The following is a 144,179-nucleotide window of genomic DNA, read 5'->3' as shown; positions in this document are numbered from 1 at the left end:
GCACCTCAATCATCATTAGATGTGCCTTTAGGGTCATCAAAACCTATGAAAGCTCCATCAGCATCACTAGTATCATCCCTACTTGTGTCACTTGCACCACCAATATCATCCCCACTTGTGTCACCTACACCACTAGTGCCATCCTCACTTGTTCCACCTGCATCATCATCACGTGCATCATTATAGTCTTTGAGGTCTAATCAACATTTTTTTTAGTTGTCAAAACATGTGTGATGGAATGGATATTGAGGCATCTTAGGATAGAGTGTCATTTCATCCATGAGTACATTATGAGCATACTTGTTATTCATATGGAGGTGGAGATTTCACATTCATGGATGATTTGATGATGATGGTCTTTGGTGGATAGGAGACATAGGATTGTTTGTTTGAGTTTTCACATGATATTATTTAATCACCTAGATATTGTAAAAGTATTTTTTTTTAATTTTATAGAGCACTCTAGATTGATATGTGAACAATATGCAATGCAAGGTGTAGTAAGCGGTATGAGAACACCATGGAGTATTCATTCTACTAGAGTTGTGAGGCTAGGAGAAAGAATACCTGAGGTAAAAAAATTTAAATATTCTTAAAAGTGCAATAATTTATTGGCTTTGAAATATTGTTTCTTAATTGGTATGACACTAACAAAAAAAAGTTCCCTAAATGTTGTTTCTTAATTGTTTTACAATGAACACCTAGTCTCTAAGAAGTTTTACAAGGAAGCAGATAGAATATCCATGTCCAATTTAAGTTGACAAGGACATGTCATCTAACTACATCATGTGAAGTTGCTAGCATGTTGAAACCTTTCCATCTCTTGCACTCATCATTCCTCTTCCATGCCCTGTTGGAAATCTTATTGAAAAGATCATTGTGAGAAGAATATTGAAGATCAAAGAGGGAGACTGTTGTTAACAAAATGTTTTCAATCATTATTTTGTCATTGATGTCAAACCTTTTATTTGTAGGAATGACATTTTCTTATAGGATCCAAGTACTACCACTTAGTTGATTGATGAAGATGATTTGATCAACAAAATGTAACAAGAGTACCTAAGGGAAAGGTTGAGTTATGATGTTGTAATGAAGTGCAAGGATTAGTTAAGACAATGGTTAAATGATGTATTGATAACATATTCAAAGATACAAAGGTTGGTCACACTTAAAAACATTAGAGGAATAAGTTGTAGCAATGTTGACTACAAATCTTAAACTACGTTCATCAGTGGGTGCCAAGCAAGTTAATTGAAGCCAAGAAAATTCTTAGTTGGAGCCGAGCAATAGGAAAATCTAGCATGTGCCAAGTGATCTTCAAGTGTCGATTGAAGTTCAAGTGTCAATCAAAGTATCAAGTATTGAGCATTAGTAAAAATGTAGTTGATGTCGAGTAACATAGTATGTGTCGAGCATTAGGATTTCAATAGTGCTGAGTTGCTGCATTATTTTAAATGACGAAGATTCACCAAATTTGAGCCGACAAAGTGGTTGCCTTAAATTTTGTGAATTAGTTGGAGGATAAGGATTGGTGGCACAGAATTCTATGTAAACTATTTTTTGGTGAATTCAAAAGGATTATTCAAGAAGTTTCTAGAGAAAAAAATATGGGTTAGATACAATGTATCCTACCTAATCCATCTGAATTGAAATCAAAGGAAAGAAGAATCAAGCAAGAAAAGGAGTTCTAGACTTCTATTTAAGGAGTCATAGACAAAGAAGCAAATTTTGTTGATGTTGTTGCTGCTGAAGTGCCAAATTGTGAAGTGGTTAGAAGGGTGTCAAGCAGAAGACATCTAGGAGAAGGAAGAAGCATAGAGGCTCTACTTCTACAAGTGGTCAAGAAGAGATGGTTGCACTGGTACATTGAGCATGGAGACTCAAGAAGACTGAGCTTGAAAGGAGGGAAAGTTTTCAAGGGTTGCAGAGACTAAAAGACAAGCAATGGTATGAGCTAAGAAGTGATCTGAAATCTACAAGTTAAGTTGTGTGTTGTAATCAGATCAAAGATTTTCTAATAATCTCTAGCAATTGTATTAGATATGAAAATCCTATGGACTTAGGTTGGTTTAATAGCCATTTGTAAATCCTTTAATAGGGTAGCATTCCAAGTGAATGTTCTAAAGTCCTCTAACCAAGCCCACTTCTAATAGGATGGTTAAATCCTCTAGCAAGCTCACATTTAATAGAGTGTTGTAAGCCTTTAACAAGGCAAGCCTTTCATAGGACATCACTTCAGAAGAGTGAGAATTGAGTAGCATGTTACTGGTGGTTTTTTTCCAAATTGAGTTTCCATATAAATCATTGTGTTATGTGTTGATCTTTTATGTGTTATGCTTGCATGTTGATTTACAGTAACTTACTAAATAGGAAAGTTAAAAGCTGTGATGAATGAATGGTTGAATGGGCTCACTACACTTAGTGAAAAAGTTTGAATAGGACATTTGGACCTTAAATAACTGATTCACCACCCCCCCCCCCCCCCCTCTTCATTATTCTAAAGCATTTCTAACATGTCCCATAACTATTATCCCTCTTTCATCCAACCCACTTATAGATCCTCCTCCATTTCCTACTATTATTTAAAAAATCCTCTTCCATCTCCTACCATCAGTGAAACCTTCCCATTCATAAAATCCATCCAATATTCATCTGCATCTCATTCTCCTAGCATTACCCAAACCCCATCTAATTAACCTCATAATTTTTGACATGATATTGTTTAATCATCTAAATATCATAAAAGTAAACATTTTTTAATTTTATAGAGCACTCTAGGTTGATATGTGAACAATATGCAATGCAGGTTATAGCAAGTAGTACGAGAATACCACATAGTACTTATTTTACTAGAAGTGAAAGGCTAGGAGCAAGAACACTAAAGGTAAAAAAAATTGCACATTCTTAAAACGACAATAATATGTTGGCTTTGAAATATTGTTTCTTAATTGGTATGACACTAACAACACAAGGTTTCCTAAATATTGTTTCTTAATTGTTTTACAATGAACACCTATTCTCTAAGAAGACTTACAAGGAAGCCAATAGAATATCCATGTCCAAGTTAAGTTCATGATGACATCTCATCTAATTACATCATGTGAATTTTCTAGCATGCTATCTCCCACACTCATCATTCCTCTTCCATGTCCCATAACTATCATCCCTCTTTCATCCAACCCACTTATAGATCATCCTCCATTTCCTACCATTATTTAAACCCCTCTTATAAATCCCTCTTCCATATCCTACCATCATTGAAACCCTCCAAAATTCATCAAATCTATCTAATTCTCATCCACATCTCTTGCTCCTAGCATACCCAAACTCCGTCTAATGAACCTTATGAGTTCATCCTCCATAGACCCATCCCCATCGAAGAACCTCCATATCACATAGGGTATCTTTTAGGGGTGTGGAGATCATTAATCTACACTTGTATTTCTTGAAAAGGTACCAAAAGTTCATTCGCATCTCTCTTTTCCTTCCCAATTTCTTTATTTTCAATTTTGGCCTTGTGGCCTTTTTGAGCCCCAAATTTTCCTATCTTTCAACTATCCTTCCAATCTCATCCTTCAAATCCTTCTTGTGTCTTCTTTCCCTCCTATGATATTCTTGTTGTTATTATGCCTTATTTTCATTTACAACATTATCTCATATATATAACAATACTCTTTGCTATGTTATAGAGCTTGTTGGGGGATGAAATTTCTCAAGTTGATGATGCCACACTTTCTGCCATTAACTTTGGCCTTAACATCTATGTAGTATCATAGCTTGCATACCTATCAATTTTATAATTTGAGTTTAACTCATGATGTGTCTTATTGATTCCCCTTACATTATATTTGTTTCCTCTTTAGGGTACTCCATGTAGCTCAAGTTTTCGAGGAAAGGGAGGGAAATCAGCAAGAACACCCAAACAAAAAAAGGTATTAAATACAAGTCAAGTTTATAGTTTGAAAATTATTTTAAATGAATATATATACATGTACTCAATATTGATGAATGCGCACAATATTATTTGTTGAATATATGTAGAAACAATTGAGTTTTGTAGAGTTGATGAATGCACATTAGACTGATGATGTTGAGGCAATGGAAGAGGTAAATTTCCATATTTTTCTTCTCATAAATTTTAGGTTATAGTATGCATTTGTTCTATATACATATTATACAGTTGCATTTTAAAATGAGTACATGTTTGTTTTTAAGTTTTATAGTAATTATCAATAATTTGGCTTATTAACATGTGTTATTTATCTTTTACCTATTAGAACACTCATTGAGACTTCATGCAAATCCTTTCCCATTTCATTTTTTTAGGAGTCTTGATCATCAAAGAAAGGGTCAAACACAACAAAGGCTAGAGGTATGTTTGTAGACTCTTAGTTGAATCCCTCTTGTGATCTAAATAGTTGTGCCTCTAACTAGCACTGATTCATCGATGGTTGTGTCTCCTACTAGCATGGGAGATCCAACTCAGGTTGTAGTAAATTTTTGTTTTTTACTCTATTTGAAATCCCTAATGCCACTCTATAATCCTAACATTTTATCGTTTACCATACAGGTTGTGGATCATACTAGCACGGATTCATCAATGGTTGTACCTCCTACTAACACAGGAGATCTATCTCAAGTTGTAGTAGTTTTTTTGGTTTTTACTCTATTTGGAATCCCTAATGCCACTATGTAATTCTAACATTTTATCGCTTACCATACAGATTGTGCCTCATACTAGTATTAACTCATCGGTGGTTGTTCCTCCCATGAATTCATCAATTTTTATGTCTCCCATCATCACTCTACCTTATCATTTTGTCGGGAGTCTCACTCATTGACGAAGGAGCCCATTACCATTATCATTCAGTCTAACTATGGGACAAAGGGATGAGGAAATGGAGAACTCAACTATCCGCAATTTAGAACCCAATTTATAGTTAATTGTTGGAAATATAAGAGTTACTAAAAGGGGAGAGGTGAATTAGTAAGCACTAAAATAAATACCAAACCCCTCAAATGTCAATAGAAATCAAAACTTTGATTAAACTATTTTTTGATAGAACTTGGCAAACACAAATTCACTTGGCATATAATAGTAAATATTGTAACTCAATAAATAATGAAATAACTTGGTAATTGCTTAACATGAAAATCTTTAAGATATTATATTTGATTAATCTTACTTGAATTAGTTACATACATATGAAAGAAATAGCATGAATGCAACTGACACCAAGATTTAACGTAGAAAACCAATTTAGGAAAAACTACCAATTGCAACTAGTTACTAATTTTCACTCTTCTAAAGTGAGCCCTATTAGGAGCCACCCCTATTAAAGGTTACAAAACACACTGTTAGAAGATTTACAAATAGCTATTAAGCCAACTCTATTAAGAGATTTAGATCACTATTACAATGGTTAGAAAGTAACAATAAGATTACCTATTTTTTGATGCAACTGAATTATTGATTACATATCTAAATTTTGGCTTGTATACTTGATCCTTCCTAATCAAATGTATCTTTTTAGCTCAACAAGGATATTTTGCTTATCCTTCCACTTTGCTTCCTCTAAGAATCATCAAATCTTATATTATGTGTCAAAAATTCAATCCTCAACTTGACCTTACATTTATATCTTAAACATTGTCAAGTTGGCTTGAAAATAGCTTAGAATAATTAATATTCATCTTCTCAATCAGCTAGAAACAACAACTAAATCAGTCGAACTCAATATGCCAAAACAAGAAAATCCTTCATTAGCTGACCCTGCTTAGTAGCCACTAACTCAAAAATGATTTTCCTGTGTTAACCAAGTGAACTCAATTAACACTACATATTCACAAAGTTAATTTGGTAACCAACTGATCTTAGTTAACACTCATTCCATCCAACATTTTCTTCTTTAACCAAGTGATCTTGGTTAATACTCAACTTTTGCAAACTTTCCTTTGATGGCTAAGTGAACTAGGTAGACATTATTATCTAAATTTGGAAAACTTTGGAATGCTTGACAGATACATGAAACTGTCTTCATCGCCAAAGTTAGCTCAGCATACATTGACTGGAAATGATATGACATTCTGTGTAATATTAAAGACAATCCACAATTAATCAATTGTTTTCAACAATCTCCCTCTTTGGAATTGATAGAATCATGTCATAATACAATGAAATTTTAGAGAAAGAATGAAGTAAGGAACATATCCTTAGTTTCATTATGATTCGATTTAGTGTGAACTCCCTCTTCCTTGAGTTTCTCCCTCTGTAAGAAAAAGTTTGTTTTCAACATCTTCTGATAGAAAACTTCCTTCTTTGATATTAGACCAAGTTCTCCTTCTTGACATCTCCCTCTTTGTCAACTTTAGAAGTGATAAAAATTTTGTGATATATGACAGCAATATAATAGCAAAATTCTCCCTCTTTGACATCTCATGCCAAAGACAATATCTAGTGAATATCAATGCACCTTATGCACTGATTCATTTGCAATTTACCTTTGTCAATACTACATCAACTAACTAATCTTCAATATGCTCTAGTTGATGCATCACTAAACTATGTTTAGTGAGCTTCAGATAGGGGAATGACCCCTAACTTACCTCTTAGATTAAAAAATGCATCCTTAGGTAATGGCTTAGTGAATATATCTACAATTTTCTCTTCAATGTTCACATATTCCAATATTACAGCTTTATCTCATACCAATTCTCTCAAAAAATGATATTTTATAGTAATTTTCTTAGTTTTGGTATGCATCACAGGATTCTTTGATATATTAATTACATTGGTGTTATCATATAATATAACTATTGGATCCTTGATCTCTATCTTCATACCTACCAACAGTTGCTTGAACCAAACAATATTTGAACAATTAACTATTGTTGCCACATATTCTACTTTTTTTGTAGACTAAGAAATACAATTATGCTTCTTGCTTATCCAAGACACTAGTCTTTTACCAAGAAAGAATGCTCCACCACTTGTGCTCTTTCTATCATCAACACTTGGTGCCCAATCAGCATCCGTGAATGCTTTCAAATCTAAATTTTCTCCTTTTATACCATAATCCATATTCTTTAGTACCTTTTAAATACCTCATGATTCTCTTTATTTCCATCATATGATTTTCTTTGGGATTGTTTGAGAATCTTTCCACCATACTAACTGCTAATTGAATATCAGGCCTTGTATGCACTACATACTATAATTTTCCAATCATTGATTTGTATGTGGTTTGATATACTTATTTGAAATCATCATTTTTAGAAAGCTTATGTCCAATAGACATAGGTGTTCCAACAAGTTTTGAATCTTCCATTCCAAATTTCTTTAGTATTTCCTTGATATATTTTGATTGAGTAATGTAGATACCATCTTTCTTCTACTGGATCTGCAATCCTACAAAGAATTTTATCTCTCCAAACATAGACATCTCAAATTATTTACTCATTTATTCTAAAAAGTCCTTGCATATGTCATCATTTTTAGTAAATAAAATGTCCTCCACAAATATTTTTGCCAACACAATCTTCCTGTCAGGTCCTTCTTTGATATACAAACTGATATTATCATGTATTCTTTGGAAACCAATCTTTATTGAGTAGTTATGAAGTCTTTCATACCAAGCTTTGGGAGGTTTCTTGAGACCATACAATTCTTTTTGTAATTTATAGACCATATCTCTTTTGCTAGGATCTACAAAATCTTTAGGTTGTTCAATGTAGACTTCCTCATCAAGAATGCAAATTTTACATCCATTTGATCAACTTTAAATCCTGTGTGTGTTGCATATGTTAGTAAAGTTCTAACACCTTCTAATCTTGCAACAAGAGAAAAAATTTCACCATAATTAATAACTTCTTCTGGTAAATAACCTTTACATACTAACCTTGTTTTATTTCTTGAGACTTTTCCATCTTTATTCAACTTATTTTTGAATACCCACTTTGTGCCAATTATATTTGTATTCTTGGGTCTTGGAATAAGATTCCAAGTCTTATTCTTCTCTATATGTTCTATTTCTTCATTCATAGCTTCAATCCAACTTTTATTATCCAAAGCATCTTTAACATGTCTAAGTTCAAATTCATCAAGAAAACATGTATCTTTCAATTTGTTTCTTGTCATTGTTATGTTAGAAATAGGAATTACTAAGAGGGGGGGTGAATCAGTCATTTACAAACTTTAGTCACCAACTAGATATTATTTGTTACTTCAAACCATACATAACAAAGCAATAAAGTAATGGTGAATAGTAATAGTAATTATGCACAAAGATAACTAATAACACCATATTTTGTTAACAAAGGAAGCCCTGGCCAAGGGAAAACCCTAGTGGGGATGATATCCACTAGATAATATACTAATATATAAGTTCTTTGTTTGAGGATGGACCTTGTTAGGAGTCAACAAGAAAATTTAGTATAGAGAGACCCTGTTATGAGACTTTGAATCCCTGTTAGGAGATTCCAACCCTATTAGGAGTTGTAATACAGTAAATACAAGATGAGCCCACTGCCCAAAGATGAACTTACAATTAAAAGAAGAGCTCACTACCCAAACAAGTAATCAAACTTCTAGAATATAGATTCTTTCTTAGGTCAATCTCAGATCACAAACTAGCTTTACAAACTTCGCATATATTGCTTTCACACATACAATTTCTCAACACAATTTCTTCAAGATAGCGTAGTTGAATTTGCAAGATGTCCTTTGCATAAATATCATGCCTTTGCACAAATTTATGCTAGGTTTACTAAGACCACAATACACTTTTCCAACTTAGAGTAAACATGTAGGATGTCGGCCCTAATTGGACAAGTAATTATTTTGTAATCAAAATAATTCCTTTCCTTTAATTTTGTTGTCCTATTTTATTGGTAAAACATGAATATCTCTTTTCCATAGAGTCCATACTAACTGTTGAGGTTATATGCACCATCATCAACATATATACTATCTCTATCTAACTTTTCTAGTCATAATATGACATCAGCAACAAGTTACAAACAAAACAATATGTTGTTGTATACCAAATTCGTACTTAGACAATTTCTAAGTACTAAAAGCTAAGTATCTTTATTTTTGAGGTTTCTTGTAAGCATGTACATCATGTGTTGCCATAAATGATAATAATTACATATCCTCATTAGCCAATTGTCAACAGTCTCCCCCTTTGGCATTGATGGCAAAAAAATAGAAAAAATTGGATAAGTATCAAAAACTTAAAATAAATAACAAATTAACATTACATCTATTACAATTTGTCCATTTTACACATGCTCCCCCTTACAATATGATTTTTACAATTTTCTTATGTACTTCTCCCCCTTTGACATCAATGACAAAGGTTAAGATGTCAAAAATTGTCCATTTTCTATCAAAATCTCTGTAATTATCTACCTTAAACTGATAATATCTTCTTACAATCATCAAAATTTTCTTTCAGACTATCCATAACTTTTGTCTTCGTATCTTTGGCTAATTCAGTAGAGGTAAGAATTTCACATAAGGCATATGATGCAATCTCAACTACATTAAGGTCGGAGTATAAAAAGTTATAATAAGTGTCCTTGGCCTTAACACATTCCTCCAACTGTTTCTCAACAAAAGATATTTAAAAGCAATAGACTCTCTAAAATCCGATACTCTTCAAAATGTGTTCCTTTCAAAGTTCTAGTTTCTTGTTATCATTCTAAGTACTGACCACTTGTCCTTTATATCTCACTCATTTTTCCTCTAATCTAATTGTCAATATCCTTAGTTAGCTTGTGAGATAGAATACACTTAATGTACAATATCTTGCCATCCTATTGACCTTTCCAAAGTTCCTTAATACAAGTATCAAGATTTATCAAATCATTCTTAATATTTTGAGAAATGGTGTTAAACAAGTTAGCATCATGTGATATTTGTGCCTTAGATTATGCAACATTCAACAAATTTGTGAGTTCTTCACCAAAAGAATTTAGCATTACCTATGCCCTCTATTTTGGATCTACGTCTATGTGTTGCACTGCTAGAGTACTATGTAATCTATTAGTAACCTCCATCAAGGTTCTTTACAAGCTCTTCATTATTTTGTTCATATCAATTTTTGACAAAGATGAGATCAAGTCAGTTTTATCATCATCATTAGTTGCTAGGCTAGCAATCGAAAGTGAAGTAGATAAACTAGAAGGTTTAGTGTCATCTTCCCTTTGCTTTTTTTCAATTACCTCTTTGGCTCTTCTTTCTTCTTCATCTTTCTCTTCTCTTTCCTTTCTTTTTTTTTCTCTCTTTTCTTCCTCTTCCAATATTTTCTTCTTGTCTTCCACTATTTTCTTTTTCATTTCTCCTTCAACTAATCTTTTCTTTTCTTCCTCTACTTTTCCTTTTATCTCATCTTCAAGCAATTTTTTCTTGGCCTCTTCTATTTTCTTTTTCTCTTCCTTTAATAACATTTTCTCCTCTTCATTCTGTCTCAATTATTCTTCAATATCCTTAGTGTGAGGTTCATTATGTTCAAAATCTTTAAATGGGTTAGTATCATCAATATTAGTGGTAGCATTGCTCTAATCTATCTCCATTATGTCACTGCTCACTAACACTTCCAAGGTTTTGGGTGCTAGTGAAGATGTTGCCTTGGACTCTATCAACATCTAATTTATGGCTACTATAGTTTCACTCCTTGTCTTATCTTTCTCACCCACCATAAATAGAAATGTTCTTACCTTGTTTCTTAAGTAAGGTGCTAGATTGTTTAACGATCTCTTGATTTCTTCTTTGTCATTAGTCTTGCATATTGTTCTTAACATAGACTTCTGAAGTTTTATGTCCTCTTCTCTAGTTCGTGTCTTGTTTTGAATGATTCTATCATAGACCTTTTGGTTTACTATGCCTTCAATATCCTTCAGTTTTAGATTGTTAGCTAATGTATCTCACAGTAGAGATATCAATCTAATCTTTCTCAAAGTTCAAAGTAATCTAATCTTCAATCACAATATGACTATGAAACTCAGATTTGAACACTTGAAGGAACTAGACCCGTTCAAATATCATTTTTAATGAAACTAATATTCAATTTATGTTTCCTACAATCAATTTCTTTATAACCCATACCCTGACAATTATGACAATAAATTTCCTTTACATGATTAAATGACTTATTTATACAATCTCTTTTCATATGACCTATTTCATTACATGAAAAAAACTTACATCTAAATTCATACCTAGTTTCCTTAGGGGTTCATCCAATATTTCAACTTCCTTGTTTTGTCTAACTTCTTTAGGTTTATCAGGAGATTGACTAGATTCAATCTTATCATCAAATTTATCTTTTTCTTTTAGATCTAATATAATCTCAGGTTTCTTTGTTAACATGTTAAATAGATCCCAAGACTAGTCTTATCATAAATAGGTCTCTGTATTGACATTGAATCATCAAGCTTTTATCTACTATAATAAAGCTTATCAAGTTGTTGCTTGCGCTGGGATAATTCACCTTTCACATCTCTTCATGATATTCTTTCAATGTTTCAAATTCAGATGTTTTCTTTGCCAGACTTTCTCTAAGATTTGTATTCTTAGTCTTCAAATTAATTTCAATTTTTCTAGGATCATTCCTCAAGATTAACTTTAGATTCATAATCTCCAATTCTTGCTTCAAGATCTTGTACTCAGTCTTTAGTTTTGAATAATCATCATCACTAGTTTCAGATGCAATATATTTAGGCTTGGATTTGAGATTTTCAATCTTTTCCTTCAATTGTCCAATGTATAATTTGGAGTCTTCATATCTGTCCTTTAGCTTATCTCTTTCTTTAGTAAGGAGATCAATTTATTCAAGGTTCTTCATCAATTGTTCCATATCCATAGGGATCTTACTCAAGCTCTTCTGAGTAATTGTGCTCCGATACCAATTGTTAGAAATAGGAATTACTGGGGGAGGTGAATCGGTAGTTTACAAACTTTAGTTGCCAACTAGATATTTTTTACTTTAAATCATGCATAAAAAAATAATAAAGTAATGCTGAATAGTTATAGTAACCATGAACAAAGATATGATTAACACCATATTTTGTTAACTAGAGAGACTTTGGCCAAGGAAAAACCCTGTTGGAGATGATACCCACTAGATAATATATTGATATATAAGTTCCTTGTTAGAAGATAGACTCTATTAGTAGTAAATGAGAAAATTTAGTATAAAGAGTCCCTATTAGGAGACTTAGGAGTTGTGTCAACCCTATTAGGAGTTATAATACAGTAGATACAACATGAGCCCACTGCCCAAAGATGCACTTCCAATTACAAGAAGAGCTCACTGCTAAAACAAGTAATCAAAATTTTGGAATATAGATTCTTTCTCAATTTGATCTCAGATCACAAACTAGCTTCACAAACTTCACATATATTGCTTTCAGAAAAGCTCACATACAATTTCTCAACACAATTTCTCCAAGATAGCACACTTGAATTTGCAAGATGTCCTTTGCATGAATACCATGACTTTGCATAAATTTCTACTAGGTTGGCTAAGACCACAATACACTTTTCCAACTTAAAGTAAACATCTAGAATGTCATCCCTAATTAGACAAGTAATTATTTTGTAAAAAAAATAATTTTTTCCTTTAATTTTTTTGTCCTATTTTATTGGTAAAATATGAATATCTCTTTTCTATATAATTTGTACTGACCTCCAAGATTATACATATCATCATCAACATATATACTATCTCCCATCTAACTTTGTTATTCATAATATGACATCAGCAATAAGTTACAAACAAAATAATACACTATTATATACCAAATTCATACTTAGACAATTTCTGAGTACCAAAAGCTAAGTATCTTTATTTATGAGGTTTCCTATGAGCATGTGCATCCTATGTTTCCATAAATGACAACAATTACATATCCTCATTAGCTAATTTTCAACATGTTCTATATGACTTTTCTTCTATGATCTAATCAGGTGCATGGTGCTTTCTGACATATCTTACTAACATGGGTACTTTGGATTTGGAATTTGTTCCACTCACTTCTTCATGATCTTCTATATCAAGATTGGTTCCCACTATCTCTGACTCAGGTCCATCAGACTCTATTTTCTCTAGCATTGGCTCCATAGCATCTAAATGTGACTCAGGTCTTTCAGACTATGACTCAGGTTGTACTAATTGCAACTCGATAGCTTTTAGAGATTTTGGGGACTCAGGAGGTGAAGCCTCCTAACTTCTAGATAGATTTGGTAATGTATCATGTTCATAGTAAACAAATCTTCTATAATCCTTGGGTTCTCTGCTACTTTCTTCTTCACTCTTTTCTACAAATTCATCAATTCTCACATGTACACTTTCTATGATCTTATGGGTAGTCAAATTTAAACATTTTAGAGTAAATAATTAAATTAATAATTATTTATTCTATTTACTTAAGCTTACTTAGGTAAATGCATTTAATTTCATTTAGTTGTAGTCTAGGAGTTTGTTATAATTTGTTGACAATATCAAAGTTTGTTCTCTCCTAAGTCATACTTATCCTTTCACCTTGTTTGAGGACTTTCCACCTCATGTGGGTGTATGCTTTGTTGTCACACTTATCTCCTAGTGTCTTCTAGCTTGTTATAGGAGATTCCTTGAGCTCTTTATATTCAAGCTCCCTCATTGTATTTACAAAACGCATATTGCATATTGTAAATACATATTTTCTTGTGTTTGCATATTTTCTCTCTCATGTCTGTTTAGGGTTTTTCTCTTGCTCCATGCTCTTCCTTCCTTGGCTTGCCTTTGATAGGATTTCGCATGTAAGTGATCTTGGGCATCTTCGAAGTTGGATTTCATTAACTCCAACATGGTATCAGAGCCTTCCTGCTGCTACTTGGTTGAAGAATTTTTGAAGCCATAATTTGGAGTCACAAACCCTAGTTTGTTTGTGCATTTTTCTTCAAATCAGGGGGACAGTGATTTTTTAGAGCATTTTGGACCCAAACAGATGCTGTCATTGGATCCAAAAGGCCGTTTGTAGTCAGATTTCATATAAAACTTTTCATTTTTGGAGACAAGGCTCCTATAGGCAAATGTTTTTTGCCCTATAGGCTGTCGTACGGACTGTACAGACTTTTTTTTTTTTATAAATTTGGGCACGACACCATCGTGCCACCCATATCATGGCCCTAACAGTTCTATATTGTTACCTCGAGCTCTGAGATTAGTTAGTTTTCTGGATGTTTAGTATTTATTTTGAACAATGTCTTTGCAGAAACTACGAGAATTCAGATGTGTTTAAGATCCGATTCTCAGGAAATAAATATGTTTTAATGTTTCTATTCTCATTTTCTTTATCAGAATATTTTATCTAAAATGAGTATTTAATTAAAAGAATTTTGCATTAAGGATCTGGTGTTTATGATTATGATGGTTTTTTTTTTATATTTACTGAACGTGGAAATTTTATGCTTGTATCAAAATACATATATATAGATATTTATAAATATATTTATTTATAATGTTATATATATATAAGTATGTGTGCATTAATATATATATATATATTAGTGTGTATGTATTTGTATATATATAAGCTATAATTAAATGTAATAATATATTATTAAACTTAACAATTTATATTAATAATGTTTAAAAGTTTGTATATAACATTGGGATTATTGTTAGTAATACAATGTTAGTTTTGGGGTTATAGTTAGTATTTATTATGTTAGTTTATTAACTTTGATACCTATCACTAAGTTAGTTTGTACTTAACCTGGCGCAAGAAACTTTTAACTTTACCAAATTTACCTAACGCTAACCTAAAACCTACGCTGCATTATGCGTAGCAACTTGCAATGACATTTTGTAAGGCATTGTTGTAAGGTGGCAAGTTTTCTTGGGAGTTTTTATGGTGACAAGACGACTTGATTTTTGAAATGGTACTAAACATGACAAGTGTCATAGAAAGCTTAGGAAAAGATGTATTGGGATAAGCTCACAGTTATGAGCATTGTATTGCCTGGTAAAATCCGTCACTTTTGTTGGGTATGGTTGCAATTTGATTCAATCTGTATTTCGATGATTTTCTAATGGTAGATGTGAAATCCTTGTGGAACGGGTTTCTCGGGGCTATTTTGAAGGAATTTTTCATCATGGAGGAATGTTTAATTCTCTTTTGTTCTTTTAGTCCTCATGATTTCATAGTTTTCTTTCTTCTGTTGCTCCGTGGTTATGATTCTCAGTCTTTGTTATTGAGAAAGTGTCTTGGTGTCTTTGGGAATTAGCATAAAGGTTTGGAAACATGGTCTGAGAGTTGTGACAAAGGGCTCTCCAGGTGGATTCGACTTGAAGATCGATTTGCATTCATAGGCAGGGGGCTTTTCTTAAACTCTGTCCTGTTTTTTTTTCTTCCTTAATATATTTGTCAATATTAAGTTTCATTTGATGATATGAATTATATAGTTTGAGAGATGTAGAAGGATATTCAAAGAAAAATAATTCTGTGTTTGTATATTATAATCGGGTGTGTGTGAAAGAGAATACTCTGTATTTTTGCGTTTAAAGGGTTTATGGTTTCTCTTTATTAAATACATGGGTTTTGGTTCGTTTTGAGTCTGTTGTATCCTATGCAAATTTTGTTGTTTGGGAGATGATTTTCATTGTTTTATGCAAGTAATGAAATAAGAAGGAGGTAGCGTATTTCGCATGTAATATAGATTGGTAGCTTATGAGGGTTTTAATTTCTGTGACAATAAAAAAGTTGAGCTTGAGTTCTAGAATAATAAATTGCTTTTAATGGTTAAATTCTGTGGAAAATCCAAGTAGGGTTATGGATTTATGAAGTAGTTTGTTTATTTGCTAACCAGTGAGTTGTACTGGATTTCATAGGGTTAAATTGTTGGGATATAATGCTAGCATAGCATATTCCACTATAGTTGTTAACTTGTATTCAAACATGAGATTCGAATTTAAACATGAAGGATTTAGACTGTATTCAGGTCTAGAAATTTAGTCACAGCTATCATTTTGAGTGTTTTTACTTGATGAAAATCTTTAGGGTGTCAATTTTGTTAACTGTCAACTACACAGTGAAACTCGTTATCGAATTTGGACTATAGTTGTCTTTTTAATAGTAAAATTTAGTTAAGGTAACAGTAAGTTATTAGATTTTATATTTGAGAATAATACTATATATCTATTATAATTCTGATTATAAAATTATAAGACTATATATTTGTTGGTATATATATGTATAAAAGAGTACGTATATGTATATATATATAGCCGAGTATATATGTATGTATATGTATTAACATATAGGTACCAACATGTATGTAAATCTTTATAATTGTGTTGATTAGAATTAAATTAATTAAATAAATTTATGAGGTTATTCTTGTTACTTGTTTCTAATTTGTGAATTGTTTAATTTAGTTATTCAGATTATAGTTTATTTTGAAAGGCGTGAACAATGATGGTAATAGCATGAATTATATTTTAATAAAATGCTTATAAAGATATCTAAAATTTGATTGCTATTTAGATGAGTTTGATTGCCATTTAAATGAGTTAAATCTTGATGCATTATTCTTTTAGTTTGAAAGCTTTTCTTTGAATTAGAAAGGAGGACTGAATTTGAATAGCAATTTCTTGTTAAAGGATTAAATGTTGTGTTACGATTATTATGTGAATTAAGATATGTAGTTTCTTATGGAATTAAAAAGGGCATGAATTTCATTAGGTATATTGAAATATGGATGGTTTATTTTGAAAAGTGCTTCATTGGAAAGTTGGAAGTTTGGTTTCATTTAATGATTTCTGTTTGCTGGAGCAATAGTTATATTGAAGCAAAAGAAATATCTCTATTACTTAATTGAATAATTAAAATGTTGTTCTCTTCTAATATGTATAAATAGAGTTGTGTGTGTGTCAGATTATGCAAGTGTGATCCTTTAGATTGGGTGGCTATCATAAAGCGAGTAACTTGTGGTGATAGAATTATTTTGTCGAATGTTCTCCGACACTAGTCTAGATCCTTATGGGAAAGTTTATGACAGTTATTTAATCAAGTGGTAATACTTAAAAATTCATGGGTGGGGTTACATGTTAAAAGATAAGAACATTATGGTTTCACCTGACATAATGAATCTAATGGATTGGATGGCCATAGATTCTTATGTAGACACTCATGAACTAATGGATTATTACCTTGTCATATTCTGTGCGAGTTTATTTTCTACATCTTTGTTTGTAAGAAATTATGTAATTGCTTTTAAAATGATTAGGGAAAAAGAAAATAAAGAAGTTTTGAAAATTCTAGAATATCTATTATTTAGGTTACAAGTATATCATGCTGTTATGGATACTAACATGCAGGTATTGGAGGTTTCATCAGCTTAGTTTATGCAACTAAGCCCTATTTTGTGTTATTGGTTGTGTTTGCTATGTTTTCAGGTTCAAAATGAGATTAGCTTTTGGACTTAGAAGATTAAACTGCAATTTTTATATTGTGGAAAGATTGTAGTTTTTTATTTGTTGGTAATAAAACATCTCTGGAACTAATATGGATCAATTGTCAGTCAGATTGTATTTTTGAATTTTGGAGAAATGTTTTATCAGAGTATATCATATACTCAGATGTAATTTTCTGGATTGTAATTATATTGTTATCTAAAGTTCACTCTTGTACCTAATTATGAAAGTTTAATGTTTTGGATAGTAAATAATAATAAAAAATTGTATGGTTTTATTTTTTTATTGGTTCTAGGATGGTTGCTACAACCCGTGCGCAATGCACAGCAGCTACAGCTGGCAACACCACCCCAGGGCCCCTGTGGCTCAACTGCTGCCCATCCTCAACTCTCCGCAAGTGACGCCCTCACTTCCTACACCAATGCAATGCTTAATCCAACCACCTCCACTATCAGTCGCTGCCCCACCCTAAGTTCTGCCACCCCTACACTGCATTGCAGAGTCAGCAACCTTCGTTAGCATTTGCAGCCCAGTTAGCCACTATGGGGGTGACACGTGGTAAGTCTGCCATGTGGCACCTTGCCATGTGGCCACTACCATGTCACCTTCTTTTCCATGTGGCATCCACGTGACACTAGCACATGGCAGCCACATAGCCTCTTTTTTTGTAGTGATGGCCTTCAAGCCATCAAATTCAGCACAATGAAATGCTAACATCAGTGCTACATCATGGGCCCCTTACACCTCTCCTAGGTCATTTTGGACCTACCTTCAATTTTTTGGCCATAACTTGAGCATACGGAGGTATTTTTCTAATCCAAAAGAAGTGCCAAAAAGCTAGTTCCAAGATGGAGACATTCATGTAGGTATTTTTAGGTTTTGATCATTTTTATTGCCCATTTTTTAGTTGAAGTTTGAAGTTGTGTTTTTGACTTCAGCTTGCATATCTTTGGCGTCCCATGTCAGTTTTTGAAAAACTTTATATTTTTGGAAAGCTAGTTTTGTCACCTTTTTAGAAATGTGGTCCTTTTCTTTAGATTTTGGCCCATGCTCTTTCTATCATATTTTTGGCATTTTTGCTCTATGGTGGATATCTTAGGTGTTTTAGGTTCAAGGATCATTTTCCTGGCATGGTTTCCTTTGTTTTAGGCTGTACTTTCTTTTGTGTCAACTTTTCCCTTATTTTGATCATTATAGCTATCATTTTGAAGCACTTTTATGTATCACTCTAAGATAAAGTGCCACTTTTGCATTTCGAGGATTATGAACGTTGTTTTTGAGTCAGTTGTACATGCACTATTTTTATAAAGTACCATGAGGGGATAATTGTTTGTTATTTTAGGCATTCTCCCTTTGTCAAGTGAGTTTCCCCTCCACAACATTAGCCCCATGAAGCGTCAATGTGACCGTGTCTTTATAGGTGTTTGTACCTCTTCCTCTCTCATTTTTCTTGGTTCATCTGTAGGAGACTTTGGTCCACCTTCTCAGTTGTCTGTCATCACACCTCGTCTGCATTAAGGGGGGGTTATGTTGTTGTTCTAATGCATTTGTAGTTAGATGGTTTGATAGTGTGAACTATGTATTCAATGGTTGATCCTATATACAAGGCGATTGCAGTGGCTAGCTACTTATGCATTTCAGTGAGATGGATTGTCTACCATATAGACATGCTCAGTTCATGCCTTCTTCTTCCATGGAGTTTCTTTAGATCAGTAGTTTCTTTCTTGATGGGAGAATTTTGCGGCTTCTTCATGCTTTAGTGATGTTCTTCATGATCACTCCTTATTCCTATTTTAGGGGACATTTCCCCTAGTTGGAGGCTTCCTCAGTTCTTCACTAGGTTACCTCTTTTTGGGGGAGGGTTTTTCCCACATGGTTTTCTCTCTTTCCCTATTTTCAGAGGTTGCATTTTTTTCCATTGTACATGGGTACCTAACATGGCCTCATTGTTGGGACCCATTCTGTATTTCTTAGTTTTGTGAGCTTAAGGCATTTCTCTAAGTTGCACTTAAGGGGGAGTGTTAGATTAAATAATTAAATTACTAATTATTTATTCTATTTACTTAAGCTTACTTAGGTAAATGCATTTAATTTCATTTAGTTGTAGTCTAGGAGTTTGTTATAAGTTGTTAACAATACGAGAGTTTGTTCTCTCCTAAGTCATACTTATCCTCTCACCTTGTTCGAGAACTTTCCACCTCATGTGGATGTATGCTTAGTTGTCACACTTATCTCCTAGCATCTTCTACCTTGTTCTAGGAGATTACTTGAGCTCCTTATATTTGAGCTCCCTCATTGTATTTACACAATGCATATTGCATATTGTAAATACATATTTTCTTGCATTTGCATATTTTCTCTCTCATGTCTATTTAGGGTTTTTCTCTTGCTCCATGTTCTTCCTTCCTTGGCTTCCCTTTGATAGGTTTTTGCATACAAGTGACCTTGGGCATCTTTGAAGTTGGATTTCATCAACTCCAACAAAACACTTGTCTACTGTACATTTGTAGGTGTATCATAGGAATATGCCTTCATCACCTTTGACATCAAATTTACCTTTCCTAAATTCCTTCAAGATATAACATTTTCTATCAAATACTTTCAAGTAACTTACATTGGGTTTGTAGCCAAACCATATTGCATAAGGAGTTTGATTTGAGTCTTTCTTCAATTATACATTATTCAACGTATGCATTGTAGTATTGATTTCTTCTTTCTAGTATTTGATTGCAACACTCTTTTATATGATTAAGGTTCTTGCATGATCCATGATGGATCTATTCCTTCTTTTAGCTATTCCATTCTGTTGAGGTGTACCAGGGGCTGATACTTGTCTCTTAATTTATTTGTCAATGCAGAATTCATTGAACTCACTGGAAATGAATTGACCACCTTTTTTTGATCTCAAACATTTTATTTCTAGTTTCTTTCTCTACTCTTTCCAAATACCACTTAAACTTCTAAAAAGCTTCAAATTTTTCTTTTAGATACATTATATGTTAAATTTATGATCTCTGCAAATGTAATAACATTGTTGTAATTCTATGTGTTTCAATTGTAGATTTCCAAGATATATAAATATATCTTCAAGAGGCATGTCTTGTGAAGAGACATGTCTCTATGGTTATATATGTTAATTAATCATTAATTAAAACATTATTAATTATAACATATCTATATTATATAGAAATATATTATATATAATATATAGCATACAATATATTATATATAATATATATAGCATACAATATATATATATATATATATATATATATATATATATATATATATATATATATATATATATATATATATATATATATATATATATATATATATATATATATATATATATATATATATATATATATAAGAGTATGTATAGTTAATGATTAACAATAACCTTAGAAAGGATTAACTCTAAGAAAGTTCAATCCGACAGAAGCTACAATTTAACACTCCCTCCTAGCTCAGGAGGATTGTAATAGAATACATTATCACAATAATCTTAGAATGTCATATTAAAGACCTTAATATATATATATCACACTAGATACATTATCCTTTGATAATATAAGTCTCAATAACAAGTCTATATCATAGGTGAGATCTTTTTATAGTAGACATTGCTTCACGAAATGTGTCAGAACAAATATGCCAGCAATATCTAATTCTAACAATGATATGTATATCAATTGTTTTCTACCATAGCTATGACTTAGATACATTTGAAGCTATCTCAACACTTCCTCTTTATTTGGAAAGATTGATATATAACATACTATGTTTCTGAGTATAAGGAGATATCATCTCATGATGATATCCCTAAAATGGCATAACAATATGAATTCATCAACACACGTATGTAAAAATTAACATATGGAATTTACTTCAACACACTAAGAGGCTAGAATCCTCAATACTCCCTCTTAAGAAAAGGGAAATTGAAATAAGTTTAACTTACACAATAAGGTGTAATCATCATTATGTTTTATACTAAGAGAAAGAAAGAAAAATGTAATGGATTTTCATGGTGTTTGGCTATCGCCCAAAAGACCCATGAAGGTTAGCAATGTGTCTGGCAAGATCTGGCCCAAAGAACAAAAATAACCCAAACTTTCAAAAAAATGGGTTTTCATGGTGTCTGGCTATCGCCCAAAAGACCCATGAAGGTTATCAATGTGTCTGGCAAAATCTGGCCTGAAAGATAACAACAAATTCAACCATTGTTTGAAAATAGATCAACTAAAATAAAGTCATCACTTTATAATAGGATCAAAACACATGAAAGGTCATCACCTTTCACAAGAAAATTCATCACTTTTCACAATACAAGCTTGCAAGAAAAAAAATTTATATTCATGAATATAAATTTTAATAAATGCATTTACAACAAATTCATATCAATTTTACCTCTAAAGTACACAATTTCAACTTTGCAAGAGGCTTGGTAAAAATATCAGCACTTTATTCATCTGTACTAATATAACTCATCGTTGTGATAAATGCACCAGTATCACAAGGTCACATGACATGGAGCATTTTCTACAAGAGTAGATTTATCACTATATGCATATAATCATCAACCATATGATGTTAGTCAATAAGTGCATAAGAAACAATAATCATTAATAATGTCAAGTTTACCTTTGAAGTGATATGATCTACGCCCTCTGAATAAAAATTTGATAGAATCATGTTCTTATTTGCTCCCTCTTGATCTGAAGCAATGTCATATTTCTTCTTCATAATCTTAATCATAAAGGATGTTCACTTCCAGAGCCTACATGATAATCTTTGTGGCAAATGTCCCAACTTCCTTCTTTCTATGACAATCCATAAATGTCAAATCATTAAATCTCCTCTCTAAAGATGGTTTCAAGTGGGAATTTGAAAATTGTTTATTAAGTTTACCCCCCAAAATATAAAATTTCAACTTTAATATCATCAAGCAATTTTACGTACTCGGTACCTAGAGTGTGATTATGCAAGTTATTTAAGGATCTTTTCATTTTCTTGTGATGTTCACAAGGTGTGGCCCATTAAAATCACAAAGTCGCATCCATGTAATTCTAGACTCCCTCTGATTATAAATCTTCCAAACTCCAACATTGCCTTTAGAAGAAGTGTAAAACTCCCTCTTAATAAAGAAGGATATACATAATCTCAATCATCAGACATACTTGCATCGACATCCATCTTGATCATCAGGGTCTTTGGAACTACTATCATTAGATTTAGTCTGCACAATTTTTGGTAGCATATTTGAAGTACCAACCTTCTTTTCCACTCGTATATCTTTCAACACTTTCACATCATGTCAAATTTGAATACTTCTTTCTAAGTTACAACTTGCTCTTTTCATCCATAGATGCTCCAAACCTTAAGCTTAGTAATATAAGTGAACAGAAACTTTTCCACAAGGGGTAGACCCATTAAATCACATAGTTGCATAAATTTCAATCCTCTTGATTGTTACAATTTATCAATCACTAAAGATTCTATCACAATATTTGTTTACTCCCTCTAAATCAATATGATCGATATCATTGACGATTGATGAAACCATATCCTCTATCTGCTCCCTCTAATGGATGTGTCAGAATCTCTCTAAACATAATCCTTCTAAGCTAAAATAAACTTCCCTTTAACAAAGTGTTAGACTCTCTCTGAATCTGATATTAATCCTCCTTTTCCTACAAGAACATTCTCAGAGGAAAAGATCAAGGCACATACCTCTTATGATAGAAATAACAATGTTAACATTGGTTATGAAGTTTGGTAATTTAACTCATGCCTATGAATAACAACATAAATATTATAACATTTCATTTTATGACATTAATTTTAATTCCATCTAGTCAATCTTATAAAGATGACATTAATGCATTTGCATATAAATCAATAATACATTATACTTACCTTTCTCCACCCACATGTACCTTGGTGGTCATCTTATTTTATTATAATTTTATTTAATTGATTTTTTTGTTGGATCCAAAGTATTGATGTGGCATGTTAAACTAATGATGACAACCATTATTCGTATCCCTTCATGAGTATTTTGGTTAAAAATATAGACCCGATGGCTTTTATATTTCTTCATTTACGATAATGAGGAGAGCTCTTCATTCACATTGAATCCTTATCTAATGTTATAAAATTTGATTTTTTTAAGCCTTGCGGTATTTAATACCCTCATTGTACTTTGACGAGCCCACCTGAACCTAGCAAGTATGACATTTCATTCACAAGAATATGCCCTCGACAGAGAAGCAAATATGTGTTAGGTAATTGATACAACCATAGAATATGTCTAGAAGATGACTCTGGGTGGTCAAAGAGTGAAGGCTAGTTGGTGCAAGCATAAGACACCTTCTATGTGAGATTGGTGACCCGATGCTCCTAAAAAATAGTCATAGCAACACTCCTGCTCTTCCTTGAAGTTGTTCCAAACTTTTCAGTTCAATCTTCGTTGTGAGAAACAATCTCCTTATCTGCTACTTTGGTAACCTTCCAAACTACTCCCAGCAGCTTATGTCTGCCTAATATTATTTATTATTTATGTTCATGGTATTCCTTTAGATTATCTCAAGTATACTATTTCCTTTCCAACCTTTCTCCATCCTTTCGTTAATCATGCTACAGGAATCAACACACAAGAATGTGGGGAAAGGTGTTGGATCCCTCCGAAAAATGGAGACTAAAAAAATAAGCCTTATTCCATGCTGGATCTCAGGCATATCTGCTAATGGTCTCTTGTGAACAGTTTATTAGTGCGGAGAAGAATGATCCACTAGAAGCCAGAGTGCACCAACACTACTCTACCAAAAGAACTCTCAACAAAGTCTACAACTACTCCATCAAAAGAACTCGCACCAAAGTCTGCAATAAGAGTTTCAGTATTTCTCAAGCAATCATGAAGAACTTTGAAGAAGGTAGGCATCCAACCTGTACCATCCATCCACACAAGGATCTAAAATCAATCCAAAATGCAGTATTTTAACATCATCCAACATTTCCAAACACTTTGATCAGACATCTTGTGTTCTTCATTTATCCCTATTGATGTTCATCTGATAGTTTGATCATGCTAAAACCTTGAGCACATTCCACAACTATCTCGAGCCTAAGTTTGATACAAATTCGTGACTAAGATTAAACTTAGAAAATATTAATACAAGCCCAACTCTTCCAACAAGCCATGGGGATTGGAAAATAAAGGATGTGACAGTATACACCAGAACACGACAACATCATGATCTCACTCACATATCTCAGATCACCTCTAGAAGTGGGACATGAGACAAATTTGAAGTCATAGTTGGCTACATCAATCTTTCAATCTATCTTTTATCACATTTCCTTGTTGCATCCTATATTCACCAGGGTATAAACATGGTCAACGTTAACACATTCACTACATAATTTTGTATTAAAATTGATCTTTGATACATTTGCAGTTGGCTCTGATACCATGTTAAATTTATTATCTTTGCAAATGTAATAACATTTTTGTAATTCTATATGTTTCAATTGTAGATTTCCAAGATAAATAAATATATCTTCAAGAGGCATGTCTTGTGAAGAGACATGCCTCTATGGTTATATATGTTAATTAATCATTAATTAAAACATTATTAATTATAACATATCTATATTATATAGAAATATATTATATATAATATATAGCATACAATATATTATATATAATATATATAGCATACAATATCAATATATATATAGATCTATTAGAGTATGTATAATTAATGATTAACAATAACCTTAGAAAGGATTAACTCTAAGATAGTTCAATCCAACAGAAGCTACAATTTAACATTATAGTCATCATTCTAGAATAATCATCAACAAAAAGAATAAAATACTTATATCCACTATAACTCTCTATTCCAATAGGTCCACATAGGTCTATATGAACCAACTCCAATACTTCTTCAAATTTATAGTTTTTTCTTTTGAAATTAGTCTTTCTCATCTTTCCAATTTGACAATTTTTGCATAGACCCATATCAGGTTTCGTCAGACTAGGAATAACTCTTACTCTTCTATTTTTGCTTATCTTAACCAAATTATCAAATTTTACATGACACAACCTTTTATTCCATAACCATCTTTCTTCTACTTGAGAAATAAAACATGAACTTTCACTATGATCTAGGTAGAATATATTACCTTTTCTTCGTTTGCTAGATCCAAGAAGATTTCCTTTTCCATCTAGTAGTTTGGCCTTCCCATTCATAAATTCCACCTTGAATCCAATGTTATTCAACTATGCCACACTTAGTAGATTAGTCTTTCAACCCATTAAGCATTATCACATCTAAGTTCATTGGTTAGTGAAATACAATATTTTCCCTTTATGCAACAAGGTTCATTATTTCCAAATCTCACTCTACCACCATCATAATGTTCCATGTGTTCAAATTTTGATTTATTACCATTCATATGATGTGAGAAGCCACTATCAATAATCCATGTATGATTTTTGCTAACATGAGAGATAAGTTCCATTTTATCTCCTTCATCATCAGATTCATCTTTTACAGCAATATATACCATTTCATCATATTTACTACTCTCTAAATCTTTAGCTATGAAACAATATTTCTTACATTTGTCCTTGTAATCTTTTTAGTTTTTTAAATCCTTCTTGCCTTTGAATTTGTTGTGCTTCTTTTCATCTTTGTCTTCTCTATTTGGACACCTAGCAGCAATGTGTTCAACTTCTTCACAAGAGAAACAGATTAAAGGAATTTTACCTTTATACTTTACTTTTCCTTTGGGATACCTCCTTGAAAGTAATGCTTCAATGGATTCAAGATCACTATCAGAACTATCTTCCTTGTCACTTTCAAATTGTTTGCTATTAGACTTTTGAGCTTTCTTCTTGAGTGATACCTTGGCTTCAAATATAGACTCAAGATTACTAGAACTAGGAATATAATTATCATAGTTATCTAGTTCAAATGTTGTCAACTTTCCAACTAGTGCATCCAAAGCTATAGTATGATTTGGATTACGTCTCATCTCTTGAATAGGTGAAGTTTTTGTGGGTGAAATATGAGGTATAAGCAGCATCTCTTCTTGCAAAAAATGAAGTTTTTGAGGACTGATGATATTAAATCATCAATTGTTCCTCAGAGGCTTTGATAGCATTGACACCGGCTTTGATTCTATCAACATAGTTTGCAATATTTTCATCTTCTCTCATTTTCATTTGATTAAATTATCCTCTAAGACTTTCAGCTTTGGCTCTCATTACATTGTCATCTCCTCCATAGATGTCTTTTAGCTTGATCCACATTTCATGAGTAGTTTCACAATCTTTGACTTCATCAAATTTAGCATAATTGAGAGATGAGGTAATATCAATCATCATGATATTATGACTTTTCTTCTCTGTAATTTCTTCAACAGACATAGTTCTAGTATGAACCTTATATTTAATGTCTAGATTCTTTAGCCCTATATCTCCAATGGTTTCCAAGTGTAGCCTCATGAGTTCTTTCCATGCCTTGAAGTCATCTTTGTTCAATTTTGGAATCTCCCTTCTGTAACACATCCTAATCTTTAGCTTAGGTCCTTGAAACCCTTTCTGCAAGCACCAAAAGCTCTAATACCAATTTTTTCAAAATATAAGAGGAGTTATTGAGAGGATAGAGGTGAATTAGTAACCACTAAAATAAATCTCAAATCCATTAGATTTCAATAAAAATTAAAACTTTGATTAAACTATTTTATGTTGTATCTCAGCAAACACACATTCATTCAGCATACACTAGTAAATGTTGTAACTCAATAAATACTAAAATAACTCGGTAACTACTTAAGATCAAAATCTTTAAGATATTATATGTGATTAATCTTACTTAACTTAGTTGCATACACATGAAATAAATAGCATGAACACAATTGACATGAAGATTTAATGTGGAAACCCAATTTGGAATAGCCACCAATTGCAACTAGTTATTGATTTTCACTCTTTTGAAGTGAGCCATGTTAGGAGTCAACCTAAAGGTTATAAAACACGCTATTAGTTGTGACCCTATTAGATAATTTAATCACCCTATTAGGAGTGGCCTTGTTAGAGGTCTTCAGACACTTCAAATAGAAATGTCACCTTGTTAGAGGATTTACAAATAGCTATTAAGCCAACTTGGTTAAGAGATTTAGATCACTGCTACAATGATTAGATAGTAACAATAAGATGACCTGATTTTTGATAAAACTAAATTGCTAATTATATATTTCAATTCTAGCTTGTATACTTGATCCTTCCTAATCAAAGGTATCTTTGTAGCTTAAAAAGGATATTATTCTTATCCTTCCACTTCGCTTCCTCTAAGCATCATCAAATCTTCTATTATGTTCCACACAGTCAATCCTCAACTTGACCTTATATTTATATCTTACACATTGTCAAGTTGACTTGAATATAACTTAAAATAATTAATATTCATCTTCTTAGTCTGCTAGAACCAACAACTAAATCACTTGAACTCAATATGCTAAAACAATAAAATCCTTCGTTTTCCAACCCTGCTCAGTAGACACTAACTCAAAATGATTTTCCTGTGTTAACCAAGTGAACTTGGTTAATACTGCATATTCACAAATTTCCTTTGGTAACCAAGTGAGCTTGGTTAATAGTGGTTCCATCCAAAATTTATTTTATTAACTGAGTGAGCTTGATTAACACTCAACTTCTTCAAACTTTCCTTTGACGATCGAGTGAACTCAGTAGACATTATCATCTAAACTTGGAAAACTCTAGAATGCTCAGCAGACACAGGAAACTGTCTTCATCACCCAAGTGAGCTCGGCATATAATGACTAGAAATGATATTATATTTTGTATAACATCAAAGACAATACACAATTAATCAATTATTTTCAACAATTTTTATATTACTTATTTATAATATATTTGATATAGTATTTTAATTTTGATTTTGCAAACACCTAGTAAGCCGTAGACTGAATCAAAAAGGCTCAATTTTGACTATCCTGGACAGTCATAGATATGGATAGTGATATACATATATATTTGTTCTCATTACTTGACATTGACATATATTTGACTTTTGTATTGTATATATTCAAGATTTATATTGTGTACATTTTACATTTCTATTGTACACATTCAACATTTGTCAAGTATTCAACTTTTGTATTGTACCAATGAGACATAACATCATTTTGTAACTATATGATTGATATGACACAATATATTGTTCATTTTGATATACATTAAACTTGGATTTCCATCCAACTTGTTCAGTGTGTGCATACAAACTTTTATTTCATCTTACTTTCTTGCAATTAATCAAACACATGAACATTCATTATTTTATACAAAAAATGTAACATGTTTATCAAATTCATTATAACATGTAATCAAACTCATATGTCACTTATTTTGATTTAATAAGACCTAAAACTTGAAAATATGTCATGATTTTTGTATTTGTGTCAAAGATCACAACCTAATAGTACGTAGAGACCCTTAGGGATGATTCTATCCAGTGTGGTTGATACTATAGGAGGGATGTTGTGGCTAAAACAAGGTTGGTCCTAGCCTAAACCCAACCAACCAAAGTTAACAAAGAAGATGATTATTGGTGTAAATAAATATTTACTTATTACACTTTACTTAAGTTTACTTAGGTCAATGCATTATTTTATTATTTCTTAGGTGAGACACTTAGGAGTTTGTGTACTCTTATGAGTTGTTATGTTGACAACACTAGAGTAAGTAACTCTAATTCAACACATGGTGTCTACAACATTGGATTTTGTATAATTAATTGAGTTGTTATGTAGAGAACATAGTTATTCACACTCCTATTTTAGCACGTGGTGTCTACAACATAATTTTTTGTGCTACACCTTTGTAGGCTTATCCTCTCATCATCGCACTTACTCTTGTACTTAATGGAGGATAACCTACACCTAGTGGACATGTGCCTAGTTGTATGACTTATCATGTTACTAACTTCTACGCATTCTAGAAGCATTTCAAAGGCCTTTATATATAAGCACTCCTAGTGTACTTTCATAATGAATTGAATACTATATTATCATTCTGGTCATACTCTTTTGGTCTACTGTTGTGCTTGTGCTTGAGTTCCTTGGTCTTGGGTGAATTTTTTCCTAAGGAAAATTCTTACATGGTATCAAAGATATACCAAATTCTTACATGGTATCAGAGCTTGGAGAATTTATCTTCACATAGTCATTTGAGACCGATCTTGCTTCATCTCTCTGAGAACACCTCAACCCAGAACTCAAGTATTGCAGTCATTGGGAGCATCTAGAGCCAAATTGGACCTCACCATTGTGTCTGGAATGTCAATTTGGTGAAAATTGACTATAAATTTTTCTATATTGGGCCATAGTCAAATTTGAGGCAAAAAAATTTTGCAAACTGGAACCCGAAGGCCTGATTTGCAAATTTGGTATGATCATTTTAGATCTCTAAATTTAATATTCAGATCTACATATTTTATTATTTTAGTCTCTACAATTTCTCTACATTATTTTTTGGATCTGCATATTTCATCTAGAAAAAAATTGGCCTTTTAGGCCAGTAGGAGAGATTTTTTTTGCAAGCAAAAATTAGAGCTTGCAGGTGCTAATCAAATATTGGTATCATATTTAGAAGGTCAAAATACCCCCAAATTGACTTTTGTTTCATCAAAATCAGACATCTAAAGTGAAATCTAGATTCATCTAATTTTTGGAGGTGCGACAGCAATGATTCAAGAAAAATAATTACAGAGGTGATTTTCAAACAGTGATATCTCCCTTATATGGACTCCTTTTTCCAAGCAATTTTTTTTTTTTTTTTGGGTAGAATTTTGTGATCTACACATTGGTGTAGGATGTTTGAGCTCTCTATTCCTAAATTTTTCTACAAATTGTAAATCATAATTTTTACAACCTCAAATGCTTAGTATGGGCTCATTTGGACACATAATCAAGTTCCATTTTTTTTAAAGTGAATAATTTTTTGTCTATTTTCCAAATCTACAATCAAATTATAGGCTTGTGTGGATAAAAATACCACTTTCAAAAATAGGTCCTTTCTTTGCTTTCTCTCGCTTCAAAATTGTTGTATATCTGAGATACATTGTAAAGTGACAGATTTGAACCTCAAAAGGTAGTTGTAAATAGCAAAATCAAAAGTCCACCTAGTACATTTTGACAAGTGGCCTATTGTACATGCACTACCTATAAAGTGCCCAAATCATACATTGGGGGGGTTGATTGATTTTTTTTTCATTTTGGGGGGTGCATACATTAATTGATCTCATAGAGTCTTGTCCAACATGTCAGTTTGTTGTTAGACCGAAGTTGACAACACGGAACTATCACAGATGGAGTGCATTGATACTTGATCATCTAAGAGAACATCAAGGAGTCCTTCCTTATCTCTATTTGAATATGTTGCCACCAAATCCTAATTGGATATATATTACTAAACTTCTTCACTTTCTATATAACAGTATGAGTAAGGAATGTCTTGCTCCTCTTAGAATGGCAAGTTCTCCTCATGATATTTGGATGGCTCTTTGGGAAGCATATGGAGATCCAACAGTTCCTCCATTTCCAAAGGACATTCTATCACTAGTCACTTCATTCATGGTCCCTATAACTCCAGTTGAGATCTTACCTCTTGATGCTCCTATTGTTGCTACTAATCCAATTCCAACCATAGATGCTTTTGATTCAATGTAGTAGGAAATACTATGTCTTCCTACTTCAGCTTCATGCGATGGCTTCTAGATATTGTAGGGTTGTTAGTGGATTCTCACATTAAATATGTGGGAGACATCATTGATGATATTTTTATTCTCTTTGTTGAGGTGAATACTTCATCAATTGCCACAATGATAGATCTAGTACAGTAGGGTACACCTAGTCTTCTAGTTCTAGCATCAGTAGATGACTTATTGACAGATATTTCAGGTTTGTTTGGGGAGTCACACATAGAAAATTTGGTAGACATCATTAATGATGTACATCTTCTCTTTGATGGAGAAGAATCTTTTTCAGTTGTTGCGAGGGCTCACTCTGACCCTCTTGTCCATTCTCTATATGATCAGTCTTCACAGGTTGATATGATTGTGGATTCCCAGGTCACTTTATCATTTGAGGAGACAAATTTTTCTTTGAGGCATGTTCTACATCCATCCTTGCTAGATCTGCACTTCTTCATTTTAGTAGTATTGGAAGAGGTGACCATTAGCATCGACACAAGGACAGTTGAGCAAGTTTCAAAGACACCATTCATCATCAAGATTATTTCTACACATAGGGGAAGCATCTCATTTATACCTCTACCATCCAAAGGGGAGGAACATTACTCAACAATCATGGACCAGCTTCTACATTAGAGCAGTTATCACTGATCAGCACTCTACACTTGGGGGCTACCTTGTCTCCTTCTTCTTCTCTTTTATGTGGAGTTTTTCCTCTAATGGGGTTTTTTCCTTCTTCTCTTTTGTATGTACTTGATGTATTTCATAATGGGGGGTCTTGATTACTCCATCCATTCATGCATCTTTTTTTATTGTACATATCTCTCTTTTTGGAGGAGGGTTTTTTCCCATGAGGTTTTCCCTCTTTCTCCATTTGCAGAGAGATTTCATGCATTTAGTGCATTGCATTATATACATGGGTACCTAACATGGCCTAGTAACCGAGACCCATCATGAATTTTCATCCTAGCTTTTGTAAGCTTAAGTGCATTCCCCTAAGTTGCACTTGGGGGGGTGTTGTTGTAAATAAGTATTTACTTATTACACTTTACTTAAGTTTACTTAGGTCAATTCATTATTTTATTATTTCTTACGTGAGACACTTAGGAGTTTATGTACTCTTATGAGTCGTCATGTTGACAACACTAGAGTAAGTAACTCTAATTCAGCACATGGTGTCTACAATACTAGAGTTTGCATAATTATTTGAGTTGTCATGTAGACAACATAGTTATTCACACTCCTATTTTAGCACATGGTTTCTGTAACATAATTTTGCATGCTACACCTTTGTAGGCTTATCCTCTCATCATTGCACTTACTCCTATGCTTAATGGAGGATAACCCACACCTGGTGGACATGTGTGTATTTGTACGACTTATCATGTTGCTAACTTCTAGGCATTCTAAAAGCATTCCAGAGGCCTTTATATATAGGCATTCCTAGTGTACTTTCACATTGAATTGAATAATATATTATTTTTCTAATCATACTCTTTTGGTCTACTATTGTGCTTATGTTTGAGTTCCTTGGTCTTGGGTGAATTTTTCCCTAAGGAAAATTCTTACATGGTATCAGAGCTATACCAAATTCTTATAGATTCTATCCTAGGACCAATAGTTTGAAATATTCATAATTTTGCTAATTTGAACTGAGAGACATTGCAACTTTTGGAATTAGGTGAGAAAGGGATGCCAAATCCAAACAAAGTCAAATCTCTAAAAACTAAGCTAGGTTTTTGTAGGCCTAGACAATGCAATCCTATATCACCTAAAAACTTTTCAATACCTCACATGATATCAGATAAATTCTCACTTAAGGATCGCATCCCAATGGTGCTTAGAGACCCTTAGGGATGTTTTTTTTTTAGTTTGGTAGATAGTGTCCTAAGGACATTGTGGATGAAACAAGGTTGGTCCTAACCTAAAATTGACCAACCAAAGCTAACAGAAAAAATCATTTGATCCTAGGACCAACAGTTTGAAATATACACAACCTTGCTCATTTGAATTGAGCAACATTGCAACATTTAGTATTAGGCAAGAAAGGGGTGCCAAATCCAAACAAAGTTGAATATCTAAAAACTAAGATAGGTTTTTGTAGGCCTAGACAACATGATCTAGTAGCACCTGACAATTTTTGAATACCTCACACAAGCTCAAAGAAATTCTTGCTCAAATATCACATTCCTATGGTGCTTAGAGACCCTTAGGGATGCTTATATTCAATGTGGTCGATAGTGTCCTAGGGACATTATGAGTGAAATGAGGTTGTTTCAAGCCTAAACCCAACTAACTAGAGCTAACAGAGTAGATGATTCAATCATAGGACCAACAGTTTGAAATACACACAACCTTACTCATTTGAACCAAGCATCATGGCAACTTTTGGCATTCGGCAAGAAAGGGATGTCAAAACCAAACAAAGTTGAATCTCTACAAATTGAAATAAGTTGTTGTAGGCCTAGACAATATGATCTTGGAGCACCTAATATTTTTTCAATACTTTACACAAGCTCAAAGAAATGCCTGCTCAAAGGTTGTAATCTAGTGGTGCTTAGAGACCCTTAGGGATGCTTCCATTTATTGTGGTCGATACCATCCTAGGGATGTTGTGGATGAAATGAGGTTGATCATAGCCTAAATTTGACCAAATAGAGCTAATAGAGTAAACCATTCGATCCTAGGACCAATGGTTTGAAATATACACAACCTTGCTCATTTGAACTTAGCAACATAGTAACTTTTGGCACTAGGTGAGAAAGGGATGCCAAATCCAAACAAAGTTGAATCTCTAAAAAATAAGATAGGTTGTTGTAGGCCTAGACAACACAATCCTATATCACCTGATAGTTCATTAATACCTCACACAAGCTCAAAAAAATGTCCACTCAAATATCATAGCCCAATGGTTCTTAGAGACCCTTAGGGAAACTTCCATGCAGTGTGGTTGATAGAGTCATAAGGATGTTGTAGCTAAAACTAGATTGGTCCTAGCCTAAACCTAACCAACTAGAGCTAAAGGAGTAGATGATTTGATCCTAAGACCAATGGTTTGAAATATACACAACCTTGCTCATTTGCACTGAGAAATATTGCAACTTTTTGTATTAGGCAAGAAAGGGATGCCAAATCCAAACAAAGACAAATCTCTGAAAAATGAGATAGGTTTTTGTAGACCTAGAGAACACAAGCCTATAATAGTTTTTCAATACCTTGCACAAGCTCAGAGATATATGGGAAAGAAGATTGAGGGGTGTACACTATGAGAAAGTGTTGTTGGAGTAAGTTAATGCAATGGTATACCAGCAATTGAAATGCCTTAAAAAGGGGTAAGTTTTTTAGTTGATGTTGATTATATATATTGAATTGAAGGTGTACATTAAAATAATTAGTTTTGAAAGTGATTAGAGAGTGAATTTGTAGAAGGCCCTAATTTTTAGGAGTAAGTGGTGAGGATTTGATGGTGATATTCCTCTCTACTAAGGGCGTGTTTCACATATGTTGTAGCACCATCATTCTCTACCTTTCCATGTCTCACCTCAATGAAATCTCAAAAAATTTGTACTCCACTTGTCACATGCATCCTACTCAACCAATAGAACATCCTTTCATTCTTGAATTGTGTGGTGCAATTGTCTAATCATATAATGTGTTGATTGTATCTTACATCTCTTTCCCTCAAATTGTCATAGAAAACTCAAAAATTTCCTTGCACAAAATTTGATGAATGAGTTCAATCATCATTGATATAGAAGTGATACTCTCTTAATACATTTTTTCCTACTCTGTGTTATCATGTGCATGAATAAATGTTGTGTACAAAAATTGACACTTGTATAGAGTTGTAAAACATTGGTTGCACTTCATTTTGAGATTTTAGTGCATAGTTTTTAGTGAAGTCAACAATTAACACAATTGTACCCAAGGAAAAAGTGTTCTTATACAACTTGAATTTCTCATCTAACCATCTAGCTCTATGTGTATGACCTATGTACTCATAAACTATTTTATCTTGAAACAATTTCATAAAGTCAACTACATATACATCACTTTTTACTAATTCACACCTCTTTAATTCTTTTCCATCTTTAACACCATATATAATTTGCTTATACTTTCTAAGAAAAACTAATGTATTACCGATTTCATGTGTGCATATCTAGATGTAGGCATCCATTCAACTTTTGCAAAACACCACATTGAGGGAAAAACCTTTCAAACACACATGGTCTTATAATAAATTCACCCATCATATTGTTTACATAGTACACTTGCAATAGATTCTCTCAGTGACTTAGGAGGTAATTGTAGACCACAATCCTACAATATTTTGTTAGTATGCAAAGTACAACATATATAACAATAAACATCATAATGCATAGAAAACTCAACATGAACCCTACAACAACATGTAGTGCATGTATGATTTATCTTAACATAGAATGGTTTTTCCATCTCAAAAAACTTTTTGGCTGATTTTAATTTGAGGAAATATTTGAAGAAATATTTCATAAGATTGTGTTTGAGTCATATCCAAAAAATGTTTTGCATGTGGTTCACGGTTTGTTTTTTGGATTCATCTTTTGACACTTTTTTTTGGTTTGGTAATCCCTTTTATTGTCATGCCAAAAAATTTCTATTAATGTTCTTAAGGCATCAACAATAACTTTATCCTTACATGGGAGTCTACCTTGGAATGACCAAAAAGAAGTCTCATTAGAATTATCAATTTTTGCTCACCTCACTAAGGCTTTGACTAGCATTGCTCTACTTATCCTTAATGATTTAATTGTTTTTCTTACCATACAAAGTTTTGTCATTTCCTTTCCCATTATGGTTGATGTCAGGACCCTTCAACTTTTATTAGAATCTTTAGTACATTCTTTTGAACCAATGGATTGGTATGCATCAAAGAGATTTATAACAATGCTTCTTTCACTACTATTTTTAGATGTTCATAACCCCAAAGTTCTCATTGTCTCTTTAAATTTCAGATTTTCAACCATTTCAACAAGAAGTTGGCATCTTTCATTTTGATTTAAAATTTTAAAATAGTTATTCAAAATATTTTAAACAATTCTCCTACAATTATTTTGACATTTTATCATGTATTGGCTTCAAAATATTTTCATCAATGTCAATTAGAAACTTTGGTTTTCTAAAAATTATTCTAGGATATGTTGATGTATATGCATGCTCTATATTTTCATTACTTATATTATGTGCATTCATCATTTCAACTTGAGATGTTACATTAGGGGCATTTGGTGGTGTAAGTGTATTTGTCACAATCATTTCAATTGGGGTATGTTGAACATTTTTGTTTGTCAAATTAGGTGCATTTGTGACATCAACATCAATAGGTATATTTTCATCACTTATATTGGAGACATTTGATGATGTATCTTCATGAATCTCCTCATATGCTTCCTTGTTTGTGCCTTTTTTGTCTCTCACTTTTCAAGCATTCCTCTCTTTTTATTTCCCATGATTGTAGATGCAGATTACCCTACAAACACTAACATGAATAAAATACACAATAAAATACAAAAATAAACAAATTTGCATCATTATTTTATACTTAATCACAAGATACAAACATAAACTAATATGTGGACACAAGATTTATAGAACAAATTCATAATTTCCAAAAAAATTACCCTATAAACAATAACATGAACAAAATACAGGATCAAATACAAAATTAGATAAATTTGCATGATTATTTCATGCTTAATAACAACATACAAAATTAAACATACAATAAGATGTTGGCACATGAAAATAGAATCTCATGGACCACACTGAAACAACATAATAACTATTGAAATGTTATTTTATTTATATTTTTCAATAACCCAATCGGGTTATTGAGTCCTGAATGAATTGTCCATATTAAGTAACAACTCAATTGGGTCATGTATTACTAATACAGAAAAGGAGAGAGAGAGAGAGAGAGAGAGAGAGAGAGAGAGAGAGAGAGAGAGAGAGAGAGAGAGAGAGAGAGAGAGAGAGAGAGAGAGAGAGAGAGAGAGAGAGATTAGGGGATAAGAGAGAGGGGGGGAAAGGAGAGAGCGAGAGGGGATTGGGAGAGAGAGAGAGAGATTGAGAGAGAGAGAGAGAGAGAGAGAGAGAGAGAGATTTAGGGGATAGGAAGAGGAAGAGGAAGAGGAAGAGGAAGAGGTGATAGGATAGATAGAGAGTGAGATATAAGGGGATAGAATAGAGAGAGGGGGGGGTTCAACGGTTATTTAGAGAGAGACAAAGTTTAAGGGTAACAAGTTAGAGAGAAATTAGGAGTTAGTGAGAGAATGAGAGAGGCTAGGATCTGAGAGAAATTTTGGAGAGTGTGTTTGTGTGTGTGTGTGTGTGTGTGTGTGTGTGTGTGTGTGTGTGTGTGTGTGTGTGTGTGATAGAGAGAGAGAGAGAGAGAGGGTTTAGGGCTACTCAAAGAGAGGGGGCTTAGGGGTCATTCAGAGAGAGAGAATACTTAAGGTTAAAATTTTAGAAAGAGAGAGAGAGGTTAGGAGTTAGTAAAAGAATGCAAGAGGTTGAGATTTAGTAAGAGAGATATATGTTAGCATTCATTTTTACCTATTGATTGCATATTTAGAAAATAATGACTATCTATTTTAGACTATTCTTAATTAAAATTAATGGTAAATAAAATTTTGATGTCTTATGATTGATTTATCTACTTCACATTCTGTATCTCTTCAATATATTTAAAATATATTTTGAACAGAGTCAAACAGACTTTGTATGTGAAAGTTAGAGCCTCCAGAGTAAAGCCTACTTGTAGTTCTTCAAAAGCCAGTCAAGTTTTGAAGAAGTAATTTTTACTTTTTCAAAACTCGATCAGGTTTCATAACCTGATTGGGTTTTAAATGCTCTTTTTCATTTTCATAACTTGATTGGGTTATTTGAATCCTAGAAACCTAATCATGTTATGGCTTGGTGATAGCCTAAGGAAATGACCCAAAGGCTTGGGAGATTCTTTTCCCTCTAATTTTTTTTCCTTTAGACATTTTTTCATCTTCTAAGATGAATTCTCATCTTTACCTTCATTAGGTTTTCTAATGGTGAAGTGGGTGTCTCTAAAATCTCCACCATAATATTACACATCTTCTTAGCTTTGTAACAATATAAATCTTTCTATTTTCAAATAGCATTAACATGGTAAACTTTAATTACTTTTACCAATGCCTTGACATTTGTCATAGACATATGTCTACCATTTTTTTAATAACTTTTGATATACTTTAAAATTTTCAAAATAGGCTATATATTATTATTCTAAACTTGATTCTATACACTTTTTTTTTTTGAAAGTTACCATTTTTTATTATTTTGGCACAAGTTATGCTCAATACACGAATAGGTACCAAAATTTTAGGATGTAGTTAGTTCAATAATTCATCAAAAAATCACAAAAAAATATAGATCTTCTAGATATGACTCTTAAATATCATCCTACCAAAGGGATGTGTAAAATAGTGAATATAACTATGTCTTTTGTGTTGCACATGAAAATCAGTATTTTATATTTTCTAAAAAAATCATGAACTATTTTTTGCGTGTGCAAGGTTTGACCCACCTAATCTTATCCATTTTTAAAAACTTTAGTAGTTTAAATAGTAGAACTAGTACTATAATTTATTTGTTTTACACATCTTGTCATTTTGAGTGGATGAACCTCAAACATCTTGTCCAAGTTTAGGTTTACCTAATTTCATAAAAAAGGGGTCCACTTATACCCGTCTTTCTATACACCATCTTGGTGCACTCACCCGAAGGTTATTTGACCAAGAAATGTAGGCAAGTACAAAGGGAAATAATTCCAAGAGTATTGTACAACTGAAGGAATCAAGAGAGAGTGGATTATTCCTTACAATTAACAATCGAATGGGATTGCTAAGAGGAAGAATTATTCTATATCGAAGGTAGAAAGGCTATGCTACATGACTAGGATATGACACATTACTTATGGGCAGAGGCACGTAGTATGGAAGTGTACATACAAAATAGGGTTCCACATAAGGTATTGGGGAGGATGATGTGCTATAAGAGGCTTTCATAGGTAAGAAGCTAGATGTCAATCACTTTAGGATATTTGGAAGTTTAGCTTATTTTTATACTCCAAGAGATACATGTACCAAGTTAGATTAGACTATGAAGAGGGGGTACTTTCTAGGGTACAATGAAACCTCAAAGGCCTATCTGATATTTATTCTAGAGACTAGGATGATTATAGCAAGATGTGATGTCAAAATCATGGAAGATGGGGCATTTTAGGAGGTCTGGGTATTTTCTTGCATGTGATTAAAGTGAGAAACCAATAGAATGTCTCACAATAGTTCAATCAAATCAAGGAAAACAAAGTGCTGGTATAATTTCTAGTAGAAGTATAAGATCAAGTGGTGAGAGTTCATACAATATAGAGCAGTTGCACAACATCAAGTGTAGCGAGATGAGATCATTGAAAAATATACATTATTAATGTAGAATAATGTGTGGGAGGTAGTGTTTCTACCCATTGATAGTGTGATGGTTGGGTTGTGTTGGATCTATAAGACCAAGCACATTGTAGATGGTAGCATCAAGAAATAAAAGGCAAGGTTTATGGCCAAGGGGATCTCTCAGAAGGAGGGAATAGACATACATTTTATCTAGTGGATAGGTATACTTCTATGTGTTTTTAGATCTCGTTGTTGCAAAAATGGGATGAAAAATCTATCAAATGGATGTCAAGACAACATTCCTTAATGGTGAGTTAAAAGAGGAGATGTGGATAGAACAACTGGAAGGATTTGTAACACACAACAAGGAGACCCACATGAGTAGATTGAAGAGAGCTTGCTATAGGCTCAAACAAGCTCCCAAAGCATGGTATGAGCTCATTGATACTTACTTGCAAGGAATGGGTTTTGTGAAGAGTGAGGTGGATTCTAACCTCTATTACTTAGTGGTTAGGGGTGAGACTCTCATTCTTTATGTGGATGATCCACTTCTAACATGTTCACTAGGGCTTATAGAGGAGTGCAAGAGGGACCTTGCAATAGAGTTCAAGATGAAGGATTTGGGACTTATGTATTACTTTCTAGCCATAGAGATTTGGTAGACAGATGGAGATATTGTCTTTGGACAAGGGAAACATTGCATTCAAATCTTTGAAATATTCAAGATGAAGGATATAAAATCCATGTCTACACCCATGATCACAAATTAGAAGAAGCTAGACACATTAAGGGAGAAGGATGTATATTCCAGATTATAATACAGGCAATTGATTAGTTCTCTCATGTATTTGGTAAACATCAAGCCAGATATAACTTTGCAATAAACTCTCTTTCTTAGTTCATGGTTAAGATAAAGAGAGTGCATTGGGTAGTAGAAAAGTGTTTGTTGTGGTATTTGTGAGGTACAATTGAGTATGGGATTAGATATACTCAAGGTGAAATAATCAAGTTAATAAGAAATACTAATGATGAGTGGGCAAGCAATACAACAAACAAGAAAAGCACTTCAAGGTGTTACTTTTATTTAGGATCAAGAATTATCCCTTAGTTCAATAGGAAGTAGAATTGAGTGGCTCTGAGTTCTATAGAGTCAGAATACATAGTAGTGAGCATAGTGACATGTTGAGCTATATGGCTTCAAAAAAATTTGATAGCCTTAATTGGTCAAAGAGTTGAGATACATTGTGATAATTAGAGTTGCATTAAATTATCTTGGAATATTGCATTTCATGATAGCTCTAAGCATATAGACATTAGGTATCACTTCATCAAGGATTATGTTTCATGTTATCTCTAAGAATTTAGACATTAGGCATCACTAAATCATTTATAGTCTTTGAGTAGTTAAATATCTTGACCAAAGTGTTCCTTGGATCTGTTAGTGTTTCTTTAATCTCCTTCACTAAATCTATCAACTCACATTTGAATTCGGTAAATTTCTCTTCTAATTTTTCTAACATTTTATTTTCCATGTTTTCTTCAACTGTGCTTAGTGTTGTACTCTACTTCAAGTACTAGTTTAGCTAAGATATATATGACCTATTCCAATACTTGTTTTTTCTTCTTGTTGTCCATGATTTCTTCTCTTCACCTTTTATGAATGTTCCATTAATTATTAAAGCTCAAACTTGTTAGAATCCATACATGCTGGAATGATTTCCTCTTCACATAAATCTTCAACTCTTTCTCTATGATAAGTTTCACCATTTTTCAGTTACTCAATGTACTTGACTTAAGGCTTTTCTTTCTTCTCACTTGATATTCTTTTGTAGTCTTTTTCTATTATACTCCTGACTAACATTCTTCAATAATTTGGTCCTTCTCAAGTGAAACTACTTTCGAACGTTCTTTAGATATTATTCATTGACTTAATATGTCAAAATCTCTAGCGTCAATTGTTGGGGATTTCACCTATTGTGCTTCTAGTTCCTCTACATGTTTATGAATGTCTTGTAACATATTGCCAATTATCTCTTCAATTGTAAAGGTATCATCAACTTAAATGGGTGATGAGTTCCTTATTTTTTCTCATTAATATTTGTAATCTTTCTCTACATATCTATATTTTTATCATGTTTAAAGGGTAAATGCAGAATTAATTGTCACACTTTTATAAAGGAAAAGGTTATCCATAGTAAAACTAATAAACTACAATGATCAAAATGTCACATTTCTATTAGAAATTTGAAGATGATGTAAATTGATGAAATGTGTTAAATAGCATGAATATTATGAATATAATTTTTTTAAAGTTTGAAGAAGAATTGACATGTTTTTAAAAAAATTAAAGTTGATTTTTTTACTGTTGAAAAATCTTGAAAATCAGGGGTTTCACTTCCCACCACAAAACTATATGCAAAAAATATTTTTTGGTCTGAATTTAAAATATATGTTAGAAGACATATATAACTAGTATAGGAAAAAAGAAAGATTCATTTTTTATTTATGTTGTAATATTTATAGTTTTCAAAGTCAAACTTTTCAGAAATTGACATTTTCATCTTCCACCATTGTTCCCCTATGAAATCTATACCAAAAAAAAATTATATATTATTGAAGAGAACTCTCTCCTCTAGTGCATCATATAAATTTATATTTTTGGATACAATTTTTTATTTTTTATTTTATTTTTGAATCTGCCTCTTTTGAAAACTTAACGTACCTACTTCCCTTATTTAATAAATTAAACATTATTTTTATACTCCAAACTCTATAAAAAGTTACATGCTCATATTCATGATTGAGAGATATACAAAACTATATTTTTGGTTTTTCATGTTTGTCATTTTTTTAAGGGAAAATTGACCTTAAAGTCCCTAATTTTAATAAAACACATATTTGGTTGATGTGGCTTCCACTTTGCAAGCCACATCAAGGGACTTGATGCAGGAGCATCCTAGGTGTAAGAGAAATCTTGCATCACCCAAAAATGTTTTCTTTTTATTTCTTAAATAAGGGTTGTCTTAGTATAGAGTTATTGTCTGTGAAGGCTTGCTACTTAGTAAGTCATTCATACAAGCTCGGAATGTCCCAATCTCAAAGGTGGATGTTCATCTTGGATATATTAGCCTACCATTTGAGGCTCAATACCATAACATGAGTATTCTTGGATTTATTGTTGATTTTTGGTGTGCAATTATGATATAAAAACTTCAAGCTCACCATTGAAGACCTTAGAGGCCCCATATGAGCTCTGAAATGGGGTTGACCGGAGCTTGCACTAGTTGGGCCCTGTAGATTAGTATTCTAAGGATTCTGAAAAGTGGTTATAATAGCGATTTGGAGCAATGGTTCAAAAGTTATGGCATTTCAAAGTTGGGCTGACCAAAATTTCCAAAATAAGTTTCAAAGGTACATTGGGCCAACTCTATATGTAATTTTAGAGTTAGTCAGTCTCAAGGGTTAGGGTTTAACATCTAGCAACTTCTCGGGTGGTGTAAAAATGTCTATTTAAGGAATGCTTGTACATTGTCTAGGAAAACTTTTCAGGAATTGACATTTTTCATCTTCCACCATTGTTCTCTTATGAAACCTATACCAAAAAAAAAATTATATATTATTGAAGAGGACTCTCTCCTCTAGTGCATCATATAAATTTTATATTTTTGGATACAATTTGTTATTTTTATTTCATTTTTGAATCTATCCCTTTTGAAAACTTAATATGCCTACTTCCATTATTTAATAAATTAAACATTATTTTTACACTCCAAACTCTATGAAAGTTACATGCTTATATTCATGATTGAGAGATATACAAAACTATATTTTTGGTTTTTCATGTTTGTCATGTTTTTAAGGGAAAATTGACCTTAAAGTCCCTAATTTTAATAAAACACATATTTGGTTGATGTGGCTTCCACTTTGCAAGCCACATTAGGGGACTTGATGCAAGAGCATCCTGGGTGTAAGAGAAATCTTGCATCACCCAAAAATATTTCATTTTTATTTCTTAAATAAGGGTTGTCTTAGTATAGAGTTATTGTTTATGAAGGCTTGCTACTTAGTAAGTCGGTCATACAAGCTCAGAATGTCCCAATTTGAGAGGTGGATGTTCATCTTGGATATATCAGCCTACCATTTGAGGCTCAGTAACATAACATGAGTATTCTTGGATTTATTGTTGATTTTTGGTGTGCAATTATGATATAAAAACTTTAGGCTCACCATTGAAGACCTTAGAGGCCCCATATGAGCTCTGAAATGGGGTTGACTGGAGTTTGAGCTAGTCAGGCACTGTAGATTAGTATTCTAAGGATTCTTAAAAGTGGTTATAATAGCCATTTGGACCAATGGTTCAAAAGTCATGGCATTTCAAAGTTGGGCCAACCAAATTTTCTAAAATAAGTTCCAAATGTACATTGGGCCAACTCTATATGTAATTTTAGAGTTAGTTGGCCTCAAGGGTTAGGGTTTAACATCTAGCAACTTCTTGGGTGGTGTAAAAATGTCTATTTAAGTAATGCTTACACATTATCTAGGAAAACTCTAGGTGATAGTATGCAGCTCTGTGTTGCAAATTATTGTAAGGAAGGCATCCATGTGGGTTTGCGTATTGTATTTCAAAATTCTATAATTTCACATTTGTGGTGATGATAAGAAGCCCATATTTTGTTTGCATCAATTATCATTGTTTCTTTGTTTCTATTATGTGTTTTTGGTATTAAGGGGAGCACCCTTCATCAAGACTCGATCAAGTACCTCTTAGTTGAGCCCTACACGGTCATGTGGGTGCTAATGGCTCATATAAAGGAGGGATGGAAATTTTCATTTTGAAATCACATTAATCAATTAATTCAGTTCTAGTTATTGTTTGGCTACTTTAATTGGCACTTTGGGATGAGATACTGGAAAAAATGATTTTTTAATTGAGGAGTATTGAAGTGGTTTATTTGAATATTTCAAACGTAATGGGAAGTCAAAGAAAAAGAGAAAGGAAATACAATTGAAAGAGGGATGAAAAAATGGAAGGACATACAAAACCTACTCGACAAGTTGTTGAAGATGAAGAGGTACCTATTAATGTCGAAAAAAAAGAGGTACCTATTAATGTTGAAGACAATACAAGTCAACATCAGGAAGATGTTGGTTCCAATAATCGAAATATTTTTTCTGGCATGGAACATTTGATGGAATTGAATGAAGATTATCTTTTTAATAAAGTTTTATTCGAAGACATGGTACTTGATAATACAATCAAATTGCATCTTAGAAAATTATGGGAAGAATATTTTGAGAAAAAATCTTTGATAGGAAAAGCACAATTATTTGTCAGATTATTCAGAAAAAGAGAAATGACTCTAGTTCTAAAGTTTTTGGGTGTGAACAATAAGAAAACCTTGGGAGGTCAAGTAAAAGAAATGGTACTTGAAAATTTGTTTTATGCTTTGAATCTTGTCAAGAGTAAACGTCAAATAGTAGATTCAACTGATGCACGTAGAGCATTGATGACACGTAAAGACAAGTTCAAGAAATTTCTAGTTTATGAAATATTTTGAGAAGAACCATTAAAAGGTATAATCAAGGGAGAAACATGTTATATGAAAATATTGAAAACAATTGGGTCAATATTTGTAGACTTCCTCAAAAAGATAGAATTATTGAAGATGTAAGAAGACGTGTCATTGAATATTGGACCATTCACTCTCATTTTTCATATAATAGAAGGGACATTATACAAATAAGAGATTAAGAGACAAGTAGAAAAAATTCACATCTAAAACATTGTATTGATACAACACAAAGCGAGTTATCAATGCATTCAAACAAGAATTTCCATATGTGAAAATAGGTCAAAGAAAGTTTGAGATGTTATGCACTTCCTTCGTAGGCATAAATAAGGTTCATGAAACATTTTGTTCCCAAAATCATGTTGAGTTTCATCTATATTTGCAATTATATAAAAATAATTATGGCAGAAGTTAATAAAGATTTGGTTGTCCTTAGAAGTATGACACAATTTGTGAAGTCCATTCTATGTGATAAATCAAATGATGCAAATGATTTCAACATCCAGTATATAAAAGGTGAATGCATTCATTGTGGAAATTTACAAAAATATCCATTTCAAACTGAGAATATTGATGTTACAAACTTAGTTATATGGAAGAGATTTGAATACAAGGCATACAAAAAAAAGATTCGACAAGAATCAAAAAAATTGTATTGAAGCAGAGTGGTTTTCCCTACCTTGAGTTTATGACTAGATTTTGTACCATGATTTATCCACATGTTAAATATTTGAATTGTGCATGATGGAAATCCAAACACTTTTTGAATCTAAAAATTATTTTCCACCTAGTTGTATTGTAAAATTAGGATACATGTTTGACTTAAGGGGACCTAGGGAGTCTACTAGGTCATTAAGTGTGTTATGGCTCACATAATGGGTCCTAATAAATCTTAATATGGTGTAATAGGTTTCATAAAGTAATAATGAGTCTTATATTAGGTTTTCCACATGGGGATCCCTTTTGGTACACATGTAGGTATACATGTTTGACTTAAGGGGACCTAGTGAATCTACTAGGTCATCAAGTATGTTATAACTTACATAATGGGTCCTAATGGGTCTTAATAGGGATTAATAGTTTTTACTAGGTAATAATGTGTCTCATATTAGGTTTCTCTACATAGGTACCCCTTTTGGTACACATATAGGTGATTAGGGTATGTGTTTGACTCAAGGGGACCTAGTGAGTCTACTAGGTCTTAAGTGTGTTGTGGATTACACAATGGGTCCTAATGGATCTTAATAGGGTGTAATAGGTTTCATAAGGTAACAATGAATCTTATATTAGTTTTTTCCACATAGGGACCCATTTTGGTACACTTCTAGGTAATTAGGATACATGTTTGACTTAAGGGGACCTAGTGAGTCTACTAGGTCATTAAGTGTGTTATAGATTGAATAATGGGTCCTAATGGAACTTCATAGGGTGTAATAGGTTTCATAAGGTGAAAATGCATCTTATATTAGGTTTCGTTGTATAGGGACCCCTTTTGGTACACTTAGAGGTAATTTTAAAACATGTTTGACTTAAGGGGACCTAATGAGTCTACCAAGTCATTAAGTGTGTTATAGCTTACATAATGGGTCATAATGGGTCTTAATAGGGTGTAATATGTTTGATTAGGTAATAATGTGTCTTATATTAGGTTTCTCCACATAGGGACCCCTTTTTCCACACATATAGGTAATTAGGATACATGTTTGACTTAAGGGGACCTAGTGAGTCTACTAGTTCATTAAGTGTGTTATAGATTACATAATGGGTCCTAATGCGCCTTAGTATGGTGTAGTAGGTTTATGTTCATTTCATGTTTAGGACTTATATATGTATAAATGTTCATTTTAAGTTTTCCTCTTATATGTATAACTTTATTTAATGGTTAGGACTTATATATACATACATCATGTTTAGCTACTTACTTAGCTTGAAATAGATATATGGTTGGCTCTCTTGATCAATCTACAATAGTGCTATTCCTTATCTTGGCTTTACAATCCTCAGACTTTAATCACTTGTGTGCTTGGCTCTACAGGATCTTGCACAGGATCTTGCACACGACATCCTTGTGTTATTCTATCTTGGAGGCTTCTCCCAAGCTCCTTCTTACAAAATCTCTTTGAATATGACCTCTCTTTCCATTCTTCTTCTCCTCTTTGAGATTCCTCTTACCTCAACTCTCTTTGGGTCTGTGGATAATCATTTTGGAAATCTAATCTTTTACCTTCTCATTCCATCTTACTACTTTTAACTTTGAATTTAAATTTTGAATTCACCCTTACTACTAGTCTAACTTACCATTGTAGTAGTTTGTTGCTCTTGTCAGATGTAGTGTATACATATAGGAGTCACTGGTGCCATGTTTCTTTGATGGGTCACTCAAGTTGGGAAGAATTCAAATTCAAATTCTAGTTGTTTTTTTATCTCTATTCCTATCACCATTAAATGTGATCTTGAGTGAAATCTTACCCTTTTCCTGATTAGGAAGTCGCGAGTTTCTCACTTGACATCCATCCTAATTTCCATGTTGGATCTGCTTGCTAATCTATCCATTGTTTCTTCCACTTATCTACTTGTTGCACCTTTAGACTTCACTTAGCATCCTTTGGCTAGTGGATCATCTTTATCTTCTCCTTTCTTGGTATCTTATATCTTCTCATACTCAAACTACTCGTGTGAGTGAGGATTGTACATTAGTGCCTTACGGAATGTTCCTTACTGCTAGTTTGGTTTCCTTCATAAGTTTTTCCAACAATGACAACACCTTTACTGAATAAGTCTATCAGTATGATTATTGGTTAGTTTGCCACACTTAGGCCAACATATGTCTCCAAACCATTTAGAAGAACTAAAAGGTTTTGACCCACCAAAGCCCTCTTATTAGGGGGTTGTAGTAGGTCAGGTGATCTGAACTTTATCCCCAAATTAACCCTTCCCCTAGCCTACATGACTTGAATAGTCTATATAGTCCACATCATAACCCAGATAAAATTATGCATACAAATGTTCACATAAATAAAGGGGCACCTCATCCTTTTGTAGCCACATATGATGTAACCCCAACTATCTAGGATATATGAATGGGAAACAAGGGGATCCTAACACTTTGTCACTCTATAGGCTCTCACTACATGCATATGTTAGTAATCAAGGAATAGTGTGGACTTAACCATCTATGTTTAAACATCAATGTCTAGAGTGTTAAATCTAACAGATCTTGAAATTGTGTGAGATAAGCGATTATATGTCTCAATGGATGGATCATCATAAGGGTTGTATGATTCAATCTTCTGAATCATACGTAAAATCTCAGTCCTGATAGAATGTAGTTCCTCCCTAGTAGGGAGGATAGTGGCATTTTGCAATGTACACTCTAGTTTATCTAGAGCATCATGCAATATCGTGATAACACCCTCTCCAAGAGTTTTTTTACTTGAGGAGTATGGTCCTAAGGTAAAGTGTGTGATGCTCAACCACTACCAACCCCTACATTGGGATTTAAACCACTAGATGACATTAATATGTATGTATGATGAAATAAAAATGACAATAGAATAGATAAACACCACAAGTGTGCACAATGGATATAAAATTAGTATTTAGTAAAATTGTTCAATCTAATACATGTATGTGTATATGTGTTTGTGTGTGCTTGTGTGCATGATTATATAAATTTCTAAATTATATCCTTCAAACTACATCTAGATTCAAATAATCTTTTAAATTAAACATAATTTCTAACTTAACAACATTAAAAGTTTTTGAATTAAAGATGATTAAATTGAACATATAGATATCTCCTTAAGACACATTAACATTTAAAATCATAATTTTTTACATTTACATGCTTAAAATCTAGATAAGATAAAAATAAAAATAAAGTGAGGGTAGAGTTATGAGAGAGAAAATCAAAGGAGAGAATGAGCAGAGAGAAAGTGAGGATATAGAGAATTGAATGAAAGTGAGGAGAGAGAGAGAGAGAGAGAGAGAGAGAGAGAGAGAGAGAGAGAGAGAGAGAGAGAGAGTTACTAGATTGTATGTGTTCTTTCCCTCCTTTGTTGTTTTTTCTTACATGATATGCTCAGAGATAAAATTTAGGGCTTTTCTCATATATTTGAAAGTTCATCAAATTTTCTACAAGTCGAATTGTCTATATTTTGTTTGAGTGGTATATATTATTGTATTTGTCTTTAGGATATGTGATATATATTTTGATAGTGTTACAAGGATAAACTACCAATTTTAGAAGGATAAATTAACATGTTTTTGTTAGCCCCAACTAATATTGTAATTGATTGTTAGGTGATGATGCTATGAATGTATGTAAATGAGTCATGTCATTTTCTATATTTTCATTGATGTCAAAGTCTTAATTGGCTAGACATTATGCTATCTCAGGATAATACCATATCATTTGATTGATGAAGAGGATTTGAAGAAAGTATGATGAAGATAGAGTTAATAAATAAGGTATTCAATGGGTACTTGAATGAGCTAGACAATAATTATGTAATATTAGTTTGATTGTTTTACAATCATGTATTGTTGCAATATGTTGAAGATCACAAGCTTAACCGAGTGACAAGGTTATTGAAGGGAGACTGTATTCACCAAGTGATTATAGTATTTTCCAAGAAATTGCAAAGAGGAATGAAGAACACAGTGTTGCCCAAGTGAGTCAGTATTAACCAAGTTATATGTTTCCAAATAAATGGAATATTTACCGAGTGACAGCCAGATGTACAAGTTTGATAAATTAGAATCAAAGGCTGAATTTGGATGGAAATTTGGAAAGTTCAAAAAGGTATAAAGCGAGAGTCAAATTTTGTTACAAGATCAATGATCGAGAAAAATCAAGAAGGATCTGATGAAGGAATTTGAAGAAGGATGGACACAAAGTTCTATGTAAAGTTATATTTTTTGTGTCTAAATTCATTGTATGGAGGAATTCTATTGTAAAACTAAAATTGACAATTTTGATTAAGCAACAAAAGATGGAAGGATATGGAAGCATTAAGAAATCTATTTAATGAGGAGAAAATGATAGTTTAGGTTTTTGATCTGCTGATTTGATTTTTAAAGGGTGTAGAGATGATCTCATGTTACTAACTAGAAGGTTATTATGTTGGAGTGTTAATAGTTGTTGTGAAGAGTGAAGTTATTGAAGGTGAATAAGAAAGAGTTAAGCCAAGTGAACCTAGCAAAGAGAAAGGAGTTTGTAGAAGAAAAAATTATTCGAGTGGGTAAAAGATAGAGAAAGAGCTAGAATGGAGATCTAAAAAAGAAAAGGTAGTTACTATTATTAATAGATCAGTTTATAATTTTATTTTTAAACCATCATAGTAGAAAATCTTAGAAACACTGAATGGACCTAGTAAGTCTATGAAATCCTATATGCTAACATCAATTAGTGGTGTTTGTAAGCCCTTTAAATCAAGTCACTCTTTTTAGTCCTAGATAGGGAGTGATAAGTTGTAGATGATCTTTTGGTGAAATCCTCTAACAATGTCACTTTAACAAAGTGTATGTAACCTTTAACAAGATAGTCTCCTAATAAATATCACTTCAAAAGAGTGAATTTTTCTGGGTTGTCAGTCTCAAGTAGTTTTCCCTTAACAGGGTTTCAAAATTGTGTGAATATTATTTGTGTTGCAAGTTAATTTACATGTTTTATAGTTTACCGCAACTTGGTAATAAAAAAATTATGACTAGTTAATTATTGGAAATTTATTGATAGTTGGTAATGCAAGGAATGGTTTTATAATAGTTTGGAAAGAATTTGATGTATGAGTTAAGTTTTGTGTTGGAAATGACTACCAAGTGATTGAATGTATTGAAGTTATTGTTGTTCATGTTCATGTTGCTTTGATTGTGATGAAATGTTTGAAGGGACTATGACATAATTGTACATAACTAATTCAACCCCCCCCCCCCCCCCCCCCTCACTCTCTCAGTTATGTAACAGGTTTAACTAATATAACATTTAATTAGCAAACTTAAACTATTATATAACTAAAATTTATTATATCATAACAATTAGTTAACAAATTTTAACTATCATATAACTACAAGTAAACACATTTAATTAAATAAAAATGAAAAACTAAATTTTAACTATTATATTAATAAAATTAAAAAATAAGAAAAAATAAAAAGGACTTAACTTTGCTCGGTTGAGTGTCCCCTGTAGCTTGTTGTTATTGCTCCTCTAGCCCATTTGTGCAAAATTAGGGGCTAGAGGGGTTGTTGGTGGCATTTATACTACCTAGGGTACTTGGCTGAGGTATACTCAGCCAAGTGGTACTCAGTTGACTACTCCATCATAGGTCGACACCAAATGGCACCCATGTGGCCTCAATTGAGCCATACTTAGTCGAGCACTACTCGGTTGAGTATTTCTCGATTGAGACATCCCAATTGTCCCTAAGTGTGAAAACCATTTATGCACTTACATGTAATCTTATGTATCTTCGACAAGAATTTTGGTTTCCCTTTTCTCTACTCCTATTTCTTGTGATCTTCATACAATTTCTTGGCATCCTCAAGACTTATCTCTAGTTGAGATTCTAGTAGATATTTCTCAATAATGTCTTTGTCTAGTTGTAGGGTAGATGACCACCTTTCATCAATAAGTTTTTGTATCTCTTCATGGATTAATTAATGTAGCTCTAGGGATGTCCTCTTGAATTTATGAAGATGTTGATCAATTGCATGTTTAACTTTCTTCATATTTTCTTCATTTGCAAGTTTTTATCTTCTCTTCACTAGTGTTAATCCTCTTGTCTCCACTATACCTTTGAAAAGATCTTCAATTGTGGGTGCTTTACTTTGCAACCATCTCTCTTTTAGTTCTGAAACTTGTTTATCATACATTGTTCTTTCTACTTCTTTTTCTTCTTCTTCTTCCTCTTATTTCTAGTCATATTTCTTCTTCCTAGAAACTTCCTTGGTTGGTTGGCTCTTATTTTTTTATTCGATCTTTTCTTCCTTGGTAACTCATTAAGTAGCCTTCATCTTTACTATTTTATAGGTGGAGGGGATCTTGGAAAATGGATCCTTTATCAGCATTGTCGTTGTACCAGATGTCCCAAATCCTTCACTTGGTGTCTACTAGGATTGACTTGTCGATCTCCTCCTGGTTGTTATTGGTATCTTCATATCCTTTAAAGTACCTAGAAGAATTTATTTAGAGGTACCAAACATCTTATCACTATTATCCACTAGTTTACAAAAACATTTCAGCATGAATAATCACTTCATCTTCATCAACCTCATATCCCATAAATGGAACCCAATGGGTTTTGGGTTCTACTACTTGCATTATGCATAATCTATATCCACTAGGAAACAAATATCATTTACATACTTTTATATTTCACTAGCAAGAATTCTTGCACATTTATGTATGTTAGACTAAAAACTTCCAAAGTACTCCCACATTATATTATTGAAATTTTGAACTTGTTCTTTTATAAGCTCACTTATTTATGTAACTGCCAATTTTTCATTAGACCATTCAACCTTTCCTTTTTTCTATAAAGAAATATATAATCTAAAATAGAATACATACCAATAGAGCTCCATACTTCATTGATTTCTTGTTATATTTCTTTATTCTTCTCTTGTTCTCTAGAAGTTGAATCTCACCATCTCACATAAGTCATAGATCACATCACTTTTCACCAGTTTATGAGCAGCGTGAACAAAATTTTTTGGTACACTATTGGTTCTTCTTGATTGATAAACTCAATATCCAATCACCCTTGAAGAAAAAATAACTTCAATGTGTTTAATAGTCATATCTCTTCCCTCATATCTTGATTTGGTTAGGGTAGTAACCAAGTGTGTTGAAATATTCCTTATTGTGCACTCCTTTCCTTGAGATCAAAATCTTGTTACTCTATTAATGATTATCTTTTACAACTTGTGTGGTTTTTCCAACTATAGGTGCTAATCATGAACTTGACTAAGTACAAATCATATCCAATCTAGATGAAACTTGGTGGAAATATCAACAACGTGGGTTAAATCTTTTTTCTATAAGTGCTTGTGCTCATCCTTCAAAACTCCATTTCAGCACTTCTTCTAATCCTTTATTATTGATTTGTATCCTAATTTTTCAATCTTGCATTGAATGTACACTTGAACATCCCTAATTGCAAAACTCGTGATGGTATTGTTGACAATGCTCCAAACATGTCCACTTCAATTTTTTTCTCCACTTGGGGTATAAATTGGTCTAGATTCATCGTCTTTATTGGTCAAAGAAAGCATCTCAAAATTCTTTTCGATTATTTATCTAATTGAAATACTATCATCAATCAATAATTCAAACTGGTACCTTGAGAAAGACAAATTAGGGCTCACGACACTTTCGGTTGTAATTTCTCTTCTTGAATATCAATACCTATTTTAATCAATCATTTGATAATGCTCAATGTTGCTTTAAAATACATAGATGAAAGTAAAGGTGTGAAATGAATCACTTTACCACTATTTATCATTAAAAATAGACAATTTAGTCTCTAATGGTTTAAATAGTACATTTTCCAATGGTAAGAATAGTGCCTTGTCACTTGTTAGCAAATACTTACCAGATAGTTCTATTTCTAATGGATATGACACGTTATCTCTTAGTGAAACTCAAGAATATTTATAATTGGTTGACATACTAGTCAAACTTTCCAAATTCAAGACAACATACCTTTGCACTATGTCTTGCAATTTAATCCTTCATTTCTTAGGTATGGGGATTGGCAGATAAGTTTCATTTATGTGTGTAACTCCCAAGAAAGTACTCTACTCAGTTTGAAGATGACTTCATTGCACCAGATGAAAGTGAAGTTTCCGCAGATGACTTTCCCTATTCCAATTTATCTTCCTTCTCTGAGGTCTTTCCCTGATCCATCATAACACATCTAATATATTTTTATTTTTATACATTATGACTCAACATGTCGAGACATTGTCCGATGGACTAGACATTGTTATATTATTTTATGTTGTGTGATGCTTAATCATTTTATTTGATGTTTTATAAGAATTCATATGTAATGATGGTATAGTATAGTAAATGAATTCAAGATTAGGAATATGATTAATACTTTAATTATGCAATTTTTAATGGTTAAATATGTGAGCTGGAAAAAAGAGATAAAGGTTATTTAAATGGAATTTTGATGTTTTGATTAATGTAATTATCCAAATGAGTTTTATATATATACATGTGATTTTTCTCAAGCTATGGATGTGTGAATTGAGTGCGCAGGATTATTGACCATGGAATCTAATGGAGAATGAAAATTGACCCTATGTACAATCTATGAAACCCAGGGTTGAGTCTAATAAAGAGATGCAGAATCCATTGTTTCATATTTTATTTGTATCATAATCTAAATGTGTGTACCATTCCATAATGGTAAGGTGTTTAATGTTACGTAATAGTGAATCTTATGGTGTCACTTGACACTCGTAATTTGTATATGTGTATCAACATGTTAATTAGGGTTAGCAGAGTAACCCAATAATCTAAGTTTGATTAAGTTAGTAATCTAAGGCTAATTAGTTGGTAACCTAAATTAATTACCCTAATTAGGGTTTAGTCAAAGGTTTCATTCTTAAGGTTTTTAGAAAGTTCAAATATTTCAAGCCAATTAATAGGTCCTAAGATGATCCTAGAAACCAAAATTAATGCAAATCAAGTGCCTAGGGGGTATGTGTGTGGATTGGGGACATTTTCCACCTTTCTACATTCTTATGTTAACTTTTATGACCTTCTAAATATCTCATTTTCCCTTTAGTGCGAAAATTGAACTTCTCCATAAGTTTGAAAAGTTTACACTCCACCAAAAAGGTTTTCTTAATGGTAGGATCAAGTTGGAATACCCTATAAGGCCTTAGTCAAGTCTAAAGTTATTGTAATTTTAGGTGGATGAGTTTAGAAGCCTATTTAGTTGCAAATTTAAGGGTTGAAGGGTGTTCACCCATTCTTTACATTTAGAAAGAGTAAAGCTAGGATTGAAGGAGGAAGAAGGATTAGCTCTTTTCAAAAAATTCATTTGCCATAACCATTTGTGAAGGTAGGAATCCTTTATGGTCTTTTTCTTCATGTTGTGTTTTTATTTGCTTAAGTAGACCTATTGTATGTGTGTGTATTTGTATGTATGATGAAACATGTGAGGGATGGGTTATTATGGATTTCTTAATTATTTTTCCTTTCATGTTTTACATTTTATTTTGTGAGGGAAACTATAAGGGTAGCATTTTCGTAGGATATACTGAACAGTTTTCGGTCATTTTCATGTACTATATTTTCATCATTTCTCTTGCCATCTTCTACAACTTTCATGACATCTTCAACTACTCTTTTTCCTTCTAGTTCTTCACACATTCTAACTGATTGGCTTTCCAATTCTATTTTTAGGTTTTTCGCTTTTTTTTAGCTTGTCATTCTTCTCCATCAGCTCTTTAATGCATTTCTCATATTGTCATATCATAGCACCTTCACATACTTGTTCAGTCTACTCAATGTAGTCATGGCATTCATTCAGTTTCATAATAAGGTATCTTCTTATTGCAAGAGATTTTTGCATCTTTCTTGTAACTCCTAAATCATGTTAGCTTTCAGCTCAAGCTCTTTCTCATGCATATACCTTTTTATGAGTGTGGATCCTTCCCTCAAGACGTTAGGCTCAATATCAAGAGGACCAAAGCTTTGATAGCAATTGTTAAGATTTGTAGGTACTTAGAGAGAGTGAATCGTTATAATCATTTGTATATAAACTTATGATCTATAAGGCTTACTTGCAAACTTCTAAAATGTAAAATATATGACTGGTATTAGAAAATAAGATCAAATCACACAAACACATGACATGTAGTGATTTTGGTTACGCAAAAAAATCCTTGTTGAAATCTAAAACCGGTGACGGGAATGGTACCGAGAAATCTCACCATTGTAGTAAATGATTTTCTCTGTTAGGAGCATACAATTGTTGGGATTAACCTCAAACAAAAATAATAGTTACATGCAAATATAACCAATATTAGAAAATAATAGATCATACATAAGAGAACACAAGACACCAAGATTTAACGTGGTTCACCCAATCCCTGGGCTATGTCCACCAACAACAAGTCCAATACTATCATGATCCAGTGATTACAACCTGATTACAATCCATAAACCCTTACAGCTCAATACTACTACAAGAACCAATTTTTGCATCACACCTTATGAAAAAATCCCTAACCCTAAGCCTTTTATACAAGCTTTTTGTCACTTACAAAATTAGGGCTATAATAATGGAACAATAGTAGCTGACACCTTTTACAATATAAGGTCATTTTTGGCTTCCCAAAAACCCCTGTGAGGGCATTGCCCCTCAACCCCACCTTGCACTATGATAAGGAATGCACTTGGGTGCTACCGTAGGACCCCGCAGGAGTACTGTCCCTTGAACCCCATCTTGGGAGTGCTACTCTCAAACCCTCGTAGAAATAATTTGGAAGGAAACCACACCGAATAAACTTTGGAGTCTAATTAGGCTCCACATCACAAAAATCTCCCACTTGGAGACTGATTAGACTCCACAATAATAACCTCCCACTTGGAGACTGATCATAGCACTACTAAACCTATAGATTCCACTGGAATATTAAACCACCCTGGACTCTGTTGTTCTTTTAGTCTGTTCAGTCTAGAAGACCAACCAAAGCTGAAGAGGAATTTAGCTTCTCCCTTGTCACTACCTTTGTAAACATATCTACTGGATTGTCATTTGCATGTATCTTCTCCAACTTTGACTGTCCATCATCCAAAACTTACCGAATGAAATGGTACGACAACTGTATGTGTTTTGTCTTTGAATGCAGAGTTGAATTCTTTGCAAGATGAATGGCACTCTAACTATTTGTAAACAAATAATTATCCCTCTTTGGGTGTCCCAATTCTTCCATGAAGAACTAAAGCCATATCATCTCCTTGGCTACCTCTGTAGCAACAACATACTCTGCCTCTGTAGTGGATAAAGCATTAACCTGTTGTAACCTAGAAACTCATCTCACTGCTACCCTACCAACAGTAAATACATAACCTATAGTACTCTTCCTAATATCAACATCCCCTACCAAATCAGAGTCAACATAACCCTGTAAAATAGTAGTAGAGCTCCCAAAGTTGATGTAGAAGCATTTTAGGTTTGTTTGCAATCCTACATGTTTGGAGGAATTTTGGTTAAGTTTTGTGGAGCACCAGGCTTGTATTTTCGTGGAATTATGCTTTTCATGGTTAAGGACGTGTTGTAGACACATTGAGAAGCCTTTCCTCATGATTGCATAGAGATTGGATGGATTGAGTTGAAGTTTGAGTTATTTGAACCATGATGTTGAAACTGTGTTTTCTAGTTTCTCAGTGCCTATTGCAGAGCATATAACTAATTATCCTTAATGAATGATAAGTTTTGCACTTCAAGGATTGAAGAGGGCATAGATTACTTCCTCGTGTCAATATTTCAAGTCCTAATTCATTATAGGTTGGGAGATATGGCAATTCTCCCAAAGTATCAATTTCTGGCAGTTTTGCGCGACAATCTACTATGTGTGACTTTCAGAGTAGATGCACACTTTTTCTAAAGGAATCATCCTTTGTTCATTTAAGGGGTTGTAGAGGACCTAGATTACTACCTACAATTTGAAGCATGAGTTCTAATTCAATCGGAGCTAGGAGATATCACGATTTTACTCAAATATCATTTTTTGGACATTTAATTATTGTTGCAGGCTGACTTGTGGCATTTAATTTATGTATTTGTATTTAATTTATGTTCTGAGCCAACTTGTGGCTTAGATTGGTATAAGTAGGGGCCTTTTGGAGTCTTTTATTCATTCATTCATAATGGAATGATTAGTTGGAGCAGCTAAAGGGTGAGTTTTCCTAAGTCTATGGACAGAATGCTGAATGTGAGGCAATTTACAATAGGATTATGATGGAGTTGTGAGTGTGTGGATAGAGCACCGAATGTGAGGTAGTTTACACTTGGATCTTGGAGAAGAGCTAGGCCTACGGCTGGAAAACAAGGAGGTTTCTTGGTGGGCTTGCGAGCACAACTTTAGATTTCCTTAGTGGTTTCTTCCAGATTATTGTTATGTTACAGATCTGGACTAGCTAGGATTAGTGTTGTGAGTTGGATCTTGAGGGATCTTGCAAAATTGATATTGTAATTGCTTTTGTATTTGGCCCTAACCTGGAAGGCCTTATAGCCTGGCTTATTGCATGTAATCAGTTATATATCTATGAATCAAAAATTGTAATTTGGTATCAGATCTTGCATTATTATTTCTTGTTGTTGTGTTTGCACTGTGTGGTTATATTGTTGGGGTCTAAGACATCTCCTTTAGGGATACTTCTACCTTGCACTACATCAAAAGTGTAAACACTGCCTAGATGTTCCTCTCATATATCTAAGAATCCATTTAACTGCATTCCAATGGTTAGTTCCTAGATTACTCATATACCTACTAACAACTCCCACTGCATGTGCAACATCTAGCCTAGTACATACCATAGCATACATTAAGCTTCCTACAGATGAAGCATAGGGTACCTTAGACATCTTTTCCTCCTCTTCTTGTGTATTGGGACACATCTCCTTATTCAACTTCAAATGACCAAGTAAAGGTGTGCTGACAGCTTTAGCATTCTCCATAGAGAAATGTTGCAACACCTTCTCAATATAATCAACCTAAGATAATGTCAATTTCCTGTTCTTCCTATCTCTACAAATCTTCATACGAAGGATTTGTTTTTCTGCCCCCAAATCATTCATAGCAAATGGAAGATACCTTATGTACAAGGGAAGATACCTAAGCCAGTCCCCATACATCTGTATGCACAAGCTCTAATCTCTCACTTCTCTTTTCCTTCCCAATCTTCACAAAACTCACTCTCTTTTGTTTTCCATACACACAAGTTTCATAGAAATCCATATTGACACATTTCAGACCTAGTAAAACTTGCTTTGAATGAAGTATTTTCATACCTTTCTCACTTATGTGCCCAAGTCTATTGTGCCACAACACTGTATCAAAATCTACAGCAGCTATTTGTTCTCCCTGCTCAACTACAGCAACTGTTCTTGAACATTCATTTTTTTTTGAAACAATCAAAATAGAAGGAACAATATAACCTGTACAAAGATATAAGGTGCCTACTTTCACACCTTTTGCTACTACAAGAGAACATTTTGAAACCTTCCAATTTTTATCATTAAAAGTAACTACACAACCCTCATCCTCAAGTTGCCCTGCTAAAATCAAATTCTTACTCAACCTTGGAACATTTCTTACCTCATGTAGTAGCCAATGATTCCCATTCTACAACTTAATCTTAACTTTTCCTTTTCCAACAATCTAACATGGTTCATTATCCCACAAATAAACAAACCCAAAATCCCCTAGACATAATCAATAAAATAACCTCTATGAGGTGTAGCATGAAATGAAGCACCAGAATCTAAAACCCATGAATCATCAACACTTTCTAAAGACAGAAGCAAAGCATCCTCTTTGGATTTTTTACTTACCACATTTGCCTCCTTGTTCCCTTCTGATTTATCTCCTTCATTGTTCTTTCAAGTCCAACAATCTTTCTTTTTATGCCCTATTTTACCACAGTACTAGATATCTCTCACTCCTCTAGATTGAGAACTCTTCCCCTTTGACTTTCCTTTTGATTTCTCACAATTTTCAGAATTATTTCCTCTCAGTCGTTCTGCCTCTGCTTTGTGCATTCAAAGCACTTCCTGATGTAGATCCACCTAGGATTTCCTATTAGTTTCCTCACTCATAATAACATCGATCACATCATCAAATTTTAGGGTATTAGATCCAGAAACAGAATTATTCATAGCCATTCTAGCTTTCAGGCAAAGAACACAAAATTAAGAGAGCCCTAATTTCTTCATCAAAATTAATAGCCATACAAGATAACTAGCTAGTAACACTATTAAACTCATTTAAATGATTTGCAACAGATCCACCTTCTGCCATTTTCATATTAAATAAACGTTTCATGAGAAATACCTTATTTGAAGCGGAGAGCTTTTCATACAATTTCGCTAGGGTTTCCATGAACTCTTCCATCATCTTCTCTTTTGTAATGTTAAATGTCATTGATCGCGCCGAGCATAATTGAATGCTTCCAAGTGCCTTTCTATCTAAAATCTCCCAGTCCTCATCTAACATAGTTCCTTATTTCTTGGATTTTCCTTCCAACAGCTTCCATAAATCCTTCTGATAAAGATAGTCTTCCATTTGCATCTTCTATAACTAAAAGTTTTGCCCATTAAACTTCTCCACATTTAGCTTACCCTCGTCTACCATAGCTCGCACTCAACCATGAGACCTTCCTATAGAGGATCGCTAAAAAAAATGATGACAGTCTAGCTAGAAAAAAACAATGACCGTTTGGCTCTAATACCTCTTGTTAGGATTAACCTTAGATAGAAATAACAATTACATGCAAATATAACCAATATCATAAAATAATAGATCGCACATAAGAGAACACAAGACACCAAGATTTAATGTGGTTCACCGAATCTCTGGGCTATGTCCACCAACAGCAAGTCCAATATTATTATGATCCAATGATTACAACCTTATTACAATATGTAATCCCTTACAACTCAATTTTGCCACAAGAACCAATTTTCACATCACACCTTATGAAAAATCCCTAACCCTAAGCTTTTTATACAAGCTTTTTGTCACTTACAAAATTAGGGCTAGAATAATAGAACAATAGTAGCCAACACCTTTTACAATATAAGGTCATTTTTGGCTTCACCGAAAACCCCTACGGGGTCGTTACCCCTCGACCCCACCTTGTACTACAACAGGGAGTGCACTTGGGGCGCTACCCCTTGACCCTATCTTGGGGACACTGCCCCCCTGCCCCCAAACCCCCGTAGAAATAATTTGGAGGGAAATCGCACCAAATAAACTTATGAATCTGATTAGGTTCCACATCACAACAACAATTACCTTTTATGAGGGATCACCCTTTTAGGAGTGACTTTGTACCTTGTTCTAAGTACAAATAGATCTACTAGGATCTACCTTGTTAAACGATTTTTAGAACTCTTGAGATTCTATCATTTTAAGGGATCTACAACTAGAACATATTAGGGTTCACTTGATTCAGAGGTTTTTTGGTTGTAAAAAATTAAGAAACAACTAAATCTTTGATTTGATTATGGCACTCCTTGCTTTTCAAATCTAATTTTATCTCTGATCTAATTCCATTGCATTGTGCATCTCTCTATTATGTATCTTGATCACTACTACTCAATCACTCTGCTTCCTTCGCTGGCTTTTCTTTCTTGCTACTTCACCTTCTTGCATTGTTCGCTCTCTTTCTAAGTTTTCCTTCATACTCATCCACCACTCATTCCATTACATAACCTATATGTTTACATGTACTCTTTTTCCTCTTAATCTTGAACCTTCATTTGAACTCCACGCTCCTGCTCTAACTTCTCATGTATTTTGCATATCTCAATGAATTAATTTGATTGGGTTGGCCTTCATCTTGATTTACCTTTCCACTGCTTGGACTAGTCTAAACATGTTACCTCTACCAATATAACTTTACATATTTTCTTTATACTGAACCAATGATTTCACACTTTTTAATGTGATCACCCTTCCATATTTGACTTCTTCCTTGACCGATTGCAATTCCTCTTAACATTGGTCATATATTCATTGATCCTCACTTAGTGATCATTGATCATCACAAGTGTCCTTCCCATATTGATCATCATGTTCCTTTACCAATTAACCTGTTATGATAAACTAATTTAGTTCTCACCTATCAAAGCTATGGATACTATGGATTTCCATCAATGACAACCATATAATAACCATATAATTTTCCATTAGGCAATGACAATAATCTCCTAATAATCTCTCAATGCCAACATTGTCTACCCATTATTGGTGTGGATTACTAATTATCTTGCTCGAGTGTTTCTAATGACCTTTTTCATTGAGCATATATATAACCAACTCATTTATTGTTAATGTGTTGGTGATCACTATTGACGCCTATGGGTTGTGGTTGTGAAAAGGGATAGAACTCTTATTTCATTATTATTTTTAATCAACAATATTAACACTCATTTGGTTAAATTTTGTTTCTAATACATCAAGCAAATATTCTGTAAGCCTCACCTTGAGGTGGTTTCAAATTCTCCTTATTTTGATTTGAATGATTAGTCCATAGGATTATTTAGAATTATTTTTTTTAACATACATGCATATCACATATATTATTTATTAAGTGAAGTTGCATGTTATTACAAGTGCACATTTATTGCACTTGATAATATGATAACTCTTGGTTAATGAAAGATCCATTTATAAGTTTTTCTTGTCTTTTTTAGAGGAAAGGAGAGTGCAAGGACCACTCCTTATTAGGATCCACATGATGGGAGAAACTTGAATGAATAGCCAAAAGTTGTCATCATTTATATTTGCATAGAAAAACCAATACATTATAATCATAATCCTCCAAAATTCTTGTTTCTACATTTTTTCTTTATACATCCCCTCTTTCTATCAATTCAATATTTTTGTTTTCTCAAAGATTTTTGACCAACCTTTTGACCTAAAATTAGATTTTTCCCTATAAATTCACTATTATCCTTATGTCTTCCCTACATATGTAAGGCATCCTTAGAGCCTTCACAATTGGACTTTTATAAGTGTGTCTATATTAAGCTCTACAACACCACATCTAATAGTAATAATTATACTCTACCAAGATGTGTTCAAATAACAAAGCAATAAGGTGCATTTGGTTTTCATCGTCAACATCAAATTAAAAGCATTAATATGTTTAGCAACAAAATAACCTTCACTCTTAAAAGCTACAAACTTTTTTTTAAATAAAATATTTTAGTTAACATGTTAGTTTCATAAACATTACATATACTTCACCACAATGATAATGCAATACTCTCATCTAAGTTTGGGATCTAGTTGAGGGGCCTTCCTAAAAAAAATGGGTGTTGCTAAATTTTTTAGGATTATTTTAAAGCATTTGGTCACATGAATTTTTTGATGTAGACCAAATTCAAAAGTTTATGGAAGTTGGTGGTCTCATGAATTTTTGTTTAGCATATTCAATTTACTTGAGTAAATAAATATAAAAATAGTAAAAATGCTAAACACAAATGGATAAACTTCATATTAGTGACAAGTGGCATATAAAATAGCCTAACCTAATGCGACAACTTCTAACCCCCAACCTTTTCCACCAACTAAATTTTACAACCCTAAAAAGTAGATGTTCCTAAGTGTCAAAAGAAAAAAAGAAATTTTATTAATCATATTACATTTATTATTGCCTTATGGGACATCTCGCTACATAATAAAGCTGCCCTCGCAGGAACCCACCTTAAGTCATTCAAAAGAAAAAAAAAAATTAATATGCAACCAAATGATTCCACGTGCATTCTACTATCCATTATAGCCTTTGGATTTCCTTCCTCTATAATTACTCTTCATTATTGTTTTCCCCCTGCTAGATATCTAGTGCCATTGATTTGTCAATATTTGAAGAGGTGTGTTTATAATAAATTTCACCATAATGGATCTACAAAACCAACTAAACTAATTTTAAAATGTACTAACACTTTCAAAAGAGCCTCTCTCTCTAATTGGATCCTTCACATTGGAACCCAACACAAGAATATTTATTGAACAACAACAATGATAATACAATAATGAAATGAGCAATAACAATTTCTTGAGTAGCATCTGTTTATCTATTAAAATTAGAATAGAGTATAGATAGTCATATGAAACAATTGAGATCAATAAACACTTATGAATCAAACGTACATTTAAAAATATTCAAAAAATATTAATCATCACCAAAGCGATACCAAGCTTGTATTAGCAAGTATAATCAACTACCTTAATACAACTCATACAATCTTATTTAATTTATGAGCATTGTAGTAACATGGGAGAAACTATAAATTATCTCTTCCATTCCAAACCAATAATGTATATAGACCTAAGAAGGCTCTAAAAATTACCATAAAAGAATATTATAGGTTCATATATAAACTTAAGGTGGCTCAAAAGATTTTCATGAAGTAATTTCATGGATCTAAATATGTGTCAAAGTACCATTAGCTTGTTATGCTTCTAGATTACACTATGTAAAATTTATTTGTATCGACATTTTGGATCGCACTAAGTAATCCATCATCAAGATTAGAGAAATGTACAAGCAAACATGGATCAAAGAGGGTGATCTAAAGTGTCAATGCATGTAAATCTTCTATAGTTTGATCCAAAAGCATAACAAGCTAAGTATTATGGATTATGGATTACAGAATTCTAATGTCTATGATCAAAATACCACAATAAAAAATTTCATAACTCGCTACATAAATGATCATTGAATTTTTTTTTTTTAAATGATTTTATATCTCGTTGTGTCATAGATTGTCTTAAGATGTCATTGAACCTATATTCTTATTCCTAGGTTTTTCATGGATGCATAAATTTGCATTCATTGTTGACATCAACAAGATGTAACCCATAACACACAATGTTTGATCTTCTTTTGTAAAACCTTTATTAAATATAACAAATTATTTCACAAAATCTAAAAATTAATAAAATAATACCCTTTAAGCATATATAGACATCCAAATTATTTGTTTTAAAAATATATAAAGACCTAACATTATACATCAAAATGTGAATTGATGCCCTAGTTGGGAATCTATCCTCTCCTACCCGAGCTTTTGGCGTTGGTTTTGGTGGCCTCTCTCTGGTTGCTCCTGTTGGGACGGTTGCTGCTCAGCTTCATGGTGCTGCTGGTAGATCCGTCATTTCTTTTGCGAATGTTGCCGCTTATGAGGTAGGCATTGGTGGTTAAAATGTGAGGTCGGGGATCTGTGATGTTATGCCAATAGTTGTTAGCAACCCGATAATGATTGATCTAGAGCCATATATTGTTGATGAGATCTCCACTTATTTGGATGATTTCTCCTCCACTGCTACTATCTTTCACTTTAAGGGTTTTTGGCCCTCCCTATTGGACTTGCACGCCTAGGTTGGTCGTGTTTGGGAGCCCCTCATTTCGGCAGCAGCTCAGATATACCTTGTGGCAAGGGGTTTTTTCATTGTGAAGTTTGATACTACTGAAGATAGAAATGTCATCCTACGTCGTGGTTTCTCTTGGGGGGAGAAGTTTTCCTTGATGGCTAAACCCTAGTATAAAGATTTTGACCCATCGACGAAATCTTTTAATAAGATCCCTCTGTGGGTCAGGTTGTCGAATCTCCCCCTTCACCTATGGTTGGATTCAATCCTGGAGGCGATGGGGGAGGCCCAAGGGGATTTCTTGCTAATTGATATTGCATCTTCCACTGTGTTTTGGATGATGTATGCTTGTATCCTAGTTGAGGTCGACATCTCCAAGGGACTCCCTAAAAAGATTAGGTTGGACTCACTGCTTGGATCTTGGATACAGCTTCTTGATTATGAGGGTATCCCCTTCCGATGTAGGAAATGCCACAAGATTGGCCACCTTGCTGCTCAATGCTCCTCTGAAAAATCTAGACCGAAGAAATCTCCTTCTTGGTGGAAGGGGGTTTTGGATGATCATTACACGATTCATAAAGCCCCCTCTACAGGGGATGGTGACTCTTCTCAAGGCAATCTAGTGGTGAGGATGACTACTATCTCGGATGGCACTTCTGTTGCCCTTACGTTGGTGGCCTCCTTTGTTCACCCTCTTTCAGATTTTGTCTCTAGCGTTGTTGCCCATCCAGTGGCTCCATCTCTGGATGTTGCTGTCCCATCTCAGAATGTTCCTACCCCTGCTTCTATCATGATTCATTCCCTGCCTGCGGGGATTTTGGGGGTTGTTGTGGTGATGTTGACTTTGTGTGGCAATAGGTTGTTGGTTTGGTGGAGGATGGATGGACCACAGTAAAAGATAAAAAAAGTCAAGGCCTCCACTCATTTTGATATGCCATTATGTTCTCAAAAAATGGGACCGAAAAGGAAAGCTCGAGTCCCTTTTGTGGCTATCCCATTTTTATTTTTTCTGGCTCTTTTAGCCTGTTGTTCTTTATTCTCTGACATGGTATGGGGCTTGTTGTCTACTCCTCTTCTTGTCGTGGGGTTTCAAGTGCCCGTTATAAGCCTATTTTTGTGACTAAAGAATACTGTGTTATCTGCGATGCCACGCTGATTACATGTTCTTGGTTGTTGACCTGTTTCCCCTTGGGGCTGTAGTATTGATTGGTTTGGACTTCTTTGAAAATTTTATGATATGTAAAGGGTTTCAAGAACCCTTCAAAACGTGTTTTCCTTAATCAAAAACATTATACACCAAAATTACAATTTAATATCACAATATTACATTATAAATAAAAAATGTTTTTCATTATATACTAATCTTGTATATAAATCATAAATTTGTAAACATTAAAAATATTTTGATTGCCCTTCCTTTGAATCTATGAACCGAACGAACGAACAAGGAGATATTTATCACTCGATTACATTTTCAAACAACACTTTCAAAAAAAAATTTAAAAATAGTCCTCTCAAAAGGCCATTAAAAAACTTATTTGAATGACAATTCATAATACCGTCATATGTGGATGGGACACAAGACTTTATAATGAAAGTAGTGGGTCCCAATTGTAAAGAAAGGCCATTCTTTGAAAATAAGATTAACCAAATTTTATTGAAAGGTACTTTTACAGGTTATTGCTAGCATAAAGAAAAGAAAACACAAACCTCTGTGAAGAAATCAAACCTTTGTGAAGAGTTTTTTATGAAATCTTAGACATGGTGCAATACAATTTGTCATTATTGCTACTGCATGGGTGTTGATCATTGTCATTCAACATCATGTCGAGCTTGATGAATCTTGTCATCTCTAATAGCTAGTCAGAATCAAAATTAAATGGACAAACCTAAATGAGTAATGAAGAGGATTCTGATGACTGTAGCATTGAAAAGAACGAGAATATTTTGCATCTCATTGAAAGGGAGCACTCCAGCCCTCGGACCTTAGGGATAGACAAGAACATAGTAGCAAAGGTGATGGAGAAGAATGTGGCTCGAGGTCCAGATTATGGTGAAATAACTAATATGGTAGAAGCAACACGAGGTGAGGACTTGTGAGCAGCGATGGTGCGGGCGCTACATGTCAAGGCTCTAGATGCCTTGATTTTACTACCCATTTTTAAGTGAGTTTGACATTACAAATATATTATTTATTGTCTTAATGTGCTTCAACTTATTCTTTAGTGCAATATTTCGTTGACATGACAAATCTAGAGAATGTGAATTATGAGAGATGAAAGGCTTGGACAATGAGTGGAGAAGAAAGTCAATATGTTTAGTCACAGAAAAGTTTCATAGCCTAAGCTCAGATTTATTAAAATCCTTACCTTTCACTCATGCACAACAATGCTTGCAGAAATAAAATTGTGTCATGTGCACTCACTAAATAATATAATACTGGAAGGGAAAATAGCAGTCAAAATACTAGCATACAGAAAACCGCAATAACAAATCATTTGCATGAACCGGCATGCAATTTCATTAAAATCAAAGAGAAATTACAAGCATTCAAAAAATAACTCACATGCATGATAGTTAACAGTGATCTCTTACTCCAAGCTGTGAATTTGCCACAATTAGATGGTGGTGGCATCATAGGCAGAACTATGTCCACATCTAAGACAACCTTATACAGGCACCTCTGTTTACTTCACCAGTTCCACGGAGACTGCATACGGTCCTCTACCAAGCATCTCGATGTCCATCTTTACATGCTAGAGCGTATTTGTCGCCTTTGTAACCCCAACTTCCTCAAATCTCAGGGGCTCAATTTCTAAATTATTTAAACGATTACACGTTATCCACCACCGATGTTATTCCGATCCAAAGATGTTTTTCTGACTTGAACCAAGAACAAGACAATTACCGACAGAGGATCCCCAAGTAAATAGTCTATAGGCTAATTATTTCATAATTTTTGTGCACATCAAAGAACCGGTTGGTTATTTTTATCGTGCAAGTGGAACTTTTTAGGCAATAGAGCTTCTTCATTGATGATGTACTTCATTGATGTTCCGCATCATACAAAGGCAATGGAAAGGCCCATAAAATATATACAAAAGTACCACGAGCATCATTTTCTTACAAAGAACGAAATCAGTATATCCAGAAACATTGAGTAAAAAAAATATCTTTCGTAATGCAAACAAACAAAATATAGATGTCAAAATGCAAGATGGTGGATGGGAAAAATGAACAAAGTGTTCATATATGTTTCACAAATCAGCCCAAAAGAACTATACAATAAAGCTTAGGAGCTGACATTGACAGATCAGCATTGCCTTGTGCTCTATCTTCATGAATGCGTACAGCTTTGCGACCACAATTTGCAGCTAACTTTCCACACGAGCCAGACCCAGGTACAACTTATCACAACGTTCTTCTCGCCCATATCTCCTGCCTAGAGTATGAAGCGACTGTATAGTTTCCCTAACACCGGCCACTCTAAATCAATGAAACCCCATGGTGTTCCTCTTCGCCAGTGACACTCCTCCTACAGCACTCAGCAATAGAATAGAACGTCTGGTTGCCTCATCTATCTCATTCATTGTTGTCCTCCTTCCCTTCGAAGAAGGATCCCTAAACCCTAATCATGTTCAGGGCGAGTCTTGCTCTTTTCTTCATCTTCTATTTTAGATTTGTGCTTGCTCTTTTGTCGTCTCCTAGTCCCACAGACTCGTGTTGTGGTGTATTGTTGGACATTAATATTATCTTATCTTAGTTATGTAAGCTTTTACTCGAGTTAAACAATGTGAATAATAATAAAATATATGTTGTGATCTGTTGCTAGTTTTATAATTTCAAAAATAATAAAATAAAACAAAAACAATTAATAGATAGGAAACATTTTTTCTACTTAATCAAATTGTAATATTGCTATCAAAATTCAACTATGTAGTTATTGAGTCAAATTCATTAATTTGTGTTTTACAAGTAGTGGTTCACAAAAATCAATCTTTTGTGAAAATGAATGGAACACTTACCACTCAATGCATCTGAATAGTATTCATTGAAATTAACCATCGAAAAGATTATTTATCTCCATGTCAAATACACTTAACCTTGAAGCTCTCAACAAGATTAAGCTCATTTTACTTGCAGCCCCATTTGCTTCTTAAAATGAGATAAGATCAAATAAATTTATTAATGGCCAACAAGAGACCACGAGGGTCTATAGGATTGAAAAGTGTACAAGATAAAAGATCGCTAGCTTCAAAAGCACCAAATGGTGTCAAAGAAAGAAAGCAAACAGGAAAAACAAGAGATACAAGAAGCAATAAGGAGCACAAGGACAAGGCAAGGACTAAGGGTCCTTACTCAGTAAAAATAAGTCAAGCATTGAAGGGTAGGGACTAGGGTGAGAAGGTGCCCTAGACTACCGGCGGGAGAAACTACAAGGTTGTCGCTGACAAGTATAACAACAATGAGATCTCACAGATCTAGAGTGGCTGGCAATGGCAGCACTGGAAGGCCACTTTGTCCCACATGCAAGACACAGGGGAAAGTGATGGGGACACAACCCAAGAACAGAAATGGACACAACAGAAAAGGGAAATTGTATTAACTGAAAAATAAGCTAGTATATTCAGTACAGAGAAAATAAACTTCAAAACATGCCCTAAGGGCTTACAATAGCATAAATGTGGAGATAATTTCTCCTTTCAGTACCTCCTCTCAAACTCCACTCTGAACTACCTTTTACAATGCCAGAAATCTCCTTAAATAGACCCCGGAGGGTTAAGGACTAGGAGTACATTCTAGAAAGTGCGAGTGGGCATCCACCGACCAAGTAGAACGTTCCAGAAGCTGCGTTAGAAGTTGACGCAAATCTAGAAGAATCCAGAAACGGTAACCGAACTTCCGGAAGGCATAACTTTTGAACCGTAGCTCCGATTGACAAACCGTTTACATTTTCGAAAAGCTCTCGGAGCGCTCTATAGCCCTATGGACGAGCTTTGCTCTTCCCCCATTTTTCGGCCCTTTTCGAGGTCATTTAATGCCCCTAATCTAACTTTGAAGCATTCTTAAGAGGTCTCCAAAACCCGAAAAACTGCAATAACTTTCAAACCGTGGGGCCTTTTGACCTGATTCTTTTTCTGGAATGCCCTAAATTACAATTACATTCATCTAGCCAATTTATACCTCCTAGTTCACCAAAATGATGGCTCAATTACATACTCTTATTTTTTCGAGATTTACACGAACACTAATAGTGGAACTGTGAGAGTTGGAACCTTTATTTGACCCAAATGGGTATCCAAAAATGAAAACACATGAAATAGAAACTAAGTCTAAGTATTTTTTTTTTTTTGCGTGACACAGGATTGCCTTTATACCTCTGGATGCTCCTGCATCAAACACCCAGGGTAGATTGAAAAGTGACCCTGTCACTTTATGAATGGTAGAGGAAATCCCAAATGGGAAACCTCAGCTGCTGAAATCCAAGTTGAGTCCTCGATCGGTCGTCCTTTCCATTTGACCAAATACTCTTCATATTGCCTGTTTCTAGTACTCCTACCCACACGATGATATAAAATGTCTTCTATCTCCTCCTTCTTAGAAGCAGGAATTGGACATGGCTCTAACACCAGCTCCTCATCTGCACCATCATCATGATACTCTGTTAAATCTGCAATGTTGAAAATGGGAGAAATGTGAATACCATCTGGCAGCTCCACTTCATATGCATTTCCTGAGTCATGTTTTTTCAAAATTTTGTAGGGGCCAAATTTCTTCATTTTTAGCTTGTTGTAAGTACCGGCTGGAAATCTTTCTTTTCGTAAGTGCACCATGACTAGATCCCCTACTTGAAATTCCTTATGTCTTCTCCTTTGATCAACCCTAGCTTTATACTCTTGATTCATCTTGGTAATGTGCACCTGAACCTCCTCATGTAGATGATTCATATGTTCAGCAAATTCTTCCGCTTCAGCACTTGTCCTCTCCCCTTGCTCTATCTTCCTCAATTCTAGTGCAGTCCTTGGGCTATTCCCATATACAATTTAGAATGGTGATTTTTCAGTACTCCTATTTATAGAGTTATTGTAAGCAAACTCTGCTTGTGGTAGAATCAAATCCCATCCCTTGGGCTTATCCCCAACTAAACATCTCAGCAAATTTTCCAGACTTCTATTTACCACTTCTGTTTGGCCGTCAGTCTGCGGGTGATGCGTGAAACTGAATTTTAGGTCTGTTCTCAACTTCTTCCACAATGTCCTCCAGAAATACTCCACAAATTTAGTATCTCTGTTAGAAACTATACTCCTTGGAAGACCATGTAGTCTTACCACCTCTTTGAAAAACAAGTCTACAATATGGACAGCATCATGAGTTTTCTGGCATGGAATGAAATGTGCCATTTTGGAGAACCTATCAACCACAACGAATACTGAGTCATTACCCCTTTGTGTCCTTGGCAATCCAAAAACAAAATCCATACTTATGTCCTCCCATGGCCTTGATGGAACAGGCAATGGCTGATATAGGCCAGTATTGTGACTAAACCCCTTGGCAACTTGACAAACTTGGCAACTCTATACAAACTTCTTCACATCCTGTGAGATTTGAGGCCAAAAATAATGTTCTCTAAGAATGGCAATGGTCTTATCTCGACCAAAATGTCCTGTCATCCCTCCACTGTGTTTCTCCTTAATCAGATTTTCCCTCATGGAACTCCTTGGAATGCACAATTGACTACCTTTGAACAACATGCCATCCTGAATCAAATAGTCTAACCACTTGGTTCTATCTACAGCAACAGGTTCTTTACAAGCTTTCCATGCTTCAGCAAAATCAGGATCCTCGAGGTACAAATTCTTGAATTCATCAAACCCAACTACTTCAACTTGCATTACTATAAGCAACAACTGTCTCCTACTGAGTGCATCTACAACCCTGTTAGATTTTCCACTTCTATGCTTCAACACAAATGTATAACTCTGCAAGAACTCTACCCACTTCATATGCCTCTGATTCAATTTACCTTGGCTATTTAGGTACTGTAATGCCTGATGATCAGTGTACAAAACAAATTCCTTTGGCAATAAATAATGCCTCCATTTCTTTAAGGCCTGAACTATTGCATAGAACTCTTGATCATAAACAGAATACTTCTTCTTTGCATCATTCAATTTTTCACTAAAATATGCAATAGGCTTACCTTCTTGGCTTAATACAGCCCCAATAGCGCTGCCACTGGCATCACAATCCACCTGGAAAACCTTTCTAAAATCTAGAAATGCCAACACAAGTTGTTCTGTCACCTTCTTCTTCAGCAATTCAAAACTTCTCGCAGCTGTTGCAGTCCATTTGAACTCTTTTCTATCCCCTCTTATTGTATCAGTTAGGGGTGCACATATGCCACTGAAATTCTTAATAAACTTCCTATAAAAACTAACCAGACCATGAAATGATCTTACCTCAGTAGCAGACCTTGGAGTAGGCCATTCCAAGATGGCTTTTACCTTCTCTGGATCCATTTTGAGACCTTCAGGTGATATAACAAACCCCAAATAGACTAACTCCCTTTTTGCAAAGATACACTTCTTCAGATTAATTAACAGTTTCTCTTCCCTTAGCCTTTCAAGGACACTACGAATATGCAATAAATGTTCTTCCAATGTCTTGCTGAAAATTAAAATATCATCCAGATAAACAATAACAAATTTTTCCAAGAACTTCTTAAGTACCTCATTCATGAGCCGCATGAAGGTGCTTGGGGCGTTCGTCAATCCAAAGGGCATGACTAACCACTCATAAAGACCCTCCTTGGTCTTAAAGGCTATTTTCCACTCATCTCCTTCTCGAATCCGTATCTGATGATAGCCACTCTTGAGATCTATCTTTGTGAAGTACTGAGCTCCACTCAAGTAGTCCATAAGATCATCCATCCTTGGCAAAGGAAACCGGTACTTGATGGTTATCCTATTTATAGCTCGAGAATCTGTACACATCCTCCACTCTCCATCCTTCTTTGGTGTGAGTACTGCAGGTACTGCACATGGACTCAAGCTCTCTTGAATCAAGCCCTTCCTCAATAGCTCCTGAACCTGTCTATTTAGCTCCTCTGTTTCAGTAGGAGTCATCCTGTGAGCAGCCTTGTTAGGAAAACTAGCTCCTGGAATCAGATCTATCTAATGACTTATTTGCCTTACTGGTGGCAATCCATCTGGAACATTATCAGAGATAGTATGTCCAAATTCCCCTAGTAAATCTGAAACTTCAAGTAGTATTTCACTACTACCTTCTTTATCTTTCCTAGGAATCAAAGCATAGCACATATGCTGATGTTTCATGCCATCTAAAAACTTTCTTTCATCAACAAGACAAATCCTAGCACTTCTACATACCATTTCACCTTCCTTTTTCATGGGCTTCAATTTGTGGCGAACTCCATCCTTTGTCAGAGAGTATGTGTTTGCATGCCCATCATGTACTGCATGTCTATCAAACTGCCATGGTCTACCCAACAATAGATGGCAAACATCCATCGAAATAACATCACAGAGAACTTCATCATGGTAACTCCCAATTTTGAATTTCACTAAACATTGTTCACTTACCAGGACCTTATAATCATCTTTTACCCAAGCAATCTGATAGGGCTGGGGATGTTTCTCCCTCTTGAGCTTTAGCTTAGAGACCATCTCTTCTAATACCAAGTTATCAGTGCTACCACCATCAATGATCACGTCACAACATTTATCCTCACACTTGCATCTGGTACGGAACAAACTCCTCCGTTGTCCTGGTTCAATCTCACCACTTAGTAAGACTCTTCTATTTACTAAGGTCTCTCCTCTTTCTGCATCCTCTGAATGTGATGATTGTGCATCCTCATCCACATGAGCAACCCTAGCTTGGCCCTGAGCTCTCCTATCTGTCCTTCCTTTTCGTTGGGGCATTCAAAGGCACGATGACCTTCTTCATTGCAATGGAAACAAGTACCACGGAAGTCTCCTCTTCCTTGTCCACGTCCTCTACCTCTTCCTCTCTGATTTCCAAAGTCTTGGTCACGGGAGCGGTTGAAACCCTCATTCCTCTAGTTCCTGCTAGTACCCTCATCTTCATTTTTCTTTTGGGTTTCATTGCGGCCTCCAGATGACCTACCGCTTCCCCTTCCTCCTTGATCGCGCCCTCTTTGTCTTCCTTCAAACCTTTTATTCAACTTCTCTTCAACTCGTAGGGCAAACTGGTATGCCTCTTCAACGCTGGTCATTCTTACCAGACTCAATTCCTCCTGGATGCTAGGTCGCAACCCACTGATATAACGAGCAACCTTCTCCTTATTTGCTTCTGCATGCCTCGCTCTAATCAAGAGTCGGTAAAATTTCTCTGTATATTCTTGGACTGATCTTCCTACTTGCTTTAACCCATGCATCTTCTTAAACAAATCAAGCTCGTAGTCCACAAGAATGAATTGCTTCTTCAATTTGTCCACCATGCGATCCCATCTTGTGATCTTCTCCTTTCCTCTTCTGTTTCTTTCCAATTGGACCTCTTGCCACCAGATTTTTGCATGGCCTTTCAATTTGGCCTTTGCAAACTTAACCCTATCTGGGTCCCTGATATCCTCATACTCAAAGTGTTCTTCCAGTTCATTGATCCAATCGATCAACTCATCTGGTTTCAGATTTTCTGAAAATACACCCACTTCAATTGTAGGTCTTTTCCCAAACTTAGTAATGGCCCTAAAAAGCCTTTCCTCTGCATGATTCAGAACTTCCCCTTCTGGTCCAATTTCGTCTTCTTCGTTGTCATCTTCACTTTCATCACCTGCAGCCATAATTGTTCCTCTACGGAGCTCCTCCTGCAATGCTTGTACCTGCCTTTGGAGGGCTCTAACCTCCTCAAGATTAATAGCTCTGGCCCTTCCGCCACGCTCTCTTTGTGGAGGCATCTTCTAACTCGAACCCACAACCACACAGTCCTAGTGCAAACTGCCTCACAGTCGGCGCTCTGTCTACACACTCCGGAAAACCGGCTCTGATACCACTTGATGAGGACACAACCCAAGAACAGAAATGGACACAACAGAAAAGGAAAATTGTATTAACTGAAAAATAAGCTAGTACATTCAGTACAGAGAAAATAAACTTCAAAACATGCCCTAAGGGCTTACAATAGCATAAATGAAAATGAAAATGAAATGGATCTATGTCTCGACCATGCCCAAGGTACACAAGTGATGAGTCGGGTCTTCTTTGTCCATGTGGTGATCTATCTGAATCTGAAGCCATTGGGAGCTTACCCTAAAGGAGCCCAGAGAGATGCGTACGAGACAAGTAGCTAGGGAGCAGAATAATACTGTCTCTGATAACCAGAAAGTGTTCATTGTAAACGGTCATCTTTGGGCGTAACTCGCCTGCAAGGTTACACCAAGTAATGGTGATATATTGTCTATAAATGTCAAGTCTGACATGTAACTCTTGTTGTGAGGGAAGGAGGTGGGCGGGAGCATCAAGAGAGAGCTAGGAGGGAGGGAGGTGGTCAATATCAATCCCAATCGAGCTCAACATAGATGAAGCATGCACGAACAAACAACAGGCCCAAGAGGACAAATTGGAATCTGCCACAATGACAAAGGAGCAATAAGCCAAGTAAGAGTATCTCAATCGGTCACCCACAAAGTCACCAAAACCACGAAGACGATTAAGAAACCAAATCAAGTCGAAAATGGTGGGCAACCTAAAGGGATGGGCCTCGAACTCGGCAAAAACAATACTATAGGGGGTGAGCCAATGACATCTAATAATACGTTAAAGAAAAAGGGTTTGGACATGCTCAATGGAAGCCTAGTTAGAATCAAGGAGAGAGGGCTCCCAAACCACTGAGTTATAAAGAACTCTCGATCTAACCAAGGAGTCCAGGGGGGACAATATCAATAAGTGTCCTAGAAGTGATATGTGAAGCATTGTCTCTCGAACATGGCAAGGGATCCCATGCCCTTGCAAACCCTAGGCTAGATTGCAGGTCTCAAATTAAAGCGAGGTCTAGAGAACTTGACCCCAAGGTACACATGAGATGTGGTGATCTTGATCTCATTACCCTAGAAATAGAAGTGCAGATGAGCGGTCTTCAGGCAGTTAAAAACTATAACCTGAGTCTTGCTCAAGTTCACACAGAGCTGGCAAAGGTCACAAAAGGAGGCCAAGCCATTGAGAACTCTCTAAAGACTCTCATGAACGAAGGCCAGAACCACGTCATCAGTGAACAAGAGAATGGAGATCAAAACTTGAAATAGGTAGCAACCGTCCACAGGAAGTGAAGAGTTTCTGAGAAAGGTCTCCAACTCATCAATATAAATACCAAGGTGGGGCGAATAAGGCAACCCTGTTTCACCCCAATGGTGCTCTGAATAAGAGTTGAGAAACCCTCTGGGATTTTGAATCTACTAGTAACACTCTTATGAATCTCATAATGGTAGTCAACAAGATCTCTGAAATATCGATGTCTCAATCTCTAGAAAAGGGCAATTCGCAAGATGTTATTAAAGGCCTTACGAAAGTCCACGAGCAATGGTAGACTTTCACCGAGCAATGACGAGCCTCCTCGATGATGGCTTGCAATGTCAAAATATGGTCCATGGTCTAGTAATCAACCCTAAAACCAACTTGGCCCTAGCTCTATGCACTCTCTTGTCAAGCTCACTAAAAAGAATAATGTTCAAAGCTACAACATAGAGCTTAGCAAAGGTGTGCCCAATCATGATAATTTTGTAGTTACTTGAATCTGAAGCTAAGTCAGTCTTGAGAATCATATAGATGATTTGCCTTGACCATGAGTGAGGGAAATCGGTGCAAACAACACTATTGAAAAGCACAGGAAGAAAGGAAACTAGGACAAGGACACCATGCTTGAGGAGCTCAACCTGAAAACCCTCCTCATCTATAGCTCTACTGGAGCTCATGAATCTAATGGCCTCATAAATGGACGAGGTGAAGAGGTGGCAATTGGGAAGTGGGATTAAGAGGAGAGGAGAGGAGGTTGACCAAGGATATCATCAAAAGTGGAGGCATGGGCAATGAGGGAGGGGAGGTCAAGGGTGGAGAGCGAGGAGCAACGGGGGAGCAAAGTATGCCAGAAGAGCTTTAGGTTGTGGGATAAAGTGTCACAAAGGAAACGACACTAGGAAGAAATGAACAAACACTTCTTATAGTGAAGGAAACAACTATAGGAGCAGCAAATACTAATGAAATCATCAAAATGCAAGAAGATCGCAGAGTGCAAGCAGTGGTGGAAGGATTTACAGTCATCATTGAACCAACAGTTCATTGGGAAAGTGCTACGACAAAAAGCACGATGACGGGGACAGTGGAGGATGGAGAGGAGAGCAAACTCCCAAATCACAGCTACCAAAATGTCAAACATGGAGGAGACCTCGCGAGACAAGAAAGAAACAACCAGAGGAAGGAGTCGTCAGAGATGGAAGAGGAAAAGGTCACCATCATTCTCAAGGTAGCAAAAGTAGACAAGGGTGTGTACTGGGACCTACTAGGCACAAGAGGGGGGGTGGATGAGGAGACGAACATCAGTGGGAGAAGTGACACACGAGACTGGGAAGAGTATGGTATGCCTAGGGAAGGTAGGTGCTGGTGAAGCAACGAATGAAGGGAATGATGGTGGCGCAACTAAGGGCATAATCTACAGCACTGGCACCTCCATTGTGGGGCCTACAAGTGAACAACTCAAAATCATGAAAGCAAGGGAGGCCATTCAGAATCACCGTGTCAAAGGACTCACAAAGTTGGAGGAGGTGACGACAATAAATAGTGGCCCTTGACAATCTCTTGAGGTGCACTAAAGACCCAAGCTAGCGTGATCCATCTCAGAAGTACAAGTCCAATCAGAGCAGCAGTTGTGCATAAGAGTCTGCAAATCTCTAAGACATTAAAATCCCCTAGTATAATGATGTTTCCCATAACTGCAAACTTGGAGATGCACTCATACAAGTCAAGGAATGGGTCCCTGTCCTCCACACTGTGAATAGCATACAAGGAAGAAACAGGCAGAAAGTAGCAAACAGCAATAAAAATGTCCCATTGACGCTGACTAGTAGGACTAATATGTAACCACATGAATCTAGCATGGACATCGATGTGGACCAAAGAGGTGGCACTAAAGAGATCATCCCTAACCAAACAACCCACACCACCAGAGGTCCACACCTCCCTACAAGTAGATAGCCATTGATACCTAGAAAACCCAGAAGAGGACGAACGAGACCCTCATGCGCCTCGATGACGACTAGGATATTCGTAGAACCAACATCATGGAGGAGACCTGGGAGGGACCACAAAGTGCAATTATCGTTCCAACAATTGACAAGAAGAGTCAGAGTAGCATCCACCCTTGACCAACCGCTAGTGAAAACGTCATGCAGCCTTGGGGACTTGTCGCAAAACCCAACCACTAGGAGGAGAATCGCAAATAAATACCTTGGGGTTATAGAAAACTACCCACTTACCATTGTGCCTAGCCCACTTAATAGATTGTCATTAACTTTTTATAGATAGGACTTTCCCGCATAAAAAGAATTAAAAGACCAACCCCATTCGATTAGCCATCTTCTTGACCATCAAAACATTTCTAGTTAAAAGTAAACAATCCTAGTTTAGTTCTTACACATCATATCATTTGGATCTATTCCATGCTACCCATTGTTTTAACTCGCATCTTTTCTAATATACTATATAGTACCTATCTTCAAATTCCATATTAGTCAATTAATTTGAGTCAATAAATTTGAATTGGCAACTACACAAATGAATCCAAATAACAATATTATAATAAGTGAAGACTTTTTAGATACCAATTCCAAGTTATGAAGACCTTTGTTGCAAGGGCAACAGATCGTAGTGCTCGTCCAAGGTCGCAAGCACAAACTCCAATCCGATTAGAAACCATTGTAACCTTTCACGCAAGCATTCATTTTGGAGATTCAACTTCCTCTGCTTAGAAAACACTCCACTTGGAGATTCGTTGTTGAGGCAGACCTGAGCTCGAATCCCCCCATGGGCTTTACATTCATTTGCAATCCCATGCACAACCATGAGCCTAATATGGTATTTCCACCACAACAAAGCAAATCTAAAGTTGACTCAAAGCATCTACAACCAGCTTCATCCGCCTTAACACCTTTTTTGTCAACAAAGAACTGATCATATTAGCCCAGCTACATTGAAGCCCACCCTGAGCTTGGTGGTATCAACAAGGTGCATTCAGCTCACCTAGGTGACTTCTTCCAACCTTGATCCTCCAATCCCATTCAGCCAAGCACAAAACCCAAGGGTCACAGAGATCAGATTCAACTTAACAATCTTCTGCAATAGAGAACAATAACGGCAGGTTCAAGCTAAGAGGAATCGAACTCGAGCTTCTCCAATGGAAGAACAAGGCCCACAAACTAAAGTGGCTTGTCAATGAAAGGAGTATTCCTATTCTCCATTCCAATAACAGGTATTTTTGGGAATGGATCTATACACATTTTGGGGCTAAAATGGAAATACATATTCTTATTCCCCATTCCCCTTCTGCGCACCAAACGAAGAATACAACTGAATATTCTAATTTTCAATGACTATTCCAGTTGTATTCCAGCAACCAAAATGGTTGCTTAATTCATTCTACATTCACTATCTTGAACGATTAGGCATAACTATCTGGACAAAGCCCTTTAACAACGTTTTAAGAGCTTGGAATTTTGTCTGACAACACCACCATCAATTTTTTGTATTTTCATTTTCATCGGATATATATTATGCATTCTATAAAAGAAATTATCCCGCAGTTGAGGTTCGGTTTGGTACTTAAGAGGCATGCTTCCTCATTACATTTGTTTTTTAAATCATACTTGTAGTCGTTATGTGTTACATGTGAACCTGTAGTTCTGTGGAATATCTCATGCTCCTGTATGATCCCAAGACAAATTATGTTACTCTCTGTTTGCCAAAATTATAGAAGACTTTCTAAGTTTCGTTCTTACAAGTTCAGTATTATAACAACAACCAAAAAACTCTTAAAAGTACTAATCAATTCCCTGTCTCTAGAATCCATTCACCCAATGTCAGAGTTAAAGCCACGGGCAAGAATATCCCATAAACAAAACCGCACATGACTAATAAATGACTTCAAACCCAATCAATTATTTTTAGAACAATCTGTAGTTAGCCCAAAACTGTAAACATTAACGATATTGTAATCTACTAGTTAAATCATAATCTTCTGATGGGTATAAGATATCCAAAACATTCACTTTTGGTAAAACCAGATGAGAGATCATACGGGAACTACAGTTTCATGTGCGAACCTTTGATGCACATGAAATTAAAATGTCAGGTTTCACAGTCCACCTTGTATTTGCATGAATTACGAAAAAAATTAACCTGAATCAGAAATTGGTTAATTCCATATGATACTTGAAAATTTTGTCATAAAATGATTCAACATGCCATTCATTAACATTGAAGAGTTTCTTGTTTAACAGTAAAAATCCGTTAAAACAAGGATCGACTGCTGCAAAGTGCAAACAGATTCTGTCCAAATAGTAAAAAGTAAATAGATCAATACATTATACGTCCAGAACTACCCAAACAGGCATGAAGATGCAGTTCACAAGCAGATTCCTACAACTGTAAATGGAAAGTAAAATTTATCAAAATAACCACTTTCATCTATAAGACTCCAAATACTCTCCTGACAGATTGGGAATCTCTCACATTAAAACAATTGTTATTAGGTGTGTTTTCCATTACATAAAGTTGTTTCTTACCTTCTTTTGAAACGATTCTCCATATCATACAACCAAGAAGATATCTTTGAATGCACCAAACTAGATCTGACAAGAAATCTTCATGTAGGACACTTGAACTTCAATGAAATGGTACTCTACAACATGCCATATGTACCTCTAAAAAAGTAATAGGCCAATCAGTATTTACAGATTCTTTTAACAATCATAAGCAGTAATATTACTATCATTATGTTCTTCCTCCAATGGACAAGGGTACAAGATCACAGAACAATCGTACTACTGTGTTAGCTACTTTAAAGGCATATTTGTTGGAACATTAAAAATGCCTGTAAGGACACACTTTCACGAGGACAGGACACAAAAATTTTAATATCATGTTAGCATGTTCTTGAATTTATTTCGAAAACTGAAAAATTTACCATCAATAGTTTAACGAATAATTTACACTCATATTGGAAGCAATAGTTGGAGCCTACAGATGGAACATAAATATGCTGCAAGAAACATGATTAAGAGTTCAGACATCCCATGCATTTGTCACTTTGACAAAGATACAGGTAAACAAAATTGTCACTATAACGGCTTCTGCTAAAACATCTCTACAACAGATTAACACTGTTCTCAAATCGTACTTCCACTACATTATATAATTTTAAAATAAGGCTACAATGAGTTTTCATTACCAGAAAAAGCCAAAAATCTAGTCTGGAACCTACCCTGCTAATCAGATATCTTAACTCAGCAGGAAATTCGCTGCTGATTGAGATATCTTTAAAAAATAAAAATAATACAAAACTCCTGATCCAAATCAAGAAGAAACCTTTGTACTGTCTTCTGGTTCACTATGCTCAGAAACCTCTACAGCTTCAGTTTGTACTGCCTCTACAACACCAACCTCAGCAGGGCGTATAATTCTGTCATGAAGTATGTAGCCGGGCTGTACATGAACCAAAAGATAAATAGTACTTAGACTTCTAGCAAAGCAAAAGAAAATCAAAGTCTTTAACCTAGCCCAAACACTGTGATAATCCCTTTTTGGGTTTACACTTTAATTATTCCAATTTCCCAATTTGAGTTCCAAATAGATCAAACTATGTATGATGAATATATTCTCTACCCAACATACATGAAAATTTGTGTTCACTTCAGGGCATAAGAGCTCTTGAATATGAAAGAAAAAGAGTTTCATATATCAAACAAGATATATTTAATATTATAATCCCTTCCAAATAATATGTTTGTTTATTCTCTTTTATTTGCCCACTTAATATTCAAATAGATACTCGAATATCTCCTTTATATCCCTATATAGTAATGGTCATATAACACAATGATAATAGGGTCACTTTATTAAGTTTTGGGGTGACTGGCTACCCTTTTTAGCTGCTTCAATTCTATTTGTTATTCAAATTTCTTCCTCCATGTCAATACTGCCGTTATAATGGCGTAGATTGTTGTATTTTTACCTTAGTTGGCAGATTGTGCACGAGTGGGTTACTCCTTGACCCGTGTCCTTGATATTTGCTTGGCTTCGGACTTCTTTCTGCTAAGCCTTTTTATGATCCAATATTTTTTCCCCTTCCTTTTTCCTCCCTTCTGTGGCCCCTTTTAAATGTATTTTTATTTGATTTTATGATAGCTTAATGCCATCGGCTTTTTGGTTAGGACTGTTTTAGGATTAAACATTGATATTGTTTAAATAGTACATATAAATGGATATTAATAGAAAATTAAAATATACATTACTAACAACTGAATAGTGAAATATTACATGTTATTAGTATTCATAGATTTGTGATTTATTCGATGTTGACTTCCTTTAACAATATTGTTCAATAATTTTACCGCCTTATTAGGGTCATCATGTATTTGGACTATCATTATTCACATATATGAGATATATTAGTGATGAAATTACATTTTAATCATGTGATATATTTTAGTATAATTGTGGAATTCAATTTTAGGAGGGTCATGAAAAACACCTATGTTTCAGGCCCTGTCGTTTTTAAATGCAAAAGCCTATTTTCTTATTTTCTAGCAACAATTACCTTTGGTCTCCTCTCTGTGATTGAGTAATAGATAAATACATCAATCTCTCAAGACATCCTTCATATAGATGAATTTTAGATACGTCTGCTAATTAATCTTAAATTTCCACAAACTCTTGAGTAAAGATAAAATAAAATCAATCTTGATATCCATGATTGATAACCACACAACTGTTAAAACATATATATAATCTCACATATATATTACGAGTGACGTGAATCTTTTGCAAACTTTATGAACAATGTGAAAATCTTTGATAATTTTAGCATCCCTCATTATTCCTAATGCATCATAATATAAAGCATATCACTGTAACTGAGACTAAAATGATAAACTAAAAATTCAAGCAGTTAAATCCTATAATATAACTTTACATGTCTCAAATTGCTAGCTTGAGATTGCTTCTAGTATATTGCAACATGAGTTTAAAGAGTACTTCTAAAGCAATTCTTGAATTGTTAACCATCTTAATACCAAATTTATTTAATTATTATTTGTTGTAAATTATCAACCTTGCTAGTAGTATTTTCTCACTATTGTTTTACAGGTCTGAGGCAAGCTAGTGATGAGTCAAACAAACACAACCAAGTACCTCATCGCCTACAAAGAATTTCAAGACAGAAACTGTTAATGTTTTAGCATCAGTAGAAGTAAAACATTGATTATCTGATATACTGATCTGTGCTTACAGGTGAATTAGATTGCTGCTGATTATCATATATATATATATATAGTAATGAATGTGTATTATATGATTAAAAGTAGCTATCTAATCCACTGTTATGGGGCTCCATATTGTTATCGGCAGATTTGTTATTATTGGGCTCCATATCATTATCGGCAGTTATGTTATCATCGGGCTTCTTGTGTTTAAGCACCTTATGATCTGTTTGGTTAATTAAGATATGTCATGACTTTCTACCACTTATATATATATGCCATGCAAGTCACTGAGAATGGACATCAATAACCGGCATCTCCAACCCTGCGACTTGTTCATTTATCTTGTTCACTATAATATTATATCAGGATTAATTGTATTCATTTGTATCTTCAACTTATCTACGATCTGAGGAAAGAAGAAGACTGATCTTTAGCAACCTGCAGATCACTGTTACAAAAGTCATATTCAAAACTACTACTGTTTAATCCCAAGATCGAATACCATTCTGCAGATTCAAACACACGGTCAGCATTATCTCTACTATTATTTCTATCAGAGATCATGAAAACAATAACATGGTATCAGAGCCATTCTGATAAGAAATTATAGGAAATGGAACGATTCAGGCAAGAAGACAAACGGATAAAACACTGTATAGGGAAAACTAAAATGCATGGGTGAAACATAGTCAATGCTGTGGTCAGAATGAATCAGATTTTGCAGCTTTCCAATACTCAAAGGAATGGTGGACAAAAAAGGTCTTCTTTCAAGCAAAGGTCATATTGAAGGAGAAGGAGATAAAGTTTGAGAGACTTGTGACATATTCCAAACAGAATGGCATTCTTTGTGCTTGATCAACAGAAAATCGGGATCTTCCAAGTGCAGTAATAAATGAAGCAACTCTTACATCAACAACGTCCAGTATCAAACACGCGACCAAGCACTCATTAATCATTACAGAATAATTGGAATACGAAGCCAGTTGAAAACCTGTACATGAAAGGAAGATGATTTTGTATATGACCATGGCGTACACTTTCGATCCAATGTCATGATGATATAGAAGGATAAGCATTATTGAAACCCTAAACCTAATCGTTAGTGCTTTATAAAATTTAAGATTGTGGAGAGAAGGTATATGAAGAGTGATTAAATAATTTAGGCACCGATTCCAAAGGTAAGTTAAGGTAAAGTATACTTCAATGCATTATTAAACTAATAAATATGTTTAGTTTCTTAAATTGTTATTATTTTTAAATTTTTGTTTTCACCTAATGAAAAGAATGTGTTATATAAATTTCTTATATAAAATAATGTTTAAAGGGAAAGGCATTAATATCATGTGAAATCAATCATATATTTAATTTTCTTAAAATTAAATTAAATAATTGAGAATATTAGAAGCACCAATCAGAGAAATAATGAATAAATAAAAGTAAATAAAAAAATAAAATTATAAGAGGCAAGGTTTTAATCAAAGGAAGGTAAGTCAAAGGACAACATATAAGGTATGTTTTATTATTCACTTTTATTTCATTTATATATAGTTATTGTGAATAGATGTTATGACAATTTATATAATTTAAAACACTGGATATATTGTCAAAAGAGGTCTATTATTTAAATAATATTATTTTACAAAGACTAATATTGTTTCTAAGAGGGAAAGACTAATTTCAAATATTATAAAAATTTATAATATTGTTACCAAATATCATTTTCTTGTCTATAAGAAATTATGAATTATAATTAATGGGAATATTCATACAACATTTGGATAATGTGCTTTCTAGGATAATATTTTAAAAGCACTATTCTATTATTATTCATTTATGAAATGTATTTTGTTTTGTGATTTTGCAAATATATTCTAACATTCTATTTTTAAGGAAAATCTTATATGGAAGGTTCTCAAGAATATAAAATTTTGTCATTTCGCAAGGTAATTGCTTTATCTTTTTGAAAACAAAATAAAAGGGTAAGAATGAGATACTTCAAAGGTGGAATGGTCTCTCCCATCCCACTCTAACTAAGGACAAAGTTAAAGTTTATGTTTATGACCCCTAATCCAAACCCTATAATGATGGTGAGCAAAACATGGGAACATAATTTATGACAATAACTTAGAGTAGCATTGCACCTTGATTGAGAACTGCGCTTAATAGAAGAAAGCATCTACTGGGCATTATTGTTTGACACCTAGAGCCATTCCTAGGCAACTAAATAGGAATATAACAATGGATATTCATCTACAAGTGGAAGTGATGATTCAAATTGATTGATAACTCTATAAAATAAAGAATATGGGAATTTTACATTGCAAGGGGGTGTATAACTACCTTAATCAATGTTTCATTCCCATTATGGGCATTTCATTGGGGCAACTTGTATCAAGAACATTAATGTGAAGACTCCTGCAAATACCAACCATATCTGACAAGATGGGTAATAAAGTAAACAACAATTATCCTGGAGCATTATGGCAACCTTGAAAGAAAGGGAACAGATAGAGGATATGGTTACATCAATTATCAGTACTATCGATCTTATTAAATCAGAGGGAGTAAACCATGTTGTGATAGAATCTTAAATGATCGATAAATTGTAACAGTCAAGAGGACTATAATTCATGCAACCTTCTAATCATAATGGGTCTACCCCTAGTGTACATCATATGAAAAGTGGTGACTTCATTTGAACCATCTACAATAAATGATACATCTAAAATAAATTATAAGTGATACTTGATGAGTGAATTGTGGCACAATCATACTCAATCAAGATATTGCTGTATTATGGACAAGTTTGTGTTCGCTTCTACTATTATGCTAAACAAATGTTTAGATTTTCAAACTTAGAAAGAAGTCATCATATTTGATACTAAATAATATAAGTATGAGTGGGAATTTTACATTGTGGGGGGAATAATAGTCAATGTTTCATTCCCACTTGAACCTTCATTAAAAGGGAATGTTCTCAAATAATCTAAGAAGACAATTTTTGAATCTTCTTAACCAGATAAGTATTCTTATCTTTTGTATTTATCTAATTTATAGTTTCTCTCTTATTTGTAATTCTTTACATACTATAAGGGTTATTTGCTTTGATCTTTTCCTTTATGTCTGAGGGTATTCTTACAAGAAAGGAAGGTTGGTACTTTACATATGCTATCAAATATTGTGCAGACTAAATCTAATAATGGGAGCTCCAAAGAACTTGATGATCAAGATGGATAAAGTGAGGCTCTTGAAGCAAACATCCTTAATGATTGAGATTATGAGATTCTTCTACATTGAGAGGGAGTATGATACTTATTCTAAGGTAACATAGGAGCTTAAAAGATTGATACTCAAAGGGAGTTCAGAAATACATGTGGGTGACTCCTAATTCAAACATGATGTGATGGGCCTACTCCTATTTATACAAAGTGATGAATTAGGCAATTGATTCAGAGTGAGTTTGACATGCATCCTTGGGTAACAAGAATTTATGAGGAAGTAACTAAAAGACCTAACTTCCTAGGATCAATGTTCAGAGGGAAAAATTTTGAAATGCAATCCCTTGTGGATGATATCTACTCTATGAGGAGAAGTTCTAAGGGAAATGTTAAAATGACATATTTCAAAGATAAACTTGATATGTTGAATATTTAATTATATAATTCTTGCTTCAGATATGTAATGAAAGGTGACGATCTTTCATTGACATATATAAATAGAAGGTAATCATTGTAAGGTGATGATCTTACAAATGATGGACCTATCATAATAGACATCTCTAGACATTGTTTATATTACAATAATAGATAAGACGTCTATTATTAGTTAATGGTTATCTTGTAAATATCTTTAGCTTTAGTTTGCTTTCGTTTTTTGCTTTCTCTGGAATAGAATGTTTCTATTCTTTACGATCATTTCCTAAGGAAACATCGTCTCTTCCTTTTGTATAAATTGATCTTTCGGTCTCTGTTATTAATAAGCAAGTATTTACCAATGACCTTGTAATATGGTATCAGAGATAAATACTTAAATTTTTTCGGAAAAATTTATAATTTCTTCTTGAAATTATTTGTTTAAATTTTTCCAAAATTATTTCAGCTAATTTCTCCAAAACCCACCTAGGGTTTTTCTGCTTGGAGAAATTCCCGAATTACGGGTCTGCAAATCGCGTGGAAATCGTGGCCATTTTTTGAAGACTCGCGTTTTTTGGGTGAAAATCTGCATGTTTCTGTATCAAATCTTCATGCTCTTAGCCGTCTCAATCTATCATCGTGCTCTGGGAAGCAGATTCGACCATTTTTCATCAAGAAATCTTAAGTTTTTTCAAGCTTTTTTCAGCTAGGGCCGTTTTTTTTCGAAACCCTAATTTTTGGGGTCGAAAAAAATTTTTGTTTGCAGATTCTTGATGGGTCTTTCGAGAGCTCAACTGGGTTGTCGTCTGTTTTTTCTGGGTGCTTCGATTTTTGTGCCTCGATTTTCGAGCCAGCGGATTTAGAAAACGACAGCAGATTCCTTCTGGGTTTTTCGAGCTCTCTTTTGGGTCATTCTCTGATTCTTCTGGGTCTTCCGTATTTGTCTTGAAGAACGTGCCTTCACAGATTTTCACAATTTTTCATTGAAAAACGTGCCATGGCATCTCTGACAAATATTCTGCTCGAGCATAATTCCAAATTCAATGGTCGCAATTATGGAACCTGGAAGCAGCGCATCATCACAATCTTCGAATATCGAAACACCGATCAACTTGTTCTGGGTGTTAAGCAACGTCCGACTTCTCCGGGTCCTGATCAAGATACATGGGATCTGAACAATCGAGAGGCAGTAATGCTTCTCAAACTCTCCGTAGCTGATGACCAGCTTTCTCAGATTCCATCCAGCAAGACAGCGGCCGAAATCTGGACACATCTAAAAGGTCTTCATGAGACTTCCGACAAGAGCAGAGCCTTCTTTCTGAAAAACACTCTGTTTTCTATTGTCATGGATGAGCGCACCTCGCTCCAGGCACACCTGAATCGGATTCAGGAAATCCGTGATCAGTTACTTGCCATCGGTCGCAAGATGGAGGAAGAGGATATCGTGGTAATCACTCTTCGGAGTTTACCAAATTCCTATGAGCATTTTATCGAGACTCTCAACATCACATCTACTGGTGTTGATCTAAAGTTCACTGATCTCTGCACCCTGCTACTTCAGCAAGATCGGTGGAAACAACAGTTCGGTAGCAGCTCCAGTTCCACCTCCACTGAGCAAGCCTTTGCTGCGAAATCCTTTCAGAAAGATAAAGGCAAGTTTCAGCAACCATCTCAGCAGAAGTCTTCTGCTCCAGCATCCGATGTTACCAAAAAGAAGAATATTCAATGCAACTATTGCCACAAGTATGGTCACATGAAGGTTGCATGTCGGAAACGCTTAGCTGCCCAGTCTAAGCAATCAAGTTCGCAACCCAAAGCGAACAGTGCAGAGCACACTGAGCAGGTGGAATCTGCCTTTTATGCCTTCATGGCTAAAAGACTCGCAGATCATGTACAGTCATCTGCCTGGTACATTGATTCAAGTGCCTCTCGACATTTCACTCACCGCAGAGACTGGTTTACTGACTACCAACCTTATTCAGATTCTGTTATCTTTGGTGGTGGAGAAGAGTACACGGTTGTTGGTAAAGGCAACATTCAAATTCAATCTGTTGGGAGGAAGCTCATATTCCTTGATGTGTACTACATTCCAGGGATGGAACTAAATCTACTCTCGGTCAGTCAGTTGTTGCGACATTCTCCACACTTGGCAGTCACCTTCAGTTCACATCAGTGCACCATCACTGATCGAGCGACTAAGTCTACTATTGCAGTTGGTCTTGAGGATCATGGTCTTTTCAGACTTACTGATTCTGGTGATTCTCAGGACTTAGCTATGGCTGCTCGGCGATCTTCCATCAGCACACTTTGGCATCAGCAATATGGGCACTTAAATGTGCATTATCTCTCACAACTTGCTCGAGATGAGCTTGTTCTTGGTTTGCCAGAGATTCAAACCCAACACCTTGGAGTTTGTGACGCATGTCAGGCTGGGAAGCAACATCGCACACCTTTCCCCAGTGGCGATTCTTGGCGAGCTTCTCAAGTACTTCAGCTTGTTCATGCTGATATCTGCAGCCCTATGGCCACTCCTTCTGTTCTTGGGTACAAGTATTTTCTGTTGTTTGTAGATGATTTCAGTAGAAAAATGTGGGTGTATTTCCTTAAAAAGAAATCCGATGCATTTATTGTATTTCAGAAGTTTAAACCCTTAGTTGAAAAAGAGTCTGGGAAATCAATTATTACTCTTAGATCAGACAATGGGGGGGAATTTTGTTCTAATGTTTTCTCCAACTTCTTGGATACACATGGCATCCAACGCCAGTTCACCACACCCCACACGCCACAACAGAACAGTGTAGTTGAACGTCTGAACAGGACAATCACCGAGATGGCTCGTTCCATGCTCGAACACAGACATGTTCCGAAGCGTTTTTGGGCAGAAGCAGTTAACACTGCAGTTTATCTATTGAACCGGTCACCCACAGTGGCGGTCAAAGGTAAAACTCCGGAAGAGGCCTGGTCAGGTCGCAAGCCCAGAATCAGTCACCTGAAGGTTTTTGGCTCTCTTGCTTTTGTTTGGATCCCTGATGCTTCACGCACCAAGTTGGATGCCAAGAGTCAAAAACTGATGCTTGCTGGATATAGCAGTCTTCACAAAGCCTACCGCCTTATTGATGTTGAGACATCTCATCTCATATACAACCGCGATGTAGTCTTTGATGAGCAGCGAGGACCATTCATGCCTGTTTCTCCTGTTCCTGATCCAGCAGACCAGCCTATGCAGGTTCATGATTTGGGAGTTCGGCTTCCATTAGGTCCACCTGATGGGAGGGCTCCAGTAGCTCCTACAGCTCCAGTCCTGCCAGTGATACCTGTACAGCCACCTTCGGCTTCTCCTGCAGGATCACCTCGTTTTGAAGATGCTTCACCTGAGTTTGATCTAGATTCTTCTGATCAAGATCCTGCTGATCAAGCATCTCCTAGTACTATTGTTGGTCATTCTCCTCTCTGACCTAAGTGGTGGGCTAAGACACTTGCTGATCTTCATGATGATGAGCTCATTGATGGGAGAACTACTCGGAAAAAGAGCAAAACTATAGATTCTGTTAACTTTACTCTTATGGCCAACATTCACAGTGTGTTTGAACCTCAAACATATTCCGAGGCTAAAGGAATTCCAGAGTGGGAACAGGCCATGCAATCTGAACACCAGAGCCTGCTGAAGAACAACACTTGGGTCCTTTCTGATCTTCCCCCAGGGAAGAAACCCATTAGCTGCAAATGGGTCTACAAAATCAAATACAAATCAGATGGTACTTTGGATAAGTACAAAGCTCGTTTAGTGGCAAAGGGCTTTTCTCAGCGTCAGGGCATTGATTATGAGGAGACCTTTGCTCCTACTGCAAAGATGAGCACCATCAAATTAGTCTTAGCCATGGCAGCACAGTTTGGCTGGAAGGTCCATCAGATGGACGTAAAGAGTGCTTTCCTGAATGGTGATCTCCATGAAGAGGTCTACATGACGCAGCCTCCTGGTTTCAAAGTTGCTGGTAAAGACCATCAGGTTCTCAAATTGGTAAAAGCTCTCTATGGTTTGAAGCAGGCCCCTCGGGCATGGTACATCAAGATTGATACGTAACTCAGTGATCAAGGCTTCAAGAGGAGTTCTTCAGACTCAAATCTGTACATCAAGACTACTGACAGTGACATCATCCTTCTGGTTATCTATGTGGATGATCTAATCATCACTGGCAGTTCGGCATCTTTGATTCAGGGAATCAAACAACACTTATGCCAGTCTTTTGATATGACTGACCTTGGGCTCATGCATTATTGCTTAGGTGTTGAAGTTTGGCAACAGTCTTCTGGTATATTCATCTCTCAGTCCAAATATGCCAGAGCCTTGTTGACAAATTCCGAATGCAGGATTGCAAACCTGCATCTACACCTATGGAGAAAGGTCTCAAGTTATCAGCCAAGTCTGATTCTCCTTCCGTTGATGATACTACGTATAGGCAACTAGTAGGCAGCCTCATTTACCTATCTGCTACTAGGCCTGATATCAGCTTCGCAGTCAGCTATATTTTACGCTTTATGACAGCTCCTAAGGCTGATCATTGGATGGCAGCAAAGTGTGTGCTTCGTTATGTGAAGGGCACTTCTGATTATGGACTTCTGTATTCTCGGAGTTCTAATCCTAAACTCAATGGGTTCACAAATTCAGATTGGGCAGGCTCTGTTGATGATAAAAAGTCAACATCTGGATATGTGTTCAGTTTGGGATCCGGTGCAATCACATGGACCAGCAAGAAGCAGCAGGCAGTTTCTCTCTCTTCTACAGAGGCTGAATATAGAGGGACTGTTAAGGCAGGATGTGAAGCTGTCTGGCTTCGTCGGATGCTTGGGGATATGCAGATGTCACCAACAGGACCGACTACTCTGTTTGTTGATAACGAAGGCGTTATCAAGTTAGCACGGAATCTAGTCTTCCATGAACGAACTAAGCATGTGGATGTTCATTGTCATTACATACGACAGCTGGTTGAAGACGGGACTATAGATCTGCAGTATGTTCCTACCTCAGATCAGACTGCAGACATTCTCACCAAGCCTCTTGGTCCTGATAAATTTGTCAAATTCAGAGGACAGCTTGGTGTGTTAGATAGATTAACCATTAAGGGAGGGTATTACAATAATAGATAAGACGTCTATTATTAGTTAATGGTTATCTTGTAAATATCTTTAGCTTTAGTTTGCTTTCGTTTTTTGCTTTCTCTGGAATAGAATGTTTCTATTCTTTACGATCGTTTCCTAAGGAAACATCGTCTCTTCCTTTTATATAAATTGATCTTTCGGTCTCTGTTATTAATAAGCAAGTATTTACCAATGACCTTGTAATTTCAAAGATAAACTTGATATGTTGAATATTTAATTATATAATTCTTGCTTCAGATATGTAATGAAAGGTAACGATCTTTCATTGACATATATAAATAGAAGGTAATCATTGTAAGGTGATGATCTTACAAATGATAGACCTATCATAATAGACATCTCTAGACATTGTTTAAGTGCAAGTAGAGATCATGAATGTGTCATGGACATTTCTAGACATTGCTTGAGTGTATCATGGACATCTCTAGACATTGCTTAAGTGCAAGTAGATATCATGAGTGTATCATGGACATCTCTAGACATTGCTTAAGTGCAAGTAGAGATCATGAGTATATCATAAACATCTCTGGACACTGCTTTAAGTGCAAGTAGAGATCATGAATGTTTCATGAACATCTCTAAACATTGCTTAAGTGCAAGTAGAGATCATGAAAATTTTATCACTATGGACATCTCTAGACATTGTTTAAGTGCAAGTAGAGATCATAGGAAATATTTTATGTTGCTAAGAGATTCTAATATACATTGTGTTGATTAAATAATGATTTTGATTCTAATCTAATGATGTTTTACTTCTCCCTTGCTAAAGAGGGAGTGTTAATGTTTTAGTGTCAGTAGAAGTAAAACATTGATTATTTGATATACTGATATGTGCTTATAGATGAATTAGACTGCTGCTGATTATCATACCTACGTGTGTGTGTGTGTGTGTGTCGAGGGGGGGGGGGGTAATGAATGTGTATTATATGATTAAAAGTAGCTATCTAATCCACTGTTATCGGCAGATTTGTTATTATTGGGTTACATATTATTATCGGCAGTTATGTTTTCATCGGGCTTCTTGTGTTTAAGCACCTTATGATCTATTTGGTTAATTAAGATATGTTATGTCATGCCTCCAAAGAGGCATGACCCTACCTAGCCAAAGGCCACGTAGAGTGAAGAGTCATGACTTTCTACCACTTATATATATGCCGTGCAAGTCACTGAGAATGGACATCAATAACCAGCATCTCCAACCCTGCGACTTGTTCATTTATCTTGTTCACTATAATATTCTATGCAGGATTAATTGCATTCATTTGCATCTTCAGCTTATCTACAATCTGAGAAAAGAAGAAGACTAATCTTAAGCAACCTGCAGATCACTGTTACAAAAGTCATATTCAACACTACTACTGTTTAATCCCAAGATCGAATACCATTCTGCAGATTCAAACACACAGTCAACATTATCTCTACTATTATTTCTATCAGAGATCATGAAAACAATAACAGAAACAAGGATGGATGGGCAAGGAAGATTTAAGACATCTTCCAGATTTCAAAGTTCACACCAAGAAATCCAAGATCTTAGTTCACACCAAGTCGCCCTATCAGTGATGGTACACTGATGTGCACTGAAGGTGACATCCAACTGTGGAGAATGTTGCAGCAACTAACTAACTAAGATTAGATTTAGTTCCATCCCCGGAATGTAGTACACATCAAGGAAAATGAGATTCATCCCAACAGACTATATCTGAATGTTGCCTTTGTCGACAACAGTGTACTTTTTTTCCGACATTCAACCTTCATGTGCCCAAACTTGTGGCAATAGTTGCATTAAATGTTCTTCTTCCAAGAGTCATTTGAAGATGGAGCTGAAGACTTTTGTTGAAACTTGCAATTATCCTTCTGAAAGGATTTAGCAGCAAAGGCTTGCTCTATGGAGGTGAAGTTGGAACTGCTACCAAACTATTGTTTCCACCTGTTGTTTCCACCAATCTTGCTAAAGCAGAAGCGTGCAAAGATCAGTGAACTTTGGATCAACACTAGAAGACGTGATGTTGAGTCTTGATGAAATGCTCATAGGACTTTGGTAAACTCTAAAGAGTGATAACCACAATTTCCTCTTCCTCCATCTTGCGATCAATGGCAAGCAACTTGATGCAACTTTGAAATTTTGCAAATTAAAGTTCCCATTTGCAATTCTTTACCTGATCATTTATTTGGATTAAAATGAGTGAGCAGAATTTCACAGGATTCATAATCAAAGATTTTTAATCAAATAATAGGTGTACATAGTGCCTACGCATACAATGTTTAGAACCAAATGAATACATGATATTCGCAATATATGGATGATTCTGACAAAAAGGCTTCTAGTATTTTATCAATCACAATCAAGGAAGATGCAAGATCTAGAAAAGCAGTTGGCTGGACTATCCGTTGAAGACAGGGATGTTGCCTTATGGAAACATGGCAGAATTTATCGACTGATATTGTGAATGCTCCAAGCAATTGTGGTTCAAGATCTTCTTCAGGAATAAGAAAAGTATCAATAGCACACGTGAAATGATGATGGAGTTGAATGTTTGAATACTGGAATCTCCATCGTATTGGCTAGATATGTTAAGTTTTCAATCATGGCTGGAAGAGCAAGCACTTGGCATAATCCGTTCAGACAAATTTGAATGTTGTTCATATGCGTGGTCCACTAAAATATTTTCTAATATGTTTATCGAGAGCATAGTTGAAGTCTACGTGCGGTCCTTGCCAAAACAAGAGATCATGATCATGTCTAGGCTGCATGAAGGATGACGGCAGGAAAAGGCAAAGGCATGTATTGACAGTGGTGATTCGAACTAAAAAATACCATGGCGTGTTTTTATTCAAAGATAATTGCAAGTTAATGTATCGGATATGGGAAAGGAGCCGTTAGCGGGCAGATATTTGCTACCTTCAGCGTTGATGATGGATAATTGAATGAATCTCTGACTCTCGTGCCCTGCACCTCCACCTAAGTTTAAATGATTATTGGTCGATTTTTAACTTATTTCTTTTTGTTGTAGGTGAATGAAGGAGTGGAAGCACTTGATTTGATGCAAACAATCGGGTGCTCCTGATTATCTATGCAGTTGCATAATCTAAAAACGTGCGGAGCCCTGTGCATATATACAGGGGGAAGGAGATTATAAGTCTGCCATCGGTTACAATATAATGCAACCGAATTGTGTTAAAGCCATATTAAATATTTTTAAAGATTTGGTTAGTTTTGTTATGAAGAGCTACAATGTTTTGGAGCATAACTGTTACCTCCTAACCATCTATAAATATATGTAACACAAAACCAAAGAGACCATTCGATTGCTCTAGAAGAAGTTCTGCATTTTCAAGGGGACATAGATATTGTTAAGTTCTTTTAAGGAAGAGTCTGAGATTTGAACCAAGCGAGATTCAGAGTTTTGAGTATAATATCCAAACATTGTATGAGATCAAAGTGGTATTGAATGGAGCATTGAAAATCAGAGTGTCTTCAGTACCAATTTTTCGACAATATAATTTGTAAGATCTTCATTTTGTTTTAGAGTTGGAGTCTATGTGACTCGTCCTTTGTAATTTTTGTTATATATTTGTTTATAATTTATTATTACGATAGGTACATTGAAATGTTCATTACTATTTAGATCTAATAAATACAAATATTGCAAGATACAATCATTTTCTTTATTTGTATCTATTTTGTCCATATAAGGGTTAAAGCATAATAGACTGATCTAAATACACGAAAAGCGTAACAATTTGAGGCATCGTAATAACTGAATTATTTACAAATATAATATAACCAGTATCACAAAGTTGTATGTATGAAATTTATATTTGACTCTATTACCCAATTGAACTTTGGCACTAATCACTAATTTGCTCACAAATTTCAATTCATATGCTGGCAATACTTTAGCCTCTTTCCTTTAAGAATCTGATCTTATTTGTTTTAGTAATTCGTTTTAAAATTTTCCTTTCAGCAACTCAAAATTCTAATAAAGTAATCAAAATCCAAACAATAATAATCATTAATCACAATTCAGAAGGTTTCCTTGAATTCTTGCCACTTGAGGAAATTATTTTTGTGTTATAATTTATCTGCTATAAATCATCTTGGATCCAAGTTTCGCTATCCAAGATTCGGGTGAACATGCCTTGGTTTAGCGGAGCCAAAAGTGCAGAGGATTTGAATCAATTCAATTGATCCTGTCAAGTTGGCCAAAATCAATTAGATATCCCAGCATCGAGTAGGCAAGGCTTGTAGGTTTCTAATCAACGATTTTGATAACCAACACAACCGTTCACAGATTTCCTAAATCCTATTCATGTATGCCTAGAGCGAGGTCGCTCATCCATGATAATAGAAAACATAGTGTTATTCAAAAAGAAAGCTCTGCTTTTGTCAAAAGTTTCATGAAGACCTTTAAGATGTCTCCAGATCTCAGCAACTGTCTTGCCGAATGGAATCTAAGAGAGTTGATCATCAGCGACTGATAATTTCAAAAGCATCACTGCCTCTCGCTTATTCAAATCCCATGTATCATGATCAATACTAGGAGCAGTCGGATGCTTTGCAACACCTAGAACAATTTGATTGGTATTCCAATATTCAAAAATTGCTATGATCTGCTACTTCCAAGTGCCATAATTTCAACAATTGAATTTTGAGTTGTGCTCAAGCAAAATGTTTGTCAAGGATGCCATGGCACATTTTTCAATTAAAAAACGTGATAATTTGTGAAGGCAGGTTGTTAGAGGCAAAAAAAATGGAAGACCCAAAAAAATTGAAAGATGACCCAAAAGAGAGCTCAAAAAACTCAAAAAGAATGTGTTGTCAATTTTTGGATCCACTGGCACAAAAATCGAGGCACCCAAAAAAATCTAACAACCTAGTTGAGCTCTCAAAAAACCCACCAAGACTCTAGAGTCAAAAAAAAAAAATCAAGCTCAAAAATTAGGGTTTCAAAGAAAACCCTAGATGGTAACCATGGAGGTCAAATCTATAGAAAACATGATCAATTGCTGGTTCAGAAACGCTCGAAAATGTACAATTTTGTTATTAAGAGGGGAGGCTAGGCTGCATTGGGCAAAAAACGAAACCAAACGTTGCATGAAATCATGATTTTACTAGACTTTGCAGGCAGAACTCGCAATTTTACCACTCACACGAAGCCCCTTCAACGATGTTGATTAGATGCCCGTGGTTTGCAAAGAAAGCACGAACTTGAACTCACGAGTGTCCTAGGAAAAATGAAATCGTGAGTTGCCGACATTTTTGTTCTAGTCGAGAGGCAGGAAAAAATATCGCAATTTGGCAGAGATCCTCAACAAAACCTAGCCAAAACTAGGAATAATGAAGCGGATTTGTATAGACAGATTACTCAAAAACGAAAACCCTAGACAGGTTGTTAAGAAAAAAGCCTCAAATAATAATCTTAAAAATTTTGTAGCAGATCTTTCTGAAAGAAATAAAATTTTCAAAAAAAATTGGCTCTGATACCATATTACGAAGTAATTGGTAAAATACTTGCTTGTTATTTACAGAGACCGAGAGGTCATTATATACAAAAGAATGAAACAATGTTTCCTTAAGAAACGATCGTAAAGAATAGAAACATTCTATTCTAGTTGAAAGAAAGCTAAAAAAGCTAAAGAAACATTTTAATATTTACAATGGATTACAAAAAAAATTACCATTAACTAATAATAAACGATTATCTATTATCGTAATATGGAAAATCTCTATGGTCTTGTCAGCTCATGGTGGTTCCTTTCCTACACTAGCTCACGTCTCCCTTTTGCAACATGTTTATTTTCCTACTTCCCACTATGTTTAGCTTCAAAGCTTTTTGTTTTATTTCTCTGGGGTACAATGTCCTTTTGCATGGGAGAAAATGGGAGTCTACAAGAGGCCACAGCTTATTGTCTCCTGCAACCAGAGATGTCTCAAGCAAGGTCTCTAGCATTGAAGATATGGCTCAACCTCCAAGAAACATCCTAGGGGATCAAAGATGCACCTCCTAGCAACAAAGCCTATTTTAATACCTTTAATTTGGTTGTAGGTGCTTATAGTGTTTCCCTTTCTATGTCCACAGCTCATCAATTTCATTGGATCAACTGCCTATATTACTTTTTAGATCCATAGGCTGGCCAAATCAATGCTCTACTACTAATTGTAATGTCCCCTTTTACGATATTCCTAATTTTTGCCCTAGAATAATAATTCTTACTCAAAAATGATGACCGTCAAAAATTATTAATGTATTATAATTTTCAGATCAATAAGTCATAAGCATAATTTTAATAATCAATCATCTCTTGAATGCTTTGGAAATATGTTGAATCAGAGAGTTTCATCCCTAACTCAAAAATGATGACTGTCAAAAATTATTAATGTATTATAATTTTCAGATCAATAAGTCATAAGCATAATTTTAATAATCAATCATCTCTTGAATGCTTTGGAAATATGTTGAATCAGAGAGTTTCATCCCTAACTCAGTGGTGGCAATACTACGGGATTTCATCCTCAACTTACCCGAAGTATTCAAGGGATTTTGTCCTAAAAACTCTTTATCCTTAAATCCCTCGTCAACTTGAAGACATTTCATCCTCCCTATTTGCATGTCACCTGCTCAAATTCAAGATTGATTGTTTGATGGATTGATAAATTTATTGCTGATGCTGACTGCTTGATTGATCTTTGCTGACATTTTGACTGCTTGACTTCTTGATGGATAAATGAGTAAATGCTTGAATAATGCTTTCCTCCCAAAAAATGATCTCCCCTTTATATCTTATTATTTAGGGAGTCACAAGCCTTCAAAATTAGTTCACTTCGAAAGAGTACAACCCTTCATCCTTAGTTGCTGTCTTCACACTTCTGATTTAATTTTAATTGATTGCTTTGAGAAATCACTGTCAAAGATACTCATTTAATTTAATCTTAATCAACTCCTTCCATAAAACCAATGCCATCTTCATTTTAACCACCTATGTTTAAGGGATACAATCTTGAGTTTCATAAAATCTGTAATTAAGATGGGCACAATATTTGAAGGGCTCACCAAATTCATAGCTCACTTGTTGAGCTACCTGCATCCAAAATTAACACTTGTATTGCAACTACTACCTTTCTGATCAATAAAAGGCACCACCAAGAAAAAGATAATATTTGCAAAACTTTCAAGAATGTGTGTGCATAATCAACTAAATTATTGAATGCAGGGATCAATTCAAAATATAGGATAGACAAATTGTAGCAAAAAACCAAAGGCTTCAAAATAACCAAACAAACCCCTTCCGAGGGCACAACTTTCCAACAATTTTCCTAACTATACAAGAGTTATATTCTGTTATTCGTTTTAGTTGTTAACAGTGATTTTCATGTTATATGTCATTCATTTATGTAATTACGAAGATGCCAAGTTTTTGCCATGTCTCAATTTTTGATCCATGGATTTGAATGTGATGTTGCCGTCTTAGAACATTATTTAATAATAAATAATAATAATGAAATTAAAATATACAAACATATATGAAACGGGAAAAATAATAAAATATATTACAGAATTTAATTACAAGTTAATTGTTACTCTGATTAGAAATTGTCTCGTAATGTTAAAGACTTCACAATTTCTGACAGCTGCTCAATATTGTTAAAGATTACAAGCCATGGAGTTAACAACTCAGCACACAATAAATGATCAATAAAAATAAGGAAATATACTAAGGCTTGCTATTATTATGGAAGCTTACAAATGACCAAATCAGAATATAATTAATAGCCAGTCACTTAAAGCTTCTAATGTAACAAAAAATTTGATATTATGGACTTTGTTGGCAATGAAACGTATGTATTATGATTTCTGTGAAATTACATCAGATTAAATGTGACTTTGACACTGATCCATAATATATGTATTATGATTTCTGTTAAATTACATTAGATTAAATGGTGACTTTGACACTGATCCATTATGTATGTATTATGATCTCTGTGAAATTACATCAGATTAAATGGTGACTTTCACACTGATCCATAATGTACATTCACGCAAATTTTCTTTTTTGATATTGCACAACAATCATGGACTTCACTGATACAGATTCTGCATGGACGAGTTTCTAGGATGGCTGACCTCATCAACGATCATAGATAAGATAAGATAAGATAAGACTATTAATGTCCAACGAAAGACCGCCAGAAGGTCTATAGAACTTAAGGATTACAACAAGAAAGCTGACAACAGCAGGAGCACCAAATGGTGTCCGAGAAAAATGTACAACAGAACTAAGAAGAAGAAAAGAGACAAAAAGAGGCACAGAAATAGGCCAAGACAAAGGCTAGGAGTCCTTTCTTGGCAAAAAGAAATCAGTCACAGAAGGATACAATTGCAAATGGATAGGAGCCCTAATCTGTCTCTGTGAACTCATAGAGGAGTGTCACTGATGCAAGAAGCTAGTACGGGGTCTAACAAACCTGGAATGAGCAAAAGAACTAGTAGAACTAGACGGCCTTTACACACCCCGCAAAGGAGATAAGGGTGTGAAAAGGGCAATAATGAACTAAGTAGATGCATGCCAATGAGGAAGTAGTGACTGTAAAGTACTATCATGGAGCAAAGTGCCCTCCTGAAGATAGAGTGTGAGACACCGCTACTCACAATAACGGAATAAATTTGAAAGAGAAAAACAATCCCGGAAAAAGACAATGGAATCTCCCTCTGATCTCATAATAGATAGGGCAATGAAAAATAAAGTGAGTATTTGTCTCGACCTCAGCTAAAGTACACAGCTTACAGATCCGCTCTCCACTATCGATATGATGGTCGGTCAATATGTTACAGAATTACTAGAGCATATGAATATTCAGGTTGATGTTTCTAATTGGAGTCGATCTCTATTCACACTGAAAATTCAGTCTGCTTGAATTCAGAATAAGAACATTATTGCATCAGATTATCATTGATTTGGAACTGCAGTCTAGACGTGATGTTCTAAGTTTATTTAGTTGTAAGGGTGGTTGTATACATTATATTTGTATTGCTACAAGAGTTGGTGTTCTAAAATAGTGGTTGAATTGATATACTGAACTGATGCTCTAAGGGTATTGAGTTGGTGTGCATTTTCATAAGATTGTATCTAAAAAGGTTGGTGCTTTTCAAGTAAAAGGTGTTGGATGACTCCTTGGGTTGGGGCCCTAATACTATTATAAATAGTTTGATTTATGAGGCTGGACTGGGATGGCAGATCCTAGCAGCATTATTTACTGCAGGTTTTCCATCTTTTGTTTCCACATCATATCCTTGTGCCTTGTTTTTGCGGTGCTTATCTTTAGTTTGATGTTTGATGTTTTCAATTGGAAGTATGTCCGACCCCCCACCCCACCTTCCTCAGTAGTAAATCTGTGTTCTCCAAATGTAAAAATATAATAATTATTACTAGGGAAGCCTGATGAAACAAAAGGTGTAATGTAGAACCACAGGTTGTAAAGCAGCAATCAAACAGCGAGTCATCTAATTTAAATTAAATAGAGTACGATTCTTAAGAAGATATATATAGTGACAAAGAATGTTGTATGAAGGAAGGACCACAGTTTTATTAGATATATTTGGGACTGATCAAATGGGAAGAATCAGTAGAATGACGAGAATTATTATTTATAATTAGTGTTCATCAAAGGATATGAATCATATTATATTTCTGGCAAGCATATCATGAGTTAAATCCTGATTTACAGAATATAACATCTGAATACTATTAGAGATAAAAGAAACCTTATGTGGTCTAATATATATAATATACGTGTGTGTGTTAATAATTGTGATATCCCTGTCGAAATAAAATCCATATAAATAAAATATAGACAAATAATAAATAAATAAAATGATAATAATACAGTTATGATTTATTATAATCATACTATAACATTGCATAATATATTCCTATTAAAATATGAGAATTGTTATGCAATAATATTATAAATTGTATTATTAGTATTAATATTAAGAAATATAATTTATATTACTAATATATTCCTTGCTGATGACTGGGCCCGGATTCTACTACATGCGAAGGGGGAAGGAAAAAATGAACACTAAGTTTTTAAAGTATTTTCAGTTTACTGGGATCTTTGGATCCAAGACTTTTAATGTTTTACTGGTAGTTAGGTTTTGCTGGTTTACAGCTGTAATTATGACTCGAGTTGGCCTGGTTGCCATTTTTTATTACGTGGAACATTCGTAGTTAGCTTGTTTCCTTTATTTGGTTTTAGCTTAGCTGCTGGTCTCTGGTTGTTTCTGCAGACATTTGGAACTTTAATGCTGTTTAGTTAGTCTCTTGTCTCCTGGTGGTTTCGGCTGGTAATGTGCTGGTTACCAGCTTTTTGCTTGTATATGGGCCGACCCCCTTGCTTTGGTCGCTTTTAATTTCGAAAACATATGTAATTGATTATATTATTAATATCATATAATTTAAGAGAGAACATGACTCTAAGAATGAATATATATAGAATATTAACACTGAGAAATCATCATCCTGATATACAGAAATAACAAATATATGAAAGGAAAGAGATAAAAATGGGATTTGCTCAGCAAATTGGAATTAATAAATTAATGTCCTAACAAGGAACATTACAAATGGTATCAAAGCATCGATCTTGCCATCCTGTAAATTTTGTGAAAAAAAATTTAAAAATTGCAGAAGTTTTATCAGAACATTGAATAAATTAATTGTTAGATTCAAGGCAGAAACCAATTTGCAAAACTTGATATTCAGAGATTTTATTATTTGCTGGTTTGGACGAAATAAGCATTAATTTCTGACGTAGATTCATTGAACAAATAACTGGGTTGTCCTAATATATTCTGAAGTTAGTATTTTAATTGATGCCAAGTTTAGTGTATCTGGAAGCATTTGGTTTTCAAGAAATAAGAAGGGTAACGAAAACGTTTTGGACTATGAAATTTATTTTAACAATCTATTTGAAAGAGAAAACACAGTAGCGATTATATTCTAAATTCTAATAAGCCCCGTTCAATAAATATGCTTGGGACAAAAATCAACCAAGCGATATAAGGATTGGGCGTCAAAATATTTTTTCAGAATGAAGGTGCACTGAGTAAAAGTATCCCAAAGTATGGTGAACCCCTCTTCAATAGTGACCAAAGTAATTCAATGAAAATTATATTATATCTGTCCATAGCACCTTGCTATTCTAAAATTTGCATATATTTGTGACAGCAAACATTTGAAATTATTTATTGCCAAAAACATCAGGACAAAGATTTATACTGAGAATTCACAAAGGTTTATAAATCATCAGGGGACTTCTAGTCATCTATTTAGAAGCAAAATAAAATGGGAATCCGATTTTTATAATGTTTGATAAACATTAATGAAAGATAAAACTTTGGGTATCTGTATGTTGCCATGGTTATTGTTGGGCTCATTGAGGTTTTTTGTTATGGACACAATTTCCCTATTAATACTTGAGCTTTTTCTAAGTTTGGTGAAATAAATATTTTTGGCAAACATTGAAAAATCAAACCTCTGGGAGATTGAATAAATACACTCATTACCGTTAAGTCCTCTGCCGTGAGAATATAGTTTATGGCATTAATTTTTGGCAAGCACGGGAATATTGGTGTTGACTGTGAATTAATGAACGTTTGAGAAGAGACATGAATTAATTACATTCAGAATACGATGTTGGGTGAACTCTCTTTTGCTAATCTGGAAAACATTTCCTTGACATTCAGTGATAGAATGGTATTATTGTCGTGAGCTTTTTTGTCATTAGAATTTTGGTGGTTCATAGTAATTGGCTACATTTCTGAAATTCTCCAGCTAAGGAAAGAATAGTTTACTAATATCGTTCAGACTCTATCGTGGGTTCTTAAACATACACACTGATGTTTCAAAGATATCTAGAGGCACCATCTACTATAGAGGTTGGCCATAAATTTTTCCCTGTGAATAAACATCAATATTTTGAATGTGGCAGTTTGATAATTGTGTTTGGACAGCTACTGCATATTTACGTGAGTTCCTTTTCCATGGGGAGAATTCAAACTAACTAGCTTCTGGGCATTAAATACTCTCCAGCAATCTGTGCACTGGCCCTGAAGGAAGAACATTGCATCCGTAGTGAATCGTATATATTACTGGCATGAAATGACAGCAGTTGCCATGAGTATTTGTCAATGAGAGTTGTGTGCAGCAGTGATAGGTTGTAACTTAGTGAAGAGAGCTCCCTGCATAGGAAGGAAGGATGTTGGAGCTGATATGTTAAACATATATTTTAGCAATTGTAGAATGCATACAAGAGTATAAGGTAAGTGTACAGATTATACATAAGACATCAGCATATCTACTGTACCAATCAACGGAAATAGATAAGAGACAGACAAGAAAAAAAGGTAATTGATATTACAGTCGGCATAAATGACACATATAGCTGATAACCAACACGTTATACTGCACACTCAGAGCCCATAAAGGGGATATAAACAAATAAGAACAATTATGCAATCTATGTCTGATATAATCAGACATAAAATACATCACCAACACAGAAGGTAGGATATTCTATTGGTAGAATAAGAGTCATTCATCATAGAGGTAAGTATATCATTTATTGTTATAAATAGAATCAATTCATCTAAATTACACCCATGCTCAGCCCATTACAAGTCCAAATTAGAAGGAATAAGTAGGGATACATTATGGGAAAGGCCTGCTTGAATCCATCCAACAGGTTATTCCGAAATGGGTAAAGATCGGAATCCCTATAAGATGCCTTGAGGATTGACCAAGATGGGATCCAGTTGCCTTGAGGTTATTCCAAGATGAGACTATGGGCTTGGATCCACAAATACCTTGAGGAAGCCCACTGGGTTTGTTGTCAAAGCGACCTGTTGCATCTTAGCATTCCTTCCAGACCAGAATTACAATAAGAATAGCATGACATTTTCAATTCAATATAGTTTATCACTTAACTATAAAGGTAGCCTTAGGAGAGAGAGCAAAGTTGTATTCAAAGTGAGGATCGAGTAAATCCAACCAATTGGTTATTCCAAGATAGGTAAGGATCAGCGTCCCTGTAAGATATCTTGAGGACTTGTAAAAGATGTGATTAAGGGCTTGGATCCGCAAAAACCTTGAGGAAGATCGTTCAGTTTGGTGCCTAAGCAATATGTTTACATTCTAAGTGTTCTTCTCAACTAAAGAATGATAATACGTGCAAAACAAAACAAGCATCCCCCTAAGTAGGCCACCTCGTGTGGAAGTATGGGATCAGCTTGGAGTAATTTATCATGACTTGTATTTTCTTTGAAACTTATATCTAAACATATGTACTGATGATCACCTGTGATTGCGGGATTCTAAGGAATAAATTAATTTTGTAAATCATCTTTTTGACTCTAATGAACTGCAAGGCATTAATCAAGAATGCATGTATTATGTGTCTATGTCGTGTCTGCTTCATATTTTCATGCATTCATGTGTCTGCTTCGTGTTTTCATTCATGTGTCTACTTCGTGTATGCTTTGTCTTTTCATGCATTATGATGTATACTCCATCCTCTTGCATCCAATTATACACTTCATCTAATGGTTCTATCAAGAAGTCATGTATAAATGACTTTTGCTTTAGGACAATGTAATAATCTCTACTGGATTGGCTCAGAATGATTGAACTTTGGCTACAAACATTTTGTCATATAGTTGTATATCAAATAGTCTTTAAGCAAAATATGATGGCATTCCCAAATTACTCTCTTAGAACTAATAATGATAAGTGGATATACCAATCAATCTTACTCAAAACTCAATTAAATACAGAACCAATAACGTGAACACATTAAAATGCCAACGTTTCTTATAAAAGATTTACTAAATTTATGGCAGAATTACAATCCCGTATACAAGATAATAATGTGCAAAATTAACTCGGGGAAATAATGATAGACTTGTGAATTTCTGTGTATGCCGATATAGTGGTCAAGACCTGAAATGGAGATATGACCCGACGTCACTACCAAGATTCATGCCAGTTTGTCGTCTACCAATGCACATTGTGGTTGACTCCCCCGCACTATAGTTCCATCACATCTTCCAAGTCTTATGTCGTTACAGTCATTGTTATTGTTGAAGACCTGTGAATGCCTAACCCGACCTGTTACTGGTACAAGCCGTCAGCGATTGTCATATATCGAACCCGTCCGGGTATCGCGTTATCTCTGAGATTTACTTCTACGAGCATCTATGTTTTGTCCGCTTGAGATGAAATATGTTTGCTACTGCCCCTCAAGCAATCTCAATGCTAGATGATGTAAAATAGACTCACCTTCCCAAGTGGTGTCTTCATACCGTAAATCATTCCAGCGGACTAGTTATTCTCTCATAGATCTGTTTCGCAACTTCTTTTCCCTAGTCTCAATCACCTCTACCGGCTCCAATACAAGTCTACCCTCCTTGTCAAGTGGAGGCAAGCCCTATGAAGGTACAACCTGTTAACCAATTGCCTTCTTGAGGCATGAGACGTGAAACACATCGTAAATTCGACTATCACCAAGTAAATCCAGCTCCTAAGCAACCTCACCAACCCTCTTGGTGATGCAATAAGGTCCGTAAAATCTGGACTTAAGCTTTTCTGACCCACTTTTCTTCAGGGAACTCTGTCTATATGGCTGGAGACAAAGATAAACCATGTCACCAATCTCGAAGCTCCGCTCAATACAATGTCGATCAGCATATAACTTTTGTTGGTTCTATGCCTGCTTAATATTATCTCTAAGAGATCTGAGAATATCATATTGATCCAGAACCCAATCTTTAGCTAAGGGAGCCCTGTTGTCCTATAAGGCCAAATCAATGAAAGAAAGAGGTTCGTAGCCATATAGAGCACGGAAAGGAGTCATCCGAATGGACATATGATATGTGGAGTTATAACAATACTCCCTCAAATACAATCATTTAACCCAAGCTCTTTGCTGACCTACAATGTAGTTTCTCAAATACCCTTCCACCCATTTATTCACTATTTTGGTCTAACCATCCCTCTGCGGGTGATAGCTAGTACTGGGTGTCAACTCTATACCTGTCACTCTAAAAACCTCCTGCCAAAAGTTGCTAAGAAACTTGTTGTCTCTATCACTCACGATAGTCCTGGATAATCCATGAAGACGAAACACCTCTCGAAAGAAGAACTCGGCCACCTGAGAGGCTGACCAGTCCGCTACAATAGCAAAGAAGTGTGCAAACTTAGTCAATCTGTCTACCACCACAAAAATGCAATCCCTGCCTTGGACCCTCGGCAACCCTGTAATAAAATCCATGGTGAGACTCTCCCACCTCTGAGTTGGAATAGGGAGAGGCTAAAGTAACCCTATTGAGAAGCTCTGTTCTGACTTGTTTTTGCTGACAAGTCTGGCACTCTCTAACATGCTGCAATACATCATCTTTAAGCCCCTTCCATGAGAATCTCTCTCTAATATGTTTGTAGGTTTTGAAAGAACTTGGGGACCCGCTAAAGGTGCATCATGTATAATGTGCATAATCTTCATTTTAAGTTTAGATTATGGTACTAGGTAGATTCTATCCTTATAATATATGATATCATTCATTACCTTGTACCGATCATCCTGGAGAAGACCATCCATAATCTAACAACCATGAGTATTTTTAGAATACTCAACTAGCAATTGGGACCTCCAATCTACTGAAATCTCGGAAATGGCGCGGCACTCCATCACTGGGGGTCTCCTCGAAAGTGCATCAGCAGCTATATTATTTTTACCCTTGACATATCCAATATCAAAATCATATGCTTGAACCTTGCTGACCTATTTCTATTGTCTTTCATTCAACTCATTTTGTTCCCAAAAGTAACGCAAGTTGTTATGATCGGTCTTTATTGTGAACTTACTTCCTATCAAGTACTGTCTAAACTTGGCTAAAGCATGCATTATGGCCAGCATTTCCTTATCATAAGTAGAAAATAATAGTTCGTTGCCCCTGAGTTTTCTACTCTGAAAGCTATGGGATGTTGGCCCTGCATCAAAATAGCCTCGATTCCGCTCCCTGAAGCATCACACTCCAAAACAAAGGGTCTAGAAAAATCAGGAAGTGTCGAAACCGGGCACGTGCTCATCACCTGCTTCAATCTATCAAAGACTGCCTCTGAATCCTCTGTCCATCTAAATGCCCCTTTCCGTGTCAGAGCGGTAAGGGAGGCTACTACCTATGAAAAACCTTTAGCAAACCACCTAAAATAAGAACAAAGGCCAAGGAAGCCCCGCAATTTGGATACATCTCTCAGTGGCAGCCAATCAAGGATTGCCTGTATCTTTTCCTAATATACCTTAACTCCCTCTGCACCAATCACATGACCCAGATAGATAATCTCAGATAGTCCAAATTTGCACTTAAGCTCCTTTGCAAATAAATAGTGTTCTTCCATGAGGCCAAGGATCTCATCTAAGCACTGCAAATGTTCCTCCCAAGTCCTGCTAAAGATCAAGATGTCATCAAAGAAGACCAGCACACTCTTTCGTAGCTATTTTTTTTTAAATGTCATTCATGCATGATTGAAAAGTAGCTGGTGCGCTAGTGAGCCCAAATGGCATCACCAAAAAACTCATAGCATTCGTAGTGGCTTCAGAAAGCTGTCTTATGCACATCCTCCTCCCACACTCATATCCGATGGTATCCCAATCGAAGATCTATCTTCAAGAAATAAACAACTCCATGAAGCTCATCTAGTATCCCATCAATGCGAGGAATCAGATACCAATTTGTAATGGTCCTCTTATTAAGAGCGTGATAATCAATACACATCCGAAGAGTGCCATCCTTCTTTTTAACCAACACCACTAAAGAGGCAAAAGGGTTGGAGTTGGGCCTAATATGTCCCATATCTAGCAATTCCTTAATCATCTTCTCTATCTCTTCCTTGTAATGCCTGGGGTGACAATAAGGAGTGGTAATGACGAGTTTAACGCCCTCCTCTAGCTCAATGATCTGCTCAAACCCTCTATCTGGTGGAATACTTGGGGGTAAATCCTCAAATACCCTCCTATTTTTGTCAAGCCCCGTCTAGATGTCACAATGGTACTGTTGTCCTGTATCTTGTGTTTCCTTAGAAGAGATGAAACACTGTGTCGCCCACTCGATATCATCATGCCTCAAAATGGCTTCCATCCTATGAGTTGTTATCAAACTAGGCTCCCTTTTTGGCATAACCTTGAAAACCACCTATCGGCCATCTTGTAAGAACTCCAACTACATCTTCTCATCCTATGGTCTATAACTACTGTCTCCCCAACATGGCATCTAGTCCATCTAAATCCACTACATAAATATTTGTCTCAAGAAGAAAATCATCAAAATGAATTGGAAGTCCTGAACCCTTCCCTGCACATCTCAATCTCTCACCTCCTACCACCCTAAACTCAAACTCAGGTATGTCGTCAATCTATAACCTCCTCTTGGTAACCCATCATGAGCATATGAAGTTATGTGAGGCACCTGTATCCAAGAGACAAATAATACATTGTCCTCTAACAATTCCTTTCAAACGAAAGGGGTGTCTCGTGGGATCGCTAGAGAGTGATGCTATGATAGGACGCTGCCCTTGGGTACCTTCCTTCTTCTTCCCTCTAGGTGGTCAATCCTTGTTCTCCTCCTCATCACTGCCATCGGCATCGCTGCCTTCCTATTGCTCATCCTCCACTAAAAGTACCTCTACATAATGTATCTTGCCCTTGCCAAGGCATCTATGATCCGGCGTCCATGGCTCTCTGCAAGTACAGCATAGCTTCTTCCTCCTAAGTTCATTTGGTGTCTCAAAGTCCATCCTAGGAGGTGTAGCCTTATGCTGGGTTTTGTACTTTTGTAAAGAAGAGGTCCCTTTATACGTCTTCTTAGGAGGTTGTAATATCGAAGAGGGTGACTCTAGATCGTGTGCGATCTTAATAACATCATCCAGAGTGTTTGGTTTAAGTACCTTAACCAAACCTCTATATCTGTCATGCAAACCCTTCGTGAACAGCATTACCTTACGTTGGTTTGTCATGTCAAGAACCATCACCGAGATCCGCTAAAACTCATCAATGAAATCATCTAGAGATCCGCCCTGTTATAGTTGTGCCAAATCCCTATAATAAACCTCCATATCCTTCATGTCAAATCGAGTAATCAGCTTAGAGCTGAAAGTCTCATATGATTTAATGAGACCATAATCCTATGTAACCAACCCGTGGTGCCACCAATCATATGTCGCTCCCTCTAAGTGCATCGTAGCAAATCTGATCGCTTCTATCTCTAAAATAGGTTTAAGAGTAGGTACGTGTCTCACTAGTGAATCCAAGCTCTCGCAGATGCCTTACTATTGCCATCAAAAGTGAGGAGAGATAATTTGTTCATAGCATGCTTTAGGTCTCTGTTTGGTGCTCTAGGCCTCCTATCCTGTTGTTGTCTATCTGACTCCCATTTTTTATTTAGATATTGGACAAAGGACATTTTGTTTAATAGGATCAAGAAACAAATCCTATTCATCATACATTACCATAACATTGTCCGGTAATAAATTTGGTGTTGTTGGTGGTGTTGCCTCTTCTTCTGCATTAAACATTGGCATTAAAGGCCCGTCAGTGTTACGTGTGGTAGCCCTAACAGCTCGGGGTGATCCAGCTACACTATTACCTCCACTATGATGGCTCGGAGCTCTCTTATTAACAAGAGCTAATTGTTGTATATTAATTGCAAGTTGTTGAAGCGCATCAACTATGTTATTTTGCCCATCTCTAATAGCCCATAATGTTTCCCTTACTTCCCTATCCTGTTCAGTTTCATTATGTGCCATTTGAATGTTGTTTAGCTGTTCTGCCTGTGCAAAATGATCAACCTATTTAGTTTGTTCAGTTTGTTCACTTGTTCCAAAAATCAATTCGTCATCCATGGTATAGATATCTTCAATATCAATTAGTTTAGAAGACCCTGCTTGTTCCGATTGGAGAAAACTGAATTATAAAAAAATTTCTTCATACCCCACTGTCATTTTACTTCCAGTTTAACCCACAGGATGGCAAGACCTATGGCTCTAATACCACTATAATAATCTCCACTGGATTCACTCAGAATTATCGAACTTTGGCTACAAACATTTCATCATACAGTTGCTATATGAACTAGTCTTTAAGCAAAATATGATGGCATTTCCAATTTACTATCTCTTAGAACTAATATTGATAAGTGGATATACCAATCAATCTTACTCAAAACTCAATTAAATACAAAACCAATAACGTGACCACAATAAAATGCCAACGTTTCTTATAAAAGATTTACTAAATTTATGGCAGAATTACATCTCGTATACAAGATAATATTGTGCAAAATTAAGCAATTACAAGGGGGTATGTAATGATAGACCCCTGAATTTCTATGTATGCCAATAGGGTCATCAGGACCTGAAATGGAGATATGACCCGACATCACTACCAAGATTCATGCGAGTTTGCCATCTACCAATGCACATTGTGCCCAACTCCACCGCACTGTAGTTCCATCACATCTTCCAGGTCTTATGTCATTACAGTCATGGTTACTACTAAAGACCTGTGAATGCCTAACCCGACTTGTTACTGGTACAAGTCGCGAACCATTGTCATATATCGAACCGTTTAGGTATCACATTACCTGTGAGATTTACTTCTACAAGTATCTTTGTTTTGTTCGCTTGAGATGAAATCCATCTACTACTATCCCTTTGCTCCGATAGATATTAGCCAATCTTTGACTGTTGCTCACGCCCAGTATCCAAAGTACGTTCCCAGATTATACTCAATCTACTCTATGGAATTCAATATCAAAAACCTGTTACTAGTTGTGCATTCCAAAATGGATCCACTCACTATTATCTCAAAACCTATACGTGAATACTAGGATTGCATCTAGTATCACAACTTTCTTAAGGGATTTCGTCCTTAAGAATAATCTAGTCACACTTTAAACGACATTAGGATTTGAAGAATTATCATAGATTCATCCGTTGTGTCTCTCCCAAGACAGAGTCTCTTATTTATAACCTCGAAGTGAGGGAAAAGTGTTGGAATAAGAGATGTGAGATAGAACACCAATTTTGTCTTCTAGTCACTTAAGTCACTTTACAAAGTGAATGCCTTAATAAAAAACAAAGTAACTTTATTAAGGAACTTTAATACATTAAATAACAAACTTAAGACAAATCTTCCCTTGTGACTGGCAGGCATCCTTACTGATAATGTCGTTAATCTATCCGGATGTGGAGATAGATTCACCAAACACCAAAAGAACTAGCGCAAAAGAGGGGGCATGACAGACAAGCAAAATCTAAGAGGGGGGACTATGATATCCCTGTCAAAACAAGGTCCATATAATTAGAATATAGATAAATAATAATAAAATAGTTATGATTTATTATAATCATACTATAACATTGCATAATATATTACTATTAAAATATGAGAATTAAATTACATTTAGATTAATAATATATAAAGTAAATATATTATGCAATAGTATTATTAGTATTAATAATAAAAAATATAATTTATATTATTAATATATTATAATTTATAGCTATTAATATAATATATGTAGTTAATTATATTCTTATTATAATATAATTTATGAGAGGACATGACAGAATGAATATATATAGAGAATATTAACATTGAAAAATCATCATCCTGATATACTAAAATAAGAAAATATGGAAGGAAAGATTTTTAAAATGGATTTTGCAAAGCAAATTGGAATTAATTATTCAATGTCCTCACAAGGGACATTACAATAATAATGAAATCAAAATTAAATATATGTTATGTCGTACTACATGTGTGTGGGCACACATACTACATACATATGTGTGTACATTAACATACTTAATCACTAAGACAATTAAGAGGATAGGTTTGTTTTATAAAAGGAAGATGGAGCAAAACCTCACAATGTAGGAGGAAAGAGCCAAGACGCGGTAAGGACATATATCATGAAACCTTGAGTGAGAAGTCCTAAGATTGATATGAAGATGTGTTATGTAAACCTTTTGGGGCTTACTTGTACATTGGTGTGCAAGTACCCTAAGGGCAAGAAAATTCCCAACCTTCTTAATGTTGATGTTTACAAGAGAAGTATTAAGGCTAAGTATGTATTATGAATCAATAATTGTTTCTTAACTTAATCTGATTTAAATGCATAGTGATGTATGTTAATCATTGGAAATTAGGAACATCACAAATTGCACAGCAACGTTCCTAGTAGGAAATATTACAAATTGCCATTTCCTAAGTATGTATTATGAATCAATAATTGTTTCTTAACTTAATCTGATTTAAATGCATAGTGATGTATGTTAATCATTGGGAATTAGGAACATCACAAATTGCACAGCAACGTTCCTAGTAGGAAATATTACAAATTGCCATTTCCAAGCACAATACAAACCCTAGTTGGGAATTTTATTGGGAAATCTAGTAGAGCCCTACTTGGGGACAATAAAAAATGGTATCACTTAAGGCAAATCAAGGAAGATCTAAGATGGGGACATGTATTAGAGCTTTGATCCTGCCATCCTGCAGGGTAAAAGATGAAACAAGAAATCCTTCTAGTCAATAAGAAGGTATTTAACAATGCATTGATTGCCTATATACTTCGTGTATGCTTCGTGTCTACATACATCTATGTGTATGCTTCGTGTGTTTCAGATATTAATGTCTATATTTCATATTTTCAAGTGTATGCTTCGCATGCAATTCTACTTAGGTTGATGTATAGAAATAGAAAAACTAAGGGTGAAGAAAAAAAACTGAATCCAAGGCATGCTGTTATGCAAACATGATTTTTTGGCAAGTTCAATTGACAACATTGTGAGATGGCCAAGATCGTTGTCTCTAGAAGTTAAAAGAATACTCGTCTTAGAATTGCAAACCTTACAAATTCACAATGCATTGGCTAATATCAGATTTGCACAACAAAGGCAACCCATATTGAAAGACTCATATAAAAAATTGGCATCGCTTTAGGACAAGCAATACTTTGGAAGGCCAGAAGGTAATGTCCCCTTCCTGAAACAGTATCAAATAAATTAATAATAAATAATAATGAAAGTAAAATATAAAAAATATAAAAAGAGAAACAATAATAAAGTAAAATAAAATATATAATTTAATTACAAGTTAATTATTACTCTAATTATAAATTGTCTCACAATGGTTACACTATAGATTACAAGTAGTCGAGTCAATTAGTCAAAAGATGTTAAATAACCAATAAAGATAAGGCAATTTACTCAAGCTTCATATTACTATGGAAGCTTACATAACCGTTTGAGAATATAATTACCAGCCAATTACTTAGAGATTCTTATTATAATAATAGATAGTTTCTATTATCTCTGATTAGTATCTATTGGTTATCTATTGTAATCTTCTGTAAATATTAGAATGTTTCTAATATTTAGTTTCTTGTTTCTAGAATAGAATGTTTTTATTCTTTACGATTGATTCTTAAGGAAACATCATACAGTCTCTTGTATAAATTGATCTCTTAATTATTGTTAATGACAAGCAAATATTTTATTAAAGTCAACACTAATTTTTTTCAAAAATAATTATAATTTCTTGGTTGAAATTACCTACCTTTTATTTTTTAAATTATTGCTTCCAACTCTCTATAATCTGACTAGGGTTTCCGTTCTGAGAGATCTGAATTCGCCGACTTCTGGTTTGATTCTACAACCGATTTCTATCCAGATCTGTCTATTTTTATTTTTGCACATTTCCGCCATTTTTGGAAGCCAAGGCCGTTATTGTTCAAAACCCTAATTTTTTGTACAAGATCAAAAAAATTACAAATTCTTGGTGGGTTTTTTGAGAGAGCTCAATTGGTTTGTCAAATTTTTTGGGTGCCTCAATTTTTGAGCCAATCGATCCAAAAATCGACAACATATTCTTTCTAGGTTTTTCAAGCTCTCTTCTGGGTCACCCTTCAAATTTTCTAAGTCTCTACTTTTTGAGGGTTGCATGTACTTGCATGTGCTACTTTACCATGCAAAGTCTCGTATTTTGGCTCCCTTGAAAATTTTGGTGGGTTTTCATGATATTTTCCCTCAAAAAATAAACATGATTGGTTTTCATATTTTTTCCCTAAAAAAATTCTCATGGATTTTTATAAATTTTCCCTTAAAATTTTCTGATTCTATAATTTGCAAAGTTGTGTGAGATTCCTTTGTGGGTTTGTAATTTTTTCCTCAGAAATTATCTGTTAGGTTTTACCATTTTCCCTATAAAAAAAAAATGAAGCTTTGTAATGTTGGGTTTTGATTTATTTTTCACCTCAAAAATCAAGTTAGGTTTTGATTGATTTTTTCACCACAAAAACCATGTTGGGTTTTGATTGATTTTTCACCTCAAAAATCATATTGGATTTTGATTGTTTTTCACCTCAAAAATCATCTTGGATTTTGATTGATTTTTCACCACAAAAATCATGTTGCGTTTTGATTGATTTTTCACCTAAAAAATCACGACTTTTTGCAGTTTGTTTGAAGCATTATGCTCATATACAAAGTTTTGGAGCATTATCCAAAGTACCATCAGCAAACATCCTTTGCTCCAGATTCAAAAGGCTCGAAAGAAAAACATTCAATGCAACTATTGCCACAAGTTTGGGCACAAGAAGGTCAAATGTCAGAAGCACTTAGCTACCCTATCTAAGCAATCTAGTTCACAGCCCACAGCGAACAGTGCAGTGCACCTTGAGCAGACAGAATCTGCCTTTTACGCTTTTTTACAGCTTCGTGCTCTAGATAGATTATCCATTAAGGGAGGGTATTACAACAATAGATAGTTTCTATTATCTTTGCTTAGTATCTAATGGTTATCTATTGTAATCTTATGCAAATATTAGAATGTTTCTAATATTTAGTTTTATGTTTCTAGAATAGAATGCTTTTATTCTTTACAATTGTTTCTTAAGGAAAAATCGTTCATCTCTTGTATAAATTGATCTCTTGATCACTATTAATAACAAGCAAATATTTTCCAATTACTTCATAATTATTATAATGTGACAGAATATTCAAGTAGGGGTTCTTCAGCAATGAGGTGTATGTATTATGATTTCTGTGAAATTACATCATATTAAATAAAACTTGTGTATCAAAATTGTCTAAGATACGTAATAATCATATAATGACGCAAACATCAATGCAAATCATGATCATTTATGTCTGTACCAATTACTCTCGCTATCCCAAAGAGAATTCATTTTTCATTTATACCATAAATCAAAAAATATATATTGTATGGCACAAACCTTTAAGACTGCACCCACAGTGCCAGCTTCCTTGCTTGCATCTGGAAATTGAAAAACTGCCATATGCCTATGAGGATCAAATTGCTCATCTATTGGATCAAACCTCTCAATTCCATATTTCTTAAACACCTGGAGTCCATCCCAATATTATTAGAATAAACATCTGCCATAAAACCTTACTATTTCAAATCTCATGAATGCTTAGATTGCAAACTTCCTGAAACAATTAATACATGTTAACTTTAGAACATAAGAGAGTTAAGGCCAGGAAAATTAGGTTACATCAGATAATTGTTTTTCTGTCATCTCCACTCCTTCTAGAAGTGTTTTCAGAAGTGCTGCTGCACCATTTGAATCTTTTGAGGCATCCAACTTGCTAAAGCTTTCTTTTGCAACAGATGAAGCTCTTCCCAAATTATCTGCAACATCTAACAAGCTCTTGGCAAAGCTCTGCAATGCAATAAATAATAAGAATACGGCAGCAGTAGAGATCAGTTTACTATATTACAAAATAATAAAGCAGTAAGAGGTGTCAATTTACCATATCTACTTCTATTAGTAGAACTCAAAATGTAGAATCAATCAAAACAATGTAAGCCCAAAATGCTGACTCTCCATTTACTGTATCCCTATAAATTGGCAATAATAGGCACCTGTATTGCAAACTTTTTTGAGTTTTCTGCATCACGTCTTGTTCTATCCATGACATTCTCAACTTCTGCATAGCTCCGAAGAACCTTCTCCTGCATTGACTGAATTTCTTTGTGTTTAACCTTCAATTGTTCTTCTTTCTCCTCTACAAGCCGAATCAAATCCTCTGTAGTAAGTTCCATATCTTCATCTGAATCTGATTCTGATTCTGACTCATTTTTCTTCACATTATTCTTGGGCTCTGCCCGTGCTCTCTTTACAGCTTCCGCTTTTCCTACTGAGCCTGGTTGTTTTTGATTGACAGGGTCAACAGGCTCCTCTCCTTTATTCCCCATTGAAGACTCTGTTGATGAATCTGTATTTGATTCCTTTTGTGACAAATCAGGTGATGTAACAGAGGAGAAAAAAGATAACTTCTGAGTTAAAAAAGCAGGCTGAGGTCGAGAGAAGGCTTGAATTGTTTCACAGGAACCCAACAGCAACTGCACATGATATTAACTTTGGTAAACATGCAGAGAAAATATAAGAACATGGCATAAACACATATTGCTTAATATTTCCTATTCTGATTTGAATTTTTGCAAATATCAGACCAAATGTGTAGCTCAAGAAATACTTGAATCCAAATGCTATATGATATAATCATGATATAAATATGCTAATCACCATATTCCCATCTTAAATATAAACATTATTTCACGATATATTACTGTTATTAAATGCTGCCAAACTATTATCTACTTTCTGCAAGATAATCAAAAAAATTATAGCCTAGTCACTATCCTAACTTCTAAGTACACACTTTTCAGAAGAAAAACATACACATCTATCTGAGATACCCACACTTCTGTTGATGTAACTGAAAGCACAGGTGACAAGCTTTCAAGCTCAATAAGATGCAATGAAATAAACCCCTAAAAGTATCGTAAATGAGCAAGGCGATTAAAGAAAAAAAAGAATTCCAAAAAGGCATATTTATGAAAAGTAAAATCACCATTGTAGCAATAATCTTGGTTGGAAAATTATCTCTATTCATACAGAAGTTTAGCACACAACAGTACTGCAATATACTACCAATTACATTGCACTATTTTGATAAATTTTATTAAAGGAACAAAGTTCCATCAAATATGACCACACAAAATGCACATGACTGCAATCTTCTACTTTATTGCAGATGTAAATAAAGAACAACTCATCTTAACCAACATGTAAAAGCTGATTTCCACAGTGGCTGAGAACTTGATGCATTAAGACCATTGTCTACAATATTTATTTAATGATCACAAATCAGCATTTTACCATTGGGATGGCTTTTTGTCCCAGTCACATAGGGTTTCATTGACTCAGATATTAGTAGCTTCAATGTATCTTCACACCACACTATCATTGATGCTATAGACTTTGAAAGACATTTTCCATCTTAACATTTGTCAGTGCATCAACCTCAAGAACTTGAGTTTCTTAAAAGGCACTTTATGTATTAGAACTCATGACTATCTATCGTGCTCTGGCACAGTTAATATAGTCATCTGTAAAATGCTAGTCAAAGTACAACTGAGTTTAACACAAAGGCCCTTAATATTTCTGGACCCACAGTTAGATGATTTTCAGCACCATATTTGAATGAGATGGGGACAAATCCATAGATTAAAGCACATCAACATGACATCTATCCATTGATACAAAGGATATTATTATCTTCTTCTTTCTGAAACTCTGAGGATATTATCTCAAGCAGTTTAAAAAGTCTTTTGAGAGTCCATCTAGTTTAGACACCAAATTTTGCAAGACCAAATTCATGATTGCCAGTATTCTCATACGCTATATTTTAATTTTGTCTTCAAGTACTACTAAGTAGAAATTGAAATTCTTATATATACCTTGATGTCTAATCATAAGGTTCTTGGCTTTAATAGATGTCCTATAAAGCTTAAATGTTTTGAAGGCTGTGTATTCTTGCATCTTTGAGTGAGTTTGTTCTTGCAAGCTCTTTCTAGAACTAGATAAATTTTTAGACAACCTGTAACACCTTGTCTGCTCAGAAAAAGAGATGGGTCCACTACGAAAGTACCATCATAAAGTGATGTGACGGAAGGACAGATGCTGTTTAGCATGCCATGATCTATACCTGCTGAGAGATCACTTGCCACATTTCATTATTGTGGGTATGTGCATTGAGTTGAAGCTGGGTGACAAGTGCCATGGGGACTAATTTTACATTAGTCTCACCAAGACAACACACCTTCCATGAGAAAATTACAGGGAAGTGTCTCCATAGTATCTTCCATATTGCTAAGCCCCTCTTTTGGCAAATTATAGACTTGATACTGGGTGAAGAATTTCTGAAATCGAAACACCATTATCATTCCAACGTAGACATTGCTTTGACCTTTATGGCTTGGGGAGTAGAATTGAGCTCAAAGGAGACGTATTGAGGGCTACTAAAGAATGTGTGAGGCCAGCGTGGTGTGGCAGGATGTCCGCCATCCTAGAAATAACCGAATCTAGAATAGGCGTTCGGACTTGCCATGACGATTGAAGCCAATCTGCCTGTCCAAAGACACGAGTGCAACCGTTTCTCATCTGGAGTGATTCTGAAAATCAGAGCTGAGGCGCAAATTGGTTGGGATTCGTTAAAGAATTTCCTGAATGTCCGAGAGCTACAGCATAAAAAGGGGCGACTGTAACAGGATAATGCACATGGAAAAAGGGTCAAGTTCGGCCCGAAGGACTGCTGGTTCAACAATCTGATAGGGAAGAAGCGGTAGAACTAGCTGGTGCGGCCATTCCAAGTGGCTTTTTGCTTCTTTTTCACTCTCTTTGATTGTTACAGTTTAGGGTTTGTTGATAACTCCAGTGTAACCAGTGCAAGAGGCTTTTTGTTCATAACTGTAAATTTTAAGGGTCTAGTTGGTTTTTTGGCCACTAGTAAATTTTGGTTGCATGCCCATGATTGTTCATTGTTCTTCAGCAAGTTATGTTTAGTGCCTCAAAAAAGGTTGGCAGGATGCATCAAGGTGGTGGGGTTTCTGTTCACTCTACATTTAGTCTTTCCTGCTAAAAACATGCTTGAAATGTAGTTTCTCTTATTTTAATTAATTGATCATATATTACCAATCAAAAAGAAAATTAAATGAATGATGCTTGAATGGTTGATGTTTAAATAAATGACGCTTGGTTGCTTGATGTTTGAATAATTGATGCTTGGATGCTTGATGTTTGAATTATTTGTAATGTCCCCTGGTGGCTTCGGACTTAGTTAATACCAATTTAACACAAATTTGATATTTATGTCCTCAGCTAAATGGACAAAGATGTAGTGATTCAATCTAAAGGCATTTTAAATAAAAAGAATTATTAATTCAGTTAGAGAGATTCCATGCCAACCTTATTACTACATCGATTTGATGAGGTAATTGGCATATAATAAAGGTGCTTAGAGACCAATTACAACGGCACCCCTCAAAGTTTACAGATCCAAGCCCATATAAGCCCATATCCGATCTTGCCAGTTGCCCTCAAGGCTTCCGGGACACTGAACCCTACCCTGTGTTGGGAGTAATACTATTGATTGGATTTAGACAAGCCACTCCTTGAAAACCCCTTTCTCCTCCCTTCTCAGTTACATGAATGGTAATAAGTTGAGCATGCATGTGTATATGTAAGTAAGCATATTAATTAAATGTAGAAAAACACATTAGTTAAATGTAAACAAACATATTAATTAAGTGTCGATGTTCTGGTATCATTTATTTATAAATTAGCCAATATACCAGCAGGTTGTATATACCACACAATAGCTCAACTGCTGCTGGTTTCAGACTTACAGTCTAAAACGGCTTTTCTAGTAGACTGAGATTACCTCTGCTTTGTACACATTGCAATTATTATTTCTGCTATAACCAGTTAAGTAAATTATTATTTCTGTTGAGTCTTTGATCATTCCCCTTCATCTTCCTTATCGATCCCTGATCCCAGTTGAAATGATGGGACATCCTAAAATATTACTGTGAAACAAAGGGTTGTAATTATTGAGGCACATCTAATGTCGTTGGGGTGATAGCTGTCTTAACATGACTTTTCTTTAAGTAATTTAATTGCTATTCAATTAATCAAATATTTCACTAATCACAGATTAGTCAGCTCCTTAAACTATATTGTGTTGGCATAATGATGAAGTTGGAGAGATTGTTGGCACCAGAAAGCATTAAGTATCAAAGTAGTGTTGTCATTGTTGGCAACAAAGCATTCTGAAGGTGATGGATCAGTCATATCAGTAGAAGATTGGATTGGACAAATGAAACTGACAAGTGTTCAGTATACCAGTGAAAAGATAGCCAGTTATAGATAAATGATCAGCAATGGAGATTTGGATGTTTCAGAGTGTGTGGTTGATATGGAAGCATCACAAGTCATATCAGTCTATATCTAGAGTCACATCAGCCAGTTTGCAATATTGGCAAAGATTTGATGAGGTGAACCAGTGACAACAGTTAGAACTGAGTACTGGCAGGGTTAATCGTTTTAAATCAGCAATCCAGTCAAATCAAAGTCAAAGTATGGAGTAATTATTGGTGAATTGATTTGGGCCAACATCTAGGAAGTTGAATTTGTGGATTGGCATGCTCACTTAAGTGTTGTGAAAGCAATTCAAAGCAATGCAATTGAAAAGAAGGGCGTTGGATCTGTCGAGCAGTGAGTGCTAATATCAGATCACTTTACTTGTTGAATCCTAACAGATTGGCAAGCTAAGTCCCTTAACTGGGTCACTCCTAACAAGGTGAGTAGAATCCTAACAGGTCAGAGATAAAATCCTCTAACAAGGCGACTCTCAGAAGGAATCAAATCCCTAAAACGGGCAGATCCTTACAGGTCGTAACTGAGCAATAGATACTCTTAACTGGGAATGCCCCTAACAAAGTGATGCAATGCTCCTAACATAGCAAACTTATTACTGTAATAGTGAGACTTGTGGGTAATAATTCCCACCGGAGTTTTTCTCCCTGACCAAGGGTACATGAAAAAACTTGGTGCTCTTGTGTTGCATTTTGTGGATGCTTGAGTTACTTTGCTTTCATGTTATAGTTTCTATTGCATGTTGGTTATTATGGAAGTTAATTGTAAATTTTCTAGAACTTAATCTCACTGCCTTATAACATTAACAATTGGTACTAAAGCCAAGTTCCCTTGAAGAAGCCTGACAACTTGGAGAAGATCCTTAAGGTAGATACAATGGGATCAGCGAGATCTGTGAGGCAACTTGCAAATCAACTTGCAGAAAACCGAGGATGTTATTGAGCAGTTGAAAGAACAACTCAAGAAATCAAGAGATAAGAGAAAATAACTCTGTCATCAGCTAGAAGCATATAGCAATAGTTAATCTGAGGAATCTGAAGTTTTGGAAGTTGTCATTGGAGAATAAGCAACTGCATAAAGAAAAGAAGAATATCAAGAGAGAGTTGCAAGCTTTGTCCATAAAGATGGATCAAGAAATGGAAGCAAGAAAGGCTGCACAAGAAGCCCTAAAAGCTAAGGAACAAGCCCTGAAAGCTAAGATAGATGAACTTTTCAAATCTGAACAAGAGGTTAGTACTTCGCATGCACATCTCCATGAGAGCAACGAAAAAAAGCAAGAACTCCATATGGATCTTGAAAATCTGACAAGAAGTAATGAAAGTTTGTTGAAGAAGAATGCGAGATTGCAATGTGAGTTTAAGGCTGCAAATGATCTATTGAAGAAGAATAAGAGTTCTGCAAAGCTCGATGAGAAGATCAAGAATCAAAGGATGCATGGAGAGACCTATGGCTTAGGCTATACCAATTATGAAGTTAGTGAGTCTTTCGGAACCCAAAAGGCCCAAAAGGCCAAGCATGATGGCAAGTCTGCACCAAAGATACCCAAAAGTAGTCCTGGTAAGAGAGCTTATAAACCTGCTTGTTTCAATTGTCATGAGGAGGAGCATTCTGCTAATGTGTACAGAAGAAGACCAAGCACTCATACATGTTCTATTTGACATGAAATGGGACATATTGATAGGGTTTGTAGAAATAGGCCTAATGCTTTTGATGGCTATTGTTACAATTGCAACAAGCATGGTCATGGAGTTAATGAGTGCAAGACAAGAGTGAATAATCAAAGATCGCATGTGAACCGACAAAGTCCTTATCAAAATTAGAAACAGTTGAAAGCTACATGCTCACATTGCCACAATGATGGTCGCATGGCCATTAATTGCAGATTGAGAACTAACTGAGGTAATGTTGGACCTTGGAGATCAATAGGAATAGCATGTTTTCATTGTCACAAGATTGGGCACATTGCAAGGTTTTGCAGGTAAAGAAACAAGAAGGCACATCAACTGGTTAGCCAGTCTAATGCTCAAAAAGGTAAGCAGATTGCAACAGTGGAAGAGATCAGAAGCAAGATGAATCAAGTTTGGATGAAAAAAGAAGAGAGATAAAGAAACAAGAAGGCACATCAACTGGTTAGCCGGTCTAATGATCAAAAAGGTAAGCAGATTGCAACAGTGTCGAAGAGAGCAGAAGCAAGATGAATCAAGTTTGGATGAAAAAAGAAGAGAGAAACATCCCAAAGATCTGCATCTTCGCCAGGCATGGAAGATTCATCAGCTAACTAAGGCTACTGTTGGCTTAGGGGGAGCAAACACTGTTGAATCTATTTACAAAACCCCTTATATTATGACCTGTACGATTTATTTGCATATTTAGATGCATAGCGATGTATTGAGCTTGTTGTGAAGTTTTGTTGGATCGCATGAGCTAATAATATATCAGAAGTGAGATTTGTGGAGTTAAATGTTGAAAAGTTATATTCAGCCCGTGAAGAACTAATACCAGCGTGTGAAGGTAGATAAAAGGTGTTCGGAGTTCCATTTTTTATTCACATGTTCAAAGAGAAACATAAGTTGATTGTTTGAGCAACTAACAGCAATCTAAGCGACCAGAAGGAGATTCGCAATGATTTAGTGAAGAATATCAAGTAGTGATCAAGTGTGTTCGACAAAAACCCTTGTTGCAAATTTTAAAAGGTATTTATCAATTCTTGGAGCTTAAATCTGTATTTTTAAAATTGCTACACCTATTGTGATTGATATTGCTAAGAGCGACCCAAGTTCAAGAGACATCCATAGAAATCAACTAAGGATGATCCAGCAGGTGCCTTGTCTAGCGTGCCCTACAAAGTTTTACATGTTGAAGATGTCGCAGCCTAGATTGTTTGGGCAACTAACAGCAATCTAAGCAACCAAAAGGAGATTCGCAATGATTTAGTGAAGAATACCAACTAGTGATCAAGTGTGCTTGACGAAAACCCTTGTTGCAAATTTTAAAAGGTATTTATTGATTCGCTGAGCTTAAATCTGTATTTTGAAATGGCTACATCTATTGTGATTGATATTGCTAAGAGTGACCAGAGTTCAAGAGACATCTATTGAAATCAACTAAGGATGATCTAGCAGGTGCCTTGTCTAGCATGCCCTACAAAGTTTTACATGTTGAAGATGTTGAAGCCCATATTCATTGTAAGCTAGAGAATTTGGGATCTACTACAATCTTTGAGCAACATGAAAAGTTGTGTGACAACTTGGTCCTAAAGGATGAAGACAAGAGGGTTTAAGATAAGGGTTTCACTCATGCTATTCATTTCTTGAAGAACTTTGATGGTGAGCAGGTTAGATATGTTCTCAGTTGTGTACATGATCAGTTGTGCTACCGAAGAGTTATTGACACTAAGAATTGCCCAACAAGATGAAGTCACCCAATTGACTAGACTGAAGTGGGACAAACAAGCAATGACAGTTAATGACATCATTGATCCATAGTAGAAGTTTGCAACAATGGTGATTGGGTATAAGGTATATCACTCAAGCAAAATGAATGGCACTCCAACTACTGCTATTCTTACTACTTACCAGATGATCAAGGAAAATGCAAATTATGATATTTGTGAAGCTATGCAAGAGCAATTTTTTTTAGGTATGGAAAGAAGTAATAAAGATAAGAGGCAACCAATTCATGTATAGTCAAGTACTCATGGACTTGTTCTTCTATTTTTAGAATTTCTTTCCCAGTGTGGAAGTATTACATAGTCATTGAACACACGTCGACAGGAGTATAGATCAAGAATTGCGTTAGGATGCTTAGAAATAATTTCACAAATGATGTAAGGGGCTACTTCAAAAGTTTCCAAAAGGACATGCATCAAAGACCGAACTACATCATACATAGTCGAGAAGTATAAGAACATTGTTTGTTTTATGGTGGACACAGATACATGCCTCATGGATTATGCCTATCCCATATGAGGTGGAACCAAACATGTTAATGATCTATGTAGAAGATTTGTTGTCCAAATCATTACATCAAAGTGTTCCTAGGTCTGGAACTTTTTTAGCCAATTAAACCAACGATTGATTGGGAAGAAGATTAGAAAAGAAGTGGAGCATTTTGCACTAAAGAAAGGTTTCACTAAAGATCATATTAATAAAGCAAGAGCCAAATATGATGCAGAGCAAATTGGCACATTTGGTGCTACATGCGGAGCAGAAAAAGAAGTTGAAGTGGTTTCTGCGACAACTGATAAAGCCCATACTAGTAGGCAAACAAAGAGTCTAATAGTGAAAATTAGAGAAAACCACTCCTCGTGTCAAATTGCTAGTCAAGAGAAAAGGAATCGCAGCTAAGGCTAATAAGTCTGAGCCTTCAAAGGTCAAGAAGGTAGCAAAACCAGTAAAGGTGACTGGTTAGAAGGAAAAGGCACAAAGTGAGAAAGATGTTGACAAGAGTGAAGGGACTAAAACTAAGGAAGGCCAGAAGGAGTTGGAAGGCCAATGGCAAGAAGTCCAGGATAGTTGGTTCCCCTACCATGAAGACTATCAAACTAAACATGAGTAAGTTTGTTTATGTTGGTAAAATTGTTAATAAAGTTAGACTATGGGGTATTTTGGTTAAAGTTAATAAGTATTATGATAAGTTTAATTAAGAGGAACAAAAGCAGTTAGAGGATGTTGTTGTATTCAGCATGAACAAACTAAGTTCAGTTCTAATTGAGTTGCAAGGTCTAATCCCCATATCTCTGTATAATAAGATAGAAGCAAGGTGGTATGTTGCTTTGAAACAAGAAAGCGAAATGATTGAGTATGTTTTGGTTCAATTGCAATCAAAAATGTCCAAGGAGGAAATTAAGGAGTTTCTTGGCAAGACTAGACTAGCCTTTAAGACCAAAAAAAGGTTGACGAGGTTGCTTAATGGTGAGTCTCAATCAATTAGGGATGAGATAGAGATGATATTGGGAAAAAAAAAAAAAAAAAATGGATCTAGAAGAGCCTAACTAGGAAGTGCATGATGTTGAGGACAAGTTGGAACATCATGAGCTAGAGCTTACACATATTGATGAAGCATGGGAGGTGTTAAAGTCACCAAGGATGACATTCCCACCCTAAATGTTCTTGATGAACAAATAGATGACGAGGACTGATTAGGTAGTGGAGAAAGTTATAGCTAGTGATACCACGAGGATTGCATCTACCGGAGAGGAGCAACAGATACCAATAATGGATGTTACAAAAGGTGAGCTGAATGAGGAAGATTAAGCAAATACTGAAGATGTGCAAGTGCAAGGTGAGCAAGGAGAGCAAGCAACAAAGGAAGATACTGCATATAAGGAGAAGGAACAAGAAACAATCGTACAAACCTTATCTTCTCTGAAGAAAAGTGTTGATGAAGAGGATGAAGATAACATACTAGTCATTCAAGGGCCAATTGATACCAGTACCTTGAGCCCCAATGAGCTAAAGGACATTGTTACTCCAATGCAATCTAAGGCAAAAAAGCAAATGATGAAGGCACAAAAGAAAGACACACAAGTGATTCACTCAACAAAAGACCTGCAGTTAGATTTAGTGTCTAAGGTAGATTGTGACACATGTACCACATCAATTGAGCAATTGGATAAATTGGTGAGAACTACAAATGAACAAATGCAAAGTTTAGAAAATGCAGCTATGCATCAAGTCCAAATGGACTATGAAAAGAGGAGATTATAGAAATCGGTTCAATCCATTGCACTTGACAGAGTTACATTGTCAGTTGGTGTGAACCAAGAATGCATCGAAAGAAGGTGATAAGTTACTTGCCACATTTTGTGATTCTTCAAAATTCGTTGTAGATATTGAAAAGAGGAAAGTTGAAACTCAAGAGGGGTTGAAGAAATCGATTGCTAGTTTTGATCTGAGGAGTCATAAGGCCACTACTTTTGGAGCATCAATAGGTATTGTAAACCATAAGTTGAAACCTTAATAGCGGGAGAAGAGAATTGCTAAACTATTTGGGATGCAGAGCAATCTAATTCCAAAAATGGAATTGTTACAAAAAGGCATTTAGGAAGAAGTAGTGTTAGCATTACCAAATACGACTATAGTGTATGCATTAGAGGACTTAGCTTATTGCTAAGAGCTTAGATTGTGACTATAGAGAATCTACAGAAGAATTAGGAGAATAATTTTTAGGTCTTAAAGACCCATTTTGCAGATGTCTTTAGCAGGATCTAAAGTGCATTTTTGTCATTTTTGTATACCTTTCTCATTGTTGTCAAAGGGGAAGTTAGAGGTTGATGAAAAATTGTTTGCTAGGAGTAGAGATCAGTAAATACGTAAAGGGTAGTCATGGAGTCAACCTTTTGCATCATCAGAGAGAGAATCAATTTTGTTGTTGGTCAGAACACATTTTTACCTATATAAATACTTGGCCATTTTTTCACTAAGTGCTAACATCAATGCCAAAGGGGGAGATTGTTGGCATAACAATAAAGTTAGAAAAAGCATGAAGTATCAAAGCATTGTTATCATTGTTGGAAACAAAGCATTCTAAAGGTGATGGATCAGTCATAAAGGTAGAAGATTGGATTGGACAAATGAAAATAACAAGTGTTCAATGTATCGGTGATAGGATAGCCAGTTATAGATAATTGATTAGTGATGAAGATTGTGGATGTTTTAAAGTGTGTGGTTGATATGGAAGCATTATAAGAGTCATCAATCTACGTCTTAAGTCACATTAGCCAATTTGCAATATTAGCAGAGATTTGATGAGGTGAGTTGGTATAGCAATTAGAATAGACTACTGGCAAGGTTAGTTGTTTTGAATTTGCAATCCGATGGAGTCACAGTCAAAGTATGGATTAATTTCTAGGTGAAGAGTTTTGGGTCGACATCTAGAAAGTTGAATTTGTGAATTGGCACGCTCACTCACAAAATTGACTTGCTTTTGAAGTAGACTATGGTAACACATTTAGGATTTTTCCACCGACATGAAATGTTGTATAAATAGAGTTGTAAATCGAATTGTGTTAAGTGTTGTGATGAATTTGTTAGCATGAATGCTAATGATATCACTATGTGGGGAGTATATTAGCACTGTTGAAGACATAATTCAGAGCTTATGTGTTGCATTCATGACAGTGTTCGTCTTGATGTCAACATACTTGTTTTTCTATGAAAACTAACAAAGTTATAGAGGAAGAAATGTTTAGCGCAGTTCAAGGATTGAATGTCAACTTATGCACACTTGAGGATATGTTCATCAGTATGTCTAGATGCCACAGCAACAAGCACGTACGAAAATATGAAGACTAGTTTGAGTTATGAAGGATTTGCTAAAGGCAACTTTCAGACAACATTCCTGGACAGCGAATATTAATGTTTTGATTTCATCTCCTCACAAGGATGGAATTGGCTTAAGTGGACTTAGATAGAGGTGGAAGACATGACAGAGATGCCTTGGTCAAAAGGGCATAATAGGATGATCAAAGTATGCAAATTTATGAAGACTGTGAGCCGAGATCTTGTTAATAATCTTGAATAAGTGTATAATTATAATGAAACATGTATTGTAATATCTTAAGAGTGTCCTATATTATTATTGTAAACTAGGAAAGTCTCAAGGCCAACTCAATAACTTGTTTAGGACTTGGTATAAAGGAAAGAACATTTCCTTGTAGTAGAGTGTGAATGTGAATGTGAATTGTATGATCAGTGAGATCACTTTTTGCTATGTGAACTTGAGAGAGATATCTAGTGCGGATAGTTATTGTGTAAGCAAACTTGAATGTGAATATCTTTTAATCAGAGTAGAGAATGATGAGGACTGATGTGTTGTGAGCTTCAAAGGAACTGTATTGGCAAAGGAGTTGTTGTTTAGTCAATTCAGAGATCTTGGACATGCTTATCCATAAAATTGTCTAGTGAAGATTGCTTCTAAGGCTATTAGGACAGTGGGTTCAATTGTCCTCCTTTCAACTCATAACAAAGTTGGCACAACTCCTAACAGCAATTCAAAGTCTCCTAACATGGACTCATATGTACTTAATTAACTCCTAACAGCAATTCAAAGTCTCCTAACATGGACTCATATGTACTTAATTAACTCCTAACAGGGTCTATCATTTCACAAAGAACTTTTATATTAGTACATCATCTTGTGGGCATCATTCCCACCAGGGTTTTCCCTCTGAACAAGGGTTCCCTAATTAATATATCTGGTCTTATTGTGCATGGTTATCTTTCTATTGTTTACATGTTTCAAAATTAATAAAAATATTAAGAGTTGTTTTAAGCACATAACTGATTCACCCCCCACCCCCCCTCTCAATTATCTTGGTGGACTTTACTTCCTAACAAAATTGTGATGCATTAAGGTGTTAGGGCAGAAGTGTGTGTTATGGAAGCAATCTAGAGCAATGCAATTGAGCAAAGTCGCATTGGATCTGTCAAGCGGTTAATGCTAATATCATATCACTTTACTTATTGAATCTTGAAAGATTGGGATACTCAATCCCTTAGTTGGGTCACTCATAACAGGATGAGCAAAGCCCTAATAGGTGTGAAGAAAAAATCCTCTAACAAGGTGACTCTCAAAAAGAGTTTCAAACCCCTTAATTGGGTAGATCCAAGTAGGTCTTTTTATTATAGCTTTTAATCGGTCTATAGATAATCTTAACAAGGTATGCCCCTAATAGGGTGATGTAATACTCCTAACACGGGAAAAACTTATTACTGCAATAGGACTTGTGGGTACTAATTTCCACTGTGTTTTTTTCCCTCTGACGAAGTTTCCACAAGAAAAATCTTGGTGCTTTTATGTTACATTTTGTGGATGTTTGAGTTACTTTGCTTTTATGTTATAGTTTATATTGCATGTTGGTTATTGTGGAAGTTAATTTTAAAAGCTTATAGAACTTCGGTTGCATTAATTCACACCCCCCCCAATGGCTTATAGCATTGACATATCTTTGACCACGCTGTTGATACTATTGATAGCTTGATTATGACTACTCATTTCAACTCTGATAAGAGACACTAAGTTGTCACTATATGAATTGATACTATCATGGTGCTCAGACGATATTCCCTTTGATCGGGATAGATCAACAATACTTGGACAGATATGTATACCAATTAATGATTATCATTTAATGATGTTGGTATTTTTTAACGATATTGTTTAATCGATTGTAAGCTTTCTATTATGGCTACTGAGCCATTGGTAGTTTGTTTTCTATTACCAATCGTTGTGCATGTTATGCCTCATTGTTTGTCATTCCCTAATTTGGGGCGTAGACATTAACATCCCCGACATTGTTCCTTGTATACATGTCATCAAAGTTGTTCTTTAGCATTGTAGACATTGCTTGGTTCTATACATAACTTCTTCTATTCAATGATGGTGTCGACAAGAGCCCTTGTTCATGGAGAATAGATATTAATAAACTAGTTTACTAATTAATATCTATTAGTTAATATTTATTTAATAATTATTTAATCAACAATCAATATATCTATGTATATGTTGCAAATTAAAAACTCCTAAATGTGGCTTGTACAATTGAATTTTGATGGGGCTTCTAGAGGAAACCCCGAAAAGCAAGGGCAAGATGCATTATTCATGCTTGGGATAGATCTCTATGTGCTAAGCTAGCCAAACCCTTAAAAAAAACCACTAATACCATAGCAGAAAGCAAGGCTCTAAAGAAGGCTTAATGCTAAGCTTAGAATTAGGAATCATGCATTTGGAAACTGAAGGGGATTCCCAAATCATCATCAATACTATCAAAACTAGAAGCACCCCTACTTAAAAAATTAATTCAATATTAGAATGAGCACTAAATTTGTTACATTCTTTTGTTGAAACAAAAGCCAAACACATATATAGAGAAGGCAACAAACTAGCGGATGAAATGGCAAACATAAGGGTTGATGGAAAACTCATTAAAGAAAACTCTCAATTACCCTCTGAGATTAGTAATTTTTGCATGACATAGCTTTAACTTTTACTACACTCTCTCTCACAACTTCTTCCCAAGAATCCAACCATATGTTTCTTAATGTGGTTTAGGAAGGTTACCAAGATATTTGACAATAGTGACATTTATCTTCATAACTCTCAAAGAAAATCCGTGGAGAATCAATTTCAAATACGTATGTGCTTAAAACAGTAACAATCCTTTACACAGGTAAACTAGCACATAATATCCAGTAGTTGTATTAACATCTAGATTGAAGCCTTAAAGTGGTAACAAGGTTTCCATGAGATCAAAGAAATAAAAACATTACAGTATCTTTGAAAGACGGTCAAGTTGCAGTGAGGAAGAATATAACAAACTTTACCTAAATTTCTGAGAAAATATAAAGCAAAAATGCATACTTAAAACCTACATTTAAACTTTTCAAACAATTTCAATCCAAAGCACAAACATAAATTCAAATTGAGACTTGCATTTAAACAGAGATTTATATTTAAACTAAATTTTTTTAACCACTTCAACAATTATGTATCATAGGTATCATTTATAATAGTATAAAGGTTCCAGTGGTACAAAAGTGGACCTTTATCTAAAATTTTACTTTCCTAATCAATCTAGAAATCATATTTCAAAATGATTTCTCTTTTTATCCAGATGTTATATATTGATTATTAAACTTATCTCTAGTATGGTATCTCACTAAAACTTGTACCATTTCAGGTTCTTCCACTGAGATTGATTGCAGCTCCTATACATGGACTATGTCGTTTCCACTTCCCCTTTTTACTAGCCTCCCTTCCCCGCACCATAAAATGTACATGGACTATGGATCATAAAACCATTGATCATGCTTCTCTCTTTCAATCTCACACCTCTGAATTTAAAAATGTACACTCCTTTCCACTAGAGCCCACTTATTCTCATTTTTTGCCTTCTCCCGAACAACCAATATAGGGCAGCATTCTATGTTAGTAGCTATTCCCAGATTCCCAACTAGAACACATATGCAATCAACAGGGTATGGTATCTCGTCTCTTCTATTGACATTATAAGCTACATTTTCTATTCCTCCCAACCATTCCTTTACAAATAGGGCAATATATAGTTCCACATTGTCTACCTTGTTAATTCTTGCCTTGAACAAGAGGGTTATGAAAATATCAATTACATCACTATTCGTGCAATAGGCATAATCATAATCAAAACCATCATCCCCTATGACAGCTTCTATTGTGAGCCGAGTTACATCGTCCATGGGATTCAGGATTTTGTTCCATCGCTTTGGAGTGATAATCCCTCGAAACATCATGGTGTGGTTCTTTGCTATATAAAATACTTTAGCATTACTCTCCATGGTTGGGAATAATTCTGCAAAGGAAGAATAGACTTTAGAAACCTGATGGTGAATGTCTTGTGAATGGCATGAGGACATTGTTTGATAGATTGTTTAATTTCTATCTTTACTAATGCTAAATATACCCACGATTACCATTCATGTCATTTAATAACTGTGATATCCCATGAATAAGGCACATCCTTTGATGATAGGCCTATCGAGCATCAAACACAATGATCACATCCAGCCTCTCTGATTATTGACGGCTGTTTGGGTTGTTTAACGAACATTTGAACCTTCCCTTTGCTTTCAGTTAGATTTGTATTCTAATGTAGTTGAAACATTATTGTATCTGTCACAGGCATTAAGCGAATTTCCTAAATTCCTTGAGCATGTATATTTGTAAATTTTGGTCAAAGTATTTATAATTATACAATTTTATATAGATAAAAGCATACACACACACACATTAGTGTATATATATACACACACACACACACACATACATATTTATATATATAATTATACAGTTTTATATAGATAAAAGCATACACACACACATTGGTATATGTATACACACACACATTGTATATATATACATATTTTTATATATAATTATACAATTTTATATAGATAAAAGCATACACACACACATTGGTGTGTATATATATATTAGTATTCTTTGGCTTTTTGCTTTAGGCTTTTTTCTTAGCATTTTTTATAGATAGCTCTAGAAATCTGATTATATTGTTGGCTTATACTTATGAATGTATGGTTTCCTATGAGTCATCTACTATGTCAAGGAAAAAGGTTTTATTTCTTTGTTACTAGATGGGTTGGTGTCCTTGGAAAACCCTTTGTTGTGCCTTCTTAATTACAACAATGGCGATAAGTTGAGCACACGTGTATATGTAAACAATCATATTAATTAAGTGTTATCTTCTAGTATTATTTATTTACAAGCTAGCCAAATGCCAGAAGGTTCTATATACCACACAGTAGCTTAATTGTTGTTGGTTTCAAACTTACAATCTAAAACAGCTTTTCTAGTAGACTGGGACTATCTCTATTTTATTATTTATATATATTGCACGTATGTTGTTTCTACTATCACCAATTAAGTAACTATTATTTTTGTTGACTATTCGATCAATCCTTGATCCCAATTGAAATGATGGGACTCTCTTATATATTTTAGTAATGAAGGGTTATAATTATTGAGACACTTCTAATGTTCTATTCGCTGATAGTTATCTTAAGGTGACTTTTCTTAAACTAAATCTAATTGTTATTCAATTAATCAACTATTTGACTAATCACTTATTAATCAATTCCTTGAACTATATCTCTGACCACATTGTCAATAATTGATGACAACTTGATTACTACTGCTCAATTCAACTCTTAAAAGGGATGCAAGTTGTCACCATCTTAATTGGTATTGACATGGTGCTCAAACAATATTACCTTTGGGTACTTGGACAATATGTATATCAATGAATGGTTATATTGATGATGTTGGTATTTATAATTAACAATATTGTTTAACTGATTGTAGACTTTGGCTTATTGTTGTGAAGTCATTTACAACTCATTTTCTATTTACCAATCGTTGTGCATGTTATGTCTCACTGGCTATCATTCCCTAATTTGGGATGTAGACATTAACATCCCTAACGTTGCTCCTTGTATACATATCACCAATGTTGGTCTCTAGGGTTGTAGATATTGCTTGGTTCTATACATATATTCTTCCATTCGGTGGTATTGTTGACAGGAGCCCTTGTCTGTGGGGTATAGATATTAATAAAATTATTTATTAATTAATAATTATTTATTTAAACATCAATATATGTATGTATATTATTTATTTATTTAAATAACTACTTATTATTTATTTAATAATACGTTGATGTTTTGATCCATATGATTAATATATTCCTTAAAATCAATTATTTAATTTATTTATTTATTAAATACTTATTAGAAAACAAGGGCTATCAAGTTATTAGTGTTTGAAAGATTTGATGCTTATATTATTAATGCTTGGATGATGAATTGATTTATTTAATAGATTGATTCATTCCTTGATTGATTGATTACTTGCAAATGAACCGATTTTCCCTTTATATCAATTTCTTGAAAGAGTCACCAACCTTCACAAATAATGAGTCGCTGCTCTTCATTGTTGCCCGTTTAAGAATAATAACTTCTTTCCAAATTGATTGCTTGATATTCCTTCATTCTCAATTGATTATTCGTTGCGGATTGCTGGTTTCTTCCAAAGAAAATATCTAACCTTTATATCGTGTTATTAAGCAAGTCACAGCCTTTCACAATTACCACCCTTTGAAAGAGTACCCTTGTACTTGATCACTATTTTGAACTCTTAAATTAACTTTAACTAAATCTCCGTTATTTTAGAAAATTACTACCCTTAGTATTCTTTAATTCAATCTCAATCAACTCCCTATTCATTTAAATGCCTTGGCTATCAGTATAAGAACTGTGATAATGAATTATACTAAGGCTGTGATCTCTTGTAATTGGTGGGGACATCACATAAAAAGACAATGAAAGGTCAACTTTCTATTGCAGACCACCTGCCCCTATATGGATTATTGGTCCCCATCAAGTTCTACATTGGGAGCAAGAACTAGATAATTGTGACAATCAAAGGCTGTATTTGAAAATATTATATTTGAATCACACAGATCTTGCCTTCTAGAGAGTTCACATATAAACTCATCTTTTAGAATTAAGGTTTTGTTCTTGTGATTAATGGCATCAATGTGCCTAAACATATTACACAAAGCGCTGCTCAATCGGACTAGAGACTTACAAGGACAAGTACATGTCATTGTGCGAGATAATTCTTAACAGATGGGATCAGCATATGAGTTCCCCCTCAACGTTACTGGATGCTGTCTGAATCCATCTTTGTTCTATAGCTCATTCTCTTGAGATGATGCAGAGATCACCAAGGGCATATACAAATGAAGAGATTGTTTCATGCTCCGTGGGAGCTGCATGCAAGGATGGGAGTGTTGCCTATATACAAGCTAGGCAAAGAGTTTTTTCCCTAATATATCTATTATAGAAGGAAAAACCATCTTCAAGCCAAGCAAAGTTCAACAAAAATGACAATTCATCTAAAATGTTTTTGAACTTGTTTCAGTTATAAAGCTTTGACTAAATAGTAAATGTTCATATCTTGACAAAATTTGTATTCTTTTAGCAAAATGGTGGAATTTTTTGGTCAAAAGACCAAAACTACTCAATGGGCTTTGATGCACCGTTAAGCTGGCCATGTGATTAATCTGCTTATAAGGATACTTGAAATGTGTTTGAAAATATTCTACCATTGGAGTAGTGGATGAATGATTCGATGTTTGTCCACCACAACCTCCATCTCCAATTAAAATTTATTGATATATTACAATTGTTGTCTACATTCATTGTCTAAATGTTAATTCCTATTTTTCTAGAAATAATTTTATGTTCATTGATATTGTATGAATTAAAATTGACAATGTCCAGTAGCTTTAAGGAAGAACAGCCAAATGACTTTAACAAGATCAATCCAAATTACAAATGGACCATAAATGATGACAAGCTAATAACCTCTAAATTGATAGGAGAGGTTATCCCTCTAGAGTTTCAATTGTGAGACCTCCAAGAGCCTAGCATAACATACTTTGCAGCATCGAGACTCATTGGCTCACTTCAGTTTTTGCTATTTCATACTTTGTACTCAGCACTAGTAGTTTATTTGTACTATATTTTCAGGTTTGAACTTCACAGATGAACCATATAGTTGTAGAATGTAACTATATTCCAATGCAGTACCATACATGCATTCTGTAATGTAATCAGCAATATCAAAATTAATGAAAAAATGACATATTTAAAATTAATAGTGTAAACTCTCATTTCCCTTTACTGTATATTTCTATGCAACTACACGACTTCAAACTTAATAAGTTGCTTTTTTTTCCAAATTTTCTCTATTTTTATCTGTGTTTTCTAGATTCCCAAATTTTGTAAAAAAACTTCATTTTTAGGTTATCTAATTACTGCCTCTATAAAAATTTATTGCCATGGGATTAACTGATTATTCAGCAGTTCACATAAATTTCGGCTTCTTTTACTCATATTGTCAATGTAAATAATATATTGCAGCTTCCCATCCCTCGTGATCCCTAAATCGAGAAACAAGGTTGTACCCAAAACTTGAAGAGAGAGTTGGAATGAACCATATAGAGCGGAGGTTGAAGCACTTAATTGTTGAGAATTTTACCAAGATTCCAATCCCCGCTGAGCCATTTTGCTCACAAGTTTTGTGCCTACACTCTCACTGAGCCATTGTGCTCACGGGGTTTCAACTTGTGGAGTGTTTGCCAGCTTATAAACTACCTATTACAGACCCAAAAAAAAAACTTTTCAAGTGAGACTACTAGTGATGATAACTTGTTGAAAGATATGGGGAACCTGCTTTTTTATATTTGAGTAAAATTTTATAGATTCTGCTAAACTCAAACATTGAATTCATATAGTACTAATCTCATAATTTATTTTTATCTTCTTCCTTGTTCTTGTGATCAAGTGGCATTGAACGTCTCGGTTTATTTTTCTTTTATTCCTTGTACTGAATGCTTCTACTATTTAAATAATACTCCACATGCTTAAAAAATGCGATTAATACACACTTCAGTGTATCACATAACGCATACCCATCAACAGATACATATTCATCTTGTTAAATCCATTGTTATAACGAGGTGGTTCCTGGTTTTGAAAAGATGCTGTCCGGGCTTATTACACATTAGACCTGTGCCCAACCTTACCTCACATAAGGGCATCTACAAGACTCAACTTCGCAGCGTTCACTCAGCTGAATCCCCAATATAAGTATAATCTAGTTGTAAATCGACATAGATCTCTCGTGTTCAAAAACTAAAAATAAAGCATCCCAAAAATCATAATTTCAAAGAAAGGAATTCGGGAATATGCTTAAACCCTAAACCCTAAAGCACTTAAACGAATACAAAAGCGTACCTTTTGGGGCGACTGAATATTTTCATGCATTGCATGACATCTTTTGGGAAAGACAGGATTGGAAGACACTTTAAATCCCCTGGACTGAATAAAACTTTTCCGTAATAGTCCTGTTAGACTCCTTGCCGAATACATCTTCTACAAAGACAAATAGTATTCTTGTAACAGAGTAAATACAGTCAGAAGCCTCGCTCCCTCTGAAATTCTTAAACCTAAAAGCCAGGAAATCCCACCGCAGAAAGAACTCGGGCACTCTTTGTAAACAGATACAGAGCTAAACAAGGTCGACGGTTCTAGAAGGGCTGTCTTAAATATAAAGAAGGTTAAAATACCATTAATTCCCTACCAATGGAATTTTGAGTGTCGAGCAAGTCTTTGCTTTTAAGGGGTTTGAAATTAGAGCAATCCATTTTCTTCTTGCTTAGATATTTTCCTCTTTTTACATCCTTCTATTGTATTTGAAGATTTCTATTCCTTTTATTATTATTAATAATTATTTTTATTCTTAGATAAATGTGTAAAATGAGTGAATGAATTTTAATTAACACATTATCAAATTCATTTTGATACTAGTTTTTTATGTAAGTCTTAACTAAGAAAATTGTCGTTTTATATAGTTCATTCAACTAATGACTTTCATATTTTTTTTTTTTTTTTTTACAATTTATAAAGTGAGTTTTCTATTATGAGACTTAATTAATAAGTTTGTCATTTTGTAAAGTCTTGTCTACTTGTATAGCTCATTCACGCTACCCACCTTCCCATGATTTTTTATTCTCACTATTTATAAAGGTGAAAGAGTATATGAAATATTTTGATCAAAAAAAGAGTTTATGAAATACATTTTTAAGTATTATTGAATTGTGCAATCTATTGATTTCATTAATAAAATTAGTTGTTTGTTCAAATTATTATTTTTCTTGACTTCAAATCTACAAGTATACTTTTAGCTTGAGTTAATTTATCATGTAAATTTGATAGTGCTTTTATATTCAAATTTGATCTTGGCCTTACATTGACTTAGGTTTAACTCATCATGATTGGTCACTTTTTATCTCAAAATATTCAAATCGTGTGTCTACAACAAGTATAAAGGAAATTGCCCCCCATATAATTATAATCATCAATAATCCCTAATTTGTTCATCAATATGACAACCTTGTTGTATATATTTGTCGTAGTAGATTAGCCCACAACTATTGTATATATTTTTTTATTAAAAAAGGTGTCTCGACCTTGGTCATAATGTTGTCAATATAGGAATTTAGTCATTGGTATAGAGTAGAAAAGCTCAATTTATGATCTTTTAATTTCATATTTTGCCCAAATATAAATCTTGGGTTGTTTGGCATCACTTCAAAGGATGCTCAATGCATAGATCTTATCAATCCATGCAATTAAAAAATGGCTGCTAAAAAGTCTCCATAATTAAAATATTCAATTGTTATGACGTTCAAGCTATGTTCTTTTAAACCCTAATGTGCCCTTTCAATTCTATTGTTGTTGCCTTGAGAAGAGAGGAAGCAAAAAGTTGAAGGTGGACATTTAGCAAGAAGTTGTTACAAGGAAGAGGGGTTTGGAGCCAAGTTTTAATGTTGATGAAATATTTTTTTTAAACATGATTAAGAGTAAATTGGGGATAAGATTGAATGAGTTGTGTTAACTTAACAAGAGAGAAGAAAAGGCATCAAAAATTAAATAATATAATTGCAAAGATATAGGTGCAACTTTAGAAATTTCCTTCCTAATGATGTTATGAATTGCATTGATGAGAGTAAACATAGATTAATCATTATGTTCCTTTTAAAGGGGTGCCCTCCAAATCATCTTTTATAAATTAGAAAAACTATATGGGGAAAACTTGGGTTAGTAAATTGAAGCCTTAAGGTGGTCAAGAAAGGGCTAAGTCCTTATATAAGGAATACATTCAAGCACAACATGTGAATTCTCGTACATGGGTAACACATTTTTATAGGACCATGCCACGGTGATACAAAGGAAGTTGATCAATGGATGGAACTTCAATGGGTTGACTAGCGAGTTACCACCCCGTCAGACTATTCAACACCTTCTTTTGCAGAAATCTCTCTTCATGATTCACAGTAGGGTGGGCACTCTACTAGGTGAGGTAATCATTTTTCTCTCCCTTCTCTCTCTTCTTGTTGTCATGCTAATAGAGATAGATCTTTAGGCTATGTTATTAATGATGTTGCTCTTGCATTTCTTATGTCATCATTTATGATCTTATGATAACTTTCTAAGTATGATATTAGTATGTGATATGTTTCTTCAACTAAGGTCTCTTTCACTAGTTGATTTGGGTTTTTGTTAGTACTAACCCTTTCTTGTGTCTTGGTCTTTTTAGATTTTGTTTCTTTTGTTTTTCTTTGCACCCTAGTTCATGGATGTGGAACTAAGACCTTTGGTCTTGGGGGTTTGTTCCCTTTGACTAAGTGATGTTCGATCTCATTGTGATTCGTTAGACTCCTATCTTCTTCTTCTCTTTACTATATTGTGAGTATGGGTTGACCCACACTCTCGCTAGAGTAGGGACTAAATTTATTATAGTACATTAGAAGCACCTCAATTTAATGAAGGTTTAGCACCTATTTAATGTGAGATCATCAATCTCCTTATATATTTTCTCCTTTCTTCCCTTTTTTGTCCTTTCTCTTAGGTGAAATTCAGGTAAAACCTAATAGATCCTCTTTAAAGCTTCTATTTTCATTGCATAAAGCTAAAGGTAGGATTTATTCACCTAGGTCCTCCCTTCCCTTCATTTAATTATTTGGAATCTACTGTATACACCAAAATAGTTGTATCACGAACTTTATGCTTGATTTCTAAGATCTGGGACCTATCTTGGGACCCCTAAGGGATCTTGGAGGTTATCGACCCTAATTGATAGGGATATAGTGTGTCCTTGTAAGGCCATAAAGGACACATTACATCCTAGATTGGCCTTGTATTGGATCCTCTATTTGGGTCTCATGTCTGGATAGCATTGGGGTGTTGATTCTTAGGTGGGTTGGCTTACAGGAGTTAGTTAATTTTGAGCCCTTTATAAACACCTTCATTTGCTCCATTTCATCATCATGACATCTCATCTCTCACATGTGTAAGAATCCAAGATCTCAAGTATTCAAGCATTCAAAGCCTTGAAGATGAAGGATTAATGCATTCAAGCTATTGAAGGAGTTTATGCTAGATCTTCTATAGTATTTTCAACATTCAAGGTCTCCCTTCATACATTCAAGATCCTTTTTTTCATCTTCTACATTCATCCTCTCGAGATTTACATTCATTAATAAGGTAGATGTCAAGCACATCCAATCATGAAGGTTTTGGTTTCACTTTGATTTCCTTTCTATGGTTTTTGAAGCTGAGTCAAGGCCATTGCCTCTACATACTTGATTACATTCCAAATTTAAGAGAATATTCATAGACATACATTTCTTCATATTAGATTTATCACTGCTACTTGCTACCATTCTATCTTCATTTAAAATCAAACCCCCCCCCCCCCCACCCCAACAAGCAACAACAAACAAAAATCCATTTATTTTGTAGGTTTTGAATCTTGAGTTGGTGAACAAGTTACAAATATGAATACCCTTTTCAACCCTCTTCAGAATTGTGAAATTAGAATCAAGATCAGGCACAGTTAATTATGTCCTTGCTTTAGAAGAAAGTCACCCTTGTTGCCTAAGGTTGACTTTGATCATCTAGTTCAGCCCTAACAAATCGTTAAATGATTTTTGGGTTTTGCCTATCTCACAATTTTTAATCCAGAAAGAGAGAATTAGTCCTTTCAAATGTCATTTGATAGCCCATTTCAAGCTCTTATTTGATTTAAGGTATGTTATTTTCCCCTTTTCCATTTCAATAGACTTCATCATCTTATCATATCTTTATATCTCAGCTCTAAATAGCATATCTTCTTGCTTAAACCCTCTCAAGGTGGAGGTGAGAGGAAAATAAATCTGATTTATTCACTCCTTTTGTATTAGGTTACATATTGGTACCTCCTTTTATATCAATCGAATCTAATTTAAGGGGTGAATCTTGGTCTTCCCCCTTTTAAATGTGTTACGGTGGTTGATTCCATTTTATCCCTATGCACTAAGTTATTTGTGACCAAGTGTGTTATTTACAAGCTTGGACATTAGACTTTCATCTTGAAGTACCTTAAAGATCATGAAACCTAATGTGGATGGACCTCTATTTTTTTACCTTTTATTTGGCCCTTTCTTGTAGAAAATAGTTTCATTAACTTGGAAGGGTTACCTAGTGCAAGAACAAATTTGATAAATTATCAAATTTAAGGGTACATCTTAGACTTTTCATGGAAATGGATTTAAATAACCAATTACCCAAAATATTTATCTTATTAGACTAGAGTTTGATTTTGTAATATTTCTTTGATGTAATGAAAAAAATTACTTGAAGTAATAGGCCACGTTGTAAGAGACTGGTGAATAGCACAAGAGAAACAAACAATATAATTGATTGGATCAAATAATAATGAATGGATAGTGAATCAACTAGAATCAATGATCAATGTGTACGACGTAGAAGTGCTTACCTATATGGGCAACCCATGATAAATAGGAGATAAGTAGGAGATAACTTACCACACACTAGGTTGGATCATATGGTTGCCAAAGGTGGATCCTCCTATTAGAGTAATGAATAACAATTGTTGCACATGTGGCAATTCATCTTCAAGTTGTTGGCAGCAAGAGTTTGGTGTTTTTCATAGAATTCTAGTTTGATCAAAAAACTAATTGTAGATACGTCTCTCAGATCTAGTTAGTTGTCAAAATGAGTCTAGTTGTAAAATCTTCTTAGTGTGTTGTCAAACTTGTAATAGATTATTATCAATCTCTTTTTCAATCTTTTAGGTATGTTGGTTGTTCATTTTGGTGTATAAATAAGCTTCTATTGTTCAATAAAATTAAGCTACAAGTTTCTTCTTTCTCTATTTTCTTTTAATATATTTTTAGCTATATAGTGATGTAGTACAAGGTAGGCATACCTCCAAATGAGATGACAAGCCCCTAGCAAATACAACACAACAGAATACAACAAGATATAATTTCATAGAACACACTTATAAACAAGAGATCTTCATATATAATATTGAATATTGATTGATAAGACAACTCGCATTACAAAATGACAAGCAACATGTCAGGCTATAAGGCCTTTCCAATTTGGGCCAAGTACATTCTAGATTACAAACCAAAATTGCTATTCCAAGCTTCCTCAAGTATCTCCTTCATCACTATTGAATGATGATTCTAAGACTCTGGGGCGTTACATATATAATCATCAAGACACACAGGTTGACTAGAGTTCACAATCTCCAATAATAGAAAACATGCATTATAATATAAGAGTAACCATCAAATAATTAATGACTAAATACATAATAGACAAGATAATAATATGCGGCCTTGGGTATAGGTCCATACATTAACCAATTGCATATATTAAAGAGTGTGTAAGCTAACTCTTAAATATAGATTCTTGCCAAATTAACTATTAGGCATTGTATAAATAACAACATAGGAAATAAGCACTCAAGAATATGAGGCATAACTTTCGCCAGATGTCATGTTAAATTTTGCACACTTAGGAAAATGTCACATGATATGTCTACAATGTGAAGCCAAGCTCACGGACTTTGGAAAAGACAAACAAGTGTTCGTTGAATCAAACTACCAGATAGGTAACTATAAACATAA

General features: G+C 34.7%; 1 protein-coding gene across 2 annotated transcripts; it reads right to left on the bottom strand.

The window, feature by feature from the left end:
- Nucleotides 1-81,632: 81,632 nt before the first annotated feature.
- LOC149533312 (grpE protein homolog 2, mitochondrial-like) lies at nt 81,633-138,709 on the bottom strand. Of its 2 annotated transcripts, none has more exons than XM_089803333.1 (5): nt 138,430-138,709; nt 117,718-118,197; nt 117,347-117,514; nt 117,065-117,193; nt 81,633-82,141 (listed from the first exon to the last, which is right to left on the bottom strand). In XM_089803333.1, exons 1-5 carry the CDS (start codon nt 138,562-138,564, stop codon nt 82,013-82,015), a joined length of 1,041 nt encoding a protein of 346 aa, XP_089659459.1. In that variant the 5' UTR covers nt 138,565-138,709; the 3' UTR covers nt 81,633-82,012. The 2 variants fall into 2 exon arrangements, with proteins under 2 accessions (XP_089659459.1, XP_089659460.1); XM_089803334.1 differs by lacking the exon at nt 81,633-82,141 and adding an exon at nt 104,426-104,956.
- Between the last annotated feature and the right edge of the window lie 5,470 nt (nt 138,710-144,179).

Source organism: Cupressus sempervirens, chromosome 10 (genome assembly GCF_028749045.1).
Source record: "Cupressus sempervirens isolate cs-2001-9-10 chromosome 10, ASM2874904v1, whole genome shotgun sequence".
In the NCBI taxonomy this organism is placed as follows: domain Eukaryota; kingdom Viridiplantae; phylum Streptophyta; class Pinopsida; order Cupressales; family Cupressaceae; genus Cupressus; species Cupressus sempervirens.
Note: the sequence above shows the minus strand (reverse complement) of the source record. Positions and strands in the feature narration are given on the sequence as shown.

Coding starts and splice junctions, on each gene's coding strand:
- LOC149533312 (XM_089803333.1), bottom strand. CDS start 138,564: ATGTATTCGGCAAGGAGTCTAACAGGACTATTACGGAAAAGTTTTATT. Junction 117,515..117,717: donor CAAAAAAGTTTGCAATACAG/GTGCCTATTATT, acceptor ATTGCATTGCAG/AGCTTTGCCAAGAGCTTGTT. Junction 82,142..117,064: donor CTGTGGGTGCAGTCTTAAAG/GTTTGTGCCATA, acceptor GTTCATGTACAG/CCCGGCTACATACTTCATGA.